At 44.1% G+C, this 138,482-nt stretch overlaps 10 protein-coding genes across 10 annotated transcripts in view; 4 read left to right on the top strand and 6 right to left on the bottom strand.

Annotated features, from left to right (window-relative positions):
* adamts9 (ADAM metallopeptidase with thrombospondin type 1 motif, 9) overlaps positions 1-1,890 on the top strand; it is a 17,609-nt gene extending 15,719 nt beyond the window's left edge. Inside the window, exons 26-28 of the mRNA XM_068742785.1 lie at positions 532-780; positions 1,431-1,592; positions 1,702-1,890. Of these exons, the coding sequence (XP_068598886.1) occupies positions 532-780; positions 1,431-1,592; positions 1,702-1,890 (600 nt within the window). The remainder of the gene's footprint in view (positions 1-531; positions 781-1,430; positions 1,593-1,701) is intronic.
* Positions 1,891-19,392: 17,502 nt separating this feature from the next.
* Positions 19,393-81,606, top strand: prickle2b (prickle homolog 2b). The gene is made up of 9 exons (XM_068742365.1): positions 19,393-19,434; positions 19,781-19,866; positions 72,964-73,147; positions 76,011-76,124; positions 76,662-76,799; positions 78,074-78,277; positions 78,535-78,721; positions 79,622-80,506; positions 80,648-81,606. The coding sequence occupies exons 1-9, from the start codon at positions 19,393-19,395 to the stop codon at positions 81,604-81,606; spliced, it is 2,799 nt and encodes a 932-aa protein (XP_068598466.1).
* Positions 81,607-87,967: 6,361 nt separating this feature from the next.
* slc2a9l1 (solute carrier family 2 member 9, like 1) lies at positions 87,968-92,694 on the bottom strand. The gene is made up of 12 exons (XM_068742905.1): positions 92,668-92,694; positions 91,999-92,094; positions 91,709-91,869; positions 91,506-91,630; positions 91,288-91,417; positions 91,059-91,207; positions 90,784-90,971; positions 90,583-90,693; positions 89,384-89,485; positions 89,146-89,221; positions 88,910-89,037; positions 87,968-88,153 (listed from the first exon to the last, which is right to left on the bottom strand). The coding sequence occupies exons 1-12, from the start codon at positions 92,689-92,691 to the stop codon at positions 87,968-87,970; spliced, it is 1,476 nt and encodes a 491-aa protein (XP_068599006.1). The 5' UTR covers positions 92,692-92,694.
* Positions 92,695-93,715: 1,021 nt separating this feature from the next.
* Positions 93,716-96,704, top strand: psmd6 (proteasome 26S subunit, non-ATPase 6). The gene is made up of 8 exons (XM_068742433.1): positions 93,716-93,971; positions 94,374-94,579; positions 95,204-95,349; positions 95,415-95,634; positions 95,768-95,876; positions 95,988-96,156; positions 96,341-96,418; positions 96,504-96,704. Exons 1-8 carry the CDS (start codon positions 93,827-93,829, stop codon positions 96,598-96,600), a joined length of 1,170 nt encoding a protein of 389 aa, XP_068598534.1. The 5' UTR covers positions 93,716-93,826; the 3' UTR covers positions 96,601-96,704.
* A 2,955-nt stretch (positions 96,705-99,659) lies between these two features.
* LOC137898803 (ataxin-7) lies at positions 99,660-116,952 on the bottom strand. The gene is given in 13 exon segments (XM_068742853.1): positions 99,660-99,770; positions 100,222-101,383; positions 101,454-101,575; positions 101,727-101,907; positions 102,132-102,156; positions 102,159-102,390; positions 102,695-102,777; positions 103,181-103,512; positions 104,390-104,654; positions 106,948-107,052; positions 111,788-111,856; positions 112,049-112,264; positions 116,925-116,952. Coding segments are annotated over 13 exon segments (2,838 nt in total). The 3' UTR covers positions 99,660-99,752.
* Positions 116,953-118,237: 1,285 nt separating this feature from the next.
* On the top strand, positions 118,238-120,603 carry thoc7 (THO complex 7). Its single transcript, XM_068742473.1, has 8 exons — positions 118,238-118,284; positions 118,499-118,619; positions 118,693-118,820; positions 118,928-119,014; positions 119,435-119,492; positions 119,623-119,689; positions 119,776-119,845; positions 119,981-120,603. Exons 1-8 carry the CDS (start codon positions 118,266-118,268, stop codon positions 120,037-120,039), a joined length of 609 nt encoding a protein of 202 aa, XP_068598574.1. The 5' UTR covers positions 118,238-118,265; the 3' UTR covers positions 120,040-120,603.
* Positions 120,604-120,662: 59 nt separating this feature from the next.
* LOC137898436 (interferon-induced GTP-binding protein Mx-like) lies at positions 120,663-125,158 on the bottom strand. Its single transcript, XM_068742472.1, has 12 exons — positions 124,969-125,158; positions 123,821-123,958; positions 123,564-123,718; positions 123,031-123,169; positions 122,747-122,945; positions 122,580-122,658; positions 122,367-122,489; positions 122,138-122,279; positions 121,897-122,055; positions 121,689-121,765; positions 121,163-121,402; positions 120,663-121,080 (listed from the first exon to the last, which is right to left on the bottom strand). The coding sequence occupies exons 1-12, from the start codon at positions 125,153-125,155 to the stop codon at positions 120,856-120,858; spliced, it is 1,863 nt and encodes a 620-aa protein (XP_068598573.1). The 5' UTR covers positions 125,156-125,158; the 3' UTR covers positions 120,663-120,855.
* Positions 125,159-126,722: 1,564 nt separating this feature from the next.
* On the bottom strand, positions 126,723-130,713 carry LOC137898199 (interferon-induced GTP-binding protein Mx-like). The gene is made up of 12 exons (XM_068742209.1): positions 130,524-130,713; positions 129,784-129,921; positions 129,527-129,681; positions 128,994-129,132; positions 128,710-128,908; positions 128,543-128,621; positions 128,330-128,452; positions 128,101-128,242; positions 127,860-128,018; positions 127,652-127,728; positions 127,126-127,365; positions 126,723-127,043 (listed from the first exon to the last, which is right to left on the bottom strand). Exons 1-12 carry the CDS (start codon positions 130,708-130,710, stop codon positions 126,819-126,821), a joined length of 1,863 nt encoding a protein of 620 aa, XP_068598310.1. The 5' UTR covers positions 130,711-130,713; the 3' UTR covers positions 126,723-126,818.
* Positions 130,714-132,377: 1,664 nt separating this feature from the next.
* LOC137898192 (interferon-induced GTP-binding protein Mx-like) lies at positions 132,378-136,682 on the bottom strand. The gene is made up of 12 exons (XM_068742201.1): positions 136,493-136,682; positions 135,340-135,477; positions 135,083-135,237; positions 134,550-134,688; positions 134,266-134,464; positions 134,099-134,177; positions 133,886-134,008; positions 133,657-133,798; positions 133,419-133,577; positions 133,211-133,287; positions 132,685-132,924; positions 132,378-132,602 (listed from the first exon to the last, which is right to left on the bottom strand). The coding sequence occupies exons 1-12, from the start codon at positions 136,677-136,679 to the stop codon at positions 132,378-132,380; spliced, it is 1,863 nt and encodes a 620-aa protein (XP_068598302.1). The 5' UTR covers positions 136,680-136,682.
* Positions 136,683-138,148: 1,466 nt separating this feature from the next.
* The window catches only part of LOC137898946 (interferon-induced GTP-binding protein Mx-like), a 4,503-nt gene continuing 4,169 nt past the window's right edge, over positions 138,149-138,482 (bottom strand). The window contains exon 12 of the mRNA XM_068742999.1: positions 138,149-138,482. This exon is cut by the window's right edge and continues 81 nt beyond it. Within this exon, the coding sequence (XP_068599100.1) occupies positions 138,339-138,482 (144 nt within the window). The 3' untranslated portion in view covers positions 138,149-138,338.

Here is a 138,482-nt window from a genome sequence, read left to right as displayed (position 1 = left end):
TGTTCATTGAAAGGTGTTTACGTTGCTCCTTACAGAACAGACCGAGGGTGATGGTGATGAAACCGTATTCCAGGTATCATGTGCTCTTGGGTAGAAGTCACCAGCTTTCTTCTTCTGGGGCATTTCTGTGTCATTTTAAGGCCCGGCTGAGGAGTGGAGGGTTTCCACTTCCGTGGCCTTAATGATCCAGCTGCTGACTGGCTCTTGGTTTCCCCTCAAGGATCCTTGTGGTGGGCTTCTGTTGAAGTGTAAATGAAGTCGACACTTCCATAACCGCGAGTAGTTGCTGCTTCATATTGGAAGGGTTTAGTAAGAATCTTGGCGTCCTTGCAGTTGGATTCTGCGTTTGGTGCATCCAAGGTTTTTCTATGTTTCAGACAAATCCAAATCCAGCTCTGAGCAGCTGAGCATCCCCCTGCTCGCCCCGTCCGTGGTTAATATGTCCAACGTCTGCAAATGCACTGGACTGAGGCAGTTTAAGATGCATAAGAGCGTAAGCGTTTTTAACGGCCACGTACTTTGTGTTTCCAGTGCTCAGTCACATGCGGGCAGGGGACGACGACGCGCCAGGTGCAATGTGTCAACTTCAGTGACCAAGAGGTTAACGCCAGTGAGTGCGACCCAGATGACCGCCCCACCACAGAGCAGGACTGTGCAATGTCTCAATGCCCGTCCCGCCCCAGAGAGTCCCGGCCCGTCCCGTCCTCGCCCAACGTCGGCACCAGGAACAACTTGCCCCACAGCCAATCTCACCAATGGCGGACTGGACCCTGGGGCGCGGTGAGGCATCCGACACACAGCAGTATGACATCACAATGGTCAACAAAAAAAGGACCAAGTGTCTGTCAGTTGAAATATCGATGGAGCCTTCTGAGTTCAGAAGGCTCCATCCATACCTGGTTTTTAAAGTGGAGCATTCAGGTACCTGCGGGAATAAACTGCAGTCCAGCAATTTCTTTTTCTGATTGTAAAGATAGTTATTTTATTCTATTGTGCCGTAACCACAAAGTATAGCGAAGAGCCAAGAACTGCAGTCTGCTCCACCCTTGTATTCTCTTTATCTCTATTGTTCTGTTGTTCTGGTTTGTGATCATCAACTTTCCAAAAATAATTTTGACCTTTACATAATTCCGGGAAGTGATTAAAGCTATTACTGATGACTTCCTTCCTCGCTCCTCCAGAGGAAGTGAGGCTGTATTTTAATGCAACAGAGACATGGCCCATCTTGTTCGCCGTCATCGTCAGCTTTTAAGCATTATCTTTCAATCCATTACGTCCATTTCATTTACACGTGGCCACAAAAAATCGCTGCAGCTTTCAAGTCTATAGGAAATTTAAATGAGTTGCAGCTTCAACATCTGGGACTCACGTACATCTGCACACTGAGCATCTATTTGACAGCTTGCACTCTTCACTCTCTGCAACAACAGTGCTCCAGCACATGTGCAGGAGGCTTCCAGCGGCGAGTAGTGGTGTGCCAGGATGAGAACGGGTATCCCGCCAACAGCTGCGAGGATCGCAGCCGGCCCAATGAGCAGCGATCCTGTGAGTCGGGGCCGTGTCCTCAGTGGATCTATGGCAACTGGGGAGAGGTGAGGCAAACAATACTTTACCGCTGCCTATTTTCACATGAGTTATTTTTCTCCGCCTTCACGAATCCCCATTTTTAAACACAACTTCTCCTCTTGCTGTCCTCCTCAGTGCACCAAGCCATGTGGAGGTGGGATAAAGACGAGGCTGGTAGTGTGTCAGCGTCCAAACGGCGAGCGTTTCAATGATCTGAGCTGCGAGATCCACGACAAGCCGCCAGATCGTGAGCAGTGCAATACTCAGCCATGCCCGTCTAGTCCCCACTGGAGCACAGACCCATGGAGCTCGGTACGCTCATAAAAAATACTCTATGCCTTGTTATTCAACCTCACCTTTTTTCAAATGTCTGGAGTCTTATTCTTTCACAAACAGTCTTAAAGGGGCAGGGTGACTTTTCTGCTTTTTTTGGTAAACCTTATCCCCTCCAAAATCCCCCCCCTCTACGATTGGTCAACGTTTCCTCAAGTTGATCGCTGGGCGCTTAAATGGCGAACGGTGCTTTGGGTTGCAATTTGCAATCACAAAATATTTCAGCTGCAGCTGTGACTAAGGGAAACTTTTCAATCACCTTGCTTTACCATCAAGATTTTGTCGAGCCTTGTTCTAGTATTTTGAAAAATTCAGGATCACTTTTGTATCACAATCAAAGATAGTTTTGTAAAATATTGTTTTTATATATATATATATAATTTATTGACATGTTTTTTGCATTTTATCTTTTGTATATAGCATTAACTTAAAAAAAAAAAAAAAACAGATTTATTTTCTGTCTTAGCGGTTTGTCTTTGAACATTTAGCCAATCGTTGTTCATATGCAAATACTGATGAATGTTTTTGTATATCAGGAATATACGGACGGATGCCTTGTTTTATTATCCAAAGAATGAATTGCCCATAATCTCCGAATGTGTGGTGCGACACAATGTACTTGATGTTCTCTTCTGAACATTGAACGCACCAGCATACAGTATAGTGCTGTGTACACATCGTTGTCCTATATGCGTCTATGAAATGTCTGTTGTATCAAGAATTCCGTTTATCTCAAGGCACATGTGTTTTTGTTTTTCTGTTTTTTTTTTAGAGAAGTTACTCATCATTTTTTAGACACTTTATCTTCCAGTTTTTTGTAATCACCTTCTGCTCTGGAACAAATGGTGATGCTGCCCTAAAATGACATTGACGCTGAAGCACGAAACACATTGACTCAAAAGTCCCTGAAACGTCCGGTATCGGTAGTTACCGCCCAGAAAACATCCGCTTTATTAGCACTGTAAAATAAAGTGTCTCACCAGGTTAGTGCTAATCGCAACTAATTGCCGTTGCATTTCAGTTTGATGGAGGGATTTCCTTAGCGTGGCCAAAATAATAGGTATAGATCTCTCTGTTCCAAAGGTGCTTTGATATGAGTGTATTTATATTGTGTGTAATATTTTCAGCTACGTACTTTGAGTTGCTAAATATGCTATGCTCAACAATACCTCACTTGGAACAAAACACAACACAACTAGCCATTAAAGGACACTTTCCTGGTGCTTTTGGTCAAACAAGGGAGATGCAACCATGATGTTTTGGGCCGGTTAGCGCGTCGCTTTTTGTGGTGCTGCCTTTACTGTACTTTTTAAAGCGTTTTTTTTTTTTACTTTAACATGCGCTAAATGCAACGTATATCAGATTAGGTGCGAATTTGTTGAACTGTCTTCAAATGTCTGTCAGACGATTCCTCAGAGAACGGGCTGTTAGGTTTTCTTGCTTAGAACATGTGATACAGAAGCGTTTCGCAGCTCGAGCCCTGATTCTGAGCCAAACTCATGTGTCTACCTCAGTCTCGGTTTTATTGCCCCCCTGCCGTATCGTTCTCTCCTTTGCACTGGAGGGGTTTTGGCTGGCTAAGATTAAGCATGAGTTCTTGAGGCCGCTCATTACAGGTGATGCCCACACAGGAACCCAGGTGTGTGCGTGTATGTATGTGTGTGTGTGTGTGTGTGTGTGTGTGTGTGTGTGATCTCCCACCTTGCAACGCTTACCATCCCGCTGTGGACGGTCAAAACTGATCCACAAACTGTGGTAGGGGGCAACCTTTACCTGCAGCCCACCCAGTTGACTCCCCCCCCGGTCATAAATGTCTGCACTGGCATCACGTCTTATTTTAAGGGCCTGTTAGAACAGCAGTGAGCACATTTTTACATCGTACTAATTACAAGTATCCTTTTTAATGACTCCCACATGGATTGTGAGGCATCTTAAAATCACATCTGTAAGAGTAGAACTTATTCCATTATTCCTGTTTAGAGACTTCAGGCTCTTGAAAGAAGTATTTTCATGTCTCTTATTCACCAATGGCAGTATTCTGTAGTCTGTGTTTCAAGACGTTTTCTGTACATTTATGTAATTACTTGTATTTATTGTTACTACATTATGATGTTATGTCAATATTTAATTTTTTTATGGATTTGATGGATTTCTGTTTATTTCCGGAAAAGGTTACGATTAAAGTGAAGTAGAGGTACTATCAAAGGCTTTTCTTCATTCTTATTTGAACAAAACATGCTGGTACAGTTTTAGAACTCAATTTACGGCGTATTGTTTTGTATGGTGCAAATTAACACACATTAGTTAGGAGGGAACAAGATGGAATGTTAAAGAGTTTATATTATCGAGATTTTTAAAGAAAATTGAGGTACACTTGCATTTTGTCCTACTGTGTATTTAATATTAGACAGAGATTTCCAACAAGCGTCGTCTTTTAGCTGAGTCAATTCCACATCGGAGCAGGTCAACATATCTCTTCCATCTTTAATACCTGAGGAAAGAGATCCAGTTTAATTCGGGGTAAATTTTCACAACAAAACTATTTTGTTTTTGGACCCTTTCAATAATATCTCTCTGTTCTGTTTCTGCTGCCTTTACCAAGTCGCTGTGGAATTAGTAGTGGATTTGTTGTATCTCGAAAAGCTCTGGATCCACATCCAGAAGAATCCAACATTACTGAAAGTAATGTGAATAACTTCTAAAACTAATAATGAAATCAATGTGAATCCAATTTCTAAAAGTTTGTTTTCATGGTTAAGGAATCTAAAAATAAAGCTAAAATAAAAGTAGGACCATTATTTTTTGGTGTAAATCACAATGTAGTGGGACAGAGATGTTTGGCGGAGGTCTGCGCTCTCCTAGTGCTTTGCTATGTTTATACTTGAACCCACACGTCTGAAGTACTACATCATCTACGTCGTGGGCTACGGTGTAAAATGTTGCAGTTTTTGTCCCATTCAACAAGCAAACCAATGTCTAAGCACACAATAACTCACAAGAGGGGGGGGGGGGGGCACAACAAATCACAATTTGCAGCTAAATTATATTTGATTTGATTTGCTGAATACGTTTTATGTCAACTTTCAAAAGAGAGGCCTGCTCAGTCTATTCATCAGGAGAGAAAATGCACAAATCACCATCTTAATTCTTTCATGTCAGGCCCTCAGCTGTCCTCTCTGAGTCGGTGTGCACCTCCCATTAAGATAAGCCTCAGTCCTGTGTGGCAGTGGCTCAGCCTCTCATTTAATAGCTTACACTGTTCATTCAGCTTTTATCCGGGTTGGATCGTGGTGCAAAGCCCGGCCGGCTCTGAAGTCTCCAGCTCCCTTTGCCCCTTCAGGCCCCTCCACTCTTGTCAAACACCGGTTGATGACAGCGTAAGCCTGCGGGAGCCGGTGACAGTAACTTGAATGAAGGGGAAGCATTGGTGAGACAATGCAGCATGGGTCAAGGGTCATGCATAATCCGGGGAGGGGCCCCTGCCTGGTCAGTTTTTCCCATCAGCGGTCAGACTTCTGGGAAACTGCTGTGATCCAGGCGGGAAAGGAAACAAGTTGAGTCGGATCACTGAAAACTCTGACTCTGGAAACGGGGGTTTCATGTCACAAATTGCTGACCGATGCTGCACCTGTACCTGGATGTGTACAGCCAATAATGTGATTTAAATCGGGTATTTTCCAGCAGTAATTTACATGTACAATGTATTTAAAATCTACCTTGTACTCACACACTGACGGCGGTGGAGCTGACATGCAAAGCACTCTGCCGCCCATCTGGAGCGACGTGGTTCAGTGTCTCGCCTAAGGACACTTTCCCAAGGATCTGTGGATTAAACTACCAGCCCTGTCATTAGTGGACAGCCAATTCTACCTCCTGCAAATAAATGCGATGCTAATTAAATTGTTCGTATAGTGCAGTTGTTATTCCAGTAGGAAATGTGAGTGTGTGAGCTGCTCTGGATAATTACAGTGCAGACAGAATCTGTGGGCAAAGTTAATAAACCCTGCATGTGTGGAATCATGTGCTGATAGACATGGTGTTTTAAGGCGACCCATTTACACAGATTCTCACGGTATTCCGGAGGTGTTTCAGTGCAGCGCAACAGCAGGGACGGCCCACTTAAAGAGATGCATCATATGTTTGAGGAGTGACTCTATGTTAGGGTAGACCACCTCGAATTGCGAAGAATCTGCTCTAGGATTTGAAGTCTTGTTCCAAGTGCGCCAAACAAGACACAAGAGATTTATCCTCAAAAATATCAACGCAATAATGACACAATAGCGAAAATATTTGTTTTATTTCTTGCCAAGAAATAAAAGCAAATAATCATTATTTTTTTTGTCTTTAATGTTCCAAACAAGTGACATCACTGACAGCATGAGTCAATTACAAAAAGTCTGGCAGATCACAGATCAAACTGTTGGCCAGATTAAAATCTATGATAAGTATTCTGCCAGCCCCTCCTCTCCCCTCTGAATGAGGTGAGAGGTCACGGCGTGCTACCGCCAGCAAAGTGCACACACTGAGCCGTGCACTCATTCAACTTCCAAACTGTCGCTTCCCATCCATCCCCGAATGCAACGCCCCCTTTGATTATCCCATTATCCAGCTCCTCTCCGCTCCCTCGATGTGTGTCTGTGTGTGTCCGCCTGTCACACCGAGTTAGACTTCCAATGACGCGGTGAACCCGGAAGCGAAACAAATTTCTGCCGGGATGCTGGGTCTTTATTGGGCCGGCTACGCACGTGTGATGAGTCGCACAGCATGTTTTATTTTAAGTAGAAAAAGATCCAATAAATCAATATATTTGATCCAGCTTGGTTTTAATAATAATAATAATAATGCTGTCATCCTTTATTGTTCATGCTGATTTCATTAAATCAATATCCAGCCAACTATTGATGCGCCGTCGATCCTAATAAAGGTTGTTTGACTTGGAACTATAATGAAACTGCCTTTGGCACGTGTAGCATTTTAACACAAAGCATTCCCTTTTAGTTTATAACTCTCTTTTGTTCTCTGGTATCCTGCAGTGCTCCACCACCTGTGGAAGAGGCGTCAAATCCCGTAATGTGAGCTGTGCGACCGGTTCTGGCCGCACCGTCTCTGAGGAGAACTGCCGGGCTCTGTCCCCAAAACCCAGCAAGCAGAGGCGCTGTCGAGGTGGACGCTGTCCCAAGTGGAAGACCAGCAACTGGGGAGAGGTAGGACTCCATGACCCTGCTGGAAAACTCTCCCCAATGCAGCCACCCTTGTTCTCACCCTGCCAGACATGCGTTGACTCTTTCCAGCCCATCGGTTACCAGCCTGCTTTATGTGTGCACGTGTGAAACATCTGAGGCTAAGCCCGGCTGAAATCTCAGGCCCCTAACTAAAGCAGAGTCTTTTCATACGCGTGGTGGTTGCAGCAAATACTCCTGTTAACAGGAGTCTGGAGGGACCGGGATGTGGAACCCTCCATTTAATCTGAGTTTTACTGATGCTGTGACCCACCGTTGTAAATTTGTTCTTCTCATCTATATCTTCACCCCCCCCCCCCCCCATCCCTTTTATCCTCTTCATCACTGCCGTTCTTGGCTTCGATGATCAGCGCCCTCTTTTCCAGATGAGAAGCACGTGTTAGCATGTTGGTGCTTCCTTCCCACTGAAGCGGCAGGATATAAACGTCATCTCGCCAGACACGGCAAAACACACGCCCGTTCTGCAGGAGAGTCTGGCGCTGGGGCCATCCTCCTTTTACTCTGCACGTCTATCCTTTCCATATTGTGTCGTCTTTCACCTCTTCCTGTCGTTGTGAAAATGAAAAAGGTCAACAAAACACACCGCTGACAGATTGGGTCAATGTTTGTTTGGATCATCATCTCCAGCAGACTCAAACACAGCTAATCTCTTTTACTGCTCATGCATCATTGATCGTGTATTTTCTTTTTATTAATAGAATGTAATTAAAAATGTAAAAGAAAGTAATTTCTTATCCCTAAAATTAGCAGCAACTGAGCTATCGTGATGTCGCTATCTGGGCTTAGCTCTGGAAGTGAGCCTGTGATCACACCACACGGTCCCACTGCCTCGTGATAATACAGATAATTCACAGTGGAAAAATGTGCATGGCTCCCATGAATTGCATGAGTCTGTGGTGGAACTCATCCAGGTCTCTGATGTCATCTCAGCTTCGCCATCTGGAGGCGGGCATCACTTCCTGCTTCCTGAGTCTGCAAACATACAGGCGGTTTTAAAGGAACTCTCGCTCAAGACGTTCATGTGTTCACAAAAACCTCCGCAGGAATGCCATAGTTGGGGCAACGTGACTGATTATATTATTGGTGTGTTGAAAGTGGGCCAGAATCAATGCTAAAGGAGGACACACATTAGTACTTAAAAAACAGTAAATACTTCCTGCACTGATGTTAATACATCCATCATCCATGGATGGATGCAGGTTGTGCAGAATCCTCAGTAAGAATAAAACAGATTTGTCTTTCCAGGTTCCAGTTTTTTCACATTTCTGTAGAAAAACATCAGGAATGAAACAAAACACATCAAATATGAGCATGAACTAAATAATAAATATATACCTTAATACTAATTACTTCATGATATGCTACACCCTGTAATTAATTTATATCATTAACATGCAATTTCATATACAATGAATATGTTAAATGAATGTGAGTATAAATGCTTGAAAATCAGAGATGATGAGACAGGAAGCAAGATCCAGGTGAAGAATCAAAATAAAAAGGCACAGACTGGACATCTTAATATATCACTAATAGGCTTAGAATACATAACACAGCCCATGTAGTAGAAATAATTGCTGCTTTTAATCATGGATCTTCTCTAATTAAACGCTGTCTCACCGCGATACAATAAAAACCCCATTAAACTTGGCCACAGTAATAAAAGCACGGATCACTGCACATCATTGAACAGCAAACAGCAGCCCTTACTCTGTTCCGCTTCTCAGTGCTCAGCATCGTGTGGCGACGGCGTCCAGAGACGGGACGTGTCCTGCCAGGTCGGGGCCCGCCGGAGCGCGCGCGCGCCGGAGCGCACCTGCGCGCTGCGCTCCAGACCCGCGTCCAGCCAGAGCTGCCGGCTCAGGGAATGCCCGTCCCGGTACCGGTGGAGAGAGGGAGAGTGGCAGTCGGTAAGCAGAGCAAGTCCTAAATGTGGTAGATATAAAATCACAACCCTAAAGCAGACTTTGTTTTATCTCTCCGCCTCCACGCGGCGTGGGATCATTTATCCGCGTCCATTCCGTTCACGTCCGTGTCCCAGTTTGAATCAGGACGGGAGGAGGAGAGCTGCGTGGCCCTGATGAGAATCAGATGACCCCCCCCCAACAAACCCTAAGACCTGTAATAAAACGAATAATTGCGCTGATTCGCTGATTCCACAAACGACCAGGGTTTTTGTGCCAGGAAGAAACCGTTAAATTTTAATAGAACCGATAAAGAAGCGCATCTGGGATTTGTTCTTCTTCCTGTTTTCTTTTTAAATTTGCAAGATGAAGCGATACGGACCGTTTTTTAATTTAGTCAAGAGTGGAAAAGACAGAAATCACCCTTTGGCTTCATTAATTTATTAATTAATGTCAGTTTTTTACCGAATTATTGTGGAATTATTTCCACAACCTGAGGACTGCAGGTTAAAGTGGGCGGATCTTATCTGGATACATCTGTGAACCAATCAGGATGAAGCAATATTTGAATCTCAATTTGATGACAGTTTTTCAGATCTGAAAAGTTGTTTTTGTTTTTATTAAAACTCTTATTAATAGGTGAGGATGCTTTTCCAGATTTTTCATGAGTTAGTTATTTTGTCAGCGTTATGTGATATGAGCTTTTTGATATGTCGTATTGAATATCAAAGAGCATGAATGTTGACTATCTGCTCTATAAAAGATGCCTTGCAGCACCTGGGCTATTTTAAGTATACGAGCGTTCCTGCTGAGTAACTTTCAGCTATCTTTTCCAGATTCCTGTTGAGAGTTGACGCTTTTAGAACAGACAGCTGCAGCAGGAGGTTCTTCTTCACAAGTGATTTTGTATCTGGGTCACCGAACAGCATGAAATGTCTCCTGAGATCGAGTCTAATTAGTCTGGAGTTGTGTTTGGAGCTCCCTCCTACCAGCTAACGGGTGGAGGCAATTATTCAGGACAGTTCACACTACAAATATTCATGCGTGGTATTACACTATGTACTCTTACAGTGATTCATGGAGCGATCAGTAATGTTTGATATCTTTGGTCTGTCATCACAAAAACATAAAACTTTCAGCACAGCAGAACAGCAGTCCGTTGTTTGACATCATTCAGCTTTGTAGGAGTGACGAAGATGAGCTGGAGACCGCTGGATTTATAACAACACAGGGTTGGTGATGAAGGCAGAAGCCTCTCTGAGACCTCGCTAAAATATTTAGTGCTTAAATTACAACGCTCATTATAGGGACTGGGATGCAATAACCCGGTTCCTATGGCTACAAATTGGACGTTGGATCATTCTGGTGTTTGTCTTTTTTTTCTGGAGCAGATCTCAAAAACTATTACATTTTTTTTTTCTTCACAAAATCTTCTCAACACGCCAGCAAAGCAGGAAAGGAGTGGCCTTTTGCTATTTGGGAACTTTTTGTTTCCATGGTTATGTTGATTTTCAGCTTATCTGTGCTCGGGATCTCATATGAGAATTAATGGGACAAACATTAATAAATATCAAATAAGTTTTTCCAGAAAACCTTATGTACATCTCTGCCACATATTAAAATATCTTGGGATTATTAACTATTCTGTTAATTTTTTTATTTTATTTTGAAAAATGAAATGGCACTGAATCCTGCGTATTCCATGCTTGTTTGTGAAAAGCATTGTGGTCATCTCGTCTCGGAGGAAGGCCTGGATTGTTCAAACTTGACAGCTTGCCAGTGAATTTCAGCCGTGACCTTTCATTAGGCGCATCGCTGACGTGCCGTAAACACTAGGAGTGAGAAGTTGTGGAATCTTCTCCTGGGAATTGACCGTGTTTTTGATTCGGGCTTCTCTCCTTCGTAGCAGAACGCTCTCCTCCCAGCTCTTATCCACTTGCTTTGACATCTTTACGCTGAAAACCCAGGCGCTGCTGTCGACACAGATCAGACTGTTCATCATTGTTCCTCATGTGCATCAGCGGTTATTGGGAATCCTTCCTTGCTGCTCGTGCAGACTCCTGATTGTGGCTGAGACTGTAAATTAAGTCCATTTAATGTAAAGTATTCTCGACCACAGTGCAGTCAGTCGTGTGGGGCGGGCCACCGACGGCGAGGCTTGCAGTGCGTGGACCGTGACCATCGCGCGGTCCATGAGATGTACTGCGTGAACCAGATCAGACCTCCAGACATGGAGAGCTGCAACAGCCATGCCTGTGAGTTCATCTGGATCACGGGGGAGTGGACCCAGGTGAGAGGCAACGGTGGCTTTGTGCCATTGAAATTGTGACATCTCACTAAAAAGCTGTTTGTTATAGCTTCAATATCAAAAGGGGCATTCTTGTGAATCAGCATTTTAAATTCAGCCTGTAATCACTCATGTTTCCTGATTCTGTTGCTCTCCCCTCTCCTCCAGTGTTCAGCCAGCTGTGGTCAGGGGTACCGCCAACGCCTGATCTCCTGCAGCGAGGTGCACGTGGAAAAAGACAACTACGAATACGGCCACCAGTCTTTGTCCAACTGTCCCGGCACGCCCCCTGAAAGCTACATGCCCTGTCATTTGGATCCGTGCCCCCCGCCGCAGGAGTGGAGGGTTGGAAACTGGGGACAGGTAAAGGGGGGGGGGGGGGGGGGGCATGTAGTTTTAGTTTCCTTAAATATATCTATGAGTCCTCACGAAAGAAAGCTGCTATGATTCACCAAGACTGACTGTAAGGTTAATCAATGCGATCGGAACATGTCGGCTCAAATTGGTGTGATTGATTACAAAACGGAATTATTTTACTCAACCTGAAGCTTCCTCCCAAAACACGTTTATCTGATAAAGGAAAGAAATGCTAAATGTGACATTGAAAAGATAAATCAACGATCCTCCTGATTTTGTGCGTATTTCAAATTTGCACGTGAACCCCCCCCCCCCCCCCCCCCTCCAGTGCTCAGTGAGCTGTGGTGATGGTGTCATAGAGAGGACGGTGCAGTGTTTGGCAGCAGATGGACAGGGAAACCACAGGTGCTCTCGGGAGAACGAGCCAGAGGCTCGAAAAGTCTGCAAGAGTCCCAGCTGTGAGTATCTGCAGGAAACCCTCTGCGCTTGTAACAAAGGATATCTGGACCACATACAGGCCACGGGAACGCCGGTTTAAGGTACTGCTTGCCTTGATCCAGTTATCCCAGAGATTCGGCCTGTAGTGAAATATTTATGCTCTGAGGCAAGCATCAAAGATTGCTCAGGGTATTTATTCCCCTACGGACAGACGGAGCTTCAAAGAGTCAACGGCTTTTCATTTTCTTTGATTCGATGCAACAATTTGCCACACTTTTGTGTGCATGCATACACGTGTGTGTGTGTGTGTGTGTGTGTGTGTGTTGTGTAGCCATACAGAGTGTTGCTGCACCCTCACATATATCCACTTGTTTTATGTCTCGGAGGCCATTTGCCCTCTAGTTGTGGAGAAGTCCAGACCCTGAACGGCCCCCTCCCAGACAGCGAACATTCACTCAATATTCAAGGAAAATTGCTCAAGGTGAGATTTTATGAGCTTTTTTACGACTCAAATCCCTCACAAAGCCGGGGCACTGTGTAACCTGCCGATAAAATGATCGTTTGACCCAATTTGACTTCCATGATTTCCAATATAGGTATTTCCACTTTGTGTCAGGTTCTACAGTGACTCAGAGTCACAAGCAGGATGAGCGACTTTGTCGTGAATCTGAAATTCTGCTGAGCACGTTCATTTCAAGGAGATGAGCATGATCCAGAACGCCACCGTTTAACCCCTCTCCATTTACCTCCAGTGGCGAAACAGAAGCATTAGGAAGTTGAGCCCAAGCGTAGCTAGCAGCTCCGGTAATATTCCAAAACGGCGGCACCCAGAGGGCGACCAGAGGGTAAGGTTCTCGGTTGAGCCACATGCTCAGGCTGGGGCACAGCCAGCGCATGTGGATAACGGTGGCTCCGCCTCTTACAAAAGGCTTTCACATTGGCGCAAATATGGGATAATTGGTCTTTGCTTTGCTTTGGAGGATTCTCTTGTTTGCGATCGAATTGAAATGATGGCTTCCTGTGTTATTAATGTTTGTACTGGGAATCCCAACTGGTTTGGAACTGGGCTGGTAGTACACTGTATGCAGCCAGAACAGCTTCTATTTCAAAGGGGAGAGGGAGATCTTTAAAGACCTAAACCCTGAGAGAAGGATTTGCTGCAGTGGTTGTGAAACTGTCGATGCGGCCGACTGCTTCGGATCCATCTCTTGTGTTCAGGCACAGTTTTTTTTGCATGTGTGAGGAGGTTACACACAGGGGCAGCACGCAAAGACAGTTTTCTTCTGGCCCGTCTCCTACTGTGAATCTTTTCTTTTCTATGCTAACCCGTTGCCTTCTACTCTCCTTCCTTCCCATCCTTGTTGTCCTTCTGTATCTATTCTCTAATATCTTATCCCTTCCTCCCATCTCCTCCTCTGTTTGGTTCCTCCTTTTCCTCCTCCTCAGGTCTACTGTGCAGGAATGCAGACGGACACTCCCCAGGAGTATATCTCCTTGATGGCAGCAGAAGGGGAGAATTTCTCCGAGATTTTTGGCTACAGGTAGACAAACACCTGACAGGATAAAAGACAACAGACGGTCCGACTCCGTCCTGACCGGGTGTGTGTTTTCCCAGGCTCAACGATCCCACCCAGTGTCCGGCCAATGGTTCCCAAAGAGAGGACTGTGACTGTCGGAGAGATTACTCCACCGCTGGCGTCACCACCTTCTCCAAAGTGCGTCTGGACCTCAGCAAAATGAGCATCATCAGTGAGTGTCTGATGCACACACAGCACAAACGCAAATACAGATTTTTCACGTCGTGCTTGACGTACGTTTGTTGTCTCGCGTTGTTGTTCAGCTACAGATTGGCGGTTTGCGTTTACTCATGAAGGCAAGCGTGTCCCGTTTGCTACAGCTGGAGACTGTTACAGCGCCGCACGGTGTCCACAGGTGAGGACGACAGCGTCTGCTCCTCAGGCAACAGGAGGAAGAGCTGCCGTGTTACCCCAGCAGGCTGGCACAATGTTACCAGGAACAGATGATTACATTTTGGTGATGATCCAGAAGAGATCCTGGATTCTGGGTGCTTTTCTAGTCATATAGTGTTTTAGAAAGTGTTGAGTCCTTATTCATGGTGGTCAATATTACACCGGTGCTCTTTCTCTATGACCCATAAACATTCCTTCAATTCAAAAGCTTAATTAATATCCATCCTTTTAGAGGCTTTCTCATATTTTATATGAGAAAGAATAATATATGCATATATCCCTTAACCATCTGGAACTTTAGAAACTCTTATGTACAGCAATTCTGTCATGATATTAGCTTTTCACCCTGAATATATAGTAACGCTACGTCTGGATATCCACCAACAGGTGGCAGTATTTGAAGGCTTCTTCTTCGCTCTGATAAATCAATTGTATACTAACATCTGTGCTATGCGTTTTTATAATTTCTCATTTTGTGTGATATCCAGTGATACTCATGAGTCACTTCACATTTTGCTTTGGTGCTCGCTCTACTTTTGCTTTATTTCTTGCTGCCGGAAGTAAATGAGTCTCTGTATTGAAGGAAATGGTGAGTAATGCTTTATAAAGACTTACATATATTTCTTTGTGACATTTATCTGTGTGTTTTTATCTTCTGTCAGGGTCGGTTCAGAATCAACCTCTCAGGGACCGGCTTCAGGGTGTCTGAGGACACCTCATGGATCTCACAGGGCAATAATGCAGTGGCTGATGTCCAGAAATCACAGGTACACATGGGAACATGTGACTGATGTAAATGTTCATTTGGAAGTATGGGATCCACTTCACTTCATTCTGCATGTCTTCTTAGCTTTCCGAGCATTTAGTGGTCATAGTCCCAAACAGGTTCTGCCCCCCTTAAATGTACTGCTGTCCCTTTTTGGGGAACTGATTCCCCTTTTTTTTGGAATGGAGATCGAACTGGAAACTTCCTTTTGGCCCGGCAACAGGAGTTGGTTGGGATGCCAAAAGATGATGACAGTTTGTTCTCCATCTGGCCCGCAACAGCTGTTGTAAAGACCACCAGAAGAGTGGCCACTTCAGGGGGGATCAGACAAACCACTCTCCTCACGCAGCATCTTACATGCTGCAGAGTGGTGCTGTTGGAATAAATGCCAGCTGTCATTTAATGCTTGTTTCTTATCATGTTACTTTTTTGCCTTAATGTTGAGCGCTATCACTTATTTCCTGGTGGGAAAACAAGCCTGTCACAAATACAATTCAAAATGATGAAAACCTCAAACTATAATGAAAATGGAACAAACAGCTTCTTCCTCTGGGCGTTCCTTCAAAATAACTTCTGTCAGTTCAGATCACTGTGTGAAAAATGCTTCTCAGCAAAAGGTCTTCGTGGCAGCAGGATGTGAACATATCTGTCGAAAAACTCTCCGTCTGGGACGATCATTAGTGATGGATTATTGTCAAACATGTCTCCACAGGATGGCAGCAGAGTGTCAGGAATGTGTGGAGGATACTGTGGAAAGTGTGCCCCATCCTCTGACTCCAGCCTGGCAGTGACGGTGGAATCCACCTGATCCCATGAAACAGGTGTGGAACACGATTTAGAATTGTATTTAGAAAAGACACGATTACGATTCGTCCCTTCAGTCCAATTTCAAAACACGCAAGTTAAATTAGCATTTGTGTTTTATTTCTCATAAATGAACCAGGTTTATTCTTTCACTCTTTAAAACAGAAACTGATTGTATTGTGTGTGTGTGTGTGTGTGTGTGTGTGTGTTTTTTTCCCCGCAGCATCGATTTCCATTCATCTCAACAGTCACCTTCATGTCCTGGTTTGGTGGAGACGTCCCTCCCTCTGTGGTGCTTCAACCAATTTACAGATCACGTCCGCCCATTGCATCCATTGCATGACCTCTTAACCCCCCCCCCCCCCCAGTGTATGTATAGTGTAAAGGAATATGTTGTAAGTACTGTACATAGCAGGCTAATACTAATTTATTGTACTGCATTTGTATTGTAATATAATTTTGCTGTGTTATCGAGAGCGTTATCAGATTTACCAGATCGTGTTTTAACTTGCCTTTTTTAGGACGTTTCTCCACAAGGCACGTCCAACATGAATTTTATCAAGATCAATTCTGAGAGCTGTATTTCCTATATCACAATCATGTGTTTCCAAGTCTTTTTTTAAAACCTTTGTCTCTTTGGGCGAGAGAAAACCAGATTTCTATGCTGCGCACCTTTGCAAAACTCACGGAATGTATTTCTTGTTCAGATCTTATGGATGAATCCTAAACAACCCTTTCAGGTCTTCCAGACGGCTGGATTGTGGTCAGGCTTTTCGGCCTGCATGCCTTCATGCAAGCTCATCAACTAGCGGGTGCCAGTATTAGCTGCAACAACAACACACTGCAGAAAAAAAAAGTGTTACTCGAATGACTGCAGCCTCTTTGAAACTATGGAATAGCAACTGTGTGTGCAGGATGAACAAAGCGCCGCACACAAACACACTGCAGTACAACACACAGGTACATTCACACTGGAACACCCTACTGGATCAAGACGAAGACATTGAGTCCTGAGAGCTGTGGAGATTCTGCTGCTAAACATCAGAGAGAATCAAACCCCTCTGTGTTCTTGCGTATCTCTCAGGTAGCACGGTGGCCAGAGAGAACCGTTAGCTCTTAGCTTTTTCAGAGAGGGTGCTTTATCTGGAGCAACTTGAAAGAAAGACTTCACCGCATGGCAATAGAACTGCAGTAGATGCTCCAAAGGCCCGTCAAACTGGCCCAGGTCACGGGCCCAGCAGCGCGAGGCCTGCCCATTACCTCATCTGCATCTGGTGGCGTCTGTCCAACTGTAAAGACTTCCATTTTGAACATTTTGAATTATTGTTTATCGTGATATCAGGGTACTTTTTGTGTAGTTGTATTTTTATATACACATATATATATATATTATCTTTTTCTCCAGTTTGATGCAGTTTTGACTTTTACACAAACCAGAACAAATATGTCAAGAAGAAATACTAATTGTATATATATATATTATAACTGATTAAGAAGCCATATTTGCTTTCACAAGCTTCTCTGCATATGATGCTGTTTTAATGCCTCGTGTGAAAATGTCCACACTTTCTGGCAAAAGGAATTTCACAGCTTTAATCTGCGACTTCACAAGGAGGAAGTAAATGATTTGTGCCTTACGACTACCACTGATGAATGCCCTTCTCATTGTGAATGTCAATGACGTTCAGTCAACAGAGATCTCAGGTGTCATAAATGAAGGGATTATTAACAAGATATTGAAGTGTGTTTATTGTACTTTACTGTTTTTTTTTGCCACATTTATCAACATTTTTAAATGTATTATTGAAGTTTTACAATGCAAAATGTCCTTAAAATCCACTTTATAGGCAAATATTTATTTCTTCATGTGAATGTATAAAGGCATTGTCCGTGCAGTATCTCCATAAAATGATGGTGTCACGTTTCCGGTGCTGTCAATGTGTTTATTCATTTAAATATCACATCTGCATAAATTGTATGAGCAGAGGTTGGTGCTGACAAATTAAAAGAATCATGTATGAGATCAAATAAGTCAGCGATCAGAAGGAAGTAAGGTGCCTGACGCATGGCAGGCTCGCTTTGTGCGTCTGACCTTTTTCATATATTGATATAATGATAATGTACATAAGTGGTTGGGTTTCACGCTATTCTGGCTGCGTGACAAAATCCTGTTCAGATGTGCGGGCCTCAAGCTGTGATTGAAGTCAACCACAAAGAAACGTTCCCCTCTCAGCAGGAAACTTTAAGTTAAGTCTTTATAACAAATGGAAGGCAGAGCCTGATTCATTTGGATGAAGAAAAGTAACCTACAATGGTTTCCTCTCATGTATAGAATTCCGTATCCATTAACCTTAAAAGTTCTGAATGTCCGCCACCTTTCAAGCGCCCATCAGAGCAAAATTGGGCCCGACAGACGTCTGCAAGTCTAAAGATATTCAGACTAGAGATGTTTGAGATATGTGCACGGAATTAGAAATCCTGGATTGTTTTTGTTTCCACAAAAAATATCAGGTCAACCAAAAAAAAAAGGAGTTTATCTCAACTACTGTTTGCATTTCTTCTAGCCTGCAAGCTATTTTTATTGTTCCAAAAGCGTTTGAGGTCCAAACTTGAGACTTAATGAGGTGAGTTTTAAAGTCTTGCGTCTGCTGAGTCACTTCCTTCACCATTATTTTCAGCATCATTCCTAAAAGCAATGTAGGGTGACTTTGAACTGAGCATCAGACCCATGCAGGCACAAGCGTTTCACTGCCCAAAGATAGAACATGTTTGGCAGGAACGTCTCTGCCGTCCCTCAGTCAAGGTTGTGTTCTGTCAGATTGTGACTCAGCGATATTAACATGTGAAAGTGACTCATTCCAGCTCCTGTGAATCTGAATGATGTCCCTCCTGTGTTCTTATGAGCCAAAGCGAAGCAGAAAGCAGAAAGAAAAGAAGGCTGTGATGATGCTTCTCTATTTGGAGCTGTCTCAAACTAAACAACAGATCCCGATTCCCTGCGCTTTAATGACTGAATCTGCATAATTCCAAAATTGGGCCTATTTTTAATTCCACAGACAGTTTCAATTATGCACACAATTCTCCATGACTGTGAATTTATCATTTTCACTGTCCAATAATACAATTTTTGATACTTTATTAGCTATTTGTAAAAAAAAAAAAAAAATAAAGAAGTCCTTATCTGGCAATGTGAAAGAAAACGAAAATCCAGAATCTACTTTTGGATCTGACTCAGAATTCCATCATCAAGATTTCCCCTTTCCCAAAAATCCAATTAAAACCCGTGGATAGGTTTTCAGCACATTTTGCAAACAAACACAAAGAAAAAGAAAAAGACTATCAGACTGTGTTTGGTGGATCTAACACACTCGTTAAAGTGTTCATTTCCTCCGTGATTACAGGGTCGGCTCGCCTTGAGCTGGGCTGGACGACAGAACACATCCACGCTGTCATTTCGCACCATATCATGGTTTTTATCAAAGCGTAATTACAGCGCCCCCCCCCCCCCCCCCCAAACACACACTTCCATTGGCTGTGATGAAAAGGGGTGGAGCCTTCCGGAACAGCGCGGCTCCATTCATTCATTGATGACGGACGGGAGCCGGGGCTCGGTGCGTCTGGAGAGTAAAGAACTGAGAATGAAATACGCACGGATCTCCTGTTCCCACGGCGGCGTTTGCCTCTGCAGCAGCCGGCCGCGCCTCCACTGACCCCGGATCAACTTGTCATGTTCAGCCGCAGCAACAGGAGGAGAGATTCCAGCCGATCGGTAGGTCGGCGAGATGGAAGTCGGATGTTTGGTGGTTTCCATGGCGCGTTTTTTGTTTGATGTGATTTTTCTCGTTGCTATGGATATCAAATGACATCCCTTCTGCTACCAAGGCACAAGCCACAGGATGAAACATGAAGCCTTAATGAGGGATTTGAAACTTGTGTTAATTTTCCTGATGGAAATCCAATTATTTTCCTGCCTTGCATGTCGTTAGTTTTAGTTGTAGTTAATTCAAAAGACATGAAACACTTTATATAAAATATTTAACCTGGCACATTATTACTACTGTGCATTCTGAAAACTGTTTTGGACGTTTTGCAAACCAGTTTCTGTTTATTCCCAGCTGAACCCTGCAGGGGAGCCACAGCGAGGCCAGCCCTGTGCCGCCTGCGGACAACAGTGCCCTGGCTTTTCTCTTCACAAATGGAGGTAATGGAATTTCTTTATTCTGTATTTTAAAAGCATAGAAATGCACATATGCATGTATTTGGTTCTGAAATGAGCAGAAGTATTTCCAACATAAAGCGAAGGTGGTTTGAGCCAGACACAGCACAGCTGATCAGTGTCAGCTGATCCAATCACTCCATTTAAAGGCCCATTTTACAGGCATTATTGATCTAATTGAAAAGTCGTGAGCCATATCAAAGCTTTTTGACCCAAAGACATGACGGACTCTTACATTGTGGGCTGTAATAATCTGCTTGACTTGCTCCACTGGGAATCATTTTCAGGAGAGCACTGACGAAGCAGTTTGAATAGAATATCCTTTAGTTTTAATGTTTACCAACCTTGTCCACTTCATTTTGGAGTACAGCGTTAATTTCATTGATCTCAGTTCCTCAGAAGCGCACAAATAATCACAAAAGATGTACATTTCTTTTGGGAAAACAATCGGGTCGAAGCCACTTTATTGGAAGCCGTGGATTTGTCAGGGTTGTTAATGGAAATCAACAATGGAAGAGGAGGGTCGGAACCATAAAGACATCCAGCCCCCTGGTTTCTGCAAACTATTACAGGGGCAACAGCGTGCTCAGGAATGCAGCCTTTAATCGCCCGTCTTTGCAGACTCACAATAGCAAGTCAGCATTTTTCCCTCCAACAAACTGGAATAAAACGTTGTCATTGGACAAAGACCCGAGGAGCTTGGGGGGGGGGGGGCAAAACGCTGTTTGTGGCTCCAGCAAGAATTTTTTTCATGCACAGAAAAGTCGGCAGTTTTGAAAACAATGTCCTCTCTTTCTCTCAAATAAAACAAAAAGTCGTTTTTGTGATCATTTAATGAGACATGCTGCTCGAACTGTGTTCTGGAATGTGGTGGACTTGAAGCGACCCTGAGGTCAGAGATAGGCAGATCTGTGCAGGTGAGCACATACTCTCTCCGCCGGTCACACACCAGATGTTGTTTGTCTGTTGCTAAGCCACCACAGACGGAACAACAGCTTCGGCTGTTTTTCTAATGTCGATAAAGAGTTATTGCGCTGCACTGTTGTGTTGTCAGAGGCACATTAAAGGCCCGCTCTACCAGGATCATAAATCTTTTGTCCTTCTAAACTGGCAGCCACCGAGTCAACAGCAGAATTTATGGCAGTGATAGAGGCCCGAGGGACGGCACTGTTTGTCCCCCCCGGGGGGGGTTAGCGACACCAAGGATGGCGACAGGAGATGATTTCCAGACGTTATTTTTTCCAGGGTCACCCTGAGCTTCACTTTTGTGGTTTTATGCGAAAGGTTTCGATACGCAGGAATTGTCATTAAATGGGACCATTTGTGTTGATCCTGAATTGGGAAACTGTTTTGGTTGGGTCTCCATTTCTCATCAAGTGTAGTCACGTTCCGTCTATGTGGAACCGGCCTTTGTGTTGTATTCCATTCTGTAAATTCACCTGGTTCCCATGGCGATGTAAAAGTCCCCCCAGACCAGAGGTGGGCAAACCTTTTGACTGGGCCACAATGGGTTCTAAAACTTGACAGAGGGGCCGGGCCAGGAACAGATGGATGGAGTATTTGTGTGAGCTAATATATATTACATGCAAAACCCATTACATGAAAGGATTTGGCCTTTTACAGGTAACATTACAGGGAAAAGGTCAAATGAATCAGGTTTAATTATAATAAAATTTAATTTAATTATATAATTTGGACAAGTTCGGCGGGCCGGATTCAATAGCCCAACGGGCCGTATATGGCCCCCGGGCCTTGGTTTGCCCGTGCCTGCAATAGCCCAACGGGCCGTATATGGCCCCCGGGCCTTGGTTTGCCCATGCCTGCCCCAGACCAATGATTGTCCAAGCTAGCATCGAAACACAAACTATAGCCTCCATTGGGTTTGCGTGCGCGTCGGGTTAAAGATGATGTTGTGACAGTTTCATTCAGCGTTGCCATGACAACCAATTACATCGAAGTAGCGTTATCCTCAGATTACGCTCTCACAAGTACACAGTATGCCCTTCCAATCCAGATGAACAGTAAAGTAGTTTTTGTTTTACCGCTGTGGGATTTTATATCCAGGGTGCAGTTCACAGTTTCGCTCTGACCTGTAATTCGTGTTGTTAGACGGGTTTTGTTTACTGAGGTTTATCCGGGATAATTCAAGTCTTAGACAATAAGTCCCAGTGAATGGGTGCACAGTGACACTACGGTGCAGGCTTTTAATTCCCAGAATATTCAGCGTGCACATCCAGCATGGATGCTGCCTCTTTATAAGATGTTCCACGAAGCTAAACTCCTGGAGGTGTTTATAGTCGAGTTGTCTGAGTGTGTTGAAGCCTGTCCTATTCAGAGTCAAGCTTTGGGTGTTTAAAGTCTGTGTCTACAAGCTTTACAAAAAGGGTTCTTTCCCTGTGAATAATTAAAAAAAAAAAAAGAGTTAGAAAAAAGCTCAAATGGCTGAAATAAGCATCGTCTACAGGGAGTTCAGGCCCACTCCGTGCGATCCGGAGTCTGGATGGAAGTTTGATAACAGCGTTCGGAATAGAAACTGCTGGCATGTAGACGAAGAGTCATGCCAGCATTCCTTGCGATTTCTTGGGATAAGGTGAAGGAAGTTTCTTTTAGAAAAGGCCACCTGGGGTTGCTCTTCTTTCCCGGGTGTAGGCCCAAAAGAAAGGACCAATGACAGAAGAGGTTGTGTTATCTCGCTGCTTCTGTGTCAGCAACTTGGTAGGCTGAGTGGGCTCCAGGTTTGGAATAGGAGTCGATCCTCCTTGCACAACATGCTCCTTCTGAATTATTAATGCTCTGCCTTTGGCTTAATTGAATTTCCTTGTCCTAATGAGCCTCATTACCAAGCTTATTAACATCCTCTTTAGTGTGAGTCTGCCACCGGATCAGCCTGATCGCATGAACCTCGTCTGCATGTTGCCGACGTGTTTTAGAGTTAAATGGTTACGCTTGGCCCGCTGGTGGGGTTGGGTCAGTCCAGACATGACTCGCGACTACAAAGGAGGATTTGTACCATCACATCGTGGTTATTTGTTATTGCTGCATCACCTCTGGCTGAGAGCGCAGCGTAAAACCGCCTTTCCAGCAGCGGGTTCAGTTCGGATTACCGACAAAGGATAAAGGCCATCCTTGTATGCAGGAAGGCCTTAGCTGAAACCTCAGCATGCAAACCGCAGCAGGGAGGGGAGGGTTGCATTAGATCAAGGGGGGAGTGGATAAAGGTTGAGTTTTAACCCCGGCCTTGAATGGCTTGCTGATGTCTGTCCCCTCGGTAACCCACTCTGATTTACATAACACAGGGTGGCCCAAGCTATTCGCTGTGTTAACAGTGCCTGACAAATAAAACTGTCAAGGTGGCCAGGCATATAAATCAGCCCTGACTTAGAAGAAGACTCGGTATGAGGTAAGGGGGGAGCCACTGGGGGTCTGCGCCAGACAATGGCAACGGCAGATTTTTCACTGAGACTGTCTCTGTGTCCGCATGGAGACGATGATCCTCCTTGATAACTTCCAGTGTTGAGGAAAAAAAAAAAAACCTTCTCTTCTCTACCCGCCGCCACCACCACCACCACTCTTGAACACTTTTTTTTCAGATGGTCAAATAATAAATTCAATAATAAAAGTAATTGTTCCTTCAGATGGCATTTATTTTTCACTTTATCTTTGTCATTAGTGACGGTTTATTTTGAAAGGGCATTCATTTCGCCGCCCTCTGGAGTGATGTGACGTATGACCGATGTTCACAGATAATGCAATCCCTTGTATAAATCATGACTTGACCTTTTGGTGTCTCTGGCAGCGCTGGCCTGAACTTGTCACGTTCCATCTCTCTGTTTTCACTCTTTCTATCGCTGTTTTCTCTGCTGTTCTTTGCCCCACTTGTTTTCCTCCTGTCTCATGAGCACTGGTTCAATTTCAGAGAATTCTACACGGTGGAGAGAGAAGGAACCAGATCCAGAGCGGTCAGTTGTTGCTACAATGCTGTGAAATAATGGAAATTAAATGGAGGCGGTCATAGCTCAGCTCAAGACATCTCTGATGCAATCAAAATGCTCTGTGCATAAAATTAACATTTCAGTTGTCCAAATACTACTATCCCCCCAAACACATTGCACATTACAAAGATTCATTTGTATATATTTTTTTTGTGCCAAATTTTCTAAATCAAAGCGAAGGATGATGTAACAGGAATGGAATGCTGCTGCTTGTGATGCTATTTCCTCCTCCCTCCATGTCTGCCACATGCAAAACCCGCATGGTAGAAATGCTTTTCGTGAGTTAATAGAACGTACGTTATCCCGAATTAAAGTTTGAGAATTATAAAGTCACCATAATATGTAAAGTGCAAGTTATCCTGACAAAAATCTTGAGATGTTATTTGATCGGTTGTTACAAATGCAAGCTTTTTGTTATCTGACTAACCGTTTATGTTTTTGCTACTAAACGGTGTTTTGTCGGCTGTTTTATTGGCCGCCGGTGTATTTGTAGAACTTATTAGCAGACAGTAAATGATCCCTCTCATCTAGATATTAATTATATGCACATGGCACCTCCTTAAGTAGGTCTGTGTGTGTGAGCGAGTCTTAGTTTTGCAGAATTTAGGTGACAATACGATTGTCAACTCCATGTGTAGGAGAAAGATGGATGCAGGCGTGACAGCAGGTTGTTATCTCATCCACCAGGTGGGTTCTGGATGCAACCGGATCTTCTACCAGGTGTCTGGTTCCTCCTGGCCTTCTAATTGCTTGTGTACCATTCTGTTGCACCTGCATTATTATCAGTGGGTGTATATGGAAGAGTTGATGAAATTCTGACGTGAATCCAGATAGGAATGACGATGATTTAATATTTAAGCGTTTGCTAACCATGAAAATGAAAATTTGCCATCATGAAGATGATGACGATCAAAATGAAAGCATCCAGGTAAGTGCACGTTGTGATGTTGTTTCTATTCAGGCTTGATCCTACAATTATTATTTTTGATCTCTTCTCGATAAAACTCCTCCTCCAGCACAAAATCATAAATAAAATTATAAGCATCCATATTCAAAAAGAAAACTGCACCCAATACAGAGCTGCACTTCAACACGACTGAATAAATGAGTGTTCAGCCTGATCAGACTTAATATATTCTGTTTTATATGGCTTTAATAGAGATCGTTATTGTACGGGACAGCTGTGTGAGTCTATGAAATGTTCTCTGCAGTGCAAGCAAACGGCCTCAGCCCAGTCAAGGTCATCTCTAACAGGCGCTCATGCATTTGGATTGCGACTGATAGGCATCAGAAAAGTCCCTCACAGAAGATGGCGTGTGTTTGGTTTTCGATGTGTGCACTTGTTCAGAGAGTGTAATTTAATCGCTCTGCCTCAGAAAAATGCATGAAATGATTGTACTGCTTTTCGGTGCTGCACTTTTTGCAGGCAACTCTATTACCACTGTGCGTTAATACAACAGGGTTGCAGTCTTGCATTATGTGCAGCTAATGTTCACCTTTTCACCCAGCAAGCCCGCGTACTTCTGCATTCCTGAGTGCTAGCATTGCTAATTTACCCCCTTTTCTTTTGCCCTGGTGCCGGTCCATGCCTTAATGAAGGCTTAGTGTGCTAAGCTGCCTTTGAACTGTCACTGGAAATAAAGGGAGGCAGGCTCATCCCTGCCATACGCACAGCAAGTTATCATTTACTGAGCTCAGATCTGCAATTCAACCCCCCACCCTATAGCAGAGAGCTAATTCATGCCATCCTTGCTTTTTTTTCTGCGATAGTTGCTTCATGTACTGCAGCTGTTGGGATGTTCAGCTTTTGTGTTTGATATCGTTGCTGTGCAAAGGTAATTTAAATATAAAGCACGTCTGGCATTAATAGCATAGGCCAGTGTGTTGGGTGCCAGTGTCATGTTAGAATGCACACACACACACACCTGTCCTCCTCTATACTCATTCAGACAGTTGCCATTTACAGCCAGTTGTGTAAACCTAACCGTCCCCCCACAAGGTGTGTCAGCCCTCAGCAGTCGTAGCTTTGCAGCGCATCGGGCACCAAGGTCAGCGGGAGGCATCACGATTTCATCTTGTACTTTGCATCTGATCAAATTCATCAATTTAATAATGAATGAGACACAACATTGCTGAGCTTAAATGAATATTGATTTTTGATGCTAATGAAATTGCCTCCACATGTTTCAGATTATGAATTGATCAAACGCAGGGGTATGCTGGAGGTTTTCAATGATCATCATTCATTTATTATAGACGTTATAGAACAACGACACCTCCAGGCACTTTACTTGATTGGCCTCATTGTCCCGGCATCACCCGATCCCAATCATTAAAATGCTTTTCATTATTTCTCTGTCTATGTATTTAGTCTTATTTAGCTATGGCACAACGACCAGATGTCATCACAGTGATAATGTTGCATGTTGGCGTTTTAAAATTTCATCATCTGAGTGCAATGCAAAGACAAAAGGTCAGGGAATCAAAAGCTCCATTTCAAATCCTCCTCTGGGGACCATGAACTTCAGCACAAAATGTCATGAGCTGTTGAGAAATTTCAATGCGATCCAGAAAATGCCAAACCCGCCAGTAGTTATGGGAGTCCCGACCATCTTTGGACTATGCTATCTGAATATTCAAAATGTAGATGCTGAGATATTGTTAGATTTTTTTTTTAGCCATCCAATCTTTCAGTGGAGTTAAATAAATAATCACCACCAAACTTTAGAATCAATCAGTCCAACGTTTCCATCACTGGAAACAAGTATTGAGTATAAAGATCATACTTGATCTGTCCTTTGTATTGTACTTGACTTTTGCACTGCAGAGAGCCTGCTTAATTTAATTGCATCACCGTGTGTAAGGACAATAAAGTGCTATTCTATTTTATTCTATTCTATTCCGAGATAGATCCATGCAGACCGGATCAGTGGGTGGGCAAAGTGAAAGATCGACCGTTGACAAATATTTCTATCTTACAGCTGCCCCCCCCACCACTTATCTGTTGTTTCTTTTATATTCTTTCCCTTTATTCTGAATGTGACGCATCACTGCATCCTCAGCTCGCTGGCCCATCGTTCCAGCTGCCTTCCCCTCTCTCCCTCTTCCTCCCCGTGTTTATCCATCCATGCTTCTCCGCATCCATCCAGTTTAGAGATTGCCAGCCCGGCGCACCGAGGTTTAAGGAGTGCACAACTTCAAAGACTTCTTTGATTATCACCTCCTCATGTTTTCCCCCACGCCTCCAACCCTTCTGTGTCCAGCCACCTGTTCCCACTCGGAAGAGGATATTCATTGGTGGTGATTTTGAGTAGTTGCTTTATGTTTAAGGTTGTAGAAGCCAACAGAGGTCAGTATTGTACAGCAGCAAAGTAGCCTGATATCTAAGTTGTCATCGATAGCGTCTCGAGTCGTTGCGTCGCCATCGCCTCTTTGTTTAGTCGCCCTCATCAGTCAGAGTTTCTGGCAGTGCTATTACTTTAATGACCTGTCCCCTTTTCATTACAGACCCAAACATCCCAGTGGAACCCAAACCCTCATTTGACCCAACTGCTAAAGGGGAGCTTGATGACTGTGCGTTGTCAGATTATTTGATTGGTTTACTGACTCTGCCAGGCTATTGATTATTGGCTGGTTTCCACAGCATATTGACCAGAGACTCTCGAGTCTTCAGGAAAGGGCCCATAAATCCACTCCATCAAACAGGAAACACACAGGCACAGTTGCTGTATTGATTACGAAGGTCCATTTTAAGACTAAATGTGTCAAGTTAAGCTCAGTCGCTCACGCCTTCTTTACAGGATGAATCTCTTGAATAGTCGGCGCCTCGACTCATCTATTCCTGGTATTCACGCCTTGTCTCCATCCTCACCGTCTTTCTCTGTTTGTGTTATCTGTCATCATTTGAGGAGTGGGCGAGGTGTCATCTTGACTTCTGATCACTATTCTCAATGAGTCAAGGCGAATGCTGATTGGCTGCTGACTGAGCTGTGATGCAGTTCCTTTATCTCTGTGCTTTCTTGGCGGATGCATTTCTTCAGTGTGTGTGTGTGTGTGTGTGTGTGTGTGTGTGAAAAATGGTGGCAAGTCTATATTTAAGTATTCTAAGTTATCCTGTCATTGCTATCTATTCTGGATCTATGCCATTGTGTCTTTACAACGCTCTCTTGATAGGTGTCTGCTGACTCATGACTTTGATTCTTTTTTCTTAATTGCCACCAGCAGGTCGGATAGATTTCCGTCTATTAGGTGAAATATCTGTTCTTTTTTGGTGATCCTTTCATTCGTCAGAATATATAGCTCATTGTACAGCTATACCAGAGCTAATAGCATAGCGTTATAGTCTCTGTCTTGTTGATAAGACAATCTTTAAAGAAAGAATACATCCCAAGCAGTGCGCTCACAGCCAGAAATAAACCCGCCAGTGCTGCATTGAGGCTGCAAGTATTCCAAACGACTTCAAACAGCTGAATTATTATTTTATATTATGCTGCAATCGAATGAATCACTGCAGCGAATCTCTGCGTTCACCGCAGTAACTTTCCAAGATGGTGTTTCCGCACTATTGTGGACAGGTGGATGAATTAAAGCACATATAGTATATTTTCGCAGTACATGCTGTGGCCTGTGTTGGAGGATGTGAATTAGGCCCGTGTTGCGAAGAGACGGCGCCGGCACGGACACCGAGTCATTTGGATGGAGACGGATAGAAAGAAGAGCCAGCGTCTCAGCCATCCGACCAGCCGCCTCAGCCGTCAGATTGAAGACACCATCGTCTCTCTCGCTCATCTGGTCGAGATCATTTGTTTAAGATGGCTGGTTGCTAAGGCGATGAGTGGGCTGTAACTTTGCTGCTGGCCCAATGGGTACTACACATGCACGGTATGACAACGGGAGCATGAGGTATGTGGATAGGCGGGACACGCGTGTGTAACAGAAATAGAAAGCTCATACCCAAAGACGTTGGCGTTGCTTCTTTGACGTCAGATTTGCTTCCCTTTTATACTGAGAAACCGCGTAGCTGTGGGGCCATACGGATTCCAAAGTAGAAACATTTCAGTGCTTTAGCGCAAATAAATAAAAACTGACTCCGATTGTGTAACTTGGGTTTGATAACTATCTTATCTAAACTCATCTCCATCATCTCATCCAAAGAGAGAGCCGCGTCCTTTTGCTGGTGGTTGATTTTCCGCTCTGATCACCAGGGAGGCTTTAAGTTCGGGCAGTGCAGCTTGACTCATTTCCCTGTGAGACATAAAAACGTTGGTCTTTTTGCAATATGCAAAAAAACCAACTGTCCATAATCTGTCCATAATCTTACTGAGTAGTGCAGCCCCCAAGTGTGATTGAATGGTGGCGACATTCCTTCCATTTGTAAAGCAGAAAATCTTGCGAGCAGCGTAACAGACCGGCATGGGAGCCGTCCATTATCTAACCCCTCTGTTATTTATTTCTGAACCTGATACTCTGGCAGTGTTGGCCCAACACACGGTCTGTAAAAAAAAAAAAAAAGTATTGAAATGAATGTTGACAGGTCTTGACTTGGCTTTGACTCTAATTATAATGCATATCATGGAAACATGGATGGCCTTGGGTAAGGAAATGTGATCAACATGAGAGCCTGAATCTCACTTCTGATTGAGTCACGCTGCCAGAGGATGATTCACATGACTATCAGTCAGATGAATTAGCATTGGCATTAGCATTAGCAGATGCTCTCCCATTGGTCGTCTGTCACGCAGCAGGACCGTATATAATCCCACATTATCCTCTCCGGCAATGACAGTAAACATGGCTTAGTCAAGTGCTAGAGCGACGGCTAAGTTCAGAGGTGGAATAAAGAATGGACTGATCTGTTGTTTATTCAAAAGGCTGTTGTGTGTGTGTGTGTGTGTGTCAGAGGTCATCTTTTAACAAATAAATCTCTTCTTCTCTCATTTAATCCTCTGCCCTGGGGTTGTCCCACACCACGGGATTATCCCCGACCAACCAGAGAGCAGACAGACAGGCAGACAGACGTGATGGCTGGCAATAGTTTGCACAAGCTTCAGACATGATTAATAATAAAAGCAGTCATGTGTCCAAGGAAGGAATTTCGATGCACGCAACAGGAAGTCTTCCCTCTTGCCCTGCGGTTCCGTGCTATTGTAGCCCGATGGTAGATGTCAGAGATGGATTTGGGTTCAAGTCCCGTCAGGCTGAAATGAAGCAAATAAATCAGGCCATTTTGAAATATGGAGCTGAAACCGATATGTTGGAAAACAGGCCTTCATTGGTCGTCAGCTGGCTTTAATATTAATATTATATTTACACTGTTCTAACTTTGTGTCCACAGAAAAGCGAGGCTAGCCTATCCTTTGGTTAGCTTAGCACTTAATGAGCTTCATTTATTGACAGTATGATGACCTTTAAAAGTCTTTAGCAACAGAACAGCTGTATAAATAACACAGTACTAATTCATTAATCAGTAAGTAATTAGTAATTACATCAGTCATGTCAGTGGGAACATGGCAGAGAGGATAAGTGGAATAAGAAAAGCACAGACTTGTTTTTTTCCCAGAATAAAATCTTATCATAGAGCAAACGTAAAATTTAAATGAACCAATAAGAGTGAAGGGTGTGAAGCTGTGGCTCCAACAGTTCACATGAGTTCTGGTGGAGTTCAATCTGTCTGGGTTTGCTTCGTCATGGAGGCTTGAGGTGGACGCCGTGTATCTGTGCATTCTTCAAGAGTGAGCTGAGCCTTGGCTCGATTCAACGCCCTGTGTAATATATAAGTTCTGGGGCCAACATTGTCCCCCATTACACACACACACACACACACACACTAATTCATTATCTCACTGATTCACACACACACACCTGCTCATCATTTCCCCCAACAGACCAAACTTCTCATTTGGTATAGAGATCAAAGACTCCATTATTTATAACTGGCCTGGAGGGGTAATTTGTTCCCCGTTTGATTCCGATCAAACCATTCCTCCATCTTTCCCGTTATTTATCTACATATTTACTTGTTTATTCATCCGTTTGACCTCCTGCTCCTCATTACAGCTTCTTTAATGCCCTTAAGTGAAATCGACATGGTTTGCCTGCAGCTCTGGGGATGAACGGGGGAGGAAGATGGGCTGGATATAAACAGTGTGTGGACAGTAATGTGGGAACGCAGCGTTCACACACTACAAGTAGTTTTGGAACATTTTAAACTTCCATCCCGTTTCATCTTCTTCCCCTTTTTGATCTAGCGTTGGATCTGCATCTGTCACGCGCCAGGTGGTTTCCCCCGTGTGGTTTCCTGATCTGGTGTCCAGCCAATCAGATTATAAAGTGTGTGTGTGTGGGGGGGGGGGGGGGGCGTGTTCATGCCTGACTTTCCCCCTGCATCTTCTGTCTAGATTGATATTGGCGTCCCAGCACAGGTGCGATATAGTGTTTGAGCACGTGCGACGGCAGGTGCTAAATGCTGGAGACTTTTAGTGTACCTTTGGGGTGATCTGAGGCGGGTGTAGCCCATTGCTGCTGCTGCACGTGTCAGAATGGTGTCAGCAGGGCTCACCCCTGTAATATTTAATAGCTTGTTACCTGAGCCAGAACGTGTGCCTCGGCGTTGTCTCATTGGCTATTTGGGCTGGGGACTATCCAACAATCTCATGTTTCAATCTGATTACAATGGCAGGTGGAATGGACAGCGCCGGGACGCCATGCTTCATTGTGACCTTTTTATTATCTACGTCCGGAGGAGAAAAGAAAACCCTCCTCTCCATTCGTTATGGGTTGAAGCCCCCCCCCCCCCTGTGTGTGCATGTCATTCACTCACGAAGAAGACACGCTTAAACACGTTTAAATTTTAATTTGCCAGTATTCATTCTCTTCCTTTTCTTTTCTTTTCATTTGTGTGCTGCCGAGTTTGCCGCGTTGATGCCGAGGCAGACGACGTCATCGCTACTGCGTAAATTAAGATAATCGCTTCCTGTACAAGTAATGAACAGTTTAACACAGTTTCTGCGGATACAAACACACACAACAAGTACATGGTTAAGAAGTATCTAAAAATGTTCCCTGTGCCAGCTGAGCAGGAAATTGTTGGTTTAGCGTCAGCGCTATCGGCAGGTATCATTAGCGCTGGCGCTATTCAGCCTGGCCTGATTAATGATGTGGGGTGATAGAAGAGAAAGTGTTCATTTGCCAAACACAATAGACCCACACTTAGCTGTTGCTTGGACACCTCTATGGACACACATGAACACACCCTCACTCGTCAGTCTCGCTTCATTGCCTGCTAACGTGGCGCAATTAGATTTACACACCTGTGTGTTCCAGCAAAGTAAAATAAAAGTATGAATCCGCGTTCATCAACCTGCAAATTATATATGATTTAAGGAGAATCATGATTATTACACGGTAACACCTCAGTGTGTGTGTGTGTGTGTGTGCGTGTGTTTAACTAGTAGTTGACTGACTTGCACTAATCCTCCTGCTGCCATCTGTTGTTTGACCTCCTTATCACACAACCAGACTCCACAGGTCCTGTGTTTATGTGTGTGTGTGTGTGTGTGTGTGTGTGTATGCCCATGCCCAATGATTTGGTGTGTTTGTTTGTGTGTGCAGCCCTTAGCTGTCAGTCATCACGGACCAAACGGGGGTAGGGTGAAGGGTGTCATTAGTAAAGACCAGCAGAGGCGTCGTTGAGGGTTAATAGGGTCACGCTCCTTCCAAACGTGCACATGTGGGACTGATTTCAGTCCAGAGGTTAGCCTGGCAGAGGGGCGGTGGCTAGTTATGGGGTTGCCTTGCTAAGTGGGCATCCATCATGATCGTATTTCAGAGTTCTTTTAATTCTTTGAATCAGGGCCTGGTGTCTTAGCCATTACGAATCAGGAAGCTGCTTTGAATTCACCCCCTGACCAGTACGATGGGTGGATCGGTCGTGAGGGTTTCACCTGGGTCAGGTGAAACCCTCACGTGGGTCATCCATCCTAAGATTCAGTGGCTTTGTCTACTGTTAACCAGTTAGCTTTACTTGACGATAAAAAATAAATACATAAATACTTTAATTTATAATTGTTAAATCTATACAAATATCAAACTGTCAGATATTTTTTTATAGGAGGTTGTGTGACTCTTTCATGCTCAGCGAAGTTGCTGCCTGGATTATGTTTGGGTCAGGACTAAAACCAGTAGAACATGTCGCCTCAAATCTTGCAACACCCAATGCTGTCGGTTGTTTATGTGTGTGCATGTGCTGCAGATCAGTTTCTATGCAGTTCATATGCGATTGGGCCCTTAACTGTATTTGATGTACAACCACAGCCTTCATCCACAAGGAGTTTAAGAATAATAGCTGTAATGAGCCAAGTTTATTCTCCCCCGTTGTCCGTTGTCGTCCTGAAATATGTGATTCCTTCTGTTCGAGCCGCTCTTTTCACGCCCACGCCCGTTCCCATGATCCTGCGTCATTGCAGCTTGTTTCTTTACTCTTCTCGCTGATATTACTGAAGGTCTCTGTGGCGTGAGTCATCCCGTTTGCCGTTTCACTGCAAGTTAGCCCTGAAAAAGGTTTTGAATTGCGGCAGCATCAATTTATTCTTTTTTGGAGACAATATTTAGCTCCTTGATGGAAAAAAGTTGAACCACATTTATCGGGGTGTTGGAGTTGGGCGCATTGAGGTGGAATGTTGTCTCTTTCACAATTGATTTCATTTATCATCCCTGAATAAATCTTTTAAATTGTTATTTGTAATTTTAGGAAGTGGCGTTGTGTCAGGTACTTATTGATCTTGTCTCCAGGAGACGCAAGTCGGTCATTGTAATCAAACTCCTTTGATTAAAGACTGTAATTTTATTTGGCAGAGCACTTGTTGATAGGTTGGCTCTAATGAGAGGACAATGCCGTTGCAAAGCTTAAACACCACATTTCTAGACTATGCTGTCAAAATATTTCACTTATAAATGTTGAAAAATCTGAATAAAATTAAAGACGTGCAACGTTCCATTCCATTTGAAATGTGTTGCAAAACATCTGGATTGACAAAATAGTGTTGTATGGCAGATATGGACAGTCTCCCCTGCGTAGTTCAACAAATCCCAGAGCTGCAGAAGCATCCAAGGCCAGTCTTACTCAACACAGCAGAACTCTGCGTGATTTGTGTGGTGTCTAATTTGTTCTCCATATGGTGCATACACACTAATGTTCCATACACACAGACACAAACACACACGTACAACCTCCAGACCTTTATTCCATCTCTCGTCTGCAAAGTGTGCAAATATAGCTTCAAGCTGAAACCGGGCCACATGTGCTCTAGATCTGAACATCAGAATGCAGGGCTTCTTTTTCTGTTTGTTGAAAAGGCACAGATTGGTTGTCCCTATCAATTTCTATGAATCTGGTCAGGTTGTATTTAATGAGCGGTGTTGGATTAACTGGCCACTCAGGCCGGTCTGTAGGTCTGGGTGGCGTCACTCTTCTGGTTAAAATAAGGAATTGGCACTGCTTTAGATGTAAATGGAGAACAAAATACCATTTTGGTTACCTGCTCACAGTGCGTTCCCCTTATTAATGTGTCACCTCTGATTAAGGCCCCTCCGAGGAGTGCTGGTTTGTCACACCAGAGCGCCTCGCGGGGGTGGGGCTTTGATCTGGAGGAAATTAGGCTTGACTGTGAGACACCAGAGACGAGAGGTCACATCATCGCTGGACGAGTTTGAGACGACGCAGAAGCACTTCATTCTCCAGACCTCCACAACAAAGAAGACAAAAAGAGAGGCATTGAAAGGACGAGGAAGAGTGTGAGGGCATCTTCCGGTGTTCAAACTGGCTGCTCACGCCATCTTTGTACACACCATCACCAGAAGGAACCATTAGTCGTCCACAGAACAACGCTTTGAAGTTCCTCTTCCTCTTTCTGTCCTCCTGCCCCCCCCCCCCCCCCCCCCCTCTTGATCTCCCATTTCTAAGTTTTGCATTTATTTACATCTTCATCTTTCCAACCTTTGTAGTGCAAAATACAGACTTTAATTTCAGCTAATGAGTGCTGAATTTGAGAAAGGGGCCTCTATTGGGATGAGGCAACCCTTTTCAGGTGAAAATTTGCAATGCTAGTAGCGCGCATAGAATAATTCTGAAAAAATAGGGCAGCAATTTTTGGCTTGAAGAAGCCCTAAAAAAAAAAGAAAGATAAGGCAATTACATTTAATGAAGTCTAATGCGAGTAAATGATCAAAGCACTATTGAAGAGGAAGAAATCAGGACCACTGAGCCATTGTGAAAGGTGATATTAGGGAAAGAGCAAGAGAATAATAATGTTAAACTTAACATGACGAGGCCATGACAAAATGACTTTTTCTGAAGCATCGAATTACCAGTTATCAATCAAAGAATGAGATCTTAATTAATAATTGTAATACTGGGTTTGAATCCTAACTGTGCTCAGTTTGTATGTTCTCCCCGTGTCCGTGTGGGTTCTCCGGTTTCCTCCCACATCCAAAAAGCAATTTAGGTGAACCGGTTACTCCAAATTGTCTGCAGCGTTTAAGTGTGTGTGTGTGTGTGTGTGTGTGTGAATGGTTGTCAGTCTCTGTGTGGCTCCGCAATGCGCTGGTGACACATTCGGGGTGTACCCCGCCTCTCACCCATAGCAAGCTGGTTCCAGCAACTCCCGTGACCCGCAAGGCGGAAAAGCGTAAGGAAGCGAATGAATGGCCATCATTGTTCCATCGCGTGATGATCACACGCTCTCTCTGCTTCTGGCCTCATGTGATGGTATGGTGGCTGCTGAAAACACAAAAGGCAAACTCTTTAGTCCCAGTCTTTGGTTTGTCCCTTCTGGGCTACCATGGACACATCGGTTCTGCAGCTATAAAAGGTTCATTCCAGATAGCAATCCCAGTATGTAGCTTCTCCTGATATCTATCCAGGGATCCAGTGTCTGACAGTGCCTCAAATTAAGAACTTTATTACTTTATTATAATTATTATTTATCACTCAGTTTTCATCTGTTGCTTTAATGTTTTTCAGATTTTCCCAATAAAAAAAACAATGGCAGTTATTTCTCTCATCAGATTTTCACATGTTCCATTGTTCTTCCTTGTTTAATAAATGACACTGTCCAATATAAAGCTGAGGCAGCATGTGCAGCATGGCAGCGCTCCAAGTGACTGGTGGGTCTCTCTGGCCACGTGTATTTTCTGTGTCCGAGCTCGGCTGGGGCCGGGTCGGTGCTCGACAGCAGATGATCCCTTCTTTAATGAGATTTTTTTAAAGTTTTTTTTTAACTCCCCTCGCTGTCTCGCTTTGTGGCGCCACAAGAGAATCATCTTAGGCTGAAGCCGTGAACCGTGAAGGGGAAAGCCTCGGACACCGATGGGACACTGGCACAGAGAGATGGGGAAGGAGGAAGAGGAGGGACAGGAGGATGAAAGGAGAAATGCAGGAGACAGCAGACGGAAAATATAGTTATTTGCTGACAAATGGCTAATTCCGCTTCACCCGCCTGGTTGTCAGTCAAAGAGCTGATCTATTATCATAAACAAGGAGGGCGTCTCTCGGTGGAAGTGGCGTGGGGAAAATAAGATGACACTCAGGTTGCAGAGAGAAGGAGTATAATTGTATGGTAACCACATCCTCACGATTACCACAATCCAACTGTTGTGTATGTGCTTCTATCGGAGCATGTGGTATCTGAATTTCTGAATTCCCTGATCATTCCTTTGTTCTTCTCCTCCTCCCCGCCCCCCTTTCTCTCTCTTCCCTCAGAGAGAGGTTGATATATGACATCTGCTTGAGTAGAATTGGATTGCAGGCATCCCTAGTGGCGAATGGAAATGTGTCTCTGGTATTTTCTCCATGCGTTGAGCATCTGGGTTGAGCGATGAGGGAGGAAGGAGGAGGTTTGGGTTGAAAAAGAAGTAATTAAAACGACTAATTTACCATGGAAATGGCTTCTTAAATCACTAACAGCAATCCCAGACTGAGACAGAAGGAGAGCGTGGAGAAGGACGAACCGAGGAAATACGTGTGAGAAACTCTCATTTAGAAATGGATGAAAAGTGAGGCTTTGAAGAAAGCGGAAGGACGGGAAGCTTTGTTAAACTGACAGGCTGCCGCCAGGAACCTTGTTATCCTGTTTCCATCTGAGTGGTAGACCGTCTCAGACCCTTGTCTTCCTCCTGTATCTGCTTTGACTCTGTTTCCTGTCTAAATGTTAGCTTATGACCCCTGCAAAATAGGGGAATTAGCGACTTAGCAGCTCTCTGTTAAAGGCGCGAAAGGGAAGGCATTTCCTTTTTCACGGTGAAGTTATTGACCCCGTTTTATTCACAGGCTCCTGTTAGATGTTGACTCCAAATACAGAGGATGTTCAGACCATATGCCGAGAAAACCTTGCTGATTAGGCAAGTGGCTTTGCTTCCTCTCAGAGAGTCTGGTGGGTGACGTCCATTTGACAGGAACTTGTTAATGCACAAATGAGGAAGATGAAGAAGAAGGGGATTAGCCAACACAAACCACTAACCCCTGGTAGTGACCTGGTAGTCCACCACTATTCCACCACTATTAAAGTTATGGAGTGATGGGGCTGTTAGCGGGTGCCATCTCATTTCATTTCATTTCATTGTCTAACCGCTTATTCCGCTATCGGGTCGCGGGCCAAGCTGGAGCCAATCCCAGCAGTCAATGGGCGAGAGGCAGGGGACACCCTGGACAAGCCACCAGTTCATCGCAGGGCGACACAGAGACAGACAACCAGCCACACACACACTCACACCTACGGGCAATTTAGTGTCCCGCCTCCATGTCTTTGGAGGCGGGAGGAAGCCGGAGAACCCGGAGAGAACCCACGCAGACACGGGGAGAACATGCAAACTCCTCACAGAATGGCCACAAGCCGGAGACGAACCCGCGACCATCCCGCTGTGAGGCAACAGTGCCTACCACTGCGCCACCGAGCCGCCCTGCCATCTCACTTTCCGTTTCATTTCCTCAACTTAAATTCCCCCCATGTCCCCCCAGAGCTCATCCTTAATCAGTGTCTGCATTATGCAAGGCCCAGCAAGTGTATCATTCTAGATATGAAATATGCATGAGCCCTTGTGCTTGACTCCCACCCCTGATCTCCCCTTAGCACCCCCCCCCCCCCCCCCCCAAAAAAAGGAAGGAACCGTTTTGTGTTGTTTGATTGCGTTAGGAGCTGAAATCAATCAAATGTTCTTGCGGACGTGTGGTTGCCTGAGTTTTTCGGATTGTGTGCGGTGTTTTGGAGGGAAACGGTTAAGAGGACTGTGATAAAAGAGAAGAGTACAGGATGGAAGAACCAAAGAGGGATTTTAAAATGTGATGTGAGGCTGACAGAAGAATGAGGCAAACAACATGGCAAAAGGAAGAGAGCTATAGAGAAAAACAACGGCGACAGATCATCAACCAGGAGGAGACTCTTCACGGGACTGTCAATAGAAGCAATATCCCCTGATTGATTGTGCCACTGTGTCATGCTGAGCTGATCCCTGGAGACCCTCTGTGTGTTTGTGTGCAGAGTAGTGGGTTTGGGTGGGTGGGTGGGGGCTCAGGGCCTCAGCTGTTGTCGGAGCAGGGGACCACGCGCCTGTTTTGGATGCACTCCAGCAATCCCATATTGTGAAACCACATCCACCACAATTGGAGTGCCTCCATCTTGTGGGACTCTTTTTTTGTTTCCCCTCTTCCACTCTGTTCTCAGTTTACGATTGTATTTGTTTGGCCGCACAAGAGAGCGAGGCGATGGGTTTTTAATGAGACTGGAAAGCGAAGCATGTGTTGTGTGAATGGTAAGAGGCCTTTGAGTGTTACACTTGGAGCAGGTTATTGTGGGACCACTTTTTTCTTCCACCAATTTTTGATGCGCCGCAGGACTCGCGAGGAATTGGACGGCTCGAGGCATTCAGTCATCATTTATCAACGTGGCTGCGGTGATAAACAAAGATGGCATCTCACCAGACCCACAACTCCACATGCACACACTCAAAGTGACATTAATGAACGCGCTGCACAGATGAGACTCGCACAAGGTTTTTGTTGAGCTAGCTGTTGAGAATGTTGCGGTCAGATCATGAATAGCAGTTTAAACATGATGCCAATGACAGTTGGGCATGATTTAGAAAGTGGTTACGCACTTTCTGACACAATTATGATCCCACAGAGAGGCAATCTAAACGGGTCGGAGTTCACCCAGGTCATAGCCTAATCAGACATGCCCGACTTAGTGTGTGTCTGATTTCATGATGCATTCTTTGTCTCATATGAGAACTTGTATTCAATTCCCAACAAGAAACCCTCCTGGAGATGGACAATCACAGCCAGCGGTTTGTTGATCAGCCAAGTGTGTGTGTGTGTGTGTGTGTGCAAGGAGGGCTCATTAGGACTCCTGCTGAGCAGTGGCTGATGTGATGACCTTAACTGGAATCTGATTCACCAGCTGGTATTTTAGACATTCAGCAGACTCTCTTGGCTGGAACGACAATAGCTTTCTGAGCTTCCCATCTTGACGGCACTACATTTAATTTCACACTATTAAATATATTTATGGTAGAAAAAAAAACGAGATCATAAAACTGAAATTATAGTCTTTAAATGGTATCCTGTAGAGGATTTTAAAAGGGATGTAATATAAACCAAATGGGAAGAGGAGATCCATGAGAGTCTGCCTGAACAGCGACCTCTCGTTACGGAATATCTGGGGAAATGAGGATCAGAAGCCCTTCTAGTTGAGCAAGAATGTATCTGTGAATTAGGTCTCATGATCAGAGCAATTTATCTTCTTTAATTGTATTCTACATATGAAGCATATCTGTAAAGAGTTAATTTCATAAATTGTAAACAAAAGAAACAACAAAGATTTGAGTTAGTTGGAATTCTAATAAGTTACTATTTTTTCAAAAATGAAAGATTTTATAAGGGATTGTGGAATATTCACAGTTTCTATATGGGGAGGAATAAAAAAAAAAAAATCAAATAAAAGGAATAATTGTCTACAAAGTAGCTCAGCTAGCATTCTGTCTTACAAATTTTGCAAAGTGACAGGACTCACAACAAAAGGTCTATTGCTCATTTCCAAGTAACGTAGATTACTGTGTAATCTTCATCCATATGATCACCCATGAAAGTGTTGAGTTCAAACAAGATTTGGTAAGTTTGGCCCTTGCAGTAATGAGGCAGCAGAAAATATGCCATTGCCTAACTAAAACCCAGTCGAACATTGTGCTATTTGATGCCGTCATTGTGTTTTAGAAATAATTACTATTGCAATCCTGCAGTGCCTTGCCCGTAAATGGCACAGACGGTATTGAGACACTTATCCTTTCCCCTCATGAACGGGTAGCCATGCCTCTTCACTGTCAGCAGGAATTTTAATGGCTTTTACTTGTGTAAGTGAAATAACTGGGCGTTGTGAAATCCAAGCCTTCCTCTAAGTGGAGCGACCGGCCCTCCAGAGTTTGCTCGGATGTTTCGTGTGTGTGCTTGGATGTTAAGTCTTTTTCGAAGTGGCAGCCAGTATCTCCTCTCTGTCACTCTTTATTATGCCTCCATTTCTAATGTTCTTCCTCTCATTTTTGTCTTACTTTTCCACTCCTCGCCCTTCCATCTTGCTTCTCGGTCCACATTGAAGCACAATACAGACTGGAAACAGCTGTGGAAAGTTATGCTAGCTAATGAGGCCCAATCTTAACTTCTCAGTTTGCATTAAAAACAATGCCTCTACCTCAATATTCTCCTGGAGGTTTTCATCGTTGCTTTAACTTCGCTCCCTGTAAGTATATGCGGGGTTGCCCATCTGAAATGGATACCACAAGTCCTGCCAAAAAGGCTGGCTGCCAGGCCAGAGAGATGAGAAGAACGGGTGCATACTTGTCCTCCTCATCCCTCTTTATTTCAGGCTCTGGAATTCTCTCCCTGCCACATGCTCCATTTACCCTCCTCTTTCGCTCCTCATCCCTCTTTGTTTTCATTGTCCTTCAAACAATAGCACAACATATTTCAAGCATTTTCTCACTTTTTCTCCTTCTCTTCACTTTTCATCACTCCATCCTCCCTTCTCTTTCATTGTCGTTCTCGGCTGAAGTTCAACTCGTGGTCTTTGGCCTCAGCGCGCCTCACATCTCCCATCACTCACTGCGGTTAAGTTAATAAGCTGGGGGGAGGAGACATCCATGTGTTTGCTGGTGAGCTGTGTGAACATCCTGGGTCAGAAGACAAATTCTGGGCTTCAATGTTGCTGCACGTGATTAACGCGTCTGCCAGATGCACGCACAAAGGAAGCCTTGGTTTGATTATCGCCATTATTACAAGGTTGACTTCATCTTTTTCTACTGGGGGAATTTTGAGGTTTATCCTCCGACATGAACTGTTGTTTAGATGCTGAGCAAATGCCAGACTGACGAAAGCCACATCAACATTCCTTTGGAGTTATATTCATGTCTATTCTATGTCCGTGGAAGACTTCGGGGTCTGTGATTTTTTTTTTTTCTTTGACACTTTATAAGTAATGAATTAATCTAGAAACTGGTCAATAATGAAAATAATTATTTGGGCAACCTGGCCTTATGCTCATAAAATTAAAACGTAAGGTGTGTAAAAGGAATCAGCCGCTTCAGGACTCTTCAAAACATTCCTCTTTTATTCTGCTTTTATGTTTTTGGCCCTCTCTCTGTGGGATTACAGGATTGATTGATAACTTCATGTGTTTCTGAGGGGAAGTGGGGGATAAGTGCATGGCTCATCCTTCCTCTCTGACAGAACATTCTGAGAATGTGTTTTTTTTTATTCCTTCCCTCCTCCTGGATGCACCTCTGGCCCACACAAGTCTTGTTTTTAACAATGACAAATGACCTCGCTATTTAGAAAGCGCGAGGCCGGTCATCAGTGAAGTGTGAGGGCTTTTTGTTCTGCAAGTCCTCTTATATGCTAGCCAGGTTTCGCCTTTATCCTGGTCATTTTTGGGGGGCAATTTTCTTATGTATAAAGAGGAAAAGGTTTAGCTGGCACAACATGGTTGGTTATTGGCACATAATTAGTTGCCTGTAAATGATTTAATCCCTGCCTGGGGTGTCTTTTTTTTGTCTTCATTTATTTGTCTGTGTCAGCATATCATCAGCAGGAACAACAGAGATCTTTGTTGTCAGGTGTGGATATGAGCCCCCCCCCTCCCTTGGCTGCAGCCCTGCTTGGGTTTTACAGCTGTGGGTCTGTGGATTCCACACTCCAGAGAACAGTAGGTGCACAGTGTGAGCGCCCCAGAATAAGTGATGACATTCTGCCCACATCACACTTGCTGACGGTGCCAGAAGCCTCAACCTCAGACTGTGCGGAAATAGATCAACCTTTCCTGTGTTCTCTCCCTCACCATTCCTCTTCCTGTATTTATTTGACATATGACTGGCATGGAGAAATTACTCCCTTCGGTGTCAGCCATTTTGGGATATGGTTAGTTTAGGATTTGGCATCCACAGACCCATTACAAGGTCGCAGTCAAGTTGGGGCTGATTTAAGTTATCCGCTACTCACTGAATGTGCCATTAGTCCAAGTTTTTACAGAGGTGGGCTTTTGGGAAGTGCTGTAGCAGATGTTTCCATCGACCGGTGCGGTTGTGGATTTAGAGACGGAGCTACACTACTCTGGAAGTCTCTAAACACATGGGCATCAATCATTGAACAGCTAAGGAGGCCTAATTTACATTTACATTTGATTCAGTGAAACAGTGTTTGTTCACACTTGAGAATAATTAATATTTTAAGGCTGAACTACTACGTTTGCTAGTTTCAGACTAAACTAATGCTTTCAATCTGTTGGTCTGGTGCATTCATGGACCGCCTTCATCGATGTCGGTTAGCGAGACTCATTTTGTTTTCTGTTGACGCATCCATCCCTTTTCTTGTAGATGACACGACCTCAATCGTCTCAGCCACTTTATCCGCCTTGAGGCTCATGGATTCGTCGATGCATATTCTTCTTGATTCCCCCCCACGTTTGGCTTGATGATCCACCTCTGGAAATCCTAATGGGAGGGTGTATTTTAAACTGGTAACAGGATCGCTGGTGCTTGTGTCTCAGGGTGCTGGACTTTGAGTGGACCCCTGAGCATAGCTGAGTATATAATGTGTATACAATGTCTGGAAGGGTTGATGACTTGTATTATATTTCTACCTCTGAGCTGGATTCTCACCACATTTCCTAACTTTTGTATGTATTTGAATGTGAATAGCCTCTTTGTCATGCTCTTGTATCTGTCCTATATGTCCATTAACCGGCCTCCTGGTAGCTTCACCCCGAAGTCCTGATCACCTTTCCTCTCCTTGAGATACTCACCATATGTTGTAGCCACAGCTGCCCTGGGGCAGACTGACAGAAGCGAGGCTGCCAATTTGCGCCTTCGGCCCTCCTAACCACCACCGACATTCACTCGCTCCCTACATCCACACAGGGAATGTGGGTGAAGTGTCTCGCCCAAGGACCCAATGACAGTGTGCACATGTGCGCGGGGCGGGGCTTCTCGATCATAGGGCGACCCGCTCAACCACCTGCGCCACCGTCGCCCCCAGCTAACTGCTCTGACTTTTCTGTTGGGTCAGTGTTACTCTGATTAAGCAACACGTTAGACTTCATCTCAGTGTTGCTCCTTGCTCCAGACTGGATTTGTTTCCCAGCTTAAATTGCCGTGGTAACTGAGTTTGAGCCATGCGTTGCTTTATGAAACTGAATCACTCGAAACAGAGTAAACCTGCCTTATTAGATCAAATCGCTTTGTGGAACATGACTTCCTGTTCCCACATGATGTCAGCTCAAAGAACTGCGATGACATCTACGGGTTAGATGCATATGGGGAAGGGGCTTCTGAAAAATGCTGACTGCTCTTTGCCGTCAGTGGGAGGGGCAAATATTGTGGAATTGTTACCCTCTCAGCAACCGGCATGGTGGCCACCCCTGATTGCATTTGTTCATTGAAGAACTCTGTTGTTCTCTGATTTCCTCTCGGTCTTTCCTCGTTGGTCACCCTCCTGAGGATCTGTAAGCAGCAGCACTTCTCCTCATCACCTCAGCTCAAGGCAATTATTTCTTTTACTTCTTTTCTGTCATACTCGCTCGTCTGAGAGAGATGAAAACAGATTTTTTCAATTAGAGAACCCATTGAAAGTGTTTGCTTCAGGCTGCTGCATTGCTGCTCTTTCTGCCCCCTCTGAGATCCCCCCCCCCCCCCCCATTCCTCCACCTCCCCAATCATCATTCCCAGCACAGCCAGGGGGAAGCGGGAAGTGGTGAGTAACTTTTAAACATTTTTATACTTTTCTTTCAGCTGCTGATTTGTTTCTGTCTGCTTCTGGGCTGCTGATTACTAGATAAGAGTTGGCTTTGGCAGGGAGTCAAGACTTCTCCCCTGGGTGGTGTAAATTCAGCTTTCTAACACCTTGTTTATGAATAGCTCAACGCTTCATTAAATGTGTGCTATTCTTGCAGACACTCTTGACTTACCTTCACATCATAGATGTAATTGAATCATTTGATTTCATGCCATTACAGATTCAACAGTCTATGGTGCTTGTGCTTCTACGGACTGATTGTATCACTCTATCTTTCATGCAACTGCATCTGATTTGTGTGAAAGATACTGCATGAAAACTGCTGTAAGTAAAAACATATCCATATCTTGTTTGTCTATTCCCTTTGTTGAATTGGCAATAATGTTATCAGAAGGAAAGAAGGCTGAAGAGGAAGAGGAAGAGACATTGAAAGGCATTGCTCTGTCATCTCAGCTGTTGTGATAAAGTGAGCGGACAGCAGAAATCTCACAGCTCTGTGACATGCCTGCCCCCATTTTATTTTTAGCCCCAATGTTATATTTGGCTTCTACGTCCAGGCAATGACCAGGCTATTGTCTGCCGTCTGTGAGGTTGCATGTGTACTTTCATGTCTGCACCAGCATATGTCTATATATTTCTGTGTATTAATTTCACTGCCATTACATTCTTGGTATCCTTTCTGGCCATGAATATGACCGTGCAAATTATATATTTGGTTTTAGTTTGCAATAAAACAATAGATATTTTGCAGACCTGAAAATGCTATCATTTAAACTTGCTTCCTGAGTGTAATGTTAGAAAACAGGGCCATTGCGTTAATGTGTAGAATGACCAACAGCCACACTTGAGGTCACTGGACAGAGAAAACGTAACATGCACTTTTTAGGACGTGTATGATGAAGGAAGACTATGACATCAGTTTTCAATCGGGCGCACAATGTTTTACCATGCCGATATAGATTAAATTACGATGGGAACTCTTTCCCCTTCAGCCTGTATTAGGCCTGTCAGCTGTGAGAAGCTGTGGGAGTTTAAGAACTGTCTGCCGGTGTGAGCTCCAGCCCTGGGTCTACAGTATTTGTTGTGTGAGTATATCCGTAAATTGCCAGAGTGCATTCCACACAGACATGCTGCCAGCTCTGTTGATGACACCGAGGTGCCAAAGGTTGTTTTAAAGAGACCTTGAGCTCTTCCTAGACCCCACGCAGCTCAAAGATTCTCTGAACCTGGGACGTGCCACCCACAGCGACTACATCCACAGATCGGCTCTCAGCATTGACTGACTTAAATGTGTTACGGGTGAATCGTATCAGTGGAAATTCTCAATCAAATGCATTATCAGTTGTGGGGAAACCTGCTGTATCTTATCATCACCTCTTTCCAGAACAAACCTCAGAGCTAAGAGACCCAATCTGCTCAGAACGCTGAGCAGGAGGTTTGGAGTCGGTCAGGAAGGCGGAGGGAAAGCCGAGTGAAGTCAATCTTTATTTGCCCCTTTGGCACCAAGTGCAGCAATTGATTAAAAAGCGAGTCCCCCCCCCCCCCCCCCCCCCCCGCTGCACACCAGCCTGTGTCAGCACACCAATGTCGTGGTGTTCACAGCGGTGTACCAGCTTTGAGCCACATTGATCGGTTACATTGATTTTAACCCTATTTATGTTTAATCATCCGAAAACGGCTGTAATTGTTAATCATTTTCAGTCCGCTGTAGCTCTGCCACCATCACCATTATTCCTGTGTCAATAGCTTCATCCCGAAAGGAGCATGTAGGGTTATCCTGGTTGTCAGTTGGGTGCGTCATGGTATACGGTCTTTCCACAGTTCCTCCAAACTGCAGGATGTAGTTGACTGAAAAACAGGTTGGTCATTTTCTTTGTGGTAACATTAAAATATGATAGTAGCTAGCACAGTACAATAACAAGGGTGTCTGTGTCATTGAACAAAACGTTCCTGGTTTGAATCAGGGCTCCTCCTTTTTGATCCTCCTCTAAACGAGTCCAGGATCATTGTTCTGAAGATTCAGTGAAATAACTCCACTTTTTAGCTGTGAGTTTTCACCTCCCACAATTTTCTTCACATGCTGAGAATGATACATCATCTCCTGGCAATGTCCTGAAGTTCCAGCCTGGATGAAAGGATATTTTAAATAGTAAGAGTCAATAGCTATGCCAGCTGCTCTGTGAGGATTTGCTTCAGCACCGAAGTGCTCGGAGCTAAATGCTGAAATGCTCAGTGTGATAATGCTAAACGGCATTATAATATTTAATGGGTTCAGTTTAATTTAGCTTTTGTTAATTAGCACGAAACACAAAGTAGAGCTGAAGCTAAATGGATTGTTAGTCATTTTGCTTAAACTGAATCCAAAACACTTTCAGCTCCTCTGAATCCACTAAATGTTATCTGGAGGTAATTTCGAATAAAAGCGGTACATCAGCACAGACTTAATTCAACAACAGACTCCACTTATGGTCCAGAGAGAGGGAGAGAGAATGCCAAAGGCAAAAGCAGCCAGCCTGCCACTCATCTCCACCAAGCCTGGCCACTGATAAGGTCAACCACAGGGAGATGTCTGCACTAAAGACCTGTCCATCACACACGAGGACCTGCTTCCCCCCACATATTCACAAGAGAGTGATGGAAGTGATTAGGGGGGAGGTGTGTGAGAGAGGAAGATGGATAGGCAGAGAGACACATATATATCTGAGAGAGAGAGTGTTGCTTGGAAATAAGAGGTTTGACGCAGATGAGATTGAAAGGGGTCAGAGAGAGACAGACGGACAAATGTGGAATACATTAAACCGTAAAGGATTGTCAAAAATGAAACGGTAGAAGCAGAAAGGGAGGGTTGCCTAAAGAATGCGCCCCTCTTGTCATATGGCAGCCGAACCGCCCATCCCACACAGCACTCCCTACTGTAGCACCATGTCAAAGTGATGTCAGCTAGGCTAGCCGGCAGTCTCGATTTCCTTGGCTTTCAACCACAGCTTCACCCACTGCTCTCTTGTTCTGGCAGCGTGCTGTACTGATATACCCTGACGCAACGATAGCGCGCTGCACAAGGTTCACGATGGAAGACACTTCTGTCCCACCCAGTCAAAAATGTGAAAAGGCTTCATCAGTTTAAGGAGGGAGGCGGGCCGTGTGGGTGCGAGGTGGTGGGTTAAGGAGTTGCAGCCTTCTGGTTGAACTTTTATCGTCTGAAGTTTTCTGTTGATGAAGCAGGAAATGAGTGTTTTTACAAAGGATGATCTCGTCGCTTTGAATCATTTGCATCCTTGGTAGCACATGCAGTACACAACAGGAGAAAAATATGCAGGCATGATTCGTTCCTCACTCCCTTTCTCTCCCGTGTCGAGTCACGAGCGATCAAAGAGACCCCAGATGTTGTTCTTCACCCGCTGCCTTTCACCGTCTCTCGATTGTCGTTAAAGTGGCCCAGAGTTCATTTAGCGGAGCGCTTACACGTTTAACTTGAAGGAGGTGTATGAGGGTTTCGTGGGATGTGGAGTGGCTTCAAATCTCCTATGAGGGCTAATAAGGAAATGAAGCGCACAGCTGAGCCACGGCATTAGCTATGGGCTAATTTGATTTTATTCCACACCTCCCTTGTTTTTCCATCATGTTTGGTCATGAACAGAGAGCGCCGTAACAGCCCAACATACCACCTCCATCTGTGGAAAAGGTTCCATCGTGGAAAAATTTGGCAGTGGAAATTCCTCATTTTTTTTTTTTTTTTTTGATCCGTCTGCTTAATATGCCACACAAAACAGAGCTATTTTTGGTTTCACACCGAACACAGGAAGCATCAGCTCGCACACAGTTAAAGTCTTGATGGAGGATAATTAGGAGCTGAATTACCCCAGGAGCATTTCCTTTTCAAGCTCTTTGTAAGTGGTTGCTAATACTTCCTCCATGCCTCCCCCAAAAAGAAGTAGTTCTCACCTGTGAAGTCGGGTTCTCTCTGCGGTGACCTCAGGCAATGAGCAAAGGGTGTTGTGTGTGTCAGTGTTTCAGTCATAATAGTGCCCGAGGTCGCCTGAGTCTCAGAGGTACGGCCAGGTGGGAGAAGCATAGATAGTGGAAAGCACGAGGGCGTTCTTCATGGCCATGACGTGCTTGATTAGCGTCATCGATGGTGAGTCAGATAGGCAGCAACACTTCACTGAATCTTCTCGGTTGTCTTCCAATTCTGGCACTATTTCTAGTCAGAGCATTGTCTTGCGAGCTGGTGTTGCTGCAGCTTCTGCGTTGCCTGGGAACCTTCCCTCACACACACACAAACGAGGAGTTGTCTATTGTATCCTCGTTTATAATGTCAAGTTGCCATAAATACAGGACTTCAGGGAGCAGTTATGGTAATAGACCCAGTTTATGGAACAAACAAAAGCTTTAATTAGGCGGACTGCCCACCATATGGGACAGCAGGTAGACTCCCCCACTCATGTGCTCAAAGACACAAATTCAGAGGCGTAGGTTGCTATGACGGGCCAAACACCAGGTTTTATGATATAGTCTCCTCTTTGTGCTTTCTAGTCCATGAAAACGATGGAAGCCTCTCTGGGAATTGATCATCTATAAATGGCAAATCTCTAGAAGGAACAGTTCGGCATTCTATGCTTGCTTCCTTCCTTTCCAAGAGATAGTTAGCAATGCTGATTAGCCACTTAGCAAAAAGCGCAGAGCAGCTCAGACCAAAGATTAGGTGAAAGCGTTCGAGGAGATGCTGAGAGAGACCTGTACAGCCGCATGAACGACAGAGGTGCAAGGGTTAAGGTTGTCAGGCGGTGGGAGGTGGGTGATGGGCGGGGGGGGGGGGGGGGTTCGGAGTGGTGCCAAACTGTCCCAGGGGTGATGAATGGGCCCATAATGAAGTATCTGTGCTCCTCTGGCTGGAGAATAACCACAGCCTTGGCATGACCACGAGACATGCTCAATCATGCCAAGCTGTACACCCATAATACACATGCACACACACAGACACACACACACAGACATGCACGGACACACGCAGTGATGTTTGGATATTTGGATAACACTCACACACAACACAGCAGTTTGTGACATGCTCATGCACTCCACACTGTTACACACAGTAACTAATGACAGATGATCTGTCTCTACCTACCACCCACCGTATGCCAGTGTGTGTGTGTGTGTGTGTGTGTGTTTATGTGTGTGTGTCCCCTTTACACACACAAACACATTCCTTCACATTTTTACCTTCCTCATGGGTGAAATGGATTTTTTAAACATCCTATTGTTCAGTGTGACAGTTCTGGTAATGCACAAGACACTGTGGCTCTCCACAGACCAAGACACACACACACACACACACACGCAAGCACACACACAAGCAAGCACACACACAGGCAAGCACACACACAGAGCGAGTCATCGAAGTGAAGACAAATGGTGAATTCCTCCTCTATGGTAAACAAGATGTGCTGCCCTGTGGTTTCCACTGCTGTCACCAGTACACTGAGATGTCAGCGTGCCAGTTTGACACTAGCACACAAACAAATTGATTCCTGTGTGCAGAACAATGGACATCAGTAAATGTTTATCCCGCTTCCCTTGCCATTCTCCAGAATGCTCTCTCTCTCTCTCTCTTTTGGAGTGTGTTCCTGTGCTAGCTTGCTCGGATGAGTCCGCCGCTAAACCATGTCTCTGATTCATTCATCGAAGGGTCAGAACAACATTTAATGTAAAAGAAAATACACAAAATCCAGTAATTACTACACTCACAAGCAGGACCACATTTGTAATCTCTGATCCTCCCGTGTCCAACATTTAAATCCTGCTTGCTGTTTTGGTAATCTGTGGCTGCCAGATTCTCCCTCAGATAGTTTGTCTATGTGGTGTATGGCTTGTCTGTTTTAGGGTCGGGGTGGTGGAGGTCAGTGGCGTGCTTCTGGTGTGTTCATGCATCCGTGTGTGTGTTTTGGCTCCACTTCATAGCGACAGACAGCCTGTAGATTGGTCCATTTCCAAGTCTTCTTTCCAGCAATCCATCCTGCATAGTACTGCACAACGTTTTTCTCATCCATTGCTGAAAGCTATTATTTTCCCAGCTATGTGAATCGCTGGTGAAAGTTCAAGCAGTAAGTCTATACTTATGCACATGCGGTCCAAAGCTTGCCCCTCACGCCACGCTTTATTTCCCATAGCACCCTCGTTTTCACACCTCCCCTACATGCTCAGTCCTAACAGCTGGGAAGCACATCTGTCCAATAGCACAGCAGCACACCTACATCATCAGCCCATCGTCTTGCTTCAGTCTTTTAAAACGTGACTCACTCCACTCTTCTCGTCCTTTCACGCTGCTGCTGTGGGCACCCTCCAACTCCCCATCACCACCACCCAGTCTAAAGTTTATTATTCTTATTGTCCTTATTGTTCCTATTGCAAAGGGATAGAATGAAAAATGAAGTGTGGAATGAATGTACTTCAGGTGAAGAAGAAAAAACTGTTTTTTAAAAGTAATATTGCACCTATAACCTCTTGTGTGAAAGGTACAAGGGCATGTAAGAAAGAAGGAAGGAGGGGGAAAGCAATTCTCCAACAAGTAGTACAAATTTCTTTCCATTTCCTTTTCACTTTCCATTAACAATTCCCAGGCACACTTCCAAAAGTGTGCATGGGGACTGACAAATCAGTCTGGAAGTCTGTTTATTAATGAGTGAATAGGGCTGCCAGTGTTGTTTTAGAGGGCAGTGTGTGTGTGTGTGTGTGTGTGTAGGGGTGTGTGCGTGCGTGTGTTTATATTGGGGGTTCGCGCGACCCCAATGGAGGACAGAGCATTAATGAGAGGTCCGTAGACAGGCCTTATCTGTAGCCTTCCAGTCCTGGCTGGACCTTAATTAGCTCATAAAGTGCTTAGCACAGAACTCACCGCGAGACTACCGAGCCAAGCCAGGTTACACGCACACACACACACACACACACACAAGCAGACAATGGACACGTGAATGCTGACAGCAAGCCCTTTTATGCAGCCTGTTCAAGGCAGGCATTGTGTTTGATAACGAGCTGCTTTCCGCGAGCAAGAGAGACATATACCGGTAGCATCGTAGCATTAGCAACTAGAATGGCATTTTACATTATTACGTAACAATTTACCTTCCCTGTTGCATGACAGTTGATTTCGACCTCTGCTGTCCTCCCAGTTTAAAAATATTTTATTTTTGTTCTTTCCTATAAAACCTGCTGTTATGTGTGTAAAAATATGATATATATATATATATATATCAATGAATTGGTTCCCTGCGTTCTGTCCTGTCAGTGACTTGTAGCCTTCAACATGACATTATTTCGTCTCAGATGGAAGATTTTCTGCTTTCCTTATAGAAAGAGGGATTTTTCTGGCCAGACTTGAATGTTCCCACAGTCTAACAAAGCCCAGCCTGTAGATAAGAGAGCTGCAATCCCTGCTTTGGAAAGCTCTTATCTTCATGCGCCCACTGCTGTTCGACAAAACTCCGAGTCCTTTTTGAAATAAAACAAATTTTGCTTCCCTCTCTATCAGCTGCTTCCCTCTCCGTCTGCATTTTCTCACAAAAGCAAAGTTATCAATGAATGAGAAAAGTTATTTCAGGGTTACACACACACACACACACACTCGCACAGTGGTGACATCGATGTGTTACAGCAGTCACTGACTTTAACCCCCCAGCCCCATTGTTTTCCTCAGGTCAATGTTAGTGCAGAAAGTTAGTTTTTTTACCTTCTTCCTCCGCCCATCCCCCATCCAGCCATCTCTCCATCCTGACCGAGAGGAAATAATTTGCATGAAACTTACACACTACCAGAGACTCAATGGTGTCTGTCTCCCTTTGCGTTGTAAAACAGCACATAAAAATGGAAGTGAGGGGCTTTGAAGTTAGACAATGACCTCCAACTTGTTGCTTTCTGACCGCCAGCCTTCCTTCCTCTCCATCCATTCTCAATTTGCCCTACATCCCGAGGCAGACTCCTTGGATGCACTTTGAATAAATAAAGAAAACATGGAATAGCTGTGTGCGGTTAAAATAAATTGCCTGTGTGTTTATTTGTTGTCTTGTTTGCAGCCTGTTGTTCCTCCGGCCAACAGGGACATCCTGGCCTTATGTGTGTTTAATTTATTTATTTTTTTACTTTGGTAATTAGAATGATCTCTTGTGGCCTCTTCGCTGAGGGTAATCTCTGCATACTGTACCGCCCACACAGCTCTGCATGCGGCTGAAGACCCCCATCTGCAAGCATGCAGAGATAATGGAGAACATATTCAGACTATTAATTAAGCGGTGCAATACTGTTAGATGCTCTTGTCTGGGGCATGCTAAGTTTTTCACACACACACACACTAGGATGCATTCTCAGTACGCCATTTCTCACTGATCTAAGGCTCCAGCAAAGGAAGCTGATGTTTGGAACAAGCACAGCACGCCTATTACTCTCTGCAAAGTCACCCAGGAATGCAGCTTTCATGTTTGGTTATGAGTCGGTGTATCGTTGCAGCAGTTGCCGTGTCTCTCATACGAGCCACAGGTGTGTTTTTGTTTTTGACAGAAAATCCTGCGCCGTTTCGCAGTAATTATCGTCGCTACGTCTGCGTTTGCATGTGATGATGTCTCGCCTGTGAGCATCTTATTTAACCCAAATCTGTCTCAAAACAAAGATGCAGCCACATGGAGCTTCTTTTTTTTTTTTTTTTTACATCTGACAGACTCACAAACACAAAAAGGAGCTGAGGTTATTACTAACAAATACCCGCTGGGGCGAACACATTCTGTACTGCAGGGCCTTCTGTGCCACTGCTTAACACCCTTCATATTCATCGTACACAGGGTCTAGTTGTGGTTGCGGCATTGTGGCGACTCTGTACATATCCTTGTATTTGACAAGGTGAAACTGGCCTGCGGCCTTATTTCCTGTCAAAAGAAAAGCAAAAATGCCTGTAAAAGTCTTTATGCAATATCTTTCATGGAATCTGCTTAGTAAACGACTCATCTAGCACACATCCTGGCGAAACATCTGGCTTCCCTTCCAAGCATCCAAATCATATTAGAACTCCAAGACTTGGTCTTCATCACTATTTGTGATATGATGAGACTCAATAAGACTTTCTACTATTACAAGGGTCGTAATATAATGGTAATAGAGATATTGTGCTAATAACACATGTAATATCATGTAAATTCATGATGACATGATAAAGTAGTTGAGATTAAAACTCTGGACTAGAATATACAAAACAGGAGAGAGCACCACAAATAACCTTTTTTTTTTAATCACTATGCTCAGTAAACGCTGTGTTGCTGTAATGTTGAGATGTTTGTCTTGTAATACATGCGATAGATACTGTTATCTGAGGGTTTCCTAACTTTTAGACAATTTAATCAACTTTGGTTTAAACTTCAGGGACATTTATCATTCGAGAAGCATCCCTTGTGTAAATAATCCGGGACAGATGTTAGGTCTTGTGAATCTTTTGCTTGTCAGCTCATCTGGTTGCTTTTTCACTCTTCATTGAATGGAATTGTTCTTTCTGTACATGTGTGTAAAGTTGGGGTTCCTCGTTTTCTTGCGAAACAGAAACAAAATGCACATTAAATAAGTACATAAATGCATTTTCTTTTATCACATGCATGACATCAGGTGGTGACGTTGCCGTAGTGACAGTAGTTTGACCTGAAGGATGTCAGTGACTGAACCTTTTACATGTCACCTTGACGACTACAACGGTTTCTGTTGTTTCGCGCCAGTTGTGCACTGAACAGAAAACAAGGGAGAAGTGGCAGTCTGCATTTTAGCATTTAAATTGATAGTTTATGTTGTCGGGCGGAGATCGACTCCAAATTCCTATATCCTATTTCTGCAGCATATATGAGAGAATTATGGGTATAGACGCACTTAAATACACAAACTGTACAGTTCCCTGTTTCTGTCCCTGACCTCTGAGGTTTGGCTGAACATTCGAGCGTGGCAGAAGCTCTAAGTGAGCGTAGGCAGACCCGATGAATCAGCTGCCTGGCCGAGAGCTTCGCTGCCTCTTAGCATTCTGGACATTGGACATGATAGCGAGGCACCAGTAGGGTGACGCCTGAAACGCGTCTGTCTGAGGTTTGCTCTGAGATTTACGTTGGTGCAGGTCATTCATGCAGGTCATGGTAATGCTTGAAGGTTAAATTTAAGTATAGCTGGACTTAATTCTCAATTAACTTACCTGGTTAAATAGAAATAGAAATTGAACGTTGCACAACGAAATTAAAATGGCATACAATCCCTGGTAGCAAACATTCACTCATACATCCACAGAAGAGAAAATAAGATAATAAAAAAATGGAAAAAGACAAGAGTACCGGAATATACAATCATTAAATAAATAAAATCATTGATGAAAAATAGCAACAGAAATATTTGACAGAAGCATTTCCACATTTTTGAATTTATTCATCTAGAAAGAAAAATCTAGAGAGAGACAAGTTAGCTCCTCTTGCTTTAAAAGTCTTGATGCTTGGCTCAGTCTTTTTCAATTTAACCTCTATACTGTCAAAAGATTAACCAGTATAGTTCTGAAACTGTCAAGATACAATACTTTCAAAAAGTAAACACTAGTTAATGACCAACATTGTCTTTACATAGGAGGGCAGTGCATTAGCAAGTTAACTTGAACTCCTCAAGTTGATCCGCAGTGCAGGATCTTAAGGTTGCCAAGTTTGCTGACCATTATGGCAATTAATTTCCAGCTGAATACCTCGTGACTACGAGAGCTAGGGGTGGCAGAGACGCATATTTTTGCTTCGTATATTTGTCATCTTTCAGTTCTGATCACTCCTTTTTCTAATTTAAGCCTGTTTTTCTTTCCTCTGTCACCCCTCAGTCACGTTTTTGTCAACGGAACATGTTTCTCACCGCGATGAAGTCACAACAAGCCAAAACATTAGCAGCAGCAATAAACTCCTATCTATAGATTACACATTCAGGCATGCAGGGCTGTTGTTTCCAGAAATATGTACTGTAATACATTGCACATGTGTAGTAAATTGTCCCAGATGTGAGGGGTTTCTGTTTTGTTCAGGCAGGGCTGTGTGGACCTCGAGGTCCGTAAGACATCGTCAAAAAATGTTGTCTCTCTAATATCTGTTTCCCAACATGGTAGATATTTTAATATGGTGAAATCCACCTATTAATTCCGCCAAGGAGGTTCTGTTTTTGTCAACTGTCTGTCTGTTTGTTAGCATCATAACTCAAAAGGTTACTTTTGACAAAATGTCAAATGGGAATGTTACCGGGAACAGATGATTACATTTATAATGAAGATCCACAAGAGATCCCGGATTCTGGATCACTTTGAAATGTTTTGTTAACATTGCAGTAAATGGAGCTTCAAAATGTGTTCCGCAATATTATTGACCAATGTTTATGGAATTTGACACAGTCATGTAGGATGGGGTCTTCTGTCTCACCACTGAATTTCATCCGGATCAGATCCGGATTGTTGATAGTATTTTTTAAATACTATATTCATACTTGCATTTCGGCCTACTGTGCATTTAATTTTAGCTATGGAGATTTCTAACAGGCATCTTTCTTCTGGATCTAGATCCAGAAGAAAGCGCCATTACTGAAAGTGTGCTTTTTTGTGAATAACTTCTGAACGCATATTGATCAATTTGAATCCAATTGCTAAAGGTTTGTTTTCATGGTTAAGGAATTTAAAAACATAGATAAAATAAACATAGTGCAATACTTTTTGGTGTAAATCACAATATAGGGGGACTGAGGTGCTTGGGGGAGGTCTGAGCTCTCTGGGTGCTTTTCTTGTTTTAGAATAAAGATGTTGGGAATCTTGGGATTAGTCTCACTTAAACCTTCTTATTCATCCAGTGTATTGATGAGATATTGTTTGAGGAAACAAAGGCGTGTCCCAAAAGGATCAAGGATTCCTGGCACTTATGTGAAATCAATAGAGTTCACAATGCACGGTGAGGCAATCCTCTTTTCCAATCTTGGTCCTTTGGTGGATCAGATGGGCATGCAGGGTCAGCCCAGCAACTAAATGCAAAGTCTCTCCTGATCAATAGAGGTCATGCGGGGTCACCTCTGAGGCCGCATGACAGCGACTTAGATTCCCTTCAGAGCGTGCATGCAGACACTCCTGGTTTATGAACTGCTTTTAGCCTTCTTTGGCCTTCCTTCTCTCCTTGCCTGGCACCTCCATCCTCATCTTATCTCTTTGATGTGATCATTCTTAATCCCACCGATTGCCACGATTTCCAAATGAAATTGAGCATCTGCAACTCTTCCACCTCCAGAACCCACGTATGGCTCCTCCTTCTTCGCCAACTTTCCTTCTCCAACTTCTTCACCTCTCTACCACAATCTCTGTTGCTTTAAACTGCTGTCATACCAACGGGAGCTTCTGGGATTTGTGTAAACATCTAGAAATTCCTCCCTTTCGTTGGCTGAGCTGCAGCATTGTGTCAGAGCGTATGATGGGGATCAGCCCGGGAGAAGCTGTAAATACAATGGGGGTAGTAGGGTTTGCATGCATCAATTAAACAAATCCATAGGTCAGATCCAAACAATACACAAATGTATTGACACCTAGCCGTGCTGAAGATGGAACAGCTTGTGGACACCAAATGCTCTCCCTACCTGCCGGGTTCGTCCCCGTCTCTTCAGTGTTTCCCTCTCAAAAGCCATCCTGCTCTTCACACTCCCATGCTCTCCTCTCCCGGTCGGTTGATCACCCATTGATGTTGCTTTTATGATCTCTCTCTTTCTCTGCCCCCCCCCCCCCCCCCCCCCCTCTCTGCTAACCCTCATGCTACGCTGCAGGGAAGGAATAGCAGACTGACTGTGATTTATTCTGACGCCAGCATTAGTCTTGTGGCTGGCACAAACTTGCCATGAATATTTGCACATGCTGACAGACAACATGCACACACAGCATTTGTTTTTCCACATCCAGTTTGGCCAATGGACTAACGCGTTTCCTCGGGTACCAGAAGAGCCGGAACAGGTACCAAACATTTAATCTGCACTTAGATGGCCCGCCTCTCTCTGCATTGGTGTGTCTGTGCGTATTACGTGTTCTTATTCCAGGTGTATATGTGTGAGTCGTCAGTGTGCGCCCTTGTTCTCGTGTCTGAATACCTGGCAGCCTCTCGTATTCCTCCCAGTCAGTCTGCACCTTCAAAACAGTAGCTTCATTGAGGCTCAGGTCTTCTTATCCTTTGCTCTTACCTTGGACTGTTTCACCCAATCCCACACTAACCCCACTGTTCCCCAAACATGTGTGTGTGTGTGTGTGTGTGTGTGTGTGTGTGTGTGTGTGAGAGAGAGACACAGAGTTCCATATGTATAAAATAATCATGCAACCACATGGATTCTTGCTCACGTATGCATGCTGTGTCGGTATGTGTGCCCGGCTGTGATGTCATATTCTTGGGTCAACAGAAGGACATGACTCTGTCTGGAGCTCCACGGGGGGTATAAGAGGTCTGTTTTTGGTCTCTTTGCTGAGTGGCGCAGCACAGACACCCGTCTGTGGCCTGGAGAACTCGGGGAGCGCCAGGAGCCCGTGGGGTGAATAAATACGCTGTGAAAAGAGCGTTAAGAGAGGTGTGAAAGAAATCAGAGACACTGTGTTTTGTGTGTATCTTTTCCCTCCCCCCCCCCCTCACCTCAGCAACGCACACACTCCCACTTAGTCTCACACATGGAGTTACACTTTTTTTTTTCTGTCACACACGCGCCTCACACAGAGGTTCACAGTGGTGCCAGCAGCAAGTCGGGCTCCACCAGACGTCAGCGATCAAGTTTCTCACAAGAGCCGGCTCTTCCTCGGTGCATCCAAATGGGCCATGCTTGAAATTGGGGATCAAATATCATTGAGGAGCTCGGTGGGAGAAGACGAGATGCAGATGAACTTGTGTAAAAGGGAAAGATGCCTCGACCTGGCATTCAAAGCAAGCCTGTCTTTGCTCAAAGCTGTGTTCACTTGAAATGTTTGACCTTGGTCTGATAAAGGTTGTTGGGATTTGAATCTCTCTCTGTGACTCATTCCTCCGCCCAAGTCTTCACCACAGCCTTGTGTATCTGTGCTGCCTGCACTTCTGCTTCTCTGCAGCGATGGGTCAATAAAGACCTGTGTTCAGCGTTTCTATTGGCCCTTGATGAAACAGACAGCAAGCCCGTCACGTCCCTAAACGACTACATCTCCTGCAATCAATAATCTCCACAGACCTTCGGGATCCTTTTGGGAGATGGCTGAGGTGGCGTCGCTGATTCGGAGCGTGGTGTGAGTGTGTGTTTTGTGATATCGACTCATTAAAGAGTGTAAAAGAAGAAATTCTGGAGAAACTAAAGAGCCTGAACCCGAGTGGAATCGCCTCAATATGAAACACTGCCGGTGGGAAAGGATCAACTTTTGAATAAGCTCGATAGGCTTCCAGAGACTCTGTGTTCTCTCTCTTTTTTCCCTAGTCTGTGAATCGAAGTAGCTAAATTGTATTTTAATTACCATTCCTAATTTATTCTCTCCGATTAATCTGTTCAATATTATCGACTGCTGTGAATAACATGAGGAAGGGGTACTGGAATGACTTCTGTGAGTCCGTCGAATATTTTGTCACAGAACTTTCTACACTTGACAACCAAGAACCGAAGCGGTGCCGTTTGCTATTTAGGGATTTGTGACATTTCTATTGTTCTGCGTTTCCGTGGTTACAAGTTGGACTTGGGCTCATTTTGTTTTAGTTAGATTTTCTGAGCAGCTCTAAAATAATGTTTGATATTTTTGGCTAGATCATTCGACACACGACAACAACCACACGCGAGTTGTTCTAGTCATTACATCAAAGGGAGATGAGACCGAACCAAACAGCACGCCTAACAGTGTGTGTTCCATCCTGCTGAGTCCTGCTGGAACCATAATCCTTAATAATCCACTCCATTCTGCGTTTGCACCTTGATTACACCAGAGTGAAGTGAAACGTTCCTGCAACAGCTGTTGACAAAATCTGTTATTTCTGTCAAAGCCTCTCTCTTGTGAGGCCACCTGTGAGTACACAAAAACCATGGAAACGCAGCATTGTAATGAAATATTGAAAATATAAAAGCCCCATCTCAGCCAGGTTGTCGCTATAAGCAATGCCATCCTGCAGTTTTGTCTTTTCCACACTGCAGATTGATTTTATTTTATTATTTTTTTTGCCTGTGCTCTTCTCACTGACTTGAAGTGGGTGGACCTCAGTTGGGAAAACATGATGTCATACAGTTTCCTGTAGCAGTCTGGATTTAACAACAATTCATTGTGAAGTCTGAAGAGGCTGTGTGGTTTTCTTGCATTGCCAGATTTCCGTCAATCAAATCTGATGAAAAAAATGCCGTTAACAGTCCTGGCGTGAGGAATAGCTCTGCATTTCGATGGAACTTCTTCAAACTCTAATTGTTGTTCATTTAACCCAATGAATATTTCATGTTTTTGTGTTTTGAAGAACTCAATTAATTAATGGTGTATTTAATTTGTCTTTCAACGCTCTGTATCCATGTCCTTCCTAGCATTATGCAATGATTCTTTTAACAGGCCGTTTGAGTTCATGAGGTGAATACGCCTGGACTAATAGATCCGTCTACATCCTGGTGAGGCAAAAATATATATTTCAAGTTCTAATTTAATGCTATTTGTGGAAAGATTTAAAGACTTTGAACAGTCCCACAATGTCAGCACTCGTCCTCCCCCCTCAAAAACACATCGCAACTTACAATCAGTCCATCACTGCAGTATGTGTCAAAACAGTCAAATAACCCTGGAGTTACACTTATGGCTCACTATTATGATCCACGATGGAGTTTTATTTGTAGTCGTTAAGTATTTTCTCAAAGCAGCTGACACAAATGGTCTCGGGATGTAAAGTCCGTGTGTGGCGTCTCTTTTTTTTCAAAAACCTTTGTGTTTTGCTGGCAGAGAATCAGCGAATAAACTCTAAGTGTCGTTTTACATGGCCGAAGTGCAGCGCTCTGTTCATTTACATTTCTCTAGTTTGTTCCAGAGTGCCTTTAGGCCAGACTGTGTTTGACGGACTGTTCTTGTCAGTCCCTCTTCTGCCCACAAGTTCTCAAAAGCTAAATATTTTAACGTGGCATATAGCTGAATGTTGAGGTTTATTTAACCAGGTTTGATTTTAAACCATTACGTGAGAGCTCTATAGTTTCTGCAAATACAGACTGTGCTTGGATTGCAAGGACAAAGACTTTTTTTCTCTGTCTTTTTCTCACACACTACCTGCGTTTCCTTTTCCTTTATTATTTTTTGTTTTTTGCCATCTTATCTCTAAAAATGAAATTGATGGAAGTTCCAAAACCCTGCTGAACCTGCACACTATTCTTCACTTCCTTTCCCCAGTCTTCCTCACTCTGCAATGTTGACCCTAGCAATGGCTCGATGAAAAATAAGTCTTAAGGTCACGTAGATTAAGCATATCCAGCCATCCATCCTTCATCATCCTTATTCGGGGGCCGGGTCGTGGAGGCAACGGTCTCCGCAGGGATTTCCAGACTTTCCTCATCCCAGTCATCCCATGGTTCTTGACCAGTTTTCCTGGTAACGAACCATGGCCTCGGATTTATGGAACATCATTAATGCCCACATGTGAGTGTGGGAAAGAGGATTTCTTCCAGCAAGAACACCCAAAAATAAAAGAGGTTTCATTGACAGAGTAATGTGAAATTAGAAGCTACACAGAGAGAGGGATGAGTCGGCAAATCTTTATCAATAGCCACGCCACTGATGTGGGTCATGATGACAAGGTGAAGAAGAAACATCAGTGGAAGCTGAATGAGAGAGTTGAGTCAGAGAAATGGCTGCAGGGTGCCGAATGTGGGAAGTTTGGAGGAGGGTTCATTCATGCAGCCGCATGGACTTTCTGCATCTGATTTTTTCTTTCTTTTTGAAGACATTACTTTTCAGCACAGATGGAAAGATAGAGCTCTAAGAAAGCTCTTTCTCCCCTTCCAAATGTCTGTATATTTCTAAGCGATGGTCACAGGGATAATATATTGCCGCAACATTTCCGTGCCCTCCTCCTGCTTGCCATTCCTCACATCCCACTGCGTCCGCGACAGAATCTCTTGACTGTTCCACCCTTTTCTTTTATTCAAACCCGGGTATGACCCAGTTATTTCCTTGAGTCTGATTCCACATGCACTCGGCTTCTGAGAAACTCTCACTGGCAAACGGCTGCCGGGCAAAGTGCATAGGAAATAGAGTCGCGTTGCCCTGGAGAGTACCGTCTGCAGTGAAGACGGATTGGCTAAGAAGGTGGACGGTTTGGAGTGTGTTTTCCACTGGGCTGAAGGGCCAGTGTGTAAGTGTATCAAGAGGGGCAAAAAATAGCTCCGGTCCCCTTGAGGAGTCACTCCACAAGGTCGTGCCCTTGCCAAAGGCCTTTCAGGGTGGATCTAAGTGCCCGTGCTCTTTTGTTCTTCCCCTCACGCTCTTCTTCTTTCTTGCTGTCTCCCTCTATTTTCCCCTTCCCTAGTTTAATGGCTTTGCCAGACTTCTGCAGCATGAGTTGAGCGTGTGTTCTAACGAACCCCCCCCAAACTAATTAGAATTTCAGCCAGGCTCCTCATTTCCTTGCCATTTCCCCCAGTTTGGACAAATACAGTTTCCCTCCTCACCCCCGTGCAGAAGTAATCCAGTTAATGTTCAACACAGGCTGATGAATGGCCTCTTATCTGCTGGGAACACGAGTACAGAGGGGCTCACGAACCCACAGAGAGCCCCCCAGTGTCGTCACACTGAATCGGCTTCCTGGGCAGGGAAGCTGGCTTTGAGTGCTGCTAGTTCACGCTGGAGGGGAGGTCATTGTGTTTTCAGAAGAAGAAGAATTACTTTATTTATTTATTAATTGCTTTTTTCACTCATTATACAAACAAACTACACACATGTGCAGGAGAGAGGCGATGGTGGGCACGCCAAAGGATCAACTTCTGGGGGTTCAGTCCCTTGCTCAGGGGCACCTCGGCAGCGCTCAGGAGGCAAGATGGCACCTCTCCAAGTGTCAGCCCACCCTCCACATTTTTGGACTTAAATAGCAGTCTTACAATAATTTCAAGAAATAATAAAAAAAGAAATTCACGAATCGAACCTTCAATTTCTTCGTGGTGCTCATTATTCTATTTGCAGAAGACGGGTTTGGTGGCTGAGCAACGATGCAGCCGTATGACTGACTCCACTTTTAAAGTTCCGGTCGCCTCATTTCCCGGCCGGTTGGTTTAAGGAGCTCCGACGCGATTAAACGCCCAGTTCCGCATTAGCAGTAGCTAGACATTCATTTCCTAAACCAACCTATTACAGCAGCGGGAGGAAAAGCTATATTGGAGAGGACGCTCTTGTGTCCCCCCAGGTCCAACATGTCTGAGCTATCAGCTGTTGGGGTGAGCCCCAGCTGCCTCGTGTGTTGACTCTAGAGTGATAGCCATCAGCATTTGCCACATGAAAGGAGAGGAGACTGGCGTTCCTCAAAAAAAGCAGATGAAAAATAAAGACGAGGAGGCCATGTTGGGATGTTGGCTCCATTTCAAATGGAGATAAAAGCATTGATTTATCTGCAGTGTTTTTGTGACCATATCAGGCAGCGTGTAAATCAGTTCCTTCCCTGGTAAGACGGGAATAGCGCTTTTGTCGGATAAGATCCTCTGAGGCGGCACAGCTTTCTTCCAACAACTTTTGGATAAGGCTCCTGAGGGAATATGTATTTACAATTTTGCTCATGTAATGCTTTGATAGAGACAAAAGCCTCAATGTTCTAAGGCATGCTGAGAAAGGGACTAAACCCGTTTGGGGGCTCTGTGCATGGCCTAGACTAGAGTCCGTGAAGGCAGCGTGCTATCTGTGGTATGTCCCTTAAGATGGCCTCCATGCTTTTATGCGTGCTCCTCTCACAAAGCTGCTGGCTACACCACAGGTCAGGGAACAGTTTATTGGGGAGAAGGGAGAGACTTATTGGAGGAAATGGCTGGCCCGGAACCACACGACCCATTCTGCTGCTGCTCCAAGCAGAGGACGCTGACACTTAGGGCTCATTGTAAAAGCTTGTGGGTAGGCTATAAGTGCACGCTGGGCTGTAACTGATATTCTTGTATTTCTAAACGGGGTGTGTTGATGTCCGAGACAAAGACTTACGAGAGTTGCCCCGCCACGTGTGACCGAAGAGCCCAGGACAGAATACCGGCCCGACTGCAGGAACGTCTTCCTGGTTATTTCAAAATGATTTCTTTTTCTTTCTTTTTTTTCGTATTCCTTTCCATGTTTCGTGTTTTTCACGTGCGTTAGGCCAACAGGCGGCAGCAGGGCGCTTTGGGAAAAGTATGCACAAATCTTGATTTTATTACTCGCTAAGCTGCTTTCATGATATCCATCCTCCGAGTTTACCGTTTGAAATCTTCTACAAATCTCTGGCTGGCAGCAGACTTTTAGGTGTAAATCCTTTTTCTTGTCCAGTTTTTCATTACACAAATAATCACGAAGGCACAGTGGGGGGGGGGGGGGGGGGCATTGTTTAACACTCCAACTACTCACAGTGGGAGTAAAAGCAGACGTGCATCAGTTTATTATTGCCATGTAAGGAAACAAAATACAGGAGCCGAGATGGGGCAAATCTGTCAATCATTTTGCCCTTTGTAAAGTTGGTGAAGCATCACCATGTGTTTGTCACATAAAAATGTTCTTTACTTTGTTTATTTGTTTGTTCGTGGTTGACTGTAATTCTATGGATTTCCATTGATCTTTAGGTCTTTTGTCCTTTTCCAGCACTTCTTATGTTAAACGGAGCGGTTTTGTTAACAGGGGCTTACCTCCCAACGTCTTCATGCAGGTCAGCTCCCTGCAGCTCCTCTCTTCAGTCAACGGAGCCCCTCTCCTCCTCTCCCCTTCCTCGCTCCCTCTCCTCCTCTCCCCCTCCTCTCTCCCTGCTGTTCTGAGCCAGCTGAATCGGGAAAGTGTTTTTCATTTGCATGAAAATCCTGCCAGAACATTTCACACTGCTAATTACACCAATGTTGGGATGCTGACTTGCTGACATCACATGAGGACATTAGCATGCAGGGTGGAAAGAGAGAGAGAGAGAGAGGGTGTGTGTGTGTGTGTGTGTGTGTGTGTGTGTGTGTGTGTGTGCGCGCGGGTGGGTGGGTGCGCTAGTCAAGTCAATGAAGGAACGCAGGAAGTGAAAGACTTTGCCTTGAAAGAGAAACTCTAAAATAAAATAAGGTTTTGTTTTTATGTCCAGTAGTTCATAAATAGGTGTGTGTTTTTTGTGTGTGTTTTTTTTTTACCTCTGCAGAGGAGGTTATTTATCGGTCATCTCAATGACAAATCAATGCCTTCAAAATAGCTGCTGTGGCCGAAAATGTATTTGATCTCTCATAAATTAATATCTACCGTACATCAAGTTGCACGTATCGGTGAACGTCATGATTTGTCCTAGTTTGAGTGTTTTTATTTTCATTGGGACATTTATTATCTTTCATGATACAGCAATGACAGAATATTTTAAAGGACTCTATCTCACAGAAAGTGGAGAGGTGACTCAGATGGGTCTGTATTCCCTCATCTCTTCTTTGACGCACCGTCCATCCCTAAAATGTCTCCATCCAAACAACAAATACAAACAAACAAATGTAAGTGATCCTCCCATTGATGGATGTAATGATCAAGCTTTTTGACGTTGGAACTCTTATTTTTTAGTGCAAACCGGAAGTAGTATTGCTATTTATAGGCGCTTGACGCTGGCTCGGAATTAATGCGCTGCGAGCTGAGCGACCGAACGCGCTCCTCTTCTGCTCCATGCGCTGAAACACGCACGGATCTTCGCTCCGCTTCCACAGCAGCTCCTCAGCTTCCAGGAGAGTTTTCCCTTTTCTTCATTTTGGATTTGGTAGTACCCCCCCACCCCCCCCCACCCCGTTCCTTTGCTTTTGTTTGGATCCGTTGCCAGATCTGATTTTACGCACTTTAAGTTGGCTCCTCGGCTGCGCGCTGACGCGCTCCTGCTTGTGTTTGCGGAGCGCCAAGTGGGTAAATGTAGCGGAGCGGGTCGCTGGCACCACGCAGCGGGTGAGAGTGGGGTGTCTTGGTGGCAAAGCTGTGGCGTCGGACCTGGGTGACAAATTCTGCGATGAGGAGGACTTGTTTAAAAGCGCGCACGATTACCATCGCCGCAGTTTGTGAGAAGGTAAGCAGCCGAGTATTGAGGCGGGCGGGGGGGGGGGGGGGCATTCTTAGTGCGACCCGGGAGTTAAGATGTGGAAAACAAATTAGATTTGTGTCCCAAACGTAGTTAAAATAAAATATATCCAGACAGTTTATTCCGTTAAACCTTAAACCATAACCCCCCCCCCACACACACACACACACACACACACACACACATCTCCCTGGAGCGCAACGCGCCTCCAGCCGGGAGCGTCTTTGTTGCGCATCCTCGCTGCCATATGGACCGCAGGTTGCTCAATAGATAATTAGATAAATAAATGGGCATCTGTGAGGTATCTGTTTTCCCCTCTTAATTAACTCGTTATACATTTTCCCAGTTGTTGTTGTTGTTTTCCTTTGTGCGTAATTTCGAGTTAATTTAACTTTGATGCAGATTCTTAATCCGAATAATTCGACCTGGAAAAACTCACAATGTTCCACCACTATGCGCAGTTTGGGTTCAGATCCAGAATGTGTTTTCAGAATAGATCATCAGTGATGGGGAAACCGAAGGGTAAGGAAGAGGGTTTGAGACTCGCCGCCGTGTACATATAGCTGAGATAATTCAGTGTCAGTCAGATTAATGTCACGTATCTGTGAGAGGTAAGACGCCCCAAGTGGAAAACTCATCCGCATCCACATTTTATTTGGAAGGCGATCTGTCACATTGAGGATGGTCGTGACAATGCTGTTGGCAGAGGTATTGCTCGCACTCTCCGGGTTGTTTCTGGCTTCGTGGTGCTTCTCTCGTCAACTATTAGTTTTTTGACAGCATTTGAATCTCCTCCAGTTTAAAGGGTCTAATTGTGTCACGGAACTTTCTGCACAGCTGCACCGGAAACGAGGGCTATAATTATATCCTCATGCAATTGTGTTGAAGAGACCATGATGGGACCTAATGCAGGCTAATGGATAACTTGTAGAAGTGTAAAGGGTCATTTGATTTGCACATGAATGGACCAATGGGGCTGGTAATGAATAATGTGGCGGCGGCTTCACTGGGCTCTTCGGGATTCCATCGCTCCCAACTTGAACTGAATTGACAGAGCCAAAGCAGCATTGTTGCTGATGACCGCAGCGTCCTTTGGGAGAAAAGCAATTACCCCCCCCCCCCCCCCCCCCCCACGAAACTTCTCAACACGACGCTAGAGTCCCAAAAGGATTAATGGATTGGTTAGCACAGTTTCTTCTGCAGTATATCATAGATTCCTATACCAAAGCCTTTCAATAAAAGTTCTTGTTGGTTTACTAATGAGCTGGCGCTGCTACCAAAGTCAGAGTCTGAACTGAGGAAGCCTTTTCCTTCCATTGCTGCTCTGTTCTGATCCAAAAGAGTATCTTTTCATGGATAAGTCAACACTGAATGAATGAGAAAAAGAAAGGATCCAGTCAGTATAGCATGGCTGCAGCTGAAAAGCACAGTCTCGCTCTTTTTGCTTCACATTTCTCATTCGATCCCTGAGCGATCAGTCGAAAAATAGGGAGAGAAGGTGCCTATCTCGCAGCGACAGTCAGACTATCGGCTGCTTTGAGCATCAAGAACCATTTCATCCAAGCAGGACAGTGATTTTTGCCTGCACCCCTAAAGACCCTTAGGGGGTGTTTATTATACTTCCATGTACGATATCCACACAGCAGTCATTCAGCTCAGGTGTGAAGCTTATCCGCTTAATCCAAAATCTGGGTCACAGGTTCTATGAGAGCCTACGTCCCTGCAGACGAGAGGCGGGGTACACCCTGGACAAGCCGCCAGTTTATTGACAATCATTCATGCACACACTCACACCCATGGACAATCTAGTTCAGTTCAGAGCTTTATTGTCCCACAAGGGGAAATTTGCTTTGCAGCAGAGGTCACAACAACAACAACAATGCCACAGGACGACATGGAACATGTAAAGTAAAACAACAATAAAAACAACCTTAAAAAAAAGATAAATAAATCTGTCCTATCTCTGGGATGGAGGCCCTAATGAATAAAGTGCTGCTGAGCAGTGCAGACAAGTGAAGGTTAGTGCAGGTTAAGAACATTTATTGCACTTGGGACAAACGAAAATTTAAATCTATTGCTCTTTATCCTGGGGAGCTTGTATCTCCGCCCAGAGCGTAGGAGAGCAAACTCCTCCAAGAGAGGGTGATCCGAGGTGGACAGAATCGACCGTGCCTTCCGCAACACCTGCCGGTCAAAGATTTCAGCCAAGGAAAGCTGCTGTGAGCCAATGATTTTACTCGCTACCTTCACAATGCTGGACAAACTGTTTTTGTTTTGCACTGTGAGATTTCCACACCAGGAAATTATACAGAAGGTTAAAATGGACTCGATAAAAGATTTATAAAATAAGACCATCAAAGTTTTGTCCACATTAAAAGTGTTCAGTCTGCGCAGAAAGTGGAGTCTCTGCAGACCCTTTTTGCAGATTGCAGAAGAGTTTTGGTCATGCTTCAGCTTATAATCGATCACAGTTCCCAGGTACTTGTATGACTCAACTGACTCGACCAGAGAGCCCTTGATTGCAGTTGGTACAGTTGAGTTTGATATTTTCCTGAAGTCGATAGCCATGTCTTTAGTTTTGTTAATGTTCAACTTAAGGAAGTGGTTGTCGCACCACTCCACAAAGTCGTCCACGACTGGCCCATGCTCGACTTCACCATCCTGGAGCAGACTGATTAAAACAGTGTCGTCTGCAAATTTTAAAAGATGCCTATCTTTATGGTTGCTCCGGCAGTCATTTGTGTATAAAATAAATAATAATGGGGACAGGACACACCCCTGGGGCGAGCCTGTGGACGACAGCCGCTTCTGGGATAGAGCACCATTAGCCCTAACTGACTGGGGTCTACATGTTAAAAAGTCAAGTACCCATTTTACTAAACCTGCATCTAGATTAAAAGTGGACAGTAGTTTACGAGCTAAAATGTGTGGTTGAATTGTGTTAAAAGCTGACGAGAAATCTACAAATAAAAGCCTTGCATGAGTTTTAGTGCCCTCAAGATGCTTGTACAGGTAATTAAGCAAGGAGGCAGTAGCATCATCCACCCCTCTATTAGCCCGATATGCAAATTGCATTGGGTCGAGCAGGCCCTGAACCTGGTTGGTCAAAATGTCTTTGACCAATCGCTCTAGGCTTTTCATCACTATTGAGGTGAGCGCTACCGGCCTAAGGTCATTGAGCTCTTTAGGGTGTTTGATCTTGGCCACGGGCACAACAATAGACTCCTTCCACAGTCTCGGTACCTTGTGCTGGATCAGTGATGAGTTAAAAAGATCGGTAAAAATAAAACATAACTGATCTGCACAAACTTTGAGAAATTTACCTGAAATCATGTCAGGCCCACAGCTCTTCCTGATCTTACATTTATGGAACATGGACCTGACAGCATGGGCACTGATTACAGGCTGGGAGGAGGTAAGACACTCACTCAGCTCTAAAAACAAGTCACCATGTACATCTGTAAAATCATGTTCATCATTAAAACGTAAATAAAAATCATTCAGTGCATTTGCGAGCTCTGAATTTGAATTAAAACCATCAATGGTGATTGATTTATTACTTTTTTTGGCCTGGCTTGTCATGGCTTTCATACCATCCCACACTGCTTTTAGTTCATTGCTGTGAAATTTCTCCTCTATTCTATTTTTATATTGTAGCTTAGCCCTCTTAATTTCGTATCTAACCTCTTTTTTAGCTTCTGCCTTATCTCCATCATGACCATGTAAAAAGGCATCATGTTTCTTGTGCAGTGCATCCTTCACTGCTTTATTTAACCAAGGTTTGTTATTAGCAAACACCTTCACCCGTTTAGTAGGGATGATTGTGTCTTTTAGATAACGAATATACGAGGATATTAACCAATTGATCTAAATTGCATGTTTTTGGTGGAGAGAACTGGCGCAGACACGAGGAGAACATGCTAATTCCACACAGAAAGGCCCCAAATTGGATTTGAACCTGTGACCACCTTGCTGTGAGGCAACATCGCTACCCACTGCACCACCGTGCTGGTGCCTTGTAATTTATAATGATTTCACCGCTTTCTGATTGATCAGCAACTGGATAGGAACAATCAAAAGGACATTTGGCCATATTTCAAGGTTTAAGAAACAGTAGTTACCATAGCTGGCATTAACATTCACCCACTTCCTTTATAACATTAGCATTATGGGCTTTCAGAGCAAAGACATGAATTAAGTGTTTGGAATATACTTCCAATACATTCATCTATTAAAAAATATTCCCAGCATTTGCACCCCCCCACCCCCACCATGAGTATTTCTGAGGGAAATAAACCACTGTGAACATAGTTTACAAATTGAGGAATGTCATAAGATGATTAAAAAAAAAAAAAGCATGAATATCAAGGCAATTCCTTAAAAGCCGAGTTTTTCCACAGACTACTTGTTGAATTTGAGCTTTGTGTGAGCGGGAATGGAATAGTTGTATTTAACTAAAAATTAAAGGACGCGTGTTCCGGCTCAATCCAGAAGAAGGAGGTCTTCATCAAGTTGAGGTTCGTGGAAAATAGGGCCGGCCTTTGCCTTGCTGTAATCTGTTATGACAGGTGTGTGCCGGCCTAATCTCTGTCCTCAGGAACATGCAGCATCTGGTTCTCACTAATTGGTCACTAATGGAAAACATCTTTGTTGAGGCTGATTCTTGTCAGGAACACCTCCAGCCATGTTTAAATCCTAATAGCGATGAAGTCAACATGCTCCGCCACAGAAACTTTGTTTGCTTGTATATTGGTCATTTACAAAAGTCAGACTATTGATCCAAATGCTTGACTATTGTAGCAACGGATTCAAAACACTGCATGCAAGTGTTGCGGTCCCAAAACAAAAAAACAAAGGGTCGTAACAGCGAATGGAATCCCCCCCCCCCCCCCCCCCCCCCCAGATAAAACAAAAGCACAGGCTGGAGGAAAGAAGACAAGACTTGGCTGCAGTCTGCATCCGGCTGTTCTCCTCTTTGCGCTCCTCGCTTATCATCCAGCCTCTGCTCTTGCGCTGCATCTTCCAGTTAAAGATGGGTTTTTAATGTCACCCTCCAGAGTGATGCCATGGAAAAGCCGGAGTGGTTTTGGGGGGTGGCTCAAGAATGAGAGTGGAATGAGAACTCGAGGCTCTTGAAAACGTTATTTCCTCAACCAAGTCGGGTGGTTTTCTGAAGCTCGAGTTGCATTCAGCCTCTCGACTGTTTCCCCACATAAAACCCGTGCTGCGATCCCAGCCTGATGTAAAGGTCATTTCTTAATGTGCTTTGAAGCACATTAAGTTAGATGGAACATTTGATTAGAGAGTTGTTTGTCCACACTTGAGACCAGTCTGACCCTAGTTATATATCCAAACCACTCATCACCCAGGTTACAGGTCAAATATGGAAGAGCAAGACAATAATCATTAACTCAGAGATGTGAATCATTGCCCGCTGACATCACAGTCACAGGGATTTACTGTTGAACACGATACCCTGTAGCGCGTGAGCGAACCCAATTCTCCTTTGGCCGACGTTACGGCAGCGTTCCCATCTTCCAGGAGAGCAAAGGTCAGTCCTGAATGAATCAAGGACGTGCTTTCTAACTTTCCTTCCTCTGACTCGGGGCCATTTCTGAAGCGTTAGTGATGCACTTGACTTGTATTACCAAAGTGGCCAGATCGTTACTCATTGAAATCATGTCGATTACAAAAGGGGGGAGCTTCAGGGATTGCATTTCAGCGGAGAGGAAATCCCACGCATGTGCATGAAGTCTGTTGTAAATCATGGGAATAGAATGGGGGGGTGAGGAACAACAGGCCTCTATCGGCCTCCGGTATCTCTGCCAGCCGGGAACAAAATGTTTACAAGGTGAGTCACTGGAGGAAGGTTGTCATTCCTGCACATCTGGATTTAAGAGTTTAGGACATGTAAAGCCTTTTGGCCTTCCATCTGTGGTGCATTTGCTTTTTACTTAAAATGGCCATCCTTGCTGTGAGGTTGTGTTCCTGTGGTGCATGTCAACCAGTTAATCAGTCTTACATTAATAAAGATGAAGATGCCGAGGCTGCATTGAGGCTAGCAGCACTGCCCCTGGCTCCAGCATCATACCTCTGGGACAGAGATTTGCAAAACAGATCTCTGCCGGTGTGCCAGCCTGACAGCAACTTTCTGACTGTTTCCTTGAGCTGCATCAGCGCTGTGTTTAGCATACCCATCAATATTCATTGGTGATGTCTTGCCACTTCATGTGGTTTAATATTTATGGATTTAGTTGGTAACACTGTAATGGGATCCTGCTGGATCGCAAGCGTTCCCAAGTGATGATGGAGAATTTGTCCAAGTTGTGTTTGGATGTTTTCTTTTAATGGTTGCTAAAATATGACCAGTCGTGCAAGTCAGTGGGATGTTGCGGCTTCAAAGCATTTCCAGTGTCAGTCCGATCGTCTGAATCCATCATTGCTTAGCCAGATAAATGGAAGCTGCTTTAATTTACTACAGTCCTCTTTCTCACACTGAGCTCGCACAGCAGCGCCACAATGAAGTTCCTTCTCTATATGCATGGAGGAAACACTAGGTCCTCTCCTCACGCAGGAACCTGGATCCAGGACCAGATGCCGAACATGACCCCTGTTTATTTTTTTACATCTTTTCGGGAATGCCATTTGCTTCTCGTTCCACTGTTTGTGTGACATCGCACAAGTCCTGTGTCAATCTTAGGAGCAGTTCATGCATGTTAATCCCAATGTTTCGTAAAACAACACACACAGTTCTATGAGTCTATGAAACGCAACAAGTCACTTCGGTACTCTCTGGAGACTACGGGAGATGAAGAGCAGCGAGCAAGAGGAGCGTCTGCTTTGAACACTCCCAAGCGTCTTTTCTGTGGAAACACATTTTGTAGCTTAGCGGGTCTGTGGCCAAAGCATATTCCATTGTTTGTAACTAATCTTGTACATGAGGAACACACATTTGTGCGTGTCGGGGCTTTCTCGGCGTTCCATCACCGTCATTGTTGTATTTGAGCTCATCTCCATATTCTCTTGAAAGGCTCCATGTGGGTTTGAGCAGAACGCTCAGGGGGGCCTCGGGTATCCCCACAGACGAGTAGATTGCATGGAGGGTTGTACTTTACAGGTTTTTTGATGGTACCTTTGGGGAAGAAAGTATTATCTTTATTTTCTGTGATTAATGGCAGGCTTCAGACTCCAAAACAGCAACCACAGTGTGACGACGTGTCTCTGCTGAAACCCTACAGTCCCAAATGCAGCTCCATTTCCATGTTGATTTACTCGCCGCTGAGTGGCTGTTTTCACCCTAATCAAAAACTACAGCATTTATTTTCAGACTACAAATCACACTTTTCAGCAACATAATAAAGAGGTTTGAGTAACTGCTGCTTTCATTTCTAATCCGAAACTAAAGAGGTTTGAGTAACTGCTGCTTTCATTTCTAATCCGAAACTCGTTTTCCAATAAATACTTCAACGCGTGCCGTCTGCGATCGACCATGGATTTACGTTCTTTTTCCGATGTTTGTCCACGGTAGGAAGATCTGCGTGCACTGTAAGTGTCGTCGCGAGGAGCATGCACTGACAGCCATGCCTGTGGAGATGGAGAAGACGGTCACCAAGCTGATGTATGACTTCCAGAGGAACTCCACCTCAGATGACGACTCCGGCTGTGCCCTGGAGGAATATGCCTGGGTTCCACCGGGACTTAAACCAGAACAGGTATTGGCGTATTACGAGAAAAATCTATAAACGGCAGCTTCTTCATTCTCCATGCCGTGAATGCGTCTGAATGTGGAGATGGAATCCATGGAGGCATTGATTAAAATGCCTCAGCAGTTAAAAAAAAAAACATGGTTCAATCATTTGTACCCACAGCGTGGTCTGATTCTTGCCTTTCCTCTATTTATGTCATGTTAGTCTTGTTTGTTATCCAAAAGCCGATATTTAGAACAGAGTGCCGGACTTCTAAGAAGAGCTCAAATGAGGAAGAGAGCTCTGGGCTCGGGCTCGGTTTACAGTTTGTGTCTGTTCGGGCTGACGAGTCGCACTGTTAATGCTGCAGGATAATAATACATAATGGGTTTATGTCGGGTTTATGTTCAGTGAAGAAAATCCTTTTACGATATAATAAGGTTGGGCGTAGAAATGATGGAGGGCATCCGGTTTTATAGGGTGGGTGGTGGGTTTATGGAGGAGGAGTGACCTGGTTGATGCGATGCTAGCACCGCGAGTACAGCCGTATTTCATGTCCCTCCAGGGTCACGCATCCCGCCCTGAAGTCTAGGAGGTTCTCGTCCAGTGGGGATATGACCCTCAAGAACAGTCCGGAAATATGAATATCATGGAGGACATCTCGGCTCTCGTTTGCTAGCGATACTGTCCTGTGTGTGTTTGCGTGTCTGTCTGCAGACCTAATAATAGTGAGTCTTTATCCCTGCCGTTAATGTGTCAGAGATGTTCCAAGGAGCTCCTGCCAATATTCTCTCTCCCGCTGCCTCCTATTCTCTCTTTGCTCCACCCTTTTCAAATAGATCCTTGGATTCTGCCAAGAGTTGCATCTTGCTAAGGCCAAGTATAGTGTGAGCTGGTGATTTAAATTTTTTTATGCCCCAACAGAGGGGACATAAAGTGTCATCATCCTCCATAAGTCCTTACCGGTGGGCAAACTCGTGCTGAAGGTGCATCCAATTGTTGATTTCTGCAGTATAATGTGCAAAGTCTGCTCAGCATGTTGCAGGATCTAGTTTTCATTTGCATGCAAATGGCAAAGGTGTTTCAGGTGTTTCAGGTGTTTTGAACGCAACACATCTCTCTGATGTGCAGAAAGTCACTTCAAAACAAAAAGGAAGTCTGAGTGGGACCCCGGGCTTGTTTGGCCTGTTCCAACATGGACCAGAAGACAATTTGATCCATTCTAGCCAGAGTTCTAGCCATTTCATTAGCGTGTTAGAACGTTAATGTTGGCACATCGCTAAAGGATGGGATCATTGTTGTGAAAGCCTCTTTTTCACCATGCTTTGCAGGTACTACTAGTGTTTTCTCATCTTTACGCCTCACCGCTGCACAGTGTCGTGTTGACGGGCCGTCGGGAGTGGAGCCTGTCTTTTCCTCTGGCTGCCTGGTCCATTAACGGCAATAGAAACCAGCTGCGTGAAGGGATCACTCAGTCAGTCACTTCCAAAGTCCTAGCATATGCTTTGGTTTTTAAAAATACTCCTTTCGGTACAGTTCAGAATTATGCCCTGTCTTTAGTTTCATCTGCTTTCGATTACAGTTATTATCACAAGCCGCTCCTCCTGGCTCACCCTGCAAATGTGTGTGTGTCTGTGCGTGTCTGCTTTTGCAGACGGAAGTGTGTCTTTCACCTCTTGGTTCCTACCCTGTTGATCGTTTGGAGCATGCTTTGTAATTCGTCGTTAGGGCCGTGCGTGTCTGTGTGTGCCCGCATGCACCTGGAAGCTGGAGGTCCTTGCCGGTGCTAGATATCCCCACCCCGCTACACATCCTGAGCCATGGCGCTGGACACCAATCCGATATCCCTCTTCAGCCCCCCTCAAAAGCCGAAGGGATTCGGTTACACCTCCAAAAAAGAGGCGCTAAATTCATCCCATGCTTGTAAGGCTGTGGGGAATGTTCCTGATGCAGAATGTCACACTGCAGATTCATGGCAGATAAACGTTAGGACATTTTTAAGAGTAGCGCCGTAATGATTTTGCTCTTTGTGTCGTTGCTACGGACACAACGGATTGCCGGGAGTCGGTAGATCCATTTTGCAGACAGGTAGTTTGTTAAAGCTGACACGGCCTGGTCAGCAGGTATCCGTCACACTGCCTCTCTTTCCATCCAAGTCTTTGTTCACTTTGTTTCTGTTCTTCTTTCTTCATCCATCTAACATGTACATTCTGCCTTTACTACCCTGTCCTCCTCCTCCTCCTCCTCCTCCTCCTCGTTCTTTCTCTAACCTCTGGCTTTCATGGTTAGCACCCCACCCGGCCACATTCATAGAGGACTGCCGGGCTTTTATTACACCCCGGCCCCTGTTACGGTCATCTCGGAGATGACACCCGTCGCCTGCTGCTGTACTGTGAAGAATGTTGTAATAATTAGTGATAGTCGTCCGCGTTCATAATTCTGTCATTGCATTAATTTATCTTCAGTTAAAAGGCAGGAATATATTCTCCCGTTAATGTGCAATGATGGAGAGGTGCGGTTCCTTTAGTCCCTGCTGGTCGGCCATAAAGCAAAGTCATTTGAGCTGTGTGTGTGTGTGTGTGTGTGTGTGAGGTCAGCTGTTTGTAGTTGGACTGTAGTACCTATTAGAGCTGACGCGAATGAGAATTCAGTATCGTTTTAATTGATCAAACATTAGCAGGTTTGGATTTGCAGGTTATCGTGTCATTAATGACTGTTTCCATTTAGGTGCTCAGCTCAGAGGCGTATAAAAGTCTGAAAGCACTCCAGCTTTAATTGTGTGGCCTGTACCCGATAAGAGAATGAATCGCTCGGTCTTTTTAAGTGCTGGTGAAACGAAGGCGTGTGAAGGTTGCAGCGTCGTCGTGTTCACCGCTGTCCTGTCTCTCAGGTTCATCTGTACTACAGCTCCCTGCCTGAGGACAAGGTGCCCTACGTGAACAGCCCCGGAGAGAAATATCGCATCAAACAGTTGCTCCATCAGCTCCCGCCCCACGACAACGAGGTGAGAATCCCAACTGCCCCCCCCCCCCCACCTCAATCCATCCAGCTGCTCCTCCCTGCCCTGCGTCAAGGCTACACAGAGATGAAAGGAGAGGAGGAAGGAGACGGATCCAGCCGGGAAGGCCTTTATTCCTGTAGCAGCCTGTTTGATATTCTATTTCCACATCCATTATTCCAGATTGATCTGGAAATTTAAGTTTGATTGCTGTAAACAAAGTAAATCTGGCACCCCCTTGCCGCCTCTGTATCTGCGTCACCGTGACGATCAGACTGTTGTCTCGTGTCGTTATTCGGTTTGCCTATGATTTGGATCATTTGTTTGCCGTTTCAATACATTTGTGTCAAGTGGGAAATCCTGTAGTGCCGTTAAACTTGTAGATTTTTGTTTTTCAGGGTAATCTGGTGGATTATTTACATTTTTAATTCTGCTTTTTCTGTGCAGGAGGAATTATACCACAGTTTATTGAATTGAAAAACGACAGACATAATGATTGCCTGCCGTCATCTGTCTGTGGTTTGTGTTTATCTGCATCCGTAGGTCCGCTACTGCAACACTTTGGATGACGAAGAGAAGCGAGAACTGAAGATCTTCAGTAACCAACGCAAACGGGAGAACCTGGGCCGCGGAAATGTCAGGCCGTTTCCTGTGACGATGACGGGGGCGATCTGCAAACAGGTAACGGCTACGAGTCTTTCTATTCTTTCCTCATGACGTGATCAAAGCTGATCCGAAAGCAGCAGGCTGCTGTTTCCTGCAGCCTCTCAAGGCTGAATTACGCGAGACGAGATCGGAGTGTGGGCCGTGGAATGAAAGCAGTGGATCATGTGATGGACATACTGAAGAGGCTGCTGGCATTTCAGGTGTTTGCAAATGTCAAAGACAACGTCAATGTCAAAGCATTGATCGTAAGGAGATCTTGGGGGACATGCATGTCGTCTGGTTTCTCTGTGTCCTCTGAGGAGCAGCCCGTTGGGGAAAGTGTGTATTGATTGAATTACTTCGCCTCCTCGCAGCAGTAAGATAACCTCAGTGAATCTCCCGCTCTGTCTCCATCTCCTCTCCCCTCTAAATTTACCTGGCAGACCTATCGCTCCCGTCTCCTTCGCACTCCCTCCATGTATTTGAACGCGACGCTGATCTCGCTCTCTGCTGCATTCTTCCGTCGGTCGCTCAACATTCATTTCTTCCACCATCGCCCTTTGCCGTCTGTGCGTTCCTTCCCAGGTCACGCGTGTGAAAACATTCTCGGTTCAGTCCGGTCTGAGTGTGAAACTGTGTTAAAGGCGGACGCGCATTAATCTGATATGCTGGATGAGCATCACGTCTGGCGCTGACCTTGTTCGAGATCCCATGAAATAGGCTCTCGGAAAACCGTTGATGCTGGAATCCTCACCTTGGATCTGCTTTTTAGAGATTAAACCAATAAATTATTCAGCGATGTTGACACAGTGAACACTGAAACATTGATGACGTTATTGATTTGAAGTCGCGCAGCTCTAATGATTTCATAGTTTGGGAGTTCATTTGTGTAATCCTTCATCGTCTCATTTCACATTCTGAGTCACTTCCATTAAATTAGGAGGTAATGATGTCATACGGTGTCATTTGTTTTAATCAGAAATTTCATTCAATTGATTTGTTCTTTGTGTGCTTCTTGATCCGACCGATGACCATGACTCATTTCATTCGTTTTGCAGAGTGATGATAAAAACATTTTTTTTTAGCATTTCACCTTTCACTGACATTGATCTTGTAAGAGATAGACAAGAAATGATGAGAGAGAGAAAGGAGCATGGATGGAAAGGATGAAAGGTCCACCCAGCATCTACTGGGTACCCTTGGATGCAGACCTTCAGTTCAATTTAAGAAAAAAGGAAATGGTGAAATGTGTCAGCCGGCATACTGATGGAACATCCGACTGTTTTCTCTCGTCTTTTTCCTTTTCCTAGTGCGGCGGCCAGATCAATGGCGGCGACATTGCTGTATTTGCATCACGTGCAGGTCACGGTGTGTGTTGGCATCCCGCCTGCTTCGTGTGCAGCATGTGCAATGAGCTCCTGGTAGATCTCATCTACTTCCACCAGGACGGAAAGATCTACTGCGGCCGCCACCACGCCGAGAGGCTGAAACCTCGCTGCACTGCCTGTGATGAGGTAGAAACGTGCGAGCACGACTGCAAGCGCTTGCACGCTAACATTTTCCATTCCTGTATACACACGCCAAACCATGATCTTCCCAACACACACACACTGTCACAGTTTAACATCGATCCATTAAACATTAGCACTAGATTCTAGAGCTACTGAGAAGAAAGCGTTGTTGTCTGGAGGCGGGGAGGTAATAACCTAATGGAGGTTTTACCTCCGAGGACATTGGGGTGATCGATGCTCTCTTATCCGTCCATTCTTAGATCATCCTCGCCGATGAGTGCACTGAGGCGGAGGGGCGGCACTGGCACATGAAGCACTTCTGCTGCTTCGAGTGTGAGACTGTGCTGGGGGGCCAGCGGTACATCATGAAGGAGGGGCGGCCCTACTGCTGCTCCTGTTTCGAATCCCTCTACGCCGAGTACTGCGACTCCTGCGGGGAACACATCGGTACGCTGCACCGCCCGAAATCGCTGCAATGCAAACGGCATCAGTCGCTGGCGGGTCACGCAAAGACGCCCTCGCAGAATGGCCAGAGTCATTTTGGATGCATTGAGAAGGATGGTGAACGAGTGACCTGGTTTCTGGTTGGTTTTTAATCACTGGGTGACGTCATTCACGGTGACACGCCTGAGACGAGGGCGCGTAGCAGAGCGCCAGAGAGGCCTTAGTTTACACAGCACATAAATATGTAGAGTATATATTATACAGTGTGAAGCCTGGGGCAAAGGCATGGCTGTATTAATAAAGTTTTCCACCTCAGGGTCTGTCTTTTATCACAGATGTGTCCCTTAAATACTAATTTAAACTTTCCACAAAATGTAGTGTGAACAAATTGGCGAAGATTTTTATATTTTTCAGCAGGAAACTTCCATATTTTTGACTCGCCTGTCTTCCACCTCTGTTAAAAGTCTGCCTGTGTGCTCATCCCTGCAGGCAGAAAGCACAGGTGTGATTTTGGCACATTCTTCTCAGCAAATTTGCTCTGTAATTATTTGTTAAACAGGATACAGAAAAATATTTGGCCACAGAACACAATTGAAACCATCAGAAAACAACCAGAACCAGATGGTAGCCATTAGCAGATTGTAATGTGTTTACTCAACGTTGGATGGGTTCAATAATGAGTTTACCCCCCAACCCGCTCTGCTTCCTTTGCCAAGCAACCGTAGGCATTTCTGTTAAATGCACCTATTTGCATATAAAACAGCATTTTTAATAAACGTTTAATTTCAAGCTCCTTGATAGACACGTGATTCTTTTCTTCTTGTAGTTTTATATTTGCACTGATGCCGCATCCGTTGTCATTTTGCCTAAACCCTGTGGATTACTGTGCGTCTCGTCCTGCAGGCATTGACCAAGGACAGATGACATATGATGGGCAGCACTGGCACGCCGCAGAGGGCTGCTTTTGCTGTGCACGCTGTAAACGCTCGCTACTGGGTCGGCCTTTCCTGCCCAAACAGGGCCAAATCTTCTGTTCCCGCTCGTGCAGTTTGGGGGAGGAGCCCAACGGCTCAGACTCGTCTGATTCGGCCTTTCAGAGCGCTCGCTCCACCAGAGAGTCCAGACGCAGCTCCAGGACAGACAAGAGTCGAGGAGGAGGAGGGGTCGGACTGCAGACTGAGAGATTTTCCGGGGAGGTGGACCCGTTGTCTTTGCAAATGGACCTCCTGAGTCTCTCAAGCCAAACGCCCAGTTTGACTCGTGAACCGCCGGCGTGGCAGAGCCCAGAGCAGGCAGAGGACGACTACAGTTACGAATCCCGAGCAGACGCAACGGTCAGCCGTCCCACCCCTTTACAGCTCCTCAGCCAGTGCAATGTCAGGACTGCCTATAGCCCCAGCTGCTCTGGGCAGAACGGCCAGCAACAGGATCACAGGATCAAGGAGAACGGCGGTACGAAGAGACCGCCGATCTCAGCAATGAAGGGTCACTCGCTCAATGAGGCATGGCTCCAACAGCCGCCACCGGGGCAATACTATCCAGCCAAGCCGAAGCCACAAAAGAGCTTCACGGAGGTGTCTCGTTGCCCTCAGCGCCACGGCGGTTTCTCCTCGGACAAGCGCTCCATCAGTTTGCACGGCTTTCAGAGAGAGTCTGGTCCCCCGGCAGAAACTCAGGTGGCGAGAAGCAGAAACCCCATCCATGCATTTAACTTCACAGAGCAGCTGACCCCTCTCCAGCAAACGCCAAGAGGATCCATGGAGTCCCTGGCCCTGTCCAATGCCACAGGTGGGGGGTTGTGTCTATATTAGCACGGCCAGAGGGCGCTGTCTTGTGTTTTCACTGCAACATTTGCATCTTGTTGATGATAAACATCACGACATTGAATTAAAGGCCAAGGTTACACTGAATGTTCTCATTTCCCAACAGGCAACTCAGCAGACGGAGGAGGAGGAGCAAAGCGTCAGGAGCGTCTTTCCCGTTTCTCTATGCCGGACCTGAGCAAAGACTCTGGAATGAATGTGTCGGAGAAAAGCAACATGGGCACCCTCAACTCTTCAGTGCAGTTTCGTAGCTCGGAGTCCATTCACAGCTTTACTGCCAGTCAGCCCTACATGGAGATGGATCCTCCCAGGTCCTCCCAGTACCACGTGCAGTACTGCAGCCCCCCAGGGGTGGCTGTCGGTGTGGGCATGACCCATTTACCTCCTGGGTTCAGCTTCCAGGAAGAGGATAGGATAAGTTTGGTGAGCAGCGCCAATGCCGCCCGCCTCCCGCCCATTAGTGAGTGCAGAGTGGGTGGCCTCAATAGCGGAGGAGGGAGAGGAGCAAATATCCGGGTCGACCTTCCAGAGGAGACGCCCCAGAGGCGTCGGCACCATCACCACCGTTCCAGGAGATCCCGGCATTCTCGTTCAGAAAACGCTCTCCATTTGGTGTCAGAGCGACGGGAGAGACCTCAAGCGAGACCACAACGGCGTGTCTGTGAGGATTATGACCGCTTCCCCCCTCCGAGGAGCGTCAGGGACCAGTTTGGAGGAGGAGGAGGAGGAAGAGGAAGCTACCAGCCCCAACCGTTCAGGCCGTGCCCCAGGACCACTTCAGACCTCAGTCTTCAGAACCCCGGGGCGGGCCGAAGCACCGGCTTAAATCAGTACTCCTGGGATGATTACGACGATGACTGGTGCTCTACCTGCTCGTCGTCGTCAGAATCGGAGGATGAAGGTTACTTCCTGGGCGAGCCGATCCCCAGACCCGTTCAGCTGCGCTATCTCAGCAGCCAGGAGCTTGTTCATAAGTACAACAACACCGGGATGGGAGGGCCCAGCCGCAGCGGGCAGTTACACACCCGCAAAAACAGAAAAAGCAAGAACTGCATCATCTCCTGACATTCCTGTCGGCTCGAACCGAAAACGACTCGTCGTCCCGCTTGTGTTCACGAACATCCTCTGTCCTGAGCAACAAAAAACAAAACCCACGGTGCACTAAGTGAGTTGTTGAATATCCTGTAAGTGAAAGTCAGTGTTGAAAAAAGTGAAAAAGCAAAAGTGTTTGCATGTTTGTTCATTTTAGTGTTACAGTTGATCTCCGGAGAATTAAGGCCGACGGCGACATGCCGGTTCTATCGAGAACCCAAAAGACGGAACTTCTTTTCCGTGCAGCAGAAAGCGTGCAAGGTCATCCGCGTGGAGCAGTTTCAGATTTCATGCAATACAATTTAGTTAACTCTACTATTACATCCAGTGCATAGTGTGTACATAGATGAATGAATTACTGATTTCACCTAAGTTAAAGAGCTCTGTGTAAATACAATTGTAAATGAGGCCTGGCATATTTTTATATTTTGTATGGATAGATTCATTTATGTATTGAATGTCTATAATGTAGAGATAGAAAATGGCAAAACCAACATATGCATGTTTTATCTGGCGGATCTGGTCCTGCATTTGGAATAAAGGAGTATTTCAGTGAGTATTTTTGATTGGCAGCTGTTGGGGGGGGGGGGGGGCATATGTTTAACCAGCATTGTGTTTTGTTCATTTCAATTTACCAATGAGTCACATTCTCCATCTGCTTAATGTTAAGGTGCTGACTGCAGGGATCCTTATCGGTCCGTTATCGTAGAAGTAGATTCCAGTTAGATCAAGTTCAGCTTCACGAGTTAAATCTCATGATGCTCTCTGCAAGTATTCATTAGTACACGCTTTAATTCAGAGCACAATTGTTCTCTCTGGGAAAATTATGAAAACCTTAGTTATCCCTCATTAATTTTCTTACGTATAATTTGACTTAATTGGTTATAAATTGTCTACTATTTTGGTTTGAGACTAAATTCCTGCAAATTCAATGACTTGCTGTCACACTAATAAAAATAATTCAGATGCTATGCTACGCTAACAATAACACACACTGTAAAAGAAGAAGCTGACTTCTGTTATTTAAATATAATGCACAGACTGCATAACAGGATGCATGATGATCAGTGTCGGACTGTATCGGATTGCCTCTGACCTCCATGCGGTCTGGGGGCCGCATGGAGGCCCCCGTAATCCACACACACACGTGTGTGTTTATCGCTTGATTAATGCTGTTGACATGATTGGCACATCGGTGTAATTACTTCATCTATTCTCAGCTGCCCAGGGCGTGTGTTCCGGCTTTAATGTTTACAGTTTGGACTCTGTGAGAGCTCCCAGACGGATCAGGAACGGCGTCCACGTGTGCTCAGCGGTCACATGACTGATGGAGCGGCTGTGGATTCGTGAAATGTGTTTCCTCTCTGACGTCATTAACTTATAGTCCATATTAGGAAGGTCATACTTTTCCTTTTGTTAGGTAAATATGTTGGGGCATCGGTTTCGGATGCCCCCCGGACGCCTCCTTTGGACGGTGTTCCGGGCGTGTCCTGCCGGGAGGCACGGTTCAAGTTATAAATTATGGTTACGGGGTCATAGTTTGATTCTGAATAGGGCGAGATTGGATCAGATGGAACCCTCGGTGGTTGCATGCGCTCAGCTGGGTGTCTGTTTGCTTTTTAATCCCCTAATTAACATCCAATGGCAGCAAAGTGAAAGATGCCACAGATTGAAGCCATATGCTTCCCAGGCTCGGCCAGATTTAAGGTCGCGGACGGTGGGGTGGTCAGATACTGTATGCCCAAATTATATGGATGCTGCTTAAGTATTACATCCATAAGTGGTTGATGTCTCCTCCTCCTCCATAAATTAATCCATCATTTGATCGTTCTGATTGGAATCTATTATTTGTACAGTATTTCCAGAAGGAGGACGCCTTTCATATTTACCTGTGCATCTTTTTTTGGGATAATAACGGAGCTCGTATCGTAACATGGATGACATCTTGATATCTGGAACTGCAGTACATGTTTTGGAATGACTTCAGATCTCAGGATTTACGACTCCACCGACGGCGTTTGTCTGCAGCGTGTTTCACATACTGACATTTGTGAAACGCCTCCTCCAGATGCCTGACACAGCCCTTCCCATTCATCCATTATTTATCCAGATGTGGGATCAGTACCAAGAGCACTCTGACCTGTGCACCTCCTGTTGTTGGATTACAGTTCTCATTTGCAGTAAAATGAATTGCGTATATTTATAAAACTTGAGGGGTTCTGAGCAAATAAGCTAAAAGTATGCACTGTTTATTACATTTGAAATTATAGCTGTTATTTCTAATGGATCTGTACTGCAGGAGTTCTGCCCAACCCGTCATACTGAGTGGATGAGGTGCAGCATGCGAAGGCGTGTTGGAGGTTAACGTTGAGATCGTGATTTTTTTATTTTTTTATTCTCGGCTTCTTGTTGAGACTGAACAAACCAACCAGTTTGTATTAGTTCAACATACAAATTGGTGAGAGGAAGTCGAGTCACGTATTTACCGTCGTGAAAGTGTTTGCATGTGACTGTGCTGGTGTCTGGAGAACTGACATCCGGCCTTTCATTAGCACTGAACTCTGTGTCTGCACTGGAGACAAAGTGAAAATAGACAAGAGACGAGCCCTGTTAGCGGCGTGACGGTGGTCTGAAAGGCACGACCTGCTTATCTGAAGCTACTTTCCCCACTTCAGTCACCCAATCATGAAAAGGAGCTTCTCCGGGTTTTATTCTGATTCCTGAGAAGGATTTGCTGCTCAGTCATTGTAACATTCTGAATCCAGTCCTTCACGGCATTAAGAAAACCAGAACAAACCTCACTGCATCCTCCTATTTAAAGCTATAGACGAAGGACAAAGTATCTTTTTATAACCTTAACATTGGAGCAGAGAATCTTCATCCAGAAGGTGAAGATGAGGATGCTGAGGTTCCCCGTGGGAGTGATCAGGTTGGGTAGGATTAGAAATGAGACAATAAGAGGGACAGTGAAGGTTAGACGTTTTGGAGACAAGGTCAGAGAGGACATACTTCGATGGTTTGGACATGTCCAGAGGAGAAAGAGGGACTATATCAGTAGAAGGATGCTGAGGATGGAACTGCCAGGGAACAGGGCTAGAGGTCGACCCAGGAGAAGAGACATGGACGTAGTGAGGGAGGACGATGCAAAGGACAGGGTGAAGTGGAGAAGGTTGGTTTGCCGACAAGCCGAAAGTACAGTAGTAGAATACCCATAGAATATTTATGGTACATCATATTACTTACACGTCATAAAAATAAAAAAGTACGAGGCACAAAAGTGTGTCTCGTACTTTTCCAAGTCCACTGCAGTTGGAAAATCTACCATCTTAACGAACAGCCCCACATGTGTTCAGGAACCAAATGCACAGCTGTCATGAATTTGGGCTGTTTGAATAGTTTTGGGAGACTAAAAGCCTTAATTACCAGTTCTTATGAGCAGATCGGCTGCAAATTACAGCTGCGCCCTGAGCAAACTAAAATAGACGTGATTCAATTATTTACAAATGAAGAACGCCACGGTGTGTTATCACGCTCACGCTCACGCTCAACCGGCCTTTATAAGCGCTGCGCTGGAAAGGCATGATCCCCGTGACGAGGCGGCGGCGGACTGTCAGCCACTGCACAGCCTGCATGGCGTGTTGCAAACACTGCAGATTAAAGTGTGTTTGTTTCAGGTGATAATAATGATATGCACATTCAGGTTGTTTGCGTACCCGTGGAAATTAACCTAAGGCATATAATTATTATTTTAAAGCAATGGCCCATAAAAAAAAAAAAGCAGTAAGGGTAAGGATGAGAAAGAGGATGGGGCAGAGGTAGGACGTAATTGGTTAAATACACTGTTAAATACTGATATAAAAAATAACACGAGATCAAACAACTTTGGGATAATTTTTGATTTTAATAATAATAATCTTCTAAAAGAAGATAAAACTCCAGGGAGGGAAACGACGCATCAGCACAGCGTCTTCGTTCCATTCATTATTTCCCTTCCTAAAGTTTCTTTATTTTATATAGTGATATGTGTTTTGCAGCAAAGGCTTGTGAGTGATGCGTGAGCAGGCAGACAGCATTAGACCAAAATGAACTCTCACTCCTTGACCTTTGCCCTTCCACTGACTTCTACAACAAAAGGTCAACACTTTGTGTCCGACTGCAAACTCTACACAAATCACTTTTTTTTTTATAGACTTCAGGTTTTGGTGCAATTAAATGCTATAAATCGCTGGTCTCTGCGAGGGGGGGGGCTCCTAAGGCCTGATTGTTATCTTTCAGCCTTGGTAAGGAAATCATTCCTTTCCAGTGTTTTCCCAGTGCGTGTTTTCATGGCCACCTTGTCCAGTACCTTCATGCTGCGCTGCCGGAGGGCTCTCTCTGGTTCATGATGTCGTCGTCGTCCCCCCGTCCCCCCCCGCTGGGACTCATTAACAAGCTTACATCCCAGGAGGGGTCCCATCTGTGTGCCACCTGTATGGGATCGCCTCGCCTCACGTAACGCAGGACACCTTTCACTTTAGAGTTTACTTCATGCATTTCCTCTTTGTTTATTTAATCTTTAATCTGTTCATCTGATCGACCGGTCACCGCCTCCATCTGTAAACGACGGCTCGTGATGCTGATGTTTCCAATACTTGCAAGGCCCACATATTATCTTAAAAAGGAAACTAGGTTTGACGTCTTTAAACATTTCGTAAGCATGACGAGGTTTAATAATTATTTTTCGACTGCTCATATTTTATATCATATCCTCTATCTTGCAAAATCTTGAGCCCAATTGATATGCATTTTGTCGCTGCAGCAATAGAACTTTGATATTTTAACAGTTCTACTAGTCATGCCCTTAGATTATTGACAGCTCTAAGAAATACGGTTCATGAGGGATGCCAAGAAAAAGTTTTCATCAGCACAGACGCATTGAGATCGTCCTTCACTGAGGTCACTGCCGGTGTCGGAGCGACCTTCTAATCCCCCTGACATCTGCTGCTCATCCTTTCCCACTTAGACGAAGTGAATCATCTTCAGACACAATGGGGAAATCCAATCAGGAGAAATTCTTGTGCATCTTGTGCAGGAAATAACATTGTTTTATTTGATAATCATATTCACATGCCTGACGCAGAGCAGCCTGAAATCAATGTTGCCATTTATATAGGCTACAGTTATTGTTTAATGCTGATAGGGATGCTGGGAAAGCTCGAGCCACCATTTACATTTCAGATTAAGATCGCCATCTGTTGTCGTAATTCGTCCATTACAGCCGTAATCCACCGCTGAATTTAGACGCGCATCAGCAGCAAGCGTTGCTGCATCCTCGTTCAGTACGTCCATGAATCCATGAATGAATAAAAGTTCATCTATTTCATGCTTTCCTAGCCATCATCTGTGCCTGCTCATGATTGCTCTAATGAAATCCTCCAGTTAATCCTCCTCCTACCAGCAGGACATGGGTGTGGGATGACGAGCCCAGCAGCTTAGCAGCTAATAAAGCCCTTCGGCTAACCGGCTGTTGGCCATTGATAAGAAAGGGAAGACCTCCAAAGACTCCACCGTAGATCATCACAGGGAGCCGGGCTCACAGGACAAGACAAGCTGAATTCACACTCATTCTACACTGTAGAGGAAATGTTGCATGAGCTTATGATGCCTAATAATAAGATTTAAACATGACCACATCAGTTCAGTGAAACTGTCGTGGGGTTTAAGAATCGCAGATACATCAATGACACACAATGTGATGCTACTTTGAATTTGCAGTTTATATATTAAACTCCGAGCAGGTCTTGGAGACAGAAAGGTAATCAAGGAATACAACCCCAAATCAATCGATTTAACAAATGTAAATTCTGCACGCCAGTGAAGACGTAACATCGAGTACGTAAATCTAGGTTCTTGTTAATCTATGGATGATGATGCTTCATTCTTTTATCTTGTCAAATTTGTACTGAAAATGTGTCCATTATCATTCTGAATAGGGAGCTATGAATATTTGTAAATAAATAGATCCAAAATAATAAAAGCTTTATCCACCACATTTCTGTCACCTTAGAATATACATCTTAACTAGAAAAACACTCAGAGAGCGCAGACCTCCGCCAAGCAGCTCATTCCCCTCCGAACTGGATTTACACCGTCCACACGGTGATCTGGATCATCACCAAAAGGGTCTAAATTGTTCTCCGTATCTTTATACACCAACCATCAAAAGTGAATCGGAGTTGATGTGTATTTGGAAGAGATTTTTTAATGACACAAACCTTCTCATGTCATCACACCCTAAAGGCAATATTCTCGTAGTCTGACCCTCATAATATGAATCTTCGACCAAAAAACATTCCTAAAGCTTGGTCTCCATTGTATCTGCCAGTGGGTTGGATCCTCTGCAGAGAGTGATGCCGTTAAACTCCTTGGAGATCTCCAGTATGGTCTTCCCTTTAGTCTCGGGCAGGAAGAGGACGTTGTAAAGGCAACCCAGCAAGCACACGCAGGCAAACAGCACGAAGCAGTACGAGTCCAGGGCATTCTGGGAAACCAAAGACGACGATGAATCAGCAGAGTAACAGTTGATGCTGCTTGAAAGTGCTGAGATGTGATGACATATGTCTTAAATTATGATTCTGATCATAGATAATAACTAAAAATATATATATATTCATTGTTACTTGGTTCAAATATAACCAATGTCATAATGATCAGTTAAATATAGTAAACAGCATTGCAATAAAACACTACTTATCTGCCATAGAAACTGATTTATTACCTCCACCAAGGAGGCTGTTTTTGACTATGTTTGTTTGTTTGTTTGTTTGTTTGTTAGCAGGATTATGGACAAACCGCTGGTAGGATTTTGATGAGAAAAAAAATCTGAAGATGGATCTTGGTCTAATTTAGATCCCAAAAATTCATATCTTGTAAAATATGAATTTAATTCACTCACCAATAATCACAGTCTTAAAGGAGTCAAATATGAACTATCATGAAAAAAATGTCTTCTGGATCTGATCCAGATCGAGGTCAGGAAAAAGATATTACATTTTAATATTGAAAACTCCATTTATGGATTCAAGAATCAGTTAAAAATCAACTCTGATTCACTTTTACTTTTCATGGTTGATGTATAAAGATCCTAGAACCTTTTGACGATGATCCAGATCACCATGTGGACGGTGTAAATCCAATTACAGGGGAATGAGCTGCTTGGTGGAGGTCTGTGCTCTCTGAGTGTTTTTCTAGTTGTACATTATTTTGTGTGTTGCTTCATGATCTTCGTCGTACTCACGATAAGGAATGGAAAGAAGAAGCCTTGCACACCGAAAAAAAACCAGCGGCCGATCCCCTGGAGGACGAATGCTGCCTTTCGATCCGATTGGAGGAAGATCTCGCTCATCAGAGCGGCCATAGCTCCACCTGATATCACAAATAATACATACAAACAAGATTTATGTGCGGAAGAGGAATTATTGAATTTACCCCCCCCCCCCCCCCCCCCCCCCCTCAGTGGCGTAAAGAACGTACCAGGTCCAACGATGAAGAAGATGATGTTGGCTGCCATGAAACTAACAACAACGTATGGAGCCCAGTGGCTAGAAAGCTGCATGAAGAAGATTTGGCGTGTGGATAACAATAGAATCGGCTTTAATCTATTTTCGATTTGTTGGACTGCAGACGTCGTGAACAATCTAAAGCGTGAGTGACCTGAAAATGACCTTGAAACAGTCTGTGAAGAGGAAACGGAGAGATTAGGCAGGATTACCGTCACGTTGAGCAAAACAACGACAACCACCCAGCTGGCCGCCATGGCACTATAGCCCCCCCAGAACATCAGCTTCCTCCCGACGCGTTCAATCACCAGTCCCTGAAAGAAAGAAAGAAAGAAAGAAAGAAAGAAAGAAAGAAGAATTGTTGTTGCTGATCATTACAAATCTCGTTATTACCCTCGCCGAAGAGGAGGCGAGGGTATTGCAATTGGGTCCGTTTGTCTGTCTGTCTGTCTGTTTGTCTGTCCGAGCGCATAACTCAAAAACTAGTAACCCAATCGACTTGAAATGTTTACACAAGCAAGGTTCTGTCCGTGGCTCGGTCCTCCCCGAGAATGGCGTTGATCCGGATCTGGGTCCAGATTCTAGAATTATTTTTACATCTGGAATTGTGCCTGTGCTGTAAACTGCCACTTTAAGAGGGAGGGACACGAATGGCATGATGGGAAAAAGAGTCCAGAAGGAGTCTTGTAGTACGTTCCGGAGCAGCAAGCTAGAGCAGGTTTGGCCCCTCTGATCCGGAAGCCCTGTTTACTGTCTCACAAGATCCAATAGTCTATTGGAGGCGAGGGTCTGCAATCTCTGATTGTCTTTCTAGTTGTCTTTCTAGTTCTAGTTGGCAATACTTTACAGCCAGAGTAAAGATTATCTGTAAAGAAGAATGACTCATCACCATCCTGCCCATCCCCCACTGGATATTGTCACCTCTGACAAGCAGGTGATGCATTCACCCGTGAAGTGACTCGACACTGTGTCGGTAACACATTACTAAACTAAAGACGGTGGGAAATCTATCAGAGTGCGCTGCTGAGGCAGAAACGAGTCTTTCAAAAAAAAAAAGTGACTTTTTCATTTCTTTAAATGTTTTTTTATTCATTAGATGTATGAAAAAGAGCTTCATTATTTACCTTAGTGACTGTAAGGAGGTGCAATAGAAGCAGCCCCGCTTTTAAAGGGCTGGCTTTGGATAGAACTGGTCTAGTATTCCCTGAAAATGTCATCAACATCCATTTGCAACTTTTTTGAGTTATGTTGCTAACAGACAGACAGAGAGACAGACGGATAAATGCCGGTAAAAATATAATGTCCTTGGCGGAGGTAAAAAAAAAAAAAAAAACACAGCATTTCCTGTTTCCACACGAAAAGGCCAGAACGCCAGGGAAGAGCTCCGGAACAGAACGATTGTGTTACTCACAGCAAAGAACGAGGCCGTGATCTCAGCCAGTCCGAAGCCAACCATGACGTAGCGGATCTTGTCTGGCGGTATTCCTGCACTCTGGAAGATGTCAAAGGAGAAGATGCTGACCTAGGAAGGAGAGAAACCTTGGTTTGAGAGGATCTCGCCGCTGTTTGGATGCTAGAATTAGCACAAACGAAAAGACATTTCCGTTCTCACTGTAGGCATGCCGCACATCTGGTTGCAGAGGGTGATGACGAGCAAGGACAAGAGCTGCCAGCGGACAGAACCGTCCCCCAGGAGCTGCAGGGGGCTTTTCCTCGGGGCTGCATCGATGGCCGCCTGTTCAGCCAACATCTCATCCATATCGTCTTTGTAGTCGCCTTGGCCCCACAGACTCTGCAGAGCTGAGATGTGAAAGCCCAAAAAAAGGCAAACTCGTTTAAAAAAAAAAAAGGACTTTAGGGGGGGTAAAGGTTCTTATATATACCGACCTTTTCTGCAAGCAATGTCATCGCCTTTCTCTATGAACAGGTATCTGGGAGCCTCGGGAAGAAAAGGCAGGACAATAATTTGAAGCAGTGCGAACGCTGCAGGAACGCAGAGGACGACGTTCCACAGGTGTTCCCGGCCGAGGATTTCACTGGTGAAAACGGAGCAAGACAGTAAAAAAAAAAAAACGAGCCCCGTTTCAGCCGAAAGCAACCGCCGCCTCGTTCTTACCTGAGTCCAAAGAACTGTCCAGACAGTTTTCCAAGTGATTGGAAGGTCACCGAGGTGACGGTGACGAAGCCTCTTAACCTGATGGGTGAGATCTCTCCCAGGTACATTAAATGGATGGTCTGTCCCAAACCTGTTCACGACAGGAAGTGCACAACGCTGATTACTCAGGAGTCTCGTGTTCGCTGATGAAGCGTCGCGTCGCATGGAACGTGTCTGACCTGCCGTGCAGCCGTACAGAATCCTCGCCGCTATGATCATTTCATACGATTCGGCGTATTTACTCGTCAGCATGATCCCCGATCCAATCAGTGCAAGAACGCTGTTGAAGATCGACGTTTTTTTTCTGATGGAGGGAATACATCACTTTAAATTCTGTTTGGATCTCCAGGACAGAAAGCTGGGTTCAGACGGTCTCCTTCACCTTCCCAGTTTGCTGGCGATAAATTGGAAAACGAGGACACCGATGATCCCCCCGACGGAAAACATGGACACAATGAGGGACCAGATCACGGTGACCGTCTGCGGAGGCGCAGACTCTTGGTATCTGGTGTGCCAACTGCTGTTGATGAAGCTCCTTATAAACTGAAATTAAGAAGCATCACACAGGGGAGAAACACTTTCTAAAATCTACCGGCGGCCGAAAACGAAGGAGAGAGAAAGAGAGAGAGAGGTGAAGCGCCATAGAACTGCATGAAAGCTGATGTATCTCACCGATGAGGGAGAACTCAGGCTGGTGACGTGGAAGCCACAATGAAAGCTTCCCCCAAATCCCAAAGCGAAGATGAGCAACAACGCGTGGCCCCGAGTCTACGGAGTAGAGCGAACGATGGAAATAGTACCTTTTTATTTATTTAACATAGATATATTTGTAAAATTACACAAAGTAGATTTCAGTATGCTGTGTCCTAATAGTTTAGGGTATTTTTTTAAGTATAATAAAAATGTATACTATCTAAACATTTTAACAAACTATCTCAGAGAAGGAAATGATTTGGCACAGAGAATACAATGAATCCTCCTTCTAAAGGACAGACCAATCAGTGTGCAGCTTTATAAATTAATTCATACTGTCCTTTTCTCCATCAAAGTCAGACTCAAGGGAATTTAGGAATAATTGGTGTCCTGTTGGCTCATATTACTGCGCATGAAAAATGTCATATAAACTACACTGATGCATAAAGTACAACGTTAAATGACTCAGCAGTTTCACAGCAGAGTGTGAAAACGGAGGTTTAATGTCTTACTTGAGGTCCAACATCATCAACAACAACCTTAATATAATTAGTATATCTTATACATTATATACAATATACATGGTTGCATTGTACATGTAGTGAAATTTAATTGACTGTTAAACTCTTATATTTAAAGATTACCTACCAGTTGCTGCCACAAAGATTCCATTCTGTCTTTGCAGACCTTACGGCTTTCTAATGCCGTGGACTCTGTTCGGGTTTTCAGGTTGGTAATCATTGATGTTTCAAAAAGACAAGATCAAGGAAAAAAGGGACAGACTAGGGCAGGCATAGGCAAACCCAGGCCCGGGGGCCATATGCGGCCCGTTGGTCTTTTTAATCCGGCCCGCCAAACTTCTCCAAAGTATATCATTAAATAAAATTGTATCATAATTAAACCTCATTCATTTGACCTTTTCCCTGCAATGCTACCTGTAAAAGGCCAAATCCTTTCATGCAATAGCTTTCATGTGTCATTTATATTAGCTCACACAAATACTCCATCCATATGTTCTTGGTCCGGCCCATCTGTCAAATTTTAGAACCAATCGTGGCCCGCGAGTCAAAAAGTTTGCCCACCCCTGGACTAGGGGGACCTGCAAACTCCGGACAGATAGGATTTCGAACCCGAGGCGACCGCGCTAACCACTACGCCATCCTGCCCTTGGTAAGATATTAACAGAATGAAAGGTTATTGGTGAAGATGGATGACTTTTATGGTTTTGTTAATAAGAATAATTTGAATGACATTTCCTCTGATGTGATGAATAATCTTATTCTTACTTAGGGGTAACTAAATACTAAGTTAACAAAAAGTATAATTCCTCTTTACTCCCTTTTTCATATGTTTTGTTTATGTTCTATGACTCGTTTCATGTTTGTTTCCTTTTGCCAGATTTATTCTGATATCCATTTTGATTGTCTTTCTGTGTTTTGCATAATTGTTATGTTGACATATTCGAAACAAACAAACAAACAAACATACCTGGCAGCCCCCTTTCACAGGCCGCCTTACTAATAACCCATAAAAACCTTACAGATCAACGAGCAGTCCGTAAATAACTTAAAACTGTAACGTGGAATGGAAATGTGGCACAGCTGTAATTCACCAATATGTCCAACAGAGGGCAGCCAATTATATTGTGTCTACTGGACGCTCGGCTCGTGTCTCCTCTTGTTCCGCCTCTCTTACTGACGTTCCGACGGAAGAGCCTTTATGCAGTTTTCCGTAGTCATCGTTAACTCGTCGCGACGCGTAGTAAACGGAGAAGGCGTTCAGTTTGAGCCTGCACTTTGCGCTAAAAATGCCGCTAGAGAACCTAGAAGAAGAGGGTCTGCCCAAGAACCCCGACCTGAGGATAGCACAGCTCAAGTTTCTGCTCACGATGGACGGTCACAGACAGGATGCTAAAGTGAAGACCGAGCTAATGGACGCTATCAAAGCTAACAGTGAGTTAGCATAGCATAGCACAGCATAGCACCGTGCTGTAACTGTGGCCTGGGCAATTACAATATAAATTGTTATGGTTGGTGTTAATGTGCGCAGATACAGTTGTAGTTTGTGTGTACATGCATTTAAATGCATATAATAACGCATATTACATGGGTTCATCGAGCTAGCTAACGTCAGCTAGCTGGGAGAGCACTATTCTGACAAAGGATGCTAGATAAACTGCAATTCGAGAAATTCTTAATTTTAAGGTTTCTTATGTGACTTTTCATTGCGTGACGGAGACGCGGCTACACAAGTCGATTTAATAGCTGGACGTAAAATCAATTTAAAACATCTTATACGCGACGTATTGTTGTTTGTTCCAAATGCTAACGGTCTTTAATTCTCTCTGTTTAAAGATATGGCGCCTTATTATGAAGGTTTGTGTAAAGATCTGAAGTGGCCGCTGGACGGTGACCTGTTGAGCAAAATGAAAAAGGCTAATGAGGAGGAACTGAAGCGGCTCGATGATGTTCTGGAAGACGCCGAGAAGAATCTGGGAGAGAGCGAGATCCGGGATGCGATGATGGCCAAAGCGGAATACCTGATCCGAATAGGAGACAAGGTGCCTGATCTTTGACAATCAACACTTACAGCACAGGCTTTTATTGTTTTCATAATTTATTTTCCTGTCAGTTGTGAAAATGTTGTGTGTTAAATTATTCTATTTTGAATTCAATATGTATTGCAAAGGAAATATTATTGACCTTTATTCAAACAATGATCGGTGATTTGGAAAGGGCTGCAACATTTGTCTCTACAAATCCAAACTGAAATCTGTTGGCATATTTTTAGGAGGAGCACTCAGTGATTGATGATGATGAATATATTTATTGGATATAATGTTAGAGTACAAGTACAGTCACACAGTAGCATGTATTACAGTACAAATACAGTCAAACATCCTGCCTAAGAGGAGCATTTCAAAAAAGCCCTTGCGGTCTTGTTTCCGTTGAAAGTCCTTAGTACATAAATCATCGACATTTAACAATACAAATAAAACTAATGAGTTAAAAGTGTCGATGGAGGGATTAGGCTGCTCTTGTGATGGATGGTCATCTTGTCCCAACCATAACACGCATGGTAGCTTCGCTAAACGTCTCAAAAATAATAAGCTGTTGTGTCTGTGGGTAGTTTGAATTTTCCAGAGCAATATTCGCCACGCTAAGCAAATTATTTGTGTCCGCAGGAGAACGCCCTCACCGCCTTCAGGAAGACCTACGACAAGACGGTGGCTCTGGGTCACCGACTCGATATCGTCTTCTACCTCCTGAGAATCGGCCTCTTCTACATGGACAGCGACCTCATCACGCGCAACTCCGAGAAAGCAAAGAGGTAGAGATTCTTGTGTCCTCCCATAGTCTCATTAGCCATCCACGTGCTGACCTCCATCTCCACAGCCTGATAGAGGAGGGCGGTGACTGGGACCGCAGGAATCGCCTGAAGGTCTACCAGGGCCTCTACTGCGTGGCCATCAGGGACTTCAAACAAGCTGCTGAGCTCTTCCTCGACACGGTTTCCACCTTCACCTCCTATGAGCTCATGGATTACAAGACCTTTGTCACCTACACCGTTTACGTCTGCATGATCGCCCTCAAGAGGCCCGACCTCCGTGAAAAGGTGGGAGACTTTTGAAGCATGTCCTTGAAGTATATATACATATGCAGTATTTGTACAGGATTTGGGGAAAAAACCCATCCTGCAGGTTGTGTAAATTGGGATTGTGTACGCTACGGCATGTTTTCTTCTTCAGGTAATTAAGGGAGCAGAAATCTTGGAGGTGTTGCACGGTCTGCCCTCCATTCGCCAGTATCTGTTCTCCCTCTACGAGTGCCGGTATTCTGTCTTCTTCCAGTCTCTGGGTGAGGAAGACTTGTTCTGTCTGAACCGGTTCCTTCTGGATTGTTTTTGTCTTTGCCGAGTGTTTCACACACCACGGAACTTCAGTAATGGAACTTGGTTTTGTGTCACAGCGACGGTGGAACAGGAGATGAAGAAGGACTGGCTCTTCGCACCACACTATCGCTACTACGTGAGGGAGATGAGGATCCAGGCCTACGGGCAGCTGCTCGAGTCCTACCGATCCCTCACCTTGGGCTACATGGCTGAGGCCTTTGGCGTCAGCACAGAGTTCATCGACCAGTAAGTCTGATTTATGTTTGGCGGGACGTTCCTTGATTGAGATTTAAAAATAAGAACCCAAATTCAGACTTTTTTTTGTTTAAACAAGGATCAAGATTTTACAAACTTGCATCTGTCCGTCATAAAAGCCGTCACAACTTGGGCTTTGATCTATTTAACTGAACCGCATTGTCTCTGTCTTCAGGGAACTTTCCCGATTCATCGCCGCAGGCCGCCTCCACTGTAAAATTGATAAAGTGAATGAGATTGTGGAAACTAATAGGTAATGTTTTTTTTCTATACAACTTATTTTGGATAATTAGAGAAAGACAAGTCTGGAAAAAAAATGTTTTTCCTCTCATTTTCAGACCTGATAGCAAAAACTGGCAGTACCAGGAAACCATCAAAAAAGGCGACTTGCTGCTCAACAGAGTCCAGAAGTTGTCTCGAGTTATCAACATGTAACCACGGAGACCAGAGACAGAACGGGGGGGCTCGCATCATTTTTTCTGTAGCTCGTCTGACAGTGACTTCTGTTGTGTGTATATAATAAAAGTTGTTAAACCGTTTGGACGGCATTCCGCTCTGTTGTAGGAACGAGGCGGAGACATCGTTTCATATAAATAGCAGTATAAATTATTTTATTTACAGAAACTTGTTACAAAACAAATATACTATACAATCTTTTTTTCTTTAAATATTAATTCTAACCTATCTTTTCCATGAATTACATAGCAGCCAATACACAAGTCCAGCTGAAAAAGATTTTTGATAATGAATACAAAAACAAAATCTATACACGCTTTTACATAGCATGAACGGTAGATTCATATTTTTTCCTCCGCAACACGAGCTGTTCTCTCACTTTTCACATTCCAAGTCTATGGTGCTTAAAAAAATAAAAAATAAAAGCATCCTTGCAGTGTTTCCTACTGGAATCAAAGCCAAGATGTCAGTGTAGTTTGAGGGTAAACAAAACACTTGACTTAAAAGTTTAGACGTACAAACCCCAGTAAACCAGAGGGGGCTGAAGCCACACACTGAGACTAGCACACTGGAAAAGCTGGACAAATCCGACCCCTCCCCAAAAGGAAAACACAATACTTAAGTGTTCTAGAATGGGCCGCTGACGAGCTCGGGTTTCACCACATTTAGGGTTCTTAGGCAGAAAAAGAAATTCACTCCTAAACACTTCGAACATTCAAGTAAGGTGAAACAACCCAACGAATACTGTCAAGACAGTCGGGGTGACACAAATTCAGGCACTTTCTTAATTTGATATTTCTTGTCAAAGCTGTGATTCAAATTACTCGTTTGGCAACAAACCGCTCCGCTCTCTCTCCTCCTCGACAATTGCTCAGATCCCTTCAGCCATTTTACAAAAGACGAGTTCCAATTGTGAAATGTGTTTCAGGTCTATAAGGTGTTTGACTGAAGCGTCCGCAAGAACCGCTGCCGACAACGGACAGAGCTTCCAGCCGCAGGACAGTTCCCCCCAAAAAATCACAGGCTAATTGGGTCATAGTGGAACGTCTCCTTTGTTCGTATCGATTCATAGGCAACGTAAAATGTCGTATAAAAAAAAGCACAAGTGATTGAGACCTTGAAAGTGAATAAAGGTATCCTGTCGGACAGACGTGCTACAGTGGCGACACTTCCTCTTTGTTCCGTTAAAGGTTTTCAGTACACGATTCATGAGATGCTTCAGCTTCTACATTATAGGCATATTGCATTATATAGACCTGGCAGTGAACCACTAACATCTGATTTTCTCTTGTTACTAAATAAATGACTTTTTTCTAAAATTGTACCAAAAAATTCCAGCGTGTACGAAAAATGCCTGTGCAAAAATACATATATCGCTATTTACAATTTGTTAACAAAATACGTATTCTCAAATATTGGATACTTCAACACTCGTTTGATGCGTAGGCTACAAGAAGAAGAGGAGGAAAAAAAAAAAACGAGCTTAATTAAGAATCTCTTTTTGAAAAATCGCCTCCCGCTTTTCCCACCATCTTGACATCAGGGGAGGTTCCGCGAATCGACAGGTTTGAAATGCGTCCTGGTGAAGCCATCTCTATGAACCTCGCACCACGAAACCCACGATAAGCCAACGCCCCAACGAGACGGGCAGCGGTCGCCTGATTTAAGACTCCCTTTTGACAAAGGAAGAGAGTTACGTCTGGCCCATCCCAAACATCGTTACTCGGCGGCACATTTGTAGAGTCGGGGAAGAGGCATTGAAGCTTTAAAACACAGAGGTTGGGTAGTGGTTACACATGGGATGGGGGGGGGGGGCGGGGGGGCAATCGGACCCACAGAAGACAGGCGACGTGCATAAAGTCTGCTCCAGTTAAGACGTACCGTACCTGATTCCTTTACGTAGGCAAAATAAACAGTACAATTCACAACTACGCAGCTCGGCGGGTACAAAGTCGGAACGCTGTGTGGCAACAGCGGCGCTGCTTGCAGAGACTTCCTTCATCGCCACGCGAGAAGCGCGTCGTCGCCACTTCGTGGGCAAGACGGCCCGACTTTCAGGTAAACAGCTTTTGGGCAACTCGACAGCGCCCGTGGGGAAAGCAGTCGTCTAGTGTTGTTCACAGTTTTGGGGGCGGGTCTACTGTAGTGATAGTTTTTGCACAATGAAAAGGTTTCCGAACGTGACCTCGGATGTCGTCCCCCCCCCCCCCCCTCCTCAACACCGAGCTACCTCCTCTGACAAGAGGTGCAATCGGAACGGCACATCAGGCGTCCCTTTTCACATTTGAAAGCACAACCGTCTCCGGGACAACTACAAAGACTCTTTTGCAGTTCAGTGTAAAAAAAAAAAAAAAAAGCTCATAAGAAATCAGAGAAAGGTACCACTTGCATAATTATTCTGGACAATAAAAGAACGGACCAGATCTGTCCTTGTGGGCTCCTCTCGGGCTACGGCACGCAGCCCGAGGCTAATTCAACACGGCGTGGCGACGGCGTGCGGTTGAAGGTCTTTGCTGCTCCTCCTCCTGCTCTCTTTCCAAGGCTTCTGAGATCAGGCGCTGGGGGTGTCATTAAGTTGGATATTCCAGTCGTCCAGCAGAATCGGACGTGAGAAAAACACTCAACACGCAAATACACATTCGCTCACGCATTCCAACGGACATGGAAGAGATCGGAGGGTTTTCTCCCCAGTTGCTCGGCAGCCCTTAACCTGAACCCGATGGGCTGAACTGCAGCTCAAGATGCCCCCCCACCCCCACCCCCACCCCCACCCCAACCCCGCTGTTGCTACTGTTCGAACCGGACAGGAAGACCTCTTGGAATACTCGGACAACAATTTAGCAGGGGGGCTCCAAGGTAACCTCTACAGTGCCACTGCACCCCCCCCCCCCACCCACACACACACACACACACACACACACACACACACACACACACACATGGCTTTGGGAGAAATAGTAAGGACCACATTGACATCACGAGGCAGTCCAGATGATCTCCACCCTGAGGATTGTGGGAAGCTGAGAGTAGTGTGGGTCTGCTTTTCAAAGGCCTCTTAAGGTCCGGCGCGGTTAGCGGGCCGCTCGGGACCATCGCCTGCCGGTTCCAAACGCAGGGGCCGGACACCGCCGTCAGGGACGGGCCTTTGGCTGGGAGGAGAGGGGAGACAAAGACGCTTGTATAGTTAACAAGCAAGAAACAGCTTCTCAGTAAGAACGTAGGATCTCCCTCCGCACATTGGTTCCGCTTTTAATCGTGATTAAATTACAAAATAGTTTCATTTGAAGCTATTTTCAAAACATCTTCAAAAATGTCTGACATTTCACGGTGGCAATAATATAATAGCTGAACAGGAAACTCTGTCGCGGTTCCTTCCTGGGATTTCTGGGATTTGATCAACCTGGATGGGTCACCCCCCCCCCTCCCCCTGTTCCTGATTCTACGCTCACTTTGGCAGGAATGGAGGCATTTTCACCCGCTGAGTTTGTCTCACAGGCAGAGGTGAAGAGCTTTTAATACTGATGGTTGTCACGACAACCATGGAATGTTAGCCCGAGCTAAATGGATACGTGAAGCTCTTTGGGATGGTTCGAAGCCTACCTGGTGTAAGTGGGAGTTGTTCGGGAGCGCCGGCGTCCCTGGAATGCTCCGCCCGTGCTTCCCATGGATGTTGTTAATGGCAGGCGATTTGGCCATTTTGAGTCTGCCCGGTCCCGCCCCCCCTCCCCCTCCCCCTCCTCCTCCGAGGCCTCCTGCCCCACCTCCGCTATGAACGCCACTGGAGACAGGAGAGCTTTTGCGCTTCTTGCTCTCCAGGCGCCCGTCTGAGTGGTGGCTGAAGCCGGCGTGGTGGTCGGACGAGGACTGGTGGTGGACGAAGGGTCCGAGGGAAAGGGTGGAGTCGCTGCTGTTCATCACGACGCTCATGCGCTTGATGGACTCTGCGGGGCTGCCAGAGGGAGGGCCTCGCGCCGGCGGCCCCGAGGAGCCCCCCGCCGAGCCCCCAGAGGGTTCAGCCTTGAGGCTGAGCGAGTTGGTCCGCACAGTGGGGCCGCAGTTAAGGCCCACGCTGTGAACTCCACTGTGGGAGGAGGATAGCGATAACGAGGAAGACGAACCCAATGAGCCGTGGTGGTAGGCGCTCCCTGAGCCGGCGACGTTTGCAGAGTTCCTCTTGAAAGAGGAGGAGGACGAGGAAGAGTAGTTGGCATTAGAAGAGGAGGAGTCCAAGGGGCAATGGGATGAAGAAAGAATGGAACTGTTCTTCCTTTTCTTCCCCACCAAGCCTAGAGTAGTGCTGCTACTGGTGCTATTTACTCCCCCAGCAGTGGAGTTGGGGGCGACGGGCGTGGAGGAGGCAGAGGAGATCTCCTTGGGCCGGTAGGACGACGACGACGACCTGGTAGTGCTGCTGCTGGCGGAACGGGACTTGAGCGCCCGGCCTGAGGCGAGGGACGGAGCCGAAGAGGAGGACGACGAGGACGAGTGGGCTGAAGGCATCTGCGGCGACGAAGACACTTGCCGGGCCTGCGTAACGCCGTAGGCCGGGTGCTCGGGCCCACCCTGCGGGGAGCTGCGGGCGTTTAGGGTGGTCCCGTAGGAGAGCGTGGGCTTACCCTCGTAAGACTGGCTGTACGGCGTCTGGGACAAGGTGGCAGGGGGGCCAAGGAAGCTTGGCGCGGGAGTGCTACTGTGGGAATTTGTGCTTGTCCTATGGGCGGGTGCGACGGAGGAGGAGTTCTCCAAGGCCAACGGGAGTTTCCTGCAGGGAGATTGTCACGAGTTACCACCAAGTGAAGTGTGCTGATCTTAAAACAAAAAACGAGACCTACTTCCACATCTGGGCGTTGACATGCTTGTCCATCATGGTGGTCAGGGCACATCGCACTCTGTCCCACCGCCGGTCAAAGGAGTAGCAGCCTCTCCCGAACAGTTGGCTTCCGAAAGTACAGTACTGGGAACAGAGAGGAAGTCCTGATCACTTTTGATCTGCTACGAACATCGAGTTCAGTATAAAAGCCATCGTTAGGTTTGTGGCACAATCGAGTCTGAAGCAAAACAAGAGACGGCAAGGATTCCGTTTTAAAGTCGACGGTTTTACTCACAGCTGCCGGTCGAGGGTGGTAACCTGAATAGTGACAGTCCAGCCTGTCGTTGTCCTCCCGCTCCTCATTCTCGCCCTCGTCACTCGAGGGCCGCGAAACCCCATCGGGGGTGGTTTGGGGATGGTGCGGCATCTCATTGGCCACTGCGGGGTCGCCGAAAGTGCCCCCCCTGCTATTTAGTCTGGTGGGCAGACAGTGTGGCCGGTGAGTCAGCAAAACGGCTCGTGTCGAACTCAAAGGGGTCCGTGTCCGTGGATGTAAAACGCAGATTGCAAGTCATCAAAGATCAAGTCTGTCTTGTGCCACTAAACGTAAAACACACACGCACACACACGCACACACACACACACACACACACACACACACACACACACACACACAACGTTCCTAAGACGCGTGACATACCGTGGAAGACCAGGGCTGTGGAACTTGGCTTGCCGAGTGACAAAGGCTTAGTGGCGTCTGGGGCAGGGCCGTTGCCGTGAGCGACCAGGTGGGCATCGTGGGAGGAGGGGTGTGGGTCCCTGAGAGAGGGGTTTTGCTGGGAATGGGGCGGATGGACTTCTCTCTCCCGCTCCCTCGCTCGGTTCTTGTGCTCCTCGAGCAGCGTGTCAAAGCGCTTCCTCCGCCCCGGCACCGCCCGCCGCTGGTTTAAGGAATGTGTCTGGTGGGATATCGGAAAAGTCGGATACGAGATGATTGGCTTTATGAGTGACTTTGGTGAAAATGATCTTATTTTAAAATCCTATAACCAGAATTCTTCGCTTTTGGAAAGACTCGTTTTGTGCCGATGTAATCGAAGTCATAGCCTCGATCAATACAAGCCTTAATCATGGCGAGGGGTAATAATGGTATAATCCCTCATAATAATAATTTATATCCCTCATCATTTAATACTGACAACAATTACAAACGGCTGTTTTCTCGTGTGATTCGTCGAGCATCTTCCGTTTTATCAGGCTGCTCACCTTGCATGTTAGGGATCTTGTGCATGGCTTCCGAGCCGTCATATCCACAACGCCACAGTGGATATCTGGATTGAACTCGCGCTCTGAAGAGCCGTGAGGGAGAGGAAAATGGTTACTCATATATATATATATATATATATATTGTGGCAAATAAGCTCCAAAATATAAGCTCTCAAATTAAACATGCTAAAATGAACGTGCTGAGATTCTGAGGCAGAAACAGGTCAAGGATTGTGAGCTGCAACACTTCCTGACGTACACGTCACTTTTTTGATCTGAGAGTTTCGTAAAAGTTTGTCATGTAAACCGAGAAGGTCCAGCATGTTATTTATGGTATTGTCATATTGCAAATATAAACTATTTTCATTAAACGATTCATTTTCACGCCCGCTTTTACCACCCTCAATTCACGAATCAGACCTGACAACACGAAGTATTAGCAGCGTGTGTTTAAGTGCGTTCTCGCCGGTCCCGCCTCCAACTCACCTGTCAGTTTCCTGTTCAGGTGGCGTCTGTTACTGGCACTGCTGCTGCTGTCCTGCTTCTTGTCCGAGAGGACTGAGAGGTGACCCTTGCCGTTGGGAATCTGACCCGGGGCCAGCAATGGAGGCTTTGGTATGGAGGGACAGTTAAGGCCTGGTTTAAGGACTGATGATGAGGAGGAAGTGGTGAAGGTGGTAGTGTTGGAGCTCATTGTGATGCTAGCAGTTGATGTAGAGGAGGATGAAGTGGTGGCGGGGGCAGATGGTGCCTGAATCGGCTTAGCTGACGTGTCCACCCTCAGATGAATCTTCTCCACCTTGACAGCCGGGGTGAGGCTGGAAGAGAAGGTTACAGAGATGAAGAGGGCAGCAAGGAGGAAGCTGAGCGTTAGAAACACGGAGCCGGTGAGGAACGCCTGGTGAGTGACAGATGTGCACGCATGGATGGGGCTGGAAGGACAAAACACAAATCTAATACGATCAGTGGTTTATCAAGAAGCAGTGAAAACACAGCAGATCACTTTTCTCTGGCGGATCCTAAACACAACTCCAGGTTGAAACTGAAGAGGAGCAGAAGCAGAAGAAATAGAATCGCTCCCACTTTACTGTGCTAGTAAAGCTAGCTTTAGTTAGCGTGTTGAGGACCTGATTATTAAACAGTTTGCTCAGTGATCCAGATTTAGGTTGGTATTGATATTGTGACCTTTTTTTTCCTAATCTGTCCGATTAGCAAAATAAATCTACTCTTCAAAATATCTTAAAATAAATTAAGTCGAGAAATAACTCTTTATTAATAACTAATCTTATGTTTCTAAATTCAATATTTAAAACATAACATAAAAGACAATTAAAGAACATCGTTCGACCTCTATTACTGTAAATAATGATGAACTGCTCCTGTGAGGACCTGCTTTAAGGCGTGTTTTATGTTTGCTGCAGAGTCTTTGGAGTGTTGGTCGTGCAAAAACAGGCATCTGGAGATTTAAGTTGAAATAAATATCAGTGAAGGTACCACAGATTACCAGCTTTCTGGGTTTGGAGGAGTCAATCAATTAAAGATGACTGAACACAGATCAATGGTGGATTTATATTGTCAATGACCGATATAAGAACTAATTATACCGTAGAGAGAACACGCTGTTTGATGCCACCCCTGGAAAGTGGATTAGTGTCGAAATAATCCCATCCACCGGTAGCAGACGCTGGAACTCACATTTTGTCCGGCTGGATCATTCTGAAGGGGCCGAACGGGGGTCTTCGCTGAATGCCCGGCAGCTTCTCTTTGGCAGGTTTGAGGAGTTTGGGATTTAAGGAGGACGACGGTGAAGAGGAGGGTAAAGTGGATCCAGCGGTGGAAGGACGACAGAGGATGCCTCCGCTCGTCACTCCAGCTAGTCCGCCGCCACCGCTCCGATTCCTTCCCGACACTGGGAAGGGTGCGGCGGAGGCCGGCTTGCTGACTGAATTGTGTCTTCTCTCTGGGGGGGCAGTGTGAACGAGGCTGGCATTAAAGAATGATCGTTTAAACACAATAATAATGGCGGAGCTTTATAGTAGGCTACGAAGACGTAAAACCAAGACAAGACGATAATTGAGAATTTTCATTTGTGATTCATGTCAACTCAGCCTGAAATAGAAAGAGGCAACAGGTCAAACGCTTCGTTTCCTGTCTGAGCTTCTGAGAGCAGTGGCGGAGTTCAATGATAAAAGGCAGCATGACAGTAGAGAAGGTCACAGTGATATGGAGTCGAGCACAGAAAGACAGAAATAGACGAGGGGGGGGGGGGGGGGGGGTTATCAGTAAGAGCTGACATCTAAAAGGGACGCTGAAGCTCACTAGACTTTTCAGACGTGCATGTTTTAGCACAATAAACGTGGAGATGCCGGAGTTTTCAAAAGCGAGCTCGCACCACTTGCTATTTTTAGTTGCAGCAGACAACAATGAAATGGAACACTTGAAATAAAATCCACTGACATTTCCACTGCTGTTCCACCACAAACTCGTCTCAGAGAGATTACCGACAACAGAATGCATCAATGAACAATCAATGAACAGGCGCCAGCACGGCAAAAGCTAACCACCGGTAGCTTCTGGTGGAATGCTAAAGTTCTTTTATGAAAAGTAGACACCGACTATTAACAATCGATCCAATGGAATGGAATGGATAACTAGAAATGCACTCAGAGAGCACAAACCTCCGCCAAGCAGCTCATTCCCCTCCTACTTGGATTGACACCGTCCACATGGTGATCTCTGGATCATCTCACTTGTTCTTGGCTAGCTAACCTTTTGCTAGACTAACAGCATGGTGAATCTGGGAATAGGGCCACAGGCCAAAGCGCAGTCTCAGCAGATGATGAGCAAACAAGCTCGTTGCTACAGCAACAGCGGATGAGACACTGATACAGATGCACTTCACACGATCCCAATATCATTCCTCCTCCTTTCCCGGCAGCCATGTTTTCCCTTCCCCGCTGCTTGTCCTCTCTAAACCAGTCAACCCCCTGCACAATGTCACGCCAGGACAAGCGGAGGGAAGAGACTCAACACCAGGAGCAGTGGAAGACGAGAGAAAGAGGAGTCAAGAGCAATGTGTCCATAGGAGGGCAGAGAACCACAGACGCCATATCTTAACCTCCAGATTCTTCGCAGCAATACCGCAAATGATGGAAGCAGTTAAGCTTCAATTCAAACGAAGCACGACCAACATGTCTGGAAAGAACAAAGAGGTGAAGTGAAATTAGATCAAAGTCAGTAAATACCTGAGATACTTTCCATTCCTCACGTTCAGACGAGCGTATTGTTATCTGCACGCTTGCTGCTTTACATTTACTGTGTTCTGTGTGTAAGATCAGTCAAGGCAGTACGTTGAAGTCTTGTTCCATTCATGTGCAAAATGGTTGTTCACAGATCCCCTGCTGGGATCTGCCTCAGCCAAGATGCACAGATTCTTTATGGGAGTCAGATGCACTTTAGGAGGAACACTAAAGTCATTTAGAGAATTTCAATGGTGCTAAGATCAACGCCTTCACAAAACAAACATCTACCCCTCCGATGGCATCGGATGGAGCAAAATCAAAGGAAATTCAGAGCGTTTTCTACTCTAAATGGAAATGTATGATAAAACAGTCACTTAGTTTGACTTTTTTTTTGGTTGTGATGCTGAAATGATGAGTTACAGTTATAATCTCTTACGGATATAATTTATAACCTTAAACATGCCAAACATCGGCGGTTCGGGCAGGTTCATCTGTGAGGCCGTACCGAGTTACGCAGATTTATGATTGTAAATGACAACGTGTTTCAAGTTTGGATTGGAATTTTGGATTTGGAAGGAAGGAAGCACAGCTCAGGAGCCAAGTACCTCTATACCGCCCCCTTGTGGCCGTCCTCGACAACCATGAAAGCAGTAACACTTCATGGAGAGACTCACGAGACTGACAATACTTCACCGACGACGACAGAAGACAAATTTAAGACACAAATCACCCAACGTAGTGCCTTCCATGTAGCTCGATGGCATGACAACAAAACGCGTATTCCTTTCACAGTGATCTCGTGCTGTTGTCGTGCACGCACACGCGCTTTCAGAGCTCCATGGTGACGATACAGTCACTACATCCACAGCTCTATAATTACTTAAGCACCTTAATTGGAGAGCCAAGAGAACCAAAGGGCAGCCGAAATCCACACAATGAAATAAACACACACAGGTGAATTGTGAAGCGGTGAGGCACGTCTGTGCGTGCCTCACCGCCCGTGCCACTTACCGTAGTGCGATTGGAAGGCTTGGGGCTTGACTACCTGGCCACAGTGGTTGCACATCACCAGGTAGAAGTCGTCCTGTGCTGGATACTGGCCGAATATTGGCATGTCTGTGCACAGGGGGAGAGAATCTATCACACAGGACACAAGTCAAACGGAGGAACATGGAAAAACATTCTACAACTACTTGGTGCCGCAATGAAGCAGCAAAACACAGTGTAAAAAAAAAAAATACATAGAAAGGAAAAGTCGGTTATGGCCTTGGTAATTCAGACGTCGCAGCACTGAAAACAAGTAATCGTTTTAGAATGCGAGTCGTCTGATGGAGACGCATCTCACCGATGACCGAGTCAATCGTACCGTAAATTCTTTTAGAGTGGTCGTTCGATCATCAAAGCATATCTGAAAAAGATACTGAAAATGCTTCCGACACTTCTAACCCCCGAGAGTTCAATCTGAAGCGACTGGACTCCGGTTTCGATGTTGAAGATGTTTCGCCTGCCATCCGACCGGCTGGTCGATATTTAAACTCCTCTGAGGTGGTTAAACACATTGACAGACGTTAAGGTCGAGCGGTTTGTTCGCCCAACGTGGCCTCACCTGAATCACTATATATGAATATAAAACTATTGAAAAAAAACCCATAACCCCACCGATATTTAAGCCTATGAACTGTCTGAAACACAGAATTGATTGGCGTTTATTATGGGTTGCATACAGTTTTGAAGAGAATTATACCGTAAGCACTTTGGTGGAAGCGAGGCTTAAGGCGCGCCAGCTTTTTAGGTGCCCCATAATAAAAGCACGAGCAGCAAGAAAGTCAGGGTCCACAGATGACCCGTCTGAACGTGATCAAAATTGTACTCCGGCGTAGAAAAAACCACAAGCTGCATTATTGACAGATGGCCTGGGGCATTGTGAGGCTAAGTGAAAAAGACAAGATAGAGGAGTCCAAACATCAGCGCCCGAGTTTGGCAGGGATCGAGCCGCTTAAAGCAGCATGGATGGCAGGAGCTCCAACGCCAAGCCAACAAATGAGTCTGGGGCCAGAGGAGCGTGCACTTAAATAGCATGAACCATGTGCCAGAAGACAGCAAACACAAAGAGGTCAAATTGCAATATATATATCAATTGCAATATAATCGCACCGCTGATTAGGAAGAGCAGAGCAGCACATCCACGGTGCAGCTGTAGCCAACAGAAACCTTCACAAAATAAAGCACAAGATTCAAGAAAATGAAGAGAAACTAGAGAGGATATGCTCCCACAGCTCCAGAGGAACAAAGTGAGCTTCAAAACTGTGTCAAAACTGTGCACAAGTGTGCTTGACGTGCACGAGACGAGTCTAAAGAAAGTAGCAAGCTTAAAAAGACGCAACCTCTCCCAGTAGCAAAACGGCCCAAGTTTTTAATAGCCGAGAATATTTATAGCAGAGACTTTAGCCACCCTGACAGCAAGAAATATTTGAAGTCCGTCTATCTGCATAAATGTTATGCGTGTGTGAGAAGTTAGCATTATTTGGAAGCTGGCCTTTAGGGAGTACGCCGATTCCTTAAACCAGTAACTCCTCCATTAAGACTCCAGCTTCTCTTGGATCACCAGCGAGGTCAAACGGGACGCATTCCCAAACGGCCGCGGCTGTTTACTTGGTACGTTCTCCATACCGGTTGTTCAAGTACAAAAGCAGCTTACCTAGATCACCTCGCCACTCTCCATTCAGCGCGCTGGCACAGACAGAACCATGCTGCTAAAAAAAGGCCTGCCTGCCTGCCTCGTACTCAAGTCTTCATTCTTGTGCAAGTGGGAGATGAAATGGAGAGAGAAAGGAAGGCACGGTGTAGGAGAGAGCGAGCAACTGAGCAAAGCCCCCCCCCAAAAAAATAAAACACTGCAAGAAATAGAGCAGAGAAGCAGGACTACAGCTGCGAGGAAAAGAGCCTTTGAGCACAAGACAGAGGAAGAGGATGATAGTCCAGTTTTAGCATCTTCATCCACAGCAAGGATAAATGGCCGACGGTTAGCTGCCGCTGAGCACCATGCACTAATTCTAACCGGTAGTCTGCACATTTCCCAGGGTGCATTGCCACAGCAGCGGATTAAAAAGCAAGACAGTTATTGAGTGACTTCATCAGTCATTAACTGAAAAACATTTTTACGAGGTGTGAGTTTGAACAGTCGCTGCACCATAGGAGGAATCTGACAGTGAGTCATGCCAGCGGTGTTGTCATCCACTAGTAATAAACGTACCACACACACACACACACACACACACACACACACACACACACACACACAGACCAGAGTTTCGTCTAGTTTTCTGTCATCAACCGGTGTTTCAAATCCTCTGGACCCTTTCTGCTACATTACAATTGATATATATTAATTAAGGTGTCAATAGAGCAGGGCTGGCTGCAGTGAGTCAGTAAATGCTGTAGCTTCTTGAGACAAAGAAAAGTTGCATGTTAATCCGATAAGACTTTTGGATTCAAATTATGATCGGATGCACTGTGTTCATGGACCCTAAAAATATTGATCTGATTAGGACTTGCGTCGATTGTAATAAATGATTTTAGCGTGCGCAATTTTATCAAATATACCGGAAATAGTAGTAGAATTAGCCGTAGCGACTTCTGTTGTAAACAAAACATCGCTCCGCCCTTTTCTGCTTGAAACTTTAGCGTTATTTCGCGCGTGTTTCCCGTTTGCGCTGTTACTTTGCGTTAACTCTTCCAAATGGAGCTCCAGCAACGCGTTTGTCTCAGATACTGACCAGTTCTGCCTTGCGCCCGCTCTGCTTTTCCATGTGTTTGTTTATACAGACAAAGGCTTGTAAAACTACAAAATGTTTTCATTAAAAAAAAATCATTAAATATATATCGAACAATACGTGTCGTTATGTTTCAATATATTTGATAAAGTTTTTACATTTGATAATCGGATTCAGATAAAACGAAGCAAAGCATCTCTTTTAGGAACTGAAAAAGGTTGATCACACACGGACGTCTTTATAAATCTAAACCAACAATCGGTCTGAAGGTAGTCCTTGAGATTTGTTCGTTATTAGATTGAATTTGTTTGCCAAATCACATCCACACACAAGTCATAAAGCTGTAAAAAAAAATAACAAATGTATCGTAATCTTTGTGTTTTAAAAGAATGACCGTCCTTTAACTGCAAGGTCACATTTAACAGGCTCCGCCCCTGTGTCCTTGAGCAGGAGACAAAAAGAAACGTAATGCATTAGCCGTGGATGTCTTAATATGTTTCCTCTGATTGAAAACATACATCTTTTTTTTTTCTGTCATACAAACAGCCGCATTACTTCCTGGGTGACAACAAGCCAATGATGCATGTCAAACTAAAAACGTTGACCATTTATTTGACTTCCCCAATAAGCAGAGGACAGTACAGGAAGAGACATCTGGCTGGGGGGGGGGGGGGGGGCATTCACAGAGAGAATGAAAGGGACCTGGCTGGTCGATAGGTGTTCGTTCACCTGTGGCGAGCACTTCATCACAGGTTAGATAACGACGGTACCGCGTTAATTAACCGGACGCCATCTGAGTCTGGACAGCGCAGCAAATCAGAGCAGATTCTTAGAGGCGCTAAAGTTATTACTACAAAAAAAAAGTGCTGCACGATGCCACTGAAAAGGCTGCCAGAGTTAATGAATTAAACTGACCTATCTAATCATAAACCTTTAAAAAAAAAAAAAAAAAGTAACACAGGAAGTGGGACTAAAACGGATCCGTCTCCTACTCCTCTCTGCTCACAGTAGACGTTTTCATAAAGATCACCAACAGTCAATCACGTCACTGAGATCGGCCCTTTTCCATGAAATAAAAACACAGCAGGTACGTTTGGGCCTGCGTCAGGATGAAACCTCCGTGAGGTCGTCCATCCACTCGACGAAGGAGAAGGCAAACAGTCAACCCTGCGCTCATTCTCCTCTAGCAAAACTTTTATTTGTCTGCAACGGCATGTCTGTTTGCCAGACTACCCACAGAATCTTGTTCCTAAGAACTCACAGTTGTGTAAAACCGTGATTGTCGAGATATTTTAATTACTGATATGTTGAAGATTATATCATTGAAACATGGCAACAAGATAAATACACACACTCTAATGGAGATATTCACAAAAGTACAAAATGATCTGAAACACTCAGGAAGGAAGATGGCGCGTATTATATCAGGTATTTCTCGTCATGCTGCTACGACTGATTACCCTTCTACTATTACAATATTAAAAGTAAAACCAACAACGTGTTTAGAGAGGAGAAAATCAAACAGAACATATTCATTCCATCATTTTGTTACCAGTCGTTATCCGTCGTCGTGTCAAATGTAGAAGGTCTGCTCAAATTAGAAATTTAGAAATCGCATCGGTTTGTCAGCAAATGCTTCAAAGCTATCTGAAATGTAACATTTTGATCAATCTTTGTCCAACGTCAAAGTATTTTTAAAGATCCGAAAGAGCAACTCCTAAAAGTAAGAAGCCGTTTTAATTGTAATGTTTTCAACTCTGGTTCATCTAGAAAGGTTTGTCCTAATTTGCTTTGTCAGCTTTAAGCATATTTTAATCTATATACTAATACAATTCAAGTTATTAAGACTTCAATTATGTTGAGGTCAGATTTAAATGTCACCCACCTCAAGAACAAGAGACACTTAACCTCCAACAAATTAATGATGTGCTTTAATCACAATGGGCTTTAACACTTTAGCCGAAATAAGCTGTAAAGTGTTTCAGTCTGTGTTTGTGTGTGCAAAAACCTCCAGAACCAAAATACACCTCTGGCCCTACTCAGACAAAAAAAATAAATAGAAAACATACAGTACTCACCTTCTCTGCACAAACGCATGGCTTCTCGATTTTTCCCCAAGTCTTTAAAACTTTCCTCCAATTCAGCACCTGAAAAGGAGGCGATCCGACGCGCACAAATAAATAGTTGCACTTGCTCGCCTTGCTCGTGCTGTTGCTACCGGTAGTGTTTCTTCATATTCCACCAAAAACTGCATGCGATCGGCCGAACAGGACAGACACTGGCAACTGTCGCGCTCCACATTGCTACCGAACGCGCATTCGGGACGCTACGGGACTCACCGTCGTTACCGTGGAGTTTGGCGGCGTCGATCCAGTTGCTCCAAGGCTGTCCCAGCATTATTTCTGGACTAGGCAATGGTCTCCGCTCCGCAACAGTCGCCATTGCTGTGAAGCCTTCTCCCCGCTGGATCTGCTGCTGCTGCTTCAGCTGCTGCCGAGCCGCTCGGCGCTGCTCCCCTCTGACGTCATCCTCGGCCTTTTCCGACATTCTTTCCGCTACAATGTAATAACACAAGAGTTGGTCGCGCTCGGGACAGGCGGAGTTTTAACACTGATTGACACACGCGCTAGCGCGTGTTGTTTCACCGTACCCGCCCCTCGGAAAAGGCCCCGGTGTGAAGAACGAACGAGGAAGAAGTACAGAAATCTGAATCTGAAAAGCGGAATGGCTGGCTGTTTATGAGTAGGCTAATTAGCGTTAGCCGTGATTGATTTTACTTCCAATACTCAAAAACTACTTGGCTGGTTGATGGAAACATTGCCCGTAAAAAATAAATAAATATCAAACGCTTAGCATAACTAGTTGTATTATTATAATATATAACGAAATGGTCATTTAACTGCATGTCAGTGTTCTCTGCTTTAGATTTAGAATTAAATTGTACTAATTATTCTGCATTCCATCGTCATCTTTTAAGTTTGCATTCATTTCTTATTCCTGTTTTTAAATTCTGTTTGTGTTTATATTAAGGTGAAGGACTTTTTGCATGTAATATGTTTCTTGTTAAGCAATTTGCGATGTAATTCTTCGATGAAAGGCGCTAAAGTTTATTATTTTTATGAGGAAAAACGCTGTCGAGTTGTGAAAGGTAGCTTATCAATTACCGAGAGGATGAGGCAAATTGATCTTCATCTGTATAAATACATAAAATAACTTTAATGTTTGTGTGATCAGCAAATAAAGATTTGGAGTATATACAGCGTAAAGCCCAGTACACACCGTGCTCATTCAAATTCTCTGTATCAATATTTAAATCTTACATTTCTGCTCATGATTGGGAAAAATTAGCCTCTAAAATATAAGAGATACCACCTTTAAAAAAAAAATGGAAAAGCCATCGGTACAATATAAGACAGTTCACATGATTGCACAATCTTAGAACAACAAAAATTACTCACCGATCATGTCTCGATTCCTCAGTTATATTCATTATGCATTAATAGTAATATACTGCTGGATAAATATAATTATTTTTAGAGATTTAGAAATCAATAGGCAGATTTGTAGCAACACATTTCTGAATATTATATAATCCTTACACATAGGAAAATAGGAGGAACATATTTACAGTTCGTGATTTGATCATATCAGAAACCGTTGTAGAGATCCACTACTACATAGCACACTAAAGTGGATTTTTCAGATGTATATTAAGTGCAAGTTTTACCTTTCACTTTCAAATGAGAAATGTGATCTACAACAATCAACTGACAAAAAGACAATAAAAGGAGATTCTTCATGTTATCTTGCCACAGATAACATCCAGCAGATGACTTTAAAAACATTTCCTGTACTGTCCCTCCTCTTTTACGAGTTTGCTATTTCGTTGCCTGTAGCTTTGAAGATCTGACATAAGAAGGTTTAACCAATATGTTTGTTGATGCAACACAAGATTGGTGTTGCTCTGCCATATTGACACATTCCGTGGCTCATTATGTAGACAACGCGTTAGAATTGTGACATTTTCATTTTGCTTTTTGAATATTCTCACCCACTGAAAAATCAAGTATACACAACAGTGCAAATACATTTGTAACAAACTGCATGAAACATTTCTGTTTCCACTCTTCTAATTGCATACTGCCTAATTGAAACACTTTTTTTTCCTGGTGGTGCATCTATAATGAAAGCAATAGAATTTATTATAACAGTCAACCAAATAGAAAGAAATAATGACTAAATTGCAATACTGAACTGTGTTGTGTAATTACACATAAAACTAACTTGTCAGAGTTATTACAGTTATTAATGAGTCGTTATAAAACACATCAATAATAATGTGCAACAAAATAAACTCTCAAAATGTAAACAAATTATTCTCACAACTCTTCTCAGTATAAAACAGAAAAATAGGTGTACACCTCTCTTTCACCTCTTTTGAAATTATTCAGAGAACACACCTCAGTCCATAAATGAAATACAATCTAAAGACTCGTCTTGGTCAGTTTTTCCATGTTCAATCACAAATCTAACGGTTTGGTTAAAACTACCGGTAGTCCTTCATTTGATGAGTGAGAATTGAAAATATGCAGGTTCCATAATAAACCACTTTCACTTGTTGTTAGGGATTAAGTGGGACGTTTCAGGTGAGGGAACTCTAAACTCGAGTCTGGCAGCAACAGCAAGAATGTCTCCACAGAATATATGCAATTCATCCAATTCATGTTTTATCCCTAATAAAAAAAAAAAATGGCTAAAATCCATGTTATAAAATTATATATATTTTTTAAATGACTGCAAGAATCCAACCCAGGCCAACAGCGCAGGCAGCCCATGTTCCTGGTAAACTTAGTTATGGAAGATGCTGGACGGCCATTCAGGCCTTCTCTGGCCCACATTAACTCCTGTTGGTAGTCCCTGCACGTCTCTCAGCTGCCCACTGACCAGCTGCCCCCGCTCGTTCTTCAGTAGCAGATTAAATTAGTGTAAAGACCCCCCCCCCCCCCCAACATATGTATTCACAGTCAGTGAGGATTTCAAATGCTGACAACTACTTCTAATTATTGTACTTACAATATTGAGTGTAGCGTAATGAGCAGCTGTGGGATCTTACCTTGACAAAATTAGAAAGAAGGAACTTGTGTTTTTATTTATTCAGTTGATCCTCATGAGTTTGGGTAATCACTGACTGCCAAACACACTGGAGAGGAAATCTGGAGACACAAACAGACATTGAGAAAAGGACAGGTCAGCATCACCTTCTTTAAAGTAATATGTAATTCTTCTTTAAGCAATACGGTTAATCACGAATACAAGACAAGTCAGCCCCACTAACATCTTTCTAGATGGATCACAAAGGTTTTGGGATGCTTTCTGTGGAGCAGTAGCACCGAACCGTAGACATTCCGAACCTAAAGATCAGCAGTGTGTCTAAAGGAAATGAACGGCACACATGCTGCAAAGAACAGCCCACCCACACGAAGCATGAAGAAAGGCATGGCTCGGTCAGTCGCTGCTCTGCTTCTACAGACACTGGGAAGCTGCAGTAGGTAAAGGGTAAGTTGTCTTTCAAGTATCAGGAAATCTTAGAGGAGAATGCCTCTGTCTATGAAACTGAAGCTTGGAGCCTTGGACAGCATCGGACATTCCAAAAGCGTCCCTCAAATAGCTCAAAGTTCAAAAAGGCCTGTTTTATTATTAATATATTTGATCATTTACTTGTCTTGTTCATTGTCTGTATTTATTCATGCATCAGTGTGCTATTACTGATTGTGAAGCCTTTTGAGCTACACCTCTTGTATGAAAAGTGTTCTATGAATAAAGTTTATCAATATTATTAACAATCCAGAGAGGTCCGGCCCACTGAACATCTCTGCCGAGGAATGGACTGAGACCTCTGAAAAACGTTATAATAGTAATGTTTGGGACTTCAGTTTTCAGTAAAAGTCATAATTGATTTCATATTTCACAAAGACAGTCGGAATCCGATTGGATTGAGCTACATTATATACACTTTTCTTGTTTAATTTTGATTATTACAAATAGATGATAAATATAATATTTTGCCAATACACCTTACATGCAATGGGGGGGGGGGTTAAAAAAAAATGTTTTTCCAAATGTATGATTTGACACTCTCAGAGTCAAACTCAAATAATAACCCAATAGCCACTTGCTATTGACCATGCTACCATGCTAACAAACAGCTCTGCCCCAATCTGGAAAACAGGGCAATTCCATACCAACTTGACATCTCAGTTCACTTAATTGTATTTTATACACGCGATTACAATATGCAGTATTAATGCACTCAAAACAATAATAAAAATACTTTTTTTACATGCCAATTTTTTTTTTGTCAGAATCTCAGCACCAAATCAAGATGGGATCTGATCCTGCTTAAAACAATGTGTCACAGATCTTGTTTAATAAAGTATTAGCACTGAAGAAAAACAATTTAAGGTATTTGGAGACTTTTTTTTATATTTTGTTCAGGAAATTTGCAAAGTAGACCTTGTAATTTCTGGATTTAGCTACCAAATAGGTAATGTCATCTTTATTGGGGGGTTTAAGAATATTCATTTGAACCAAGTCAGGTAAAAAAGAAAAAAAAAGGAAATTATTCTTTGAATACACATAACAGAGATTATAATTCATAACTAACTAAAGAAGACTTTGGAGAAGAGTTACAGGACTACCGCATAATATTATGCACCAGTTATTCACAATTATGAGAACAATTTGACAGGATAATCCAGATGTTCAGCAGCTCCAGCAACTTTGTTAGACACTTGTTATTACAGTAGTGTACTTTACAACTGAAGAAAATGTAAAACAAAGTAAACTTTAATGTAAATAACACAGGAATAACACAATTCCTTCATTTCCCTGACCACTTTTTGTTACGTTTTTTCTTATTTTTTTTTCTATCCTATTTTTTCATATGTTGTTGACGTCTAAAATGTGTTCTACATTTAAAACTGGATAATAAAGAAAGCAGTAAAAAAATAAAAATAATGCTCTAAGAAGGTATGGCCTATCCAGTGTGGGTCTGTGACTGGTACGTTTCTGTGAAGCAGCGGTGGCTACATTAGCCTGCTAGCCGAAGCTTGGAGCCAGCCATGACTAGCGTTAGCGAAGAAGCTGGCTGGAACCTGACAACATTAGCAGAAGTCATTGGCAATCGTGTCAGATCATCAATAACTTAATTCTTACCAATAGTCTGGATGCTGTAGACGTACATGTAGCAGCAGGCAGGCGTAAATATACTGGATGCGCAGGTCGAAGGAGACAGAAGGCGTTTGAATCACCGAATGCAACGCTCAGCCTCTGTGGAAGGCTTCACCTGGTGCTTCCATGTCTGTTTACCAGACTGCATTCTGGGTACAGGGCCGTCACTGCGTCATGACGCACCAGACAAGATTGCGCTCATTGAAGGTTCATTTCCCACACGTCCCGCCCCTTTATGGGATTGGCGGCGAAGTCAGTCAATCAAAATGGAGCACATATGGCAGGTTCTCTCTTCCTAGTGATACGTAATAATACATTCCTGTAAACATTGTGAGTATTAAGAGGATAATTTATTAATGGTGGATCAATAAAGCCTGTTAACCCAAGATTAGAAGATTTATCAGACATTGTTATTAAGATATTATGGAATAAATAACACAAAAAGCTAAAACACAATACTATAATCTGTTTTGAATTGTAATCGTTATCAATGCAAAAAGGTGTTGCACATGTTAAAGTCTGATTATTCCACAATCATTTTGAGTGTTTTTTTAAAATGCACTTCCCACAGGCACCAAGTTGTAACATAACCGGGCAGTCCATTGTAAAATCTATTTGGAAAACATAATCGATAAAAACCATTTATAATTCAGTTGTTAATTTGTTGATTGTAAAAATACATGGGCCTCATGACATTTCAAATTAAATGACAATTTAAATAGTAAGAGTGGCTCATAGATGGAAAATTGTTGGTTTAAGGCATCTCTGGTGCTTCTAAAATGTTTTTATCGGTGGCAGAGTGGGTTGTTAATGGTGGTGGTTAATGGTATCCTGAGCCAGGAAACCCACAAAACCCATTTTCCTGTCGTTTCCCATCTCTGAAATTGAAATAGTCGCGCTTTCCTAAAATCTGCAGTATTTTCAGCAAACACGTGTAAAAAAAAAAGTGCTTGTGTACAACTTTCTGATCACATGGTAGGGTGGTGTAGTGCATAGCACTGTCACCTCGCATTAAGAGGGTATTAGGTTCAAATCCCATGACAAATGTGTGGATGACAAATCTTTAATTGGGAACCATAACATGTATCCAAATAATTTTGATAACCTTTGATTCCTGTTGGTCTGGAGGTGTGGTCATAATAAAATCTACAAATTCCTGTTTAAAGAGCGGAAGAAAGAAAGAAACAAGAACGCATGCTAACAAAAAGTAGTTACCAGTATTGCACATTCCGCAACGGATGGTGGCGCTATACAGAGAAACGCTGGAATAGCAATCCGTCATAACAAAGAAGAAGAAGAAGAAGAAGAAGAGGACGAAGAAGAACTATGGGCGCTGTTACAGATGGTGAGTAACATTTTAACTCGTGGTAAGTCCTATGAATAGAAATATATGCTAAAGCTATTAAAATATTATTATGTACAAAGTCGTACATTAATAAATGAGCCCGTTTTACTTATAGTTGCTACTGCTGTCAACAAGCAGTAGCCGCGATGCTAGCTAACTGCTCACAATCGCGCTATAAGAATGATTGTGAGTCTCGTTTCCTCCTTTATTGCAGACGAAGTTATACGAAAGCGTCTCCTCATTGACGGAGACGGAGCTGGCGACGACCGCCGAATCAATGTGCTTCTGAAGAGTTTCACGAAATGGTGCAACTCGCCTGGAAGCCCGGAAGAAGGGTGAGTGGGCTCCGTGGGAGCGCCGCCGTGGACCTCCTGTCTGCGGTGTAAACTGACCTGCAGCTCTGTTCAGGTTCACGCAGTATCAGCGGATGTTGGGCATGCTGGCCCAGTGCGACTCCTCCATGGGCAAGGCGCTAATGGTTTACGACATGAACCTCCGGGAAATGGAGAATTATGGGAAGATCTATACGAACATAGGTAGGACACCTTGAGGGTTCGAGGCCTGTGTGTGTGTGTGTGTGTGTGTGTGTGTGTGTGTGTGTGTGTCGCGCTCTTACAAACCAGCCCTTGTCTCTGTATTGCAGAACAAAACATCACGTCTGCACATGAGAAGATCGCAGAATGCAAGAAAGAAATTCAGAGGGCAAAGAGAATAAGGAAGAATCGCCAAGGTAGGAATGTTTTCACTTGTCCATCTTGATTAAAGGAGTGATTTACAACTTTTGTTTGATGGTCTACGCAGGTTCAAATGAAACGTAAATTTGACACTAAAATTCACTGCTGAAATAGTTAAATAATCAATCAGTTGGTCTATAAACTGCTGCTTTCAGTAGGTTAGTCTTTAGTCATTTCGTTTGTGTGAGTATTTCCTCCTTTTCTTTTTATATTGTGAACTGAATATCTTGAAATATAGCCTATCTCTAAGTAATACAAAATATAAATAAATATAAATAAAAGTGTGTCCTGCAGGCCGTGGAGGCTAAAGTCATCCATCATTTTGAAATAATTTGTGAAACAATGTTCAGCTATCCGTGGTTAGTTCGAGCCGTCTTCCTTCCTCCTAATTTAACTTTTGTTTTATCTCCTTCCAGAGTACGACGCTTTAGCAAAAGTTATTCAACAGCATCCTGACAGACATGAAACGCTAAAGTAAGTCGGGGACGGACGCGTTCCATCCAGATAGTAAAGAAAAAAAAAAGTTGTTCTGCTTCACACATTAGAGCAGTTCTGACTTTTATGTTTGGTAGATCGTGATTCGTTTTGATTTGATCACTTCCAGGCAGTTGGAGGCGCTTGACAAAGAACTACAGCAACTGTCTGACATCAAGGAGAATGTAGATGCAAAGGTACAAATCCATTTGGCATCTCTTCACTTTAAACCTGTAACATCTCCAGCCATTATTCATATTTGCTTTTAATTTCACCATTGCAGTTGGAATTAAGGAAGAAGCAGTTCCATGTGCTGCTCAGCACCATACAAGAACTACAGCAGACACTTGAGAGTGAGTGCACGTTTAGTTGCCATGTTTGTCATTCAGGTTCTTGGCACAATTTTTTTATACTCGGGAAGTTGATCTGCCTCTAAATGTTAAATTTGGAGATTGGACATTTTTGTGTCTTTTTTTTATGATTCTTAGATGACGAGAAGTCGGACAATGACAACAATCAAGGGAGCCCGGCGGGGAATGGAGAATGAACTTGTATCAATTCATGAAGCTACGTGGTGTAAACCAGTATTAAGTTAGTTTGGTTCTTGTCTACAATAATTTTTCCATGTATTTTTGAATAAATTTGAATCGTCTACGTCTATCTACCGAACCAGAGGGTTCGTAGATGTCTGGCTCATAAATACCATTAATACTACTTTGAATAATAAAACAAGGTTGCAAGCAAGGATCTCAGGGTTTTTAATAACCATGAATAAGAATTATTAGATTACTGTAGTTGCATATTCATTTGTCTCCCATAAAAGAACAGCCGGTCGCTGAGGATGGATTTTGGAAACCATCTCGGGTGGAAGTTTACGGCTTTAGAGCTTTTTTTTCTGCCTTGTGTCAAACATTTATTTGTGGTTATGTATCTGGTACTGATGGATCAATTGACTGGATTCTGGACAGAGTAAATTTACTGACGTGATGGAAATATAGAAGCTATGTTTATGTCCCTGATTTGAATCTCAAAACACGCCGCTGTATTTTGCTTTTGAATGTTTTATTTTACCAAGTACTTGGATTGCAATCCTGAAGGTGTATTAATAAATCATTGCTCATAACAGATGTTTTTATGCCTTTGAAGGCAAGCAGAAATTATTGTCTGGTCAAAAACATTGCAACGTATTTTTTATTATAGATTATAATAGACAATAGTACATGAAAAAGTCCTCATATTTATCTTAATTAATGAACTAATTCCCGATTATCCTACAACCTCTACCATGCTATATTATCTGAAAAATTAAAGCGGTACAAAAGGCTGGTTGACAACTAGAGTTGTGTTGTCAATCCCCCCCCCCCTAGAACTCCACCAGGTAACCTCGGGCCTGTGTGAGGCGATTGAGGCGACTTTGCAAAGCAGCCCTCTTGCTGCCTATGTCAAAATCCTCTTTCAGCAGGATCTCTGAATTGCCCTTGTCATGAAGAACCTGCAGCATCTCCCTCTGCAGCTGAATGGCAGACTCCTGCAACATCTGGTAGCGGATCACCAGGGGGATCTGGTCAGCCAGACGCTGGATGGCGATCTGAAAGTAAAGAGAGACAAGTTTGACACTTAAGAATACAGTCACTGTTTTTGAAGAATCGTTCTCTGTAATAAAAACTTACTTGGTAATACGATTTCAGGTGCAACATTAAGTCCTCGAGTGTTGCATGATTATCCTGCTTGGAGAGAATACATTCCGTCTCCTCCTCCGGCTCCATCGCAGTGATCTTTCTCCTGCTGTCACTCAAGGTGTTGCTGTACGTCCTATCCTGAGAGTAAACGAGCATCTCCATCCTGAACTGGGTTCTCAGCATGGACTCTGCGGAAGCCTCCTTCTCTTGCTTAATGGATTCAATCTTTGTCTGGAAAACAAAAACTAATCAACTCAGTATAATATTATAGCATATTTAAAATGCTATGGAGCGTTGTACTGAAATAAATGCGTCAAGAAAAATACGTCCCAATAAATAAGTAAGTAAATAAATAAAATCAAATAAGCTACAGAAAGATAAATGAACAAAACAAGACCAGAAATATCTTATGAAGTCTATGGCGTCTTTATTTACACCAAGCGGGTGGGGGGAATGTGTTTGTAATGGCAAATGCTGGTCGTCATCAGTGTCACTCAAACCATTAGAAAAACGCTACCTTGGCCATTTTGACGAGATTAGGAAATCCAGCGAAGTTATTCTGGGCCAGCTGTATAAAAGCCTTCCTAACTGCATCTAGAGGGAACAGAAATCCAAAATAATATAAGCAGCCTAATTTCTAGGAAGTCCTTTGATGGTGATTGCACAGTAATACAAAAAGGCATGAGCAAAACAGACGAAAACATGCAGAGCATTTAATCATATACCTCCAACGGCCTTAAGTCTCTTCACAGCTGGTTCTTCGAGCGTTTTGATCTGCTCCTTGACCATAAACTCAAAGATCTTGTAGTTGGTGAAGCCTGGTAGTTCCCTTCCACGGTACTTCACCTCATAGTCTTCCACTTCTCTCTCAACCTTCCAGTTGACTGCAACACATGATCTTATTTTTCAGGCTCGCCGATGGACAGCAAAAAAAAAAAAAAAAGCAGATTAAAATGCTACACTCACAGTTTTCTCCTGAAAGATCCAGGTAAGCGATCCACTCCCCAAACTCTTTTCTGAGCAGAGAAAAGATGTTGAGCCTGTCCCCACACTTGAGTTCCTCCCCTACAGTCAGACTGGTAGCGTCCTGAACGAATTCTGTTACTTTCTGCAGCACAAACAAGCAACAGGGTCATATTCACACTGGTGAGATTATGTATGTCCTTGTGGTGGAAATTAGCACGAGAGAACTCACATCAATGAGGTAGAGGAGTCTCTCAGCTTTGTCGGATGGGGGTCCATTGCCGTATCGCTCCAGCTCTGCTTGGGTTTGTGATATTTTCTCCTCAATCTGCTCTTCCAGTCGGGGAAGAGATTTCTGCAAATCACACACGGCTCAAAACTTCAGCGCACAATGCGATGCCGCATTTGTTTTTTTTATGACGTTGAAACCACAGGAAACATTCACCTCGATGTGATGCACCAACTCAATTGTGAGATGCTCAGCCAGTTTGGGAACAGTGGCGTGGCCGTCGCTGTAGAGCGTGCTATAACAAGAAATAAAAGGTGCCGAGGGCATGTGATACGGCAACGATGGATGATCGTGGAAATATCATGCAAGAGAAATGAACTCACTGGAAATACGCATGATCTTCAAAAAAGGCTTTCTCTCTTTCTATGGCTTCACTAAGAGACACCTTCTCTGTGATCTCCTTCTGGCCTCTGCACTTAACGATCATGTAGCCCTTCTTCAGGTGGATGACCTCGTTGTGGACGATGTCAACGACTGACTCTTCTGTACCTTTGTCCACCAGATCAGGCTTGGTCAAGATGCCTGAGACAAGACAAGACAATGAGCCATCTCAGATTCATGTAACTTTGGCAGGTGGACTTTTTTCCTGGAAATCCTTCCTATTTACCCAGAGTCCTCTCTCCATCAGGATCCACCTCCTGCGCCATCTTCAAAGCCTCCGTGGTCGCTATGTCCACGTTGCTCGGAACAACGACCAGGCTGATGGTCTCTTGCTTTTTGATAAATTTCTGGATCAGTCTCTTAATCTGAAAGCATTGATATTTTACCAAGTGTTAATATAAAGTTACCATACAGTAATATTATTAAAATTACCTTTCCATGGAAAAGTCACAAATATTGTTTTTATTAAAATGGAAATACTAAAAGGGCAGAGCTTTTTATCCCTAATCTAAAAGTGTTCATTCTTATTGTACATCGTGTGATGAATTCTATACAAATAGTATAACTATAAATGAATACATGGAGTTAATACAAGAGAACTAAATCTGTATACAGTAATACCTTGACATACGAGTATAGTTCCTTCCTGACAAATCAGTATATCCATGCCGAGTGAGCATCCGACATGCATCCGACATGTAGGGATGGGGATTTTAAGCAAAAATACTAATGAATAATTGCTCAGTATTAATTGATTACCTGGTCTCCAATGTTCTCTGGCTGTCCTTTGACGGCTACCCTGGCGATGCCAGGCAGGTCGATGAGCGTCAGGTCGGGAACATCGGGAGAGGCAATCTCAAGGCTGATGAGGTCGTCACTGATTCCCACTCCGACTCCAGCCATTTCATCTTGAGCTGTAGGGAGAGGGTATTATGGGTTATAATTTCAACGGATGGAAGCGCTGATTAATGAAACTTAAGAGCTAGGGTAGGATCTCCTTGTTTTTGTTGACGAACCTCCTCGAATCTTTTTCTCCACGTCTGCAGGGTCTTCTATCTCTTCCTCGTGGTCCTGGTAGCTTATCTTTCCATACCAGTCCTCTCCTTCTTTCCTTCTCTTCATTTTCAGTTCGAGAGGGCATCTCGTCACGATACCTGAAAATGAAGGACACATTTCATCTCGTGAAAAATGGGAGCAAAAGCAGAAGTGTTGCATTTATATTTTGGTTCAGTACAAAGTGTCTTTTAAACTTATGACTTTTCTCAAGAAATACGTTGATCAGCATTACACATGCGCGTCTCTCAACGGAGACAAGACGGAACAATGTCCTGTAGGGAATTTCCGTATTTAGATGGGATTCCACAAAGTAATTACATGCCGACACCACTAGGAACGCGCTACATTTAGTTTGTTATTGTAATGACTGATTTCAATTGAACGCATCACAACAGTGATGTCACACAACACAGATAAACATGGGCTTAGATTGGCTGGGGCGGGACCCCCACCTGGAGGGGGCCGGACTCATGGACATTGAAAGACGCGGACGGCGGCCCTTTGTTCGGACCTGAGACTCACACACGGAGCAGGATCGAACCTCAGCGCTGATATCTGAACCAACTTGTATTGATCTGCATGTTATATAAATATCTTAATCATGACCCAAATCCTCTTTATTGACCACGCACCCACACGGAGAAGAAGAACCGGGGAGGGTTAAGGAAAACCCTAACAGTCCTCAATTCCATTCATGTCTGAAGGACGAGTCGTACTATTGTATGATGATAAATGCATGGAGTATAAATGACTTACCTGCTACTTCCATACAGTACTGTGGGATTGTGTGTACAGAGTATGCATTCGTCTACCAAAAAGACAATGTCGTTCTTTCTTATTGTACGTGTGTGTAATAAATGAATATAATATAAAGGTTTCACTTCTTGAATGGCATTACTAAAATAAATAAACTTTTTCATGATATTCTAATTATATGACCTGCAACTGTGCGTGCGTGTGCGTGCGCATATACAGATGGAGCGTCCCATGGGGGGGGGGGGGGGGGGGGCTTCCTATATTTGATTGATTTTCCCAAATCTTCCAAAGACAACGGAGTTCCTTCTTGTTGCACATGAAGCATATAAACATGTCGATGGACGGAACTCACCGCTTCCTCTTGGGAGAGCCACACCTGACAGCGCCTCCAACACCGAACTCTTCCCCGAGCTCTGGTCTCCAATCACGGCGATGGCAGGCAGAGCCAAGTCCCTCTCTACCCCCAGAGAGCGGAGAGAGTCGATGAGGTCGATGCAGGGACGAACCTTCTCCTCGTAATGCTGGTTCAAAGTGTTCATTCTGTCGATTTATCGCCGATGGCTTCTCCCGGTGTTGCTCGGTAGACTCGCTGCCGGCAGACTGAGCGCGTAATGATGCTGCAGAACGGAAGCGGTGGCGCTGAAGCAGAAATGAAACAGAAACTTCCACCGGGGTTTCGTTTCTTTCAATAAAGGGAAATTAATCCGATTAACCACGGATGAGTTACCAGAACTTCATAGGTTTCGTTTCTTTGTCTCTCGTTTCTTTTTCTTCAACCTTTTCTGAACCACGAGACATTTTTTACATAAATAAAAAGAAAATCCTGCGTCACTCGGTGAACGTAAACCTGAAACATGGGTCTTGATCTGGGTCCGAATCCCGTTCGGGGCCGAATTTGGTGCTTCTGTGCATTTTTCCTTTGTAAAAACTTCTCCATCGCCGTCACCGTTCATCATCTCTGTTTTCTCCAGACTTTTAAAATATATATATTTTATTAAAGGGGTTGTCGGAAATTCCCTACAGGGTTATTTTTTGTGTTTTAATGTCAGAAAAAAAAATCTGGAAACCCACACAACCAGAGATATCACAGAGCACACCTGATACTGTCCTTCCAGCCTGATTCCTTTCCACATTCTCTCCATCACCCTGCACTGCTGACCCCTGAAGTCCTCGACCTTCTTTACATCTATGCCTTTTAACCTCACTGTTCCACCTGGGACCTTCTCATTTACTCCTGCTCATCGTCATTCCTCTCTAGATCTGATCTGCCTCTAAATGTTAAATTTGGAGATTGGACATTTTTGTGTCTTTTTTTATGATTCTTAGATGACGAGAAGTCGGACAATGACAACAATCAAGGGAGCCCGGCGGGGAATGGAGAATGAACTTGTATCAATTCATGAAGCTACGTGGTGTAAACCAGTATTAAGTTAGTTTGGTTCTTGTCTACAATAATTTTTCCATGTATTTTTGAATAAATTTGAATCGTCTACGTCTATCTACCGAACCAGAGGGTTCGTAGATGTCTGGCTCATAAATACCATTAATACTACTTTGAATAATAAAACAAGGTTGCAAGCAAGGATTTCAGGGTTTTTAATAACCATGAATAAGAATTATTAGATTACTGTAGTTGCATATTCATTTGTCTCCGATAAAAGAACAGCCGGTCGCTGAGGATGGATTTTGGAAACCATCTCGGGTGGAAGTTTACGGCTTTAGAGCTTTTTTTTCTGCCTTGTGTCAAACATTTATTTGTGGTTATGTATCTGGTACTGATGGATCAATTGACTGGATTCTGGACAGAGTAAATTTACTGATGTGATGGAAATATAGAAGCTATGTTTATGTCCCTGATTTGAATCTCAAAACACGCCGCTGTATTTTGCTTTTGAATGTTTTATTTTACCAAGTACTTGGATTGCAATCCTGAAGGTGTATTAATAAATCATTGCTCATAACAGATGTTTTTATGCCTTTGAAGGCAAGCAGAAATTATTGTCTGGTCAAAAACATTGCAATGTATTTTTTATTATAGATTATAATAGACAATAGTACATGAAAAAGTCCTCATATTTATCTTAATTAATGAACTAATTCCCGATTATCCTACAACCTCTACCATGCTATATTATCTGAAAAATTAAAGCGGTACAAAAGGCTGGTTGACAACTAGAGTTGTGTTGTCAATCCCCCCCCCCCCTAGAACTCCACCAGGTAACCTCGGGCCTGTGTGAGGCGATTGAGGCGACTTTGCAAAGCAGCCCTCTTGCTGCCTATGTCAAAATCCTCTTTCAGCAGGATCTCTGAATTGCCCTTGTCATGAAGAACCTGCAGCATCTCCCTCTGCAGCTGAATGGCAGACTCCTGCAACATCTGGTAGCGGATCACCAGGGGGATCTGGTCAGCCAGACGCTGGATGGCGATCTGAAAGTAAAGAGAGACAAGTTTGACACTTAAGAATACAGTCACTGTTTTTGAAGAATTGTTCTCTGTAATAAAAACTTACTTGGTAATACGATTTCAGGTGCAACATTAAGTCCTCGAGTGTTGCATGATTATCCTGCTTGGAGAGAATACATTCCGTCTCCTCCTCCGGCTCCATCGCAGTGATCTTTCTCCTGCTGTCACTCAAGGTGTTGCTGTACGTCCTATCCTGAGAGTAAACGAGCATCTCCATCCTGAACTGGGTTCTCAGCACGGACTCTGCGGAAGCCTCCTTCTCTTGCTTAATGGATTCAATCTTTGTCTGGAAAACAAAAACTAATCAACTCAGTATAATATTATAGCATATTTAAAATGCTATGGAGCGTTGTACTGAAATAAATGCATCAAGAAAAATACGTCCCAATAAATAAGTAAGTAAATAAATAAAATCAAATAAGCTACAGAAAGATAAATGAACAAAATAAGACCAGAAATATCTTATGAAGTCTATGGCGTCTTTATTTACACCAGGCGGGTGGGGGGAATGTGTTTGTAATGGCAAATGCTGGTCGTCATCAGTGTCACTCAAACCATTAGAAAAACGCTACCTTGGCCATTTTGACGAGATTAGGAAATCCAGCGAAGTTATTCTGGGCCAGCTGTATAAAAGCCTTCCTAACTGCATCTAGAGGGAACAGAAATCCAAAATAATATAAGCAGCCTAATTTCTAGGAAGTCCTTTGATGGTGATTGCACAGTAATACAAAAAGGCATGAGCAAAACAGACGAAAACATGCAGAGCATTTAATCATATACCTCCAACGGCCTTAAGTCTCTTCACAGCTGGTTCTTCGAGCGTTTTGATCTGCTCCTTGACCATAAACTCAAAGATCTTGTAGTTGGTGAAGCCTGGTAGTTCCCTTCCACGGTACTTCACCTCATAGTCTTCCACTTCTCTCTCAACCTTCCAGTTGACTGCAACACATGATCTTATTTTTCAGGCTCGCCGATGGACAGCAAAAAAAAAAAAAAAAGCAGATTAAAATGCTACACTCACAGTTTTCTCCTGAAAGATCCAGGTAAGCGATCCACTCCCCAAACTCTTTTCTGAGCAGAGAAAAGATGTTGAGCCTGTCCCCACACTTGAGTTCCTCCCCTACAGTCAGACTGGTAGCGTCCTGAACGAATTCTGTTACTTTCTGCAGCACAAACAAGCAACAGGGTCATATTCACACTGGTGAGATTATGTATGTCCTTGTGGTGGAAATTAGCACGAGAGAACTCACATCAATGAGGTAGAGGAGTCTCTCAGCTTTGTCGGATGGGGGTCCATTGCCGTATCGCTCCAGCTCTGCTTGGGTTTGTGATATTTTCTCCTCAATCTGCTCTTCCAGTCGGGGAAGCGATTTCTGCAAATCACACACGGCTCAAAACCTCAGCGCACAATGCGATGCCGCATTTGTTTTTTTTATGACGTTGAAACCACAGGAAACATTCACCTCGATGTGATGCACCAACTCAATTGTAAGATGCTCAGCCAGTTTGGGAACAGTGGCGTGGCCGTCGCTGTAGAGCGTGCTATAACAAGAAAGAAAAGGTGCCGAGGGCATGTGATACGGCAACGATGGATGATCGTGGAAATATCATGCAAGAGAAATGAACTCACTGGAAATACGCATGATCTTCAAAAAAGGCTTTCTCTCTTTCTGTGGCTTCACTAAGAGACACCTTCTCTGTGATCTCCTTCTGGCCTCTGCACTTGACGATCATGTAGCCCTTCTTCAGGTGGATGACCTCGTTGTGGACGATGTCAACGACTGACTCTTCTGTACCTTTGTCCACCAGATCAGGCTTGGTCAAGATGCCTGAGAATAGACAAGACAATGAGCCATCTCAGATTCATGTCACTTTGGCAGGTGGACTTTTTTCCTGGAAATCCTTCCTATTTACCCAGAGTCCTCTCTCCATCAGGATCCACCTCCTGCGCCATCTTCAAGGCCTCCGTGGTCGCTATGTCCACGTTGCTCGGAACAACGACCAGGCTGATGGTCTCTTGCTTTTTGATAAATTTCTGGATCAGTCTCTTAATCTGAAAGCATTGATATTTTACCAAGTGTTAATATAAAGTTACCATACAGTAATATTATTAAAATTACCTTTCCATGGAAAAGTCACAAATATTGTTTTTATTAAAATGGAAATACTAAAAGGGCAGAGCTTTTTATCCCTAATCTAAAAGTGTTCATTCTTATTGTACATCGTGTGATGAATTCTATACAAATAGTATAACTATAAATGAATACATGGAGTTAATACAAGAGAACTAAATCTGTATACAGTAATACCTTGACATACGAGTATAGTTCCTTCCTGACAAATCAGTATATCCATGCCGAGTGAGCATCCGACATGCATCCGACATGTAGGGATGGGGATTTTAAACAAAAATACTAATGAATAATTGCTCAGTATTAATTGATTACCTGGTCTCCAATGTTCTCTGGCTGTCCTTTGACGGCTACCCTGGCGATGCCAGGCAGGTCGATGAGCGTCAGGTCGGGAACATCGGGAGAGGCAATCTCAAGGCTGATGAGGTCGTCACTGATTCCCACTCCGACTCCAGCCATTTCATCTTGAGCTGTAGGGAGAGGGTATTATGGGTTATCATTTCAACGGATGGAAGCGCTGATTAATGAAACTTAAGAGCGAGGGTAGGATCTCCTTATTTTTGTTGACGAACCTCCTCGAATCTTTTTCTCCACGTCTGCAGGGTCTTCTATCTCTTCCTCGTGGTCCTGGTAGCTTATCTTTCCATACCAGTCCTCTCCTTCTTTCCTTCTCTTCATTTTCAGTTCGAGAGGGCATCTCGTCACAATACCTGAAAAGGAAGAACACATTTCATCTCGTGAAAAATGGGAGCAAAAGCAGAAGTGTTGCATTTATATTTTGGTTCAGTACAAAGTGTGTTTTAAACTTATGACTTGTCTCAAGAAATACGTTGATCAGCATTACACATGCGCGTCTCTCAACGGAGACAAGACGGAACAATGTCCTCAATTCCATTCATGTCTGAAGGACGAGTCGTACTATTGTATGATGATAAATGCATGGAGTATAAATGACTTACCTGCTACTTCCATACAGTACTGTGGGATTGTGTGTACAGAGTATGCATTCGTCTACCAAAAAGACAATGTAGTTCTTTCTTATTGTACGTGTGTGTAATAAATGAATATAATATAAAGGTTTCACTTCTTGAATGGCATTACTAAAATAAATAAACTTTTTCATGATATTCTAATTATATGACCTGCACCTGTGCGTGCGTGCGTGTGCGTGCGTGCGCGTGCATGTACAGATGGAGCGTCCCATGGGGGGGGGCTTCCTATATTTGATTGATTTCCCAAAATCTTCCAAAGACAACGGAGTTCCTTCTTGTTGCACATGAAGCATATAAACATGTCGATGGACGGAACTCACCGCTTCCTCTTGGGAGAGCCACACCTGACAGCGCCTCCAACACCGAACTCTTCCCCGAGCTCTGGTCTCCAATCACGGCGATGGCAGGCAGAGCCAAGTCCCTCTCTACCCCCAGAGAGCGGAGAGAGTCGATGAGGTCGATGCAGGGACGAACCTTCTCCTCGTAATGCTGGTTCAAAGTGTTCATTCTGTCGATTTATCGCCGATGGCTTCTCCCGGTGTTGCCCGGTAGACTCGCTGCCGGCAGACTGAGCGCGTAATGATGCTGCAGAACGGAAGCGGTGGCGCTGAAGCAGAAATGAAACAGAAACTTCCACCGGGGTTTCGTTTCTTTCAATAAAGGGAAATTAATCCGATTAACCACGGATGAGTTACCAGAACTTCATAGGTTTCGTTTCTTTGTCTCTTGTTTCTTTTTCTTCAACCTTTTCTGAACCACGAGACATTTTTTACATAAATAAAAAGAAAATCCTGCGTCACTCGGTGAACGTAAACCTGAAACATGGGTCTTGATCTGGGTCCGAATCCCGTTCGGGGCCGAATTTGGTGCTTCTGTGCATTTTTCCTTTGTAAAAACTTCTCCATCGCCGTCACCGTTCATCATCTCTGTTTTCTCCAGACTTTTAAAATATATATATTTTATTAAAGGGGTTGTCGGAAATTCCCTACAGGGTTATTTTTTGTGTTTTAATGTCAGAAAAAAAAATCTGGAAACCCACACAACCAGAGATATCACAGAGCACACCTGATACTGTCCTTCCAGCCTGATTCCTTTCCACATTCTCTCCATCACCCTGCACTGCTGACCCCTGAAGTCCTCGACCTTCTTTACATCTATGCCTTTTAACCTCACTGTTCCACCTGGGACCTTCTCATTTACTCCTGCTCATCGTCATTCCTCTCTAGATCTGATCTGCCTCTAAATGTTAAATTTGGAGATTGGACATTTTTGTGTCTTTTTTTATGATTCTTAGATGACGAGAAGTCGGACAATGACAACAATCAAGGGAGCCCGGCGGGGAACAGAGAATGAACTTGTATCAATTCATGAAGCTACGTGGTGTAAACCAGTATTAAGTTAGTTTGGTTCTTGTCTACAATAATTTTTCCATGTATTTTTGAATAAATTTGAATCGTCTACGTCTATCTACCGAACCAGAGGGTTCGTAGATGTCTGGCTCATAAATACCATTAATACTACTTTGAATAATAAAACAAGGTTGCAAGCAAGGATTTCAGGGTTTTTAATAACCATGAATAAGAATTATTAGATTACTGTAGTTGCATATTCATTTGTCTCCGATAAAAGAACAGCCGGTCGCTGAGGATGGATTTTGGAAACCATCTCGGGTGGAAGTTTACGGCTTTAGAGCTTTTTTTTCTGCCTTGTGTCAAACATTTATTTGTGGTTATGTATCTGGTACTGATGGATCAATTGACTGGATTCTGGACAGAGTAAATTTACTGATGTGATGGAAATATAGAAGCTATGTTTATGTCCCTGATTTGAATCTCAAAACACGCCGCTGTATTTTGCTTTTGAATGTTTTATTTTACCAAGTACTTGGATTGCAATCCTGAAGGTGTATTAATAAATCATTGCTCATAACAGATGTTTTTATGCCTTTGAAGGCAAGCAGAAATTATTGTCTGGTCAAAAACATTGCAACGTATTTTTTATTATAGATTATAATAGACAATAGTACATGAAAAAGTCCTCATATTTATCTTAATTAATGAACTAATTCCCGATTATCCTACAACCTCTACCATGCTATATTATCTGAAAAATTAAAGCGGTACAAAAGGCTGGTTGACAACTAGAGTTGTGTTGTCAATCCCCCCCCCCCCCCCCTAGAACTCCACCAGGTAACCTCGGGCCTGTGTGAGGCGATTGAGGCGACTTTGCAAAGCAGCCCTCTTGCTGCCTATGTCAAAATCCTCTTTCAGCAGGATCTCTGAATTGCCCTTGTCATGAAGAACCTGCAGCATCTCCCTCTGCAGCTGAATGGCAGACTCCTGCAACATCTGGTAGCGGATCACCAGGGGGATCTGGTCAGCCAGACGCTGGATGGCGATCTGAAAGTAAAGAGAGACAAGTTTGACACTTAAGAATACAGTCACTGTTTTTGAAGAATCGTTCTCTGTAATAAAAACTTACTTGGTAATACGATTTCAGGTGCAACATTAAGTCCTCGAGTGTTGCATGATTATCCTGCTTGGAGAGAATACATTCCGTCTCCTCCTCCGGCTCCGTCGCAGTGATCTTTCTCCTGCTGTCACTCAAGGTGTTGCTGTACGTCCTATCCTGAGAGTAAACGAGCATCTCCATCCTGAACTGGGTTCTCAGCATGGACTCTGCGGAAGCCTCCTTCTCTTGCTTAATGGATTCAATCTTTGTCTGGAAAACAAAAACTAATCAACTCAGTATAATATTATAGCATATTTAAAATGCTATCGAGCGTTGTACTGAAATAAATGCGTCAAGAAAAATACGTCCCAATAAATAAGTAAGTAAATAAATAAAATCAAATAAGCTACAGAAAGATAAATGAACAAAATAAGACCAGAAATATCTTATGAAGTCTATGGCGTCTTTATTTACACCAAGCGGGTGGGGGGAATGTGTTTGTAATGGAAAATGCTGGTCGTCATCAGTGTCACTCAAACCATTAGAAAAATGCTACCTTGGCCATTTTGACGAGATTAGGAAATCCAGCGAAGTTATTCTGGGCCAGCTGTATAAAAGCCTTCCTAACTGCATCTAGAGGGAACAGAAATCCAAAATAATATAAGCAGCCTAATTTCTAGGAAGTCCTTTGATGGTGATTGCACAGTAATACAAAAAGGCATGAGCAAAACAGACGAAAACATGCAGAGCATTTAATCATATACCTCCAACGGCCTTAAGTCTCTTCACAGCTGGTTCTTCGAGCGTTTTGATCTGCTCCTTGACCATAAACTCAAAGATCTTGTAGTTGGTGAAGCCTGGTAGTTCCCTTCCACGGTACTTCACCTCATAGTCTTCCACTTCTCTCTCAACCTTCCAGTTGACTGCAACACATGATCTTATTTTTCAGGCTCGCCGATGGACAGCAAAAAAAAAAAAAGCAGATTAAAATGCTACACTCACAGTTTTCTCCTGAACGATCCAGGTAAGCGATCCAATCCCCAAACTCTTTTCTGAGCAGAGAAAAGATGTTGAGCCTGTCCCCACACTTGAGTTCCTCCCCTACAGTCAGACTGGTAGCGTCCTGAACGAATTCTGCTACTTTCTGCAGCACAAACAAGCAACAGGGTCATATTCACACTGGTGAGATTATGTATGTCCTTGTGGTGGAAATTAGCACGAGAGAACTCACATCAATGAGGTAGAGGAGTCTCTCAGCTTTGTCGGATGGGGGTCCATTGCCGTATCGCTCCAGCTCTGCTTGGGTTTGTGATATTTTCTCCTCAATCTGCTCTTCCAGTCGGGGAAGAGATTTCTGCAAATCACACACGGCTCAAAACTTCAGCGCACAATGCGATGCCGCATTTGTTTTTTTTATGACGTTGAAACCACAGGAAACATTCACCTCGATGTGATGCACCAACTCAATTGTGAGATGCTCAGCCAGTTTGGGAACAGTGGCGTGGCCGTCGCTGTAGAGCGTGCTATAACAAGAAATAAAAGGTGCCGAGGGCATGTGATACGGCAACGATGGATGATCGTGGAAATATCATGCAAGAGAAATGAACTCACTGGAAATACGCATGATCTTCAAAAAAGGCTTTCTCTCTTTCTATGGCTTCACTAAGAGACACCTTCTCTGTGATCTCCTTCTGGCCTCTGCACTTAACGATCATGTAGCCCTTCTTCAGGTGGATGACCTCGTTGTGGACGATGTCAACGACTGACTCTTCTGTACCTTTGTCCACCAGATCAGGCTTGGTCAAGATGCCTGAGACAAGACAAGACAATGAGCCATCTCAGATTCATGTAACTTTGGCAGGTGGACTTTTTTCCTGGAAATCCTTCCTATTTACCCAGAGTCCTCTCTCCATCAGGATCCACCTCCTGCGCCATCTTCAAAGCCTCCGTGGTCGCTATGTCCACGTTGCTCGGAACAACGACCAGGCTGATGGTCTCTTGCTTTTTGATAAATTTCTGGATCAGTCTCTTAATCTGAAAGCATTGATATTTTACCAAGTGTTAATATAAAGTTACCATACAGTAATATTATTAAAATTACCTTTCCATGGAAAAGTCACAAATATTGTTTTTATTAAAATGGAAATACTAAAAGGGCAGAGCTTTTTATCCCTAATCTAAAAGTGTTCATTCTTATTGTACATCGTGTGATGAATTCTATACAAATAGTATAACTATAAATGAATACATGGAGTTAATACAAGAGAACTAAATCTGTATACAGTAATACCTTGACATACGAGTATAGTTCCTTCCTGACAAATCAGTATATCCATGCCGAGTGAGCATCCGACATGCATCCGACATGTAGGGATGGGGATTTTAAGCAAAAATACTAATGAATAATTGCTCAGTATTAATTGATTACCTGGTCTCCAATGTTCTCTGGCTGTCCTTTGACGGCTACCCTGGCGATGCCAGGCAGGTCGATGAGCGTCAGGTCGGGAACATCGGGAGAGGCAATCTCAAGGCTGATGAGGTCGTCACTGATTCCCACTCCGACTCCAGCCATTTCATCTTGAGCTGTAGGGAGAGGGTATTATGGGTTATAATTTCAACGGATGGAAGCGCTGATTAATGAAACTTAAGAGCTAGGGTAGGATCTCCTTGTTTTTGTTGACGAACCTCCTCGAATCTTTTTCTCCACGTCTGCAGGGTCTTCTATCTCTTCCTCGTGGTCCTGGTAGCTTATCTTTCCATACCAGTCCTCTCCTTCTTTCCTTCTCTTCATTTTCAGTTCGAGAGGGCATCTCGTCACGATACCTGAAAATGAAGGACACATTTCATCTCGTGAAAAATGGGAGCAAAAGCAGAAGTGTTGCATTTATATTTTGGTTCAGTACAAAGTGTCTTTTAAACTTATGACTTTTCTCAAGAAATACGTTGATCAGCATTACACATGCGCGTCTCTCAACGGAGACAAGACGGAACAATGTCCTGTAGGGAATTTCCGTATTTAGATGGGATTCCACAAAGTAATTACATGCCGACACCACTAGGAACGCGCTACATTTAGTTTGTTATTGTAATGACTGATTTCAATTGAACGCATCACAACAGTGATGTCACACAACACAGATAAACATGGGCTTAGATTGGCTGGGGCGGGACCCCCACCTGGAGGGGGCCGGACTCATGGACATTGAAAGACGCGGACGGCGGCCCTTTGTTCGGACCTGAGACTCACACACGGAGCAGGATCGAACCTCAGCGCTGATATCTGAACCAACTTGTATTGATCTGCATGTTATATAAATATCTTAATCATGACCCAAATCCTCTTTATTGACCACGCACCCACACGGAGAAGAAGAACCGGGGAGGGTTAAGGAAAACCCTAACAGTCCTCAATTCCATTCATGTCTGAAGGACGAGTCGTACTATTGTATGATGATAAATGCATGGAGTATAAATGACTTACCTGCTACCTCCATACAGTACTGTGGGATTGTGTGTACAGAGTATGCATTCGTCTACCAAAAAGACAATGTCGTTCTTTCTTATTGTACGTGTGTGTAATAAATGAATATAATATAAAGGTTTCACTTCTTGAATGGCATTACTAAAATAAAAAAACTTTTTCATGATATTCTAATTATATGACCTGCAACTGTGCGTGCGTGTGCGTGCGCATATACAGATGGAGCGTCCCATGGGGGGGGGGGGGGGGGGGGGGGGGCTTCCTATATTTGATTGATTTTCCCAAATCTTCCAAAGACAACGGAGTTCCTTCTTGTTGCACATGAAGCATATAAACATGTCGATGGACGGAACTCACCGCTTCCTCTTGGGAGAGCCACACCTGACAGCGCCTCCAACACCGAACTCTTCCCCGAGCTCTGGTCTCCAATCACGGCGATGGCAGGCAGAGCCAAGTCCCTCTCTACCCCCAGAGAGCGGAGAGAGTCGATGAGGTCGATGCAGGGACGAACCTTCTCCTCGTAATGCTGGTTCAAAGTGTTCATTCTGTCGATTTATCGCCGATGGCTTCTCCCGGTGTTGCTCGGTAGACTCGCTGCCGGCAGACTGAGCGCGTAATGATGCTGCAGAACAGAAGCGGTGGCGCTGAAGCAGAAATGAAACAGAAACTTCCACCGGGGTTTCGTTTCTTTCAATAAAGGGAAATTAATCCGATTAACCACGGATGAGTTACCAGAACTTCATAGGTTTCGTTTCTTTGTCTCTCGTTTCTTTTTCTTCAACCTTTTCTGAACCACGAGACATTTTTTACATAAATAAAAAGAAAATCCTGCGTCACTCGGTGAACGTAAACCTGAAACATGGGTCTTGATCTGGGTCCGAATCCCGTTCGGGGCCGAATGTGGTGCTTCTGTGCATTTTTCCTTTGTAAAAACTTCTCCATCGCCGTCACCGTTCATCATCTCTGTTCTCTCCAGACTTTTAAAATATATATATTTTATTAAAGGGGTTGTCGGAAATTCCCTACAGGGTTATTTTTTGTGTTTTAATGTCAGAAAAAAAAATCCGGAAACCCACACAACCAGAGATATCACAGAGCACACCTGATACTGTCCTTCCAGCCTGATTCCTTTCCACATTCTCTCCATCACCCTGCACTGCTGAACCCTGAAGTCCTCGACCTTCTTTACATCTATGCCTTTTAACCTCACTGTTCCACCTGGGACCTTCTCATTTACTCCTGCTCATCGTCATTCCTCTCTAGATCTGATCTGCCTCTAAATGTTAAATTTGGAGATTGGACATTTTTGTGTCTTTTTTTATGATTCTTAGATGACGAGAAGTCGGACGATGACAACAATCAAGGGAGCCCGGCGGGGAACGGAGAATGAACTTGTATCAATTCATGAAGCTACGTGGTGTAAACCAGTATTAAGTTAGTTTGGTTCTTGTCTACAATAATTTTTCCATGTATTTTTGAATAAATTTGAATCGTCTACGTCTATCTACCGAACCAGAGGGTTCGTAGATGTCTGGCTCATAAATACCATTAATACTACTTTGAATAATAAAACAAGGTTGCAAGCAAGGATTTCAGGGTTTTTAATAACCATGAATAAGAATTATTAGATTACTGTAGTTGCATATTCATTTGTCTCCGATAAAAGAACAGCCGGTCGCTGAGGATGGATTTTGGAAACCATCTCGGGTGGAAGTTTACGGCTTTAGAGCTTTTTTTTCTGCCTTGTGTCAAGCATTTATTTGTGGTTATGTATCTGGTACTGATGGATCAATTGACTGGATTCTGGACAGAGTAAATTTACTGATGTGATGGAAATATAGAAGCTATGTTTATGTCCCTGATTTGAATCTCAAAACACGCCGCTGTATTTTGCTTTTGAATGTTTTATTTTACCAAGTACTTGGATTGCAATCCTGAAGGTGTATTAATAAATCATTGCTCATAACAGATGTTTTTATGCCTTTGAAGGCAAGCAGAAATTATTGTCTGGTCAAAAACATTGCAACGTATTTTTTATTATAGATTATAATAGACAATAGTACATGAAAAAGTCCTCATATTTATCTTAATTAATGAACTAATTCCCGATTATCCTACAACCTCTACCATGCTATATTATCTGAAAAATTAAAGCGGTACAAAAGGCTGGTTGACAACTAGAGTTGTGTTGTCAATCCCCCCCCTAGAACTCCACCAGGTAACCTCGGGCCTGTGTGAGGCGATTGAGGCGACTTTGCAAAGCAGCCCTCTTGCTGCCTATGTCAAAATCCTCTTTCAGCAGGATCTCTGAATTGCCCTTGTCATGAAGAACCTGCAGCATCTCCCT

Source organism: Brachionichthys hirsutus, chromosome 8 (genome assembly GCF_040956055.1).
Source record: "Brachionichthys hirsutus isolate HB-005 chromosome 8, CSIRO-AGI_Bhir_v1, whole genome shotgun sequence".
Lineage (NCBI taxonomy): Eukaryota > Metazoa > Chordata > Actinopteri > Lophiiformes > Brachionichthyidae > Brachionichthys > Brachionichthys hirsutus.
This window is presented reverse-complemented; position numbering and strand designations above follow the sequence as displayed.

Excerpts from the sequence above, each read along its gene's own strand:
- prickle2b (XM_068742365.1), top strand. The coding sequence starts at position 19,393 with ATGTTCAGCCGCAGCAACAGGAGGAGAGATTCCAGCCGATCG. Across the intron at positions 19,435-19,780 it reads GGAGAGATTCCAGCCGATCG|CTGAACCCTGCAGGGGAGCC; the intron begins GTAGGTCGGCGA and ends GTTTATTCCCAG. Across the intron at positions 78,722-79,621 it reads CTCCTGCGGGGAACACATCG|GCATTGACCAAGGACAGATG; the intron begins GTACGCTGCACC and ends CTCGTCCTGCAG.
- slc2a9l1 (XM_068742905.1), bottom strand. The coding sequence starts at position 92,691 with ATGGAATCTTTGTGGCAGCAACTG. Across the intron at positions 90,972-91,058 it reads TGACATTGCTTGCAGAAAAG|CTCTGCAGAGTCTGTGGGGC; the intron begins GTCGGTATATAT and ends TTCACATCTCAG. Across the intron at positions 89,222-89,383 it reads TTGTTTTGCTCAACGTGACG|CTTTCTAGCCACTGGGCTCC; the intron begins GTAATCCTGCCT and ends TTCTTCATGCAG.
- psmd6 (XM_068742433.1), top strand. The coding sequence starts at position 93,827 with ATGCCGCTAGAGAACCTAGAAGAAGAGGGTCTGCCCAAGAACCCCGAC. Across the intron at positions 95,635-95,767 it reads GGCCCGACCTCCGTGAAAAG|GTAATTAAGGGAGCAGAAAT; the intron begins GTGGGAGACTTT and ends TTTCTTCTTCAG. Across the intron at positions 96,157-96,340 it reads AGCACAGAGTTCATCGACCA|GGAACTTTCCCGATTCATCG; the intron begins GTAAGTCTGATT and ends CTCTGTCTTCAG.
- thoc7 (XM_068742473.1), top strand. Across the intron at positions 118,620-118,692 it reads CCTGGAAGCCCGGAAGAAGG|GTTCACGCAGTATCAGCGGA; the intron begins GTGAGTGGGCTC and ends AGCTCTGTTCAG. Across the intron at positions 118,821-118,927 it reads GAAGATCTATACGAACATAG|AACAAAACATCACGTCTGCA; the intron begins GTAGGACACCTT and ends TCTGTATTGCAG.
- LOC137898436 (XM_068742472.1), bottom strand. The coding sequence starts at position 125,155 with ATGAACACTTTGAACCAGCATTACGAGGAGAAGGTTCGTCCCTGCATC. Across the intron at positions 123,719-123,820 it reads GGAGAAAAAGATTCGAGGAG|CTCAAGATGAAATGGCTGGA; the intron begins GTTCGTCAACAA and ends CTCTCCCTACAG. Across the intron at positions 121,403-121,688 it reads ATCTCGTCAAAATGGCCAAG|ACAAAGATTGAATCCATTAA; the intron begins GTAGCGTTTTTC and ends TTTGTTTTCCAG.
- LOC137898199 (XM_068742209.1), bottom strand. The coding sequence starts at position 130,710 with ATGAACACTTTGAACCAGCATTACGAGGAGAAGGTTCGTCCCTGCATC. Across the intron at positions 128,622-128,709 it reads GAAGATCATGCGTATTTCCA|CACGCTCTACAGCGACGGCC; the intron begins GTGAGTTCATTT and ends TTCTTGTTATAG. Across the intron at positions 128,243-128,329 it reads GACTCCTCTACCTCATTGAT|AAAGTAACAGAATTCGTTCA; the intron begins GTGAGTTCTCTC and ends TTTGTGCTGCAG.
- LOC137898192 (XM_068742201.1), bottom strand. The coding sequence starts at position 136,679 with ATGAACACTTTGAACCAGCATTACGAGGAGAAGGTTCGTCCCTGCATC. Across the intron at positions 134,465-134,549 it reads TGATGGAGAGAGGACTCTGG|GCATCTTGACCAAGCCTGAT; the intron begins GTAAATAGGAAG and ends GTCTTGTCTCAG. Across the intron at positions 133,288-133,418 it reads GAGACTTAAGGCCGTTGGAG|ATGCAGTTAGGAAGGCTTTT; the intron begins GTATATGATTAA and ends TGTTCCCTCTAG.